We start from the raw sequence: 144,179 nt of genomic DNA on the forward strand, positions 1-144,179 counted from the left end.
CCTTACCAATGGTCTTGTGACTGTGGCTTGTGACAGGACACTTCTGAATGACTGATATGCCTCTGCTTGGCAAGTTCCCCAAAATATGCCAAAGAGCTGGCCCAGGCTCACCAACTCATTGCACAAACCTGGGCTCCCAACCTCCCAAGGGGCATGGAATGGTAGAAGCTGGGTTAAATTAGGATGTCTGATGAAGTTTAGGATTAGGTTAAATTAGTGACTATGGCACCAGATTATAAACTCTGGAATGCATCAACAGCACTCCACCTATTTCTAGAGTCAGATTATGGCTCCTACTAACAGGCTGTTCAACAGCACTTTAGTAGTTCCTGGAATTGTCAAGGGAATAAAAGGTACACACACATACACACACACACACACACACACACACACACACACACACACACGGAAAGAGATATAGAGAGAACAAGAGCAGATGGGATCATTCCAAACTCAAAGCATCCCAAACCCATTTCATTATTTTCCCTCAAACTCACCCACACTTCAATTTTCCCATCTTAGACAATGATACCACATCTACCTAGCCATCTATCTATCCAGTTCCCAAACTAGTCGTTATCCCTGCCTCCTCCTCCTTTCTCACTTCCATGTCTACTTGGTCAAGACTTGTCTTTGCTACTGCCTTAGTAGCTCTAGAATCCATCTGTCTCTTGGCCACTACAAACATCACTTTCTTTGTTTACTGGGGGGAGGAGGGAGCTTAATGGTTTACAGTATATACAGTTGTTGGTACATGTATAAAATTTCCATTTTCTGCAAAACATTCTCACTCCCAGTCTAGGGCCTCCTTTACCATCATGCACAAGGACCTGAAACTTCCCTGCTTGCAACCCGCCCTACACACACACACACACACACACACACACACGCACGCACACACCAGTGTTCTTTACTTTGGTGCGATACTCCAAACCCAGGTCAAGTTCTACTTTGTGTTTCCCCTTTCTGTTCTTATTTCTCAACTTCTGTTCATGAGTGGGATCATTCCATATTTATTCTTTTTCTGGCTTATCACACTTAACATGCTTTCTTCAAGCTCTATCCAAGATGAGGTGAAGAAAGTGACTTCATCATTCTTAATAGCTGAGAAATATTCCATTGTGTAGCTATACCATAACTTTCTTCTTCTTTTTTAATATTTATTCATTTCCTTTTGTTTCCCTTGTTGTTTTATTGTTGTAGTTATTATTGTTGTTCTTGATGTCATTGTTGTAGGAAAGGATAGAGAGAAATGAAGAGAGGAGGGGAAGACAGAGAGGAGGAAAGACAGACACCTGCAAACCTGCTTCACCGCCTGTGAAGCGACACCCCTGCAGATGGGGAGCTAGGGGCTCAAACTGGGATCCTTACTCCTGTCCTTGTGCTTTGCGCCACCTGCGCTTAACCCACTGCACTACCGCCTGACTCCCATACCATAACTTTCTTAGCCAATCATCTGTTGTTGAACACCTGGGTTGCTTCAAGGTTTTGGCTATTACAAATTGTGCTGCTATGAGCATAGATACATAGATCTTTTTGGATGAGTGTGTTTGGTTCCTTAGGATATATCCCCAGAAGAGGAATTGCTGAGTAATAGGGCAGGTCCATCATCAAAAACATGCAATATATCAGAATATTCAAGACAGTTTAGAGGGAGGCGGAGCTACGAGCAGCAGATCGCTTTCTCTCCTCTCCTCTCCTCTCCTGGATCAACTAGGAATACCAAAGGAGACCACCCGGACCGAAACAAGACAGGACTAGAATGACCACAGAAACCCAGTAAATCACCCGTGAGTACAAACACGCGTGGCTGGAGACAGAGAGGAGAGAGGGGCCTAAGGAGAGATTAAGTGACTGCTAACAGTTTGACAGTTTGTCAGTGGAGACACCACCTCCAGTCTGCTCCACCAACAAGGGGACAGCTGAAGGGAGGAAAGGACTCCCCAGAGACTCACCAAGTGCAACTCTGAGTCTCCATTGCTACAACCCTCAGAATCTGGAGCAGCAACAGGGAGGGACACCAGGGTACAGAGATCTAACCGGGAAACTCAGGAGAAGACCTATACCTCGGTGGCATAGCTGAGGGGCTGTGAAAGTCTCTTTGCATAACCACTGGATTATCTCTGCCACACCCTGCTTTATCTCTTGGTCAGGAGTCAGTGATTAAGCCAAGAAGCCTATTGAGAGTTTAAAAGCCCTCAGGCTACCATAGCCTACAGGGGAAAAAAAAAAGGCTTTTACACCACTGAACTCCAACTCAGGGATTGAAAAAACTGTTAACTTATATAAAATGGTTAAAACAACAAGAAAAAATAATGGAGACTCGAACCAGGACAAGAGTCCAGCTAAAAGTCCTCCAGAGGGCAAAGCACAAAACAACGAGTTCAACATCCAAACATTAGCTAAGGAAATAATAACAGGAGTGAGTAAAGAATTTGAAAAAATTGTAATCAGAACTGCAGGAACAACAAATGAGAATATGGAAGAAAATTCTAATAATCTCATGGTTATTAGAGAGCTGAAAGCTGAAATTGCTGAGCTAAGAAGGCAACTAGCTGAACAAGCTAAAACAGTATCAGAGCAGGGCAACAAAATAGATGAACTCCAGAAAGCAGTAGAGGGCAGAGAGAATAGAATCAATGAGGCTGAAGACAGAATTAGCAAGATTGAGGATGAATTAGAGACAACTAAAAAAGAAGTAAGAGATCTCAAAAAGAGATTAAGAGATGCTGAAAACAACAACAGAGTCCTATGGGATGACTTCAAAAGAAACAATATACGCATTATTGGCTTACCAGAGGAAGAAAGAGAAGGGGAGGAAGAAAGCGTTCTCCAGGCCATAATAGCTGAAAATTTCTCTAGTCTAGACAACACCAAAGACATAAAGATTCAAGAAGCCCAGAGGGTCCCAAACAGAATTAACCCAGACCTGAAGACACCAAGACATATCATACTTAGATTGGAAAGGAATAAGGATAAAGAAAGGATCCTCAAGGCTGCAAGAGAAAAACAAAGAGTCACCTACAAAGGAAAACCCATAAGATTAGCAGCAGACTTCTCCATACAAACACTACAGGCCAGAAGAGAATGGCAAGATATCTATCGAGTGCTCAATGAGAAAGGCTTTCAGCCAAGAATACTATATCCTGCTAGACTGTCATTCAGACTAGATGGAAGCATCAAAACCTTCTCAGACAAGCAACAGTTGAAGGAAGCAACCATCACCAAGCCTGCCTTGAAAGAAGTTCTGAAAGGTTTCCTATAAACAACCAGACCACCACAAATAGAACATATATCAAAACACTCTAAAACTCTACAAGAATGGCGTTAAAATATCTTCAATCTTTGATATCAATAAATGTCAATGGCCTGAATTCACCTATTAAAAGACACAGAGTAGGAAGATGGATCAGAAAACACAACCCAACAATATGTTGTCTACAGGAAACTCACCTAACGCAACAAGACAAACACAGACTTAAAGTGAAAGGATGGAAAACTATCATTCAAGCCAATGGCCCACAAAAAAGGGCAGGAACAGCTATTCTCATATCTGACATGATAGACTTTAAAATAGATAAGATTAAAAAAGATAGGAATGGACACTACTTAATGCTCAGAGGATCAGTCAATCAAGAGGACTTAACAATTATTAATATCTATGCACCCAATGAGAAGCCATCTAAATACATCAAACTTCTACTGAAAGAGCTACAGCAATATATTAACAGTAACACAAGACAGTTTAGAATAATAGCAGTCACTATCACCTTCTTGGACACCTTACATAATTGTCTTGGTTTCGTTTGCATTCACCTTTGCCTGTTCCCTTACATTCTCAACTTGGCCACCAGAGGGATCTTTCCAAAACTAAAATTTCATCAGATTTTGCTGATTCACATTGCCTCAGAATAAAATATAAAGCTTCTTAAGAATTAAAAAAAAATGTCTGAGGTCAAGCATGGTTAGATTCTACCAACTCTTCCAACCTCATTTCCACCACTGATTTAGCAATCACATGGACAAATGCCTGGGTCAGATCAGATCATTTTGATGCTAAGAGATGACCAATGGTTTTGCCTGCCTCATATTGTTAATTCCAGGCTCTCTAGACCAAAATGAGTAGAGCAGGAATCGACCCTCATGAATGAGGCTATCAGGGTCCTGCTTCCCTTATGCTTCCTGGAAGCACACAGTGGGTAGCATCAAAGACTGCATCATGATCCTCTTGGATCATGGTCATATATATATGAGTAGGATGACTTTATGGTTTCATACCCTCTGGGCCTACTGTCTGCTTTGGCCATAGATATGGTAACCAGATTGTCCAATGTCTCCTAGTGTCAGCTCCATATGTTATCCTGTGGCAAGGAACACATGTAGTAACTTGCTCAACATTGTGCATGTGCATTTTGCAAGTATGGGAGAATTAGCACCCTATCAGTCACTCATGAACCAAAGAGGAATAAAACCAATGTATGGATAAATGTCGACTACTTTAGAAACCTCAACAGACATTTGTGAGACATATTCTCTCAACTTCCCACAGCTATAAAAACAACATATGCTTGTGCCCTTGCAATTATTTTTCTCCTTGGCTTCGTTCTTGAAATATTGTACTCTTGTTCTATTAGATGCATTCCCAAATATAAAGCAATCTAGAGTACATACTTGCAAGAAGGAATTCTAGAACTGAAACATTCACCTTTCAAACATGGATAATAACCTCATTTCAGTTTGCAAGCAGGATAGTAATAATAACTGACATGCAGTAACATCATTTACCATAATTTTTATCCATGATAGATTAAAATGAGATACAAGTGGAAAGTGGAGCATTGGCTTCAGCAACTGTTTTGTTACTATCCCCCACTAGGTCTCTGCACAGACTAAGTGGATAAATATAGTCTCTGACCCACAGAGGAATAGCATACACATTGAAAGGATGATAGAACCTATGCTCTGGGGAAAAAAGTAAAAGATGAAAATGAAAGAAAAGAAGAGAACATGTGTAGGAATTTATTAGCCTGGAAGGCCCATTCATTATTCTAAATTTAATATTGAAGCAAGGCTGCATAAAAAAAAAAAACTATCTTTTAGAAAACTACTTGTTAAGACTTGATACAATATGACTTAAGTAAGACAGAGATACCAAAGTTTTCTTGACATTATCAAAGATAGTTCAGGAGAGTGAGCCTACTAGATTGTATTTATCATCCCAAACCAGAGAACCTATCACCAGGTTACATTCCCAGGGCAAGATCAGAGGCCTCTCCCTTCACCAAAATGATACAAAATGTACAGGTGAGGATCCACACTATCTGTGAATGGTAGGATTCTAGAATAGCAGAAACTAGCTAGTGATAGCTAATCATTGGGGAGGGTGGATGCTATTACAAGACCAAAGTAGCAACCAGAGTGCTTCACTCATGGGGACTATGGTGCCAGTTGGTAGGCCATGATGTTCCTAAAGAAATGGGCAGATGTCCAGATGTTACTTGAATTGTGTAACAACTTCACTGCAAAAATCAAGAACTACTGTGTAGAATGTTAGTAAAAAAAATCCATAATATTAATGAAAAAAATAGTTTTTTATAATAATAACTTTGCCATACATCTTCCAGATCCAGGTCAGTTCAAAGGCTCTGAGGTTTTGGTTGTAAAGGAGGCTAAATCTGCCTAAGGAACAACTCTCCTATGCTGCCCAAAATACACATGATAATTATTTCCACACTTTTTCACCACAAGGGATCTGTGGCTATCTTAGTGTGGGTTGCCATAAAATTATTGTAGACAGAGTGATCCAAATACCAGAAAGTTCTCTCACAATTCTAGAGACTCCAAGGTCCAAGACCAAAGGTTCTATCCAACTAAGTTGCTGGCGAAGTTTTTCTTCCTGCCTTATAGCTGGCAACTTTCTTGTGAGTTCTCATATAAGGGCATTAACCCCAGTAAGGGAAGACTCTGTTTCTAACCACACTGCCACCTTGGAGGCTGGGGGTTTAACTTATGCATGGGGAGGGGCACACAATTCAGTTTGTTATAGTGTCCTTTTACCAAAATAACTCTGACCTGAGGAAAGAGAAAGATCCAGACCTTTCAAGGCCTTTAAGTTACAGACAATGATCTGGTGCTAGTGCCAGGAGATTGGAAATAACATCTCAATTACCCAGTCAAATAGGTGGGTGAGGGGAGCTCAGCAAGCTTGAAAGCAAGATGATAAAAATGGCTATCATGCAAGCTGTTTACAAAAAGCTGTTTTCTTTTGTAGATTTTGCCCTTGGGTTACATTAATTCTCCTGCTCTCTATCACAATATACTATTTAGTAAACTCTGTCTTGATATTCCAAAGAGCATTATAATGATCTACTGTATATATTGATAACTTGATGCTATTTTGATCTAATGAACAAGAATAAACAACTACACTAGATGTTCTAGTAAGAAGCATACCAAAAAAAAAAAGAAGAAGAAGAAGAAGAAGATAACATATATGAAGATTTAGGGCCATCCACATTGGTGAGATTTTTTTTCTTTCCCATTTTTATTCTAGAGTGAATTAAATGATACGAGTTAGAAGTAGACACACCAGTAAAATGGACCCCTAGGGTCACTATCATTATCAATATTTTTCATCTACATCTATACCTGCTGTTTCCATCCCATATTATTGTTAACTAAGTTGGTGAAGTTATTAAGGATCCAATAGCATGTCAAATCATTTCATATCAGGTGAAGGCAAACTATACTCTGAATACTTCTACCACTAATAAAAAGGTAGTGCTTTTTCAAAGTTAACCCAACTGCAAAACAATATGATTATTGAAATAACTATCTATTGTAGGGAGTCGGGTGGTAGCGCATCGGGTTAAGTGCATGTGGCGCGAAGCACAAGGACCAGCATAAGGATCCTGGTTAGAGCCCCCGGATCTCCACCTGCAGGGGAGTCGCTTCACAGGTGGTGAAGCAGGTCTGCAGGTGTCTATCTTTCTCTCCCCCTCTCTGTCTTCCTCTCCTCTCTCCATTTCTCTCTGTCCTATCCAACAATGATGACATCAATAACAAAAACAATAACTACAACAATAAAACAACAAGGGCAACAAAAGGGAATAAATAAATAAATATTTTTTAAAAAATAACTATCTATTGTCTTCTTAAACCCTAAAACAACAGGAATCTCCCACTTCCTCTACAAAGCCTATGTTTCTCCCAATCCTGGAACCTCTGGGGTGGGGCTCAATTCCCTGCATGCTTCTCTCAAGTCATACCAAATGATATTGCATCCACCGATTCCAACCTAATCAATTCAACGAGTACCATCTCAGCATGCTTCACCTCAGACTGTGTACAGAGACATCAGGCATGGAATGCCAACCCTTCACCCTCATCACTCGGGTGAGACTTTTCCTTTCATGACATTCTCTAATTCCATTCCAGGTGGTTCACTTCCTGACAAAGTCCCAAAACCTAGATATAGGCCAGGTCCCATTAGATAGAGCATATGTTCACATGTATCCATAAATTAGGGCAAAATATATACCTGAAAGCAAAAATACACAATAGTCTTTAGTGAGTCAGTATCAAGTTCATAATGAAATAGCTTCCACTTAGACTTAGATACTCTCCTCACCTACCTCCTATTACAGTTCTCTCACTCACTCCAAAGCTAACCTTAGCAAAGCAAGGACTGCAAAAGCTGAATAAGGGCAAGAGACTGGCATACTTTAACGATGACACTTTAGTCACTATCAGGCCACCCCATCAGCTGGGGCCCTTTTAGGGGAGTCCAGAGATTCCCAAACAGACATGATGGGCCTAGAACTTGAATAAATGCCTCTCTTCATTGATACCGGTCATTTCTATCAGGAACAACAAAATGTGGGCCCCCATAGAACCTTGCCCTCAACTTGGATCAACAATGGTAGAGAATGTTCCATCCTCTGAAGGAAGGATGGACAACATATTCTAGGCTACACCTGAGGAAGATGGGTCAATACTGGGGCAGCATGGAATGTTCCTACTCATGACCACAGAATGTGAGCTCAGATCTAGAGGGATGCAGAATTCACACAGGCTCCTAAGCTAATTGTGGGCCCCAGATCACATCAAATCGATGGGGTTTACAGTCAACAATATTTCTACCCCTTTCCCATATTATGGAGCTACTCTCTTCCCTGATCCAGCTTTCTGGTCCTTTTCCTAGCCATGACATCATCTCCCCAGACAATAACTTGGATCCACCTGCATATTAGATTTTTTATCAAAGAACTATTCTCCATCTATAATTACTGCTGCTATTCTACTGAAGGAGCCATCAGTAAATACTAAAGAAGTAGGAGGAGGTAAGGGTGAGTTAGAGGATAGCTTTGGAAAAACAATAAAGCCACTAAAAAGGGATGTGATTTTGTAAATTCACTTCTCCTTTGTTAGATCCCTGAGGCACTTGATTAGGACATTTTCTACTAAAATGTCCCTGCTGTCTACAGGAAAAACAACCTCCTAATTTTTTGCCTTCTCCCTTGTTATGTAATTTGGCCAAAAACTGAGTAGATTTTTCTCCCTGTAAAGCTGCAGTGATAGTAATGCCCTGCAAGAAGGAAGGTGTGACTTCTGAACAGGCTTTCACAAAGTCACTCAATGAACCTGTCTTACGTAAGGGTCGAATTAGTGTTTGACAGGTACGTTTAACATTTTCAAAAGCCAATTGTCTAATAATTATCTGTGCTGCCTCCTCTTGGAGTATGATTTTTGAAACCTGATCCATTAATCTAGACAAAGTTACATAAACATTTTCTTGCCTAGCTGACACTCCCTTCAATAAGGGAGTACTTTCTGTGGCTAAAATATTAGAACAAGCAAGCCACTGCGAAAACAAAAGTGATTTATGAGCGGGGTCCAAAACATCTCTTAACAATTTCCATAGTGAAAAAGTTTCAACTGGTACATTTTCCAGTCCATGAGCTTCATAATATTTCTTTAACTCCTGCCCAACCTGAGTCCATGCATTGACACTTAAGGTGCCTTCCTTAGGGAACTATGGACAGACATATTGAATAAATTGAAAAAAAAAATTAGATAACTGATTAATTAGCTGAATCTTTTACTTCTTTTTTCTTAAGCATATGTCTTACAATATCTATAGAGTCCTCTTTCTTTAGATTCAATATGGCCCATAGCTTCTCAAGTTCTGACATACCCACCTTCTTAACCTGGCCAGTCCTCTACCAGGGGGTCTGCAGCACCCAGGGTGGAATCCTATCTTCCCCACCCCCCCCCCCGAGAGAAAAAGCTTATCTTCAGGTCCCTATTCGGGTGCCACTTGCCGGGGGCCAGCCCCAGTAGGTTATTAGGGTAACCTGGAGGAGGAGGGGAGTCGTCGGCAAAGAAGGAAGAATGAGAGATGAGTGAGTTGATGCTGAATCAAGCTCAAGCAGACATCTCTGTTATACTTAAGCAAAGCTTTATTTTTATAGTCTCATAAGGCTTAGATCATTAAAACAAAAATCACCAAGGCATTGGTCACTAATACGAAAATCGTCAAGGCTATGATTATTAATACAAAAATCACCAAGTAAGAACAGCACAGGTAGGGAACACCTCCTGCTTTGTGGAACATTCACATTCCAGGGGCACTTTTCTCCCTAGAGATCACATCACAGTTTCTATGTCTTTTGTTATTCCTGTACCTGTGTGCTAGGCAGATGTCCTATTGATTAAGATTAATATTCTACCTGTATGTTTATGCCATTCTCTTGCCCCTATGCATCAGAAGCCAATGGTTCATAGAAAGTTCAAGCTTGTTATGTTTCTAGGGGCCTTAAACAAATTGAGCAGCCCATCTTTCATAAAATCTGTTCCATTGTTTGATCAAGGAGTTTTGTTTTGTTCCTTACGGAGAAGGCATCAAGGTAGTGCTGACCTGGCCAGCCTCTCCATAAAGTTAAGCTCTCTAACGGGAATCCATCTTCTGTGTATGCTCACTATGCGACCTAGGTTCTCATGTACTATTCGTGCATAAGGAAGTGGGAGCATAGAGGTGGGTGGTAGATTAAAAAGCCCATTGTATCTAGGCATGTATCATAACTTTCCATTTATTAATTATGCTATGTAAGGTGGCCCCTCCACTGTGGGAATCACCAATCTTTCTTTATATTTTAGGGGGAATACTAAAGGAAGTGGTATAGATAAAAGGGGAAACATTTTTTCCTATTGGAGTCTCCTGAAAAATTCTGCATTAGTGGTATTGCTTGTTCCATTATGATCAATTTTACAGAGTGCAGTGCAGGTTTTGTCATTACTTTTGTTATTGGTCAGGCTCTGAGTCTGGCCATAGGTATATATTATTAAGACCACACAGAGCTTAATCCCAAGCCCTATACATGGGAAAAAGCAAGATGGTTTCAGTTTGGCCTGGAGAGTCCAACCGTGCTGAACTTCTTGTGAAGATGGTACCATGTCAAGCAGCTCGCATGGAGGTGCCTACAGCATCTCCCCCTTTTTATTTTGTAAATAAAACTTTCTTGTTTCTATATAAACGGCTTTGATGCTGTGACCTAGCACTCACTAAGCTCTTAAGGTTATTTTTTGTTCTAATTTTAAATATGATTGATTATCCCTAAGCAAGCTTCCTGGAGTAGCTATTGTTTCTAAAAGGTCAATCTACCCCCTTTTCTATAAGCTACCCAAGGCTGTGGGAAGAACCCACTGCTCTCTATATTTTCCCATAACCTTTTCTGCCTGGGGTATAGGTACTGAGGTGATAAAAGTGGGGGCAAGCAATTCCTTCACAGTCAGCTTATCTGATAATTGGCTAATTTTTATGCTTTGAACCTCTTTTAAAATTTTTTTAAATTTTATTTATTTATTTTCCCTTTTGTTGCCCTTGTTGTCTTTTTATTGTTGTTGTTATTGATGTTGTCATTGTTAGATAAGACAGAGAGAAATGGAGAGAGGTGGGGAAGACAGAGAGGGGCTGAGAAAGACAGACACCTGCAGACCTGCTTCACCACCTGTGAAGCGACTCCTCTGCAGGTGGGGAGCTGGGGGCTCGGAATCCTTATGCTGGTCCTTGCACTTTGTGCCACGTGCTCGTAACCCACTGCGCTACTGCCCGACTCCCTTTGGACCTCTTTAGTCTGGGGGTCTTTAAGGGATTGATTTGTTTTTGTTAAACAGCATTCCCCTTAGGAACAATCTTTTTCCTCAGATGTCATTTGGAAATAACCAATAAATCTTATAAAATAGCCAATAATACCCAATGCTAACAATATGAGTAATGGAACAAAAAGGTGGAGTGGTCTCCGTTCAGTACGGAGCCTCTCGCCTTGCGGAGGCCCCTACCATGCTTGGACTTTGTCAGGCAGCCGGTGTGACATCGCCTTCACCACTTCCAGTGGTTTGGCACTTGACCATTCGTTTTTGTATGAAGAACAAAATGGCTAAGGTATGAATTCACATATACTTAAGATAAACAGAAAATTATTTCATTGGGTGGTGTCTTTTGTACCTTCACAGATGTGCAACATGGGACTGCAGGGGAGTTGACTAATGGAAGTACAACTAGAAAGCAGATTCATTCTCAATCTACATGATTCTTTAAAAGGTCCCAGTGGGGAGCCAGGCAGTAATGCAGCAGGTTAAGCTCACAGGGCGCAAAGAGCAAAGACTGGCAGAAGGATCCCGGTTCGAGCCCCTGGCTCCCCACCTGCAGGGGGGTAGCTTCACAAGTGGTGAAGCAGATCTGCAGGTAGGTAGCTATCTTTCTCTCCCCTTCTCTGTCTTCCCCTCATCTCTCGATTTCTCTCTGTCCTATCCAACAACAATGACAGCAATAACAATAATGATAATAACAACAACAACAACAACAACTATAAACAATAAGAGGATCAAAAGGGAAAATAGCCTCCAGGAGCAGTGGGTTCTTAGTGCAGGCAAGGAGATAACCCTGATAACCCTGGAGGCAAAAAAAAAAGTCCCAAATCCCAGTCAAATCCCAGTCACTCCTAACAATGAGGGGTGTGGGTTGGGAAAAGACCAAGGCAAGTGAAAGAAGTGAGGCCTTTACTTCAGTTGGAAAATGTAATGGGGTGCTAAGAAATTCGATAATTGAGATGAATATTTTGAGATATTTTTAAGAAATGAAAGTCAACTAAGAAAAGAAAACACAATTAATGGAATTCCAAGTAAAAATAGGATAAATATTTTTCTTTTTTTACCTATTTCTCTTTGACCTATTTCAGCACAGTGCTGTCACTGGTCTTGGTCATTGACAATGACCAGCTTAATTACAAAGTTTTGTGTTGAACTTAACACCTTCTCTCTCTCTCCTCTCTTTCACCCTTCATTCCTTTGTCCAGAGATCACTGCTCAAAATAAACTACCTCTTCATGTATCTTGTTTCAGACTTTGCTTTCAGTTGGGGAGAACAGGGGAGTGAAATCCAAGTTATGACAGTGACCGCATGAAACACTGCTCAGAAAAAGACACTTTTGAAAGTAAAGCAAAGTGCTATTATTAATATCACTGGATTACTAGGCATACACCAGCTGTTCTGGAAAATCAGAACATATGGCACTGTTACAAATAAAGAAGCTAAGGTTCCAGTGAGTAGGAAATGAGCTTTTATCATTCTGTCAATCTCCTTTGCCCCAGGAACCCTGGGGATCAGACCACAGCCTCCATGCTAACTCCAGTGGCAGCTGCCACAGCAGCAGAACCTTAATCAATGGCGCTGTGCAGACTTAGGTACCGACTCTGGGTCCCCTGTCAGATCTTGAGTCCAAACTGGACCTTCTCTTTCCTTCCTGTCTCCTTCCTTTCCAGCCTCTGACTGAGATGGCATGGTGGAGAAGATAGGGAGGCAGGTCTTTTCTGCAAACCCAGAGGTCTTTCAGTTTATTTATTTATTTTCCTTCCAGAGCACTAGCCATCTCTAGTTTAGAGTGGTGCTGGGGGATTGAACCTAGAACTTTAGAGTCTCAGACATGAAAGTCTTTTTGCATAATCACTATGGTATTTCCGCCACTTCCAGTCCTTGACAGTTCCGACTGTCCTACCCTGTAAAGAGCCCTAGAGGCATAAAGAGAGTGCTGGAATCAAAATCAGAACATCAGAATGAGGGCAGCAGTGCCTACACTCCCATGTTCCCTCACAATTAGATCCTCCCTGAAGTCTCCAGGGGCCCTGAGGCGAGCAGGCAGCCCCATTCTCTGCCCCTCTCCCCCTCATGGAATCCTAATTCTGACCTTTCTCATTTCTTTCGGGCTCCCGGCCAGTTTCCCCGTTTGCAAGGTGAGCGGTGACGTGAGGGCGCCTCACTGGGTCAGCTGGTGCGGGCTCTGAGAGCCCGCTGCTGTGCTACGGTGCCACCGAGACTTCCGGGGCTCCCAGTCCTCTGGTGCGTGGTCAAAGCGCTCACGCAACCTAAGGATCGGAAGGCGGAGAGAACCCTGCCCTGGGCCGGGCCCGAGGCGACTCCGACAGAGTGGACAGACCCAGGGCAGACCTCGCAGAGACCTTGCTCTTTGGCCTCAGCTCCAGTCTTTTGCGGGTTCTGCTTGGAGGGGTCCGATCCAACCACTGGGAGCTGAAGACTCGGCACTTCGTGATCTCGGGGTCCCAGGGCGCTACCCAAGCTGGGGCGCACGCAGGAGGTTCGGTTCCACTCGCTGCACAGCGGGCAGCCAAGAAGGCGCCAAGGACAGGGGGCGGGGTGCGGGGCGGAGCCAGCCGGGAACCGCACCCCGGGCCTCCGGGCTGCCCTCCCCAACAGGCATGGGGGTGTGGTCCCCAGCTGCGCACTCTTCTAGCTTCTCTTCCAGCTCTTGGAAACTTTGCACGCAGGCAACCGGCTTCCTGAGCTGCAGCCTAGACCGCTCGCCCCAACTGCGCCCAGCCCGCCCGGAGCTCCCAGGACGTGCGGACACACTCGGGGATCGCCCTTGAGTGCGGGGCGCCGTGGGGGGCAAGCACTAGTGACCCCGGGGTGCAAAGCTGCAGAGCAAAGGCGAGAAGCATGCGGGACTACGACGAGGTGACCACCTTCCTGGGCCAGTGGGGGCCCTTTCAGCGCCTCATCTTCTTCCTCCTCAGCGCCAGCATCATCCCCAATGGCTTCAACGGCATGTCGATCGTGTTCCTGGCGGCCACCCCGGAGCACCACTGCCGGGTCCCCGACTCCGCCAACCTGAGCAGCGCGTGGCGCAACCACAGCGCCCCGCGGAGCCTGCAGGACGGCCGCGAGGTGCCGCACAGCTGCCGCCGCTACCGCCTCGCGGCCATCAGCAACTTCTCTGCGCTCGGGCTGGAGCCGGGGCGCGACGTGGACCTGCAGCAGCTGGAGCAGGAGGGCTGCCTGGACGGCTGGGAGTTCAGCCGGGACATCTACCTGTCCACCATCGTCACTGAGGTGGGTGTCTGAGTGATCTTCCATATATGTCACACACCGCCCCTCCCCTAGGTTCCCACGCCCTGCAGTGCCGGGTCACATCCCCTCTCCTTCCAAACTTGACGCAGTTCAATGCAGCCCCAGAGAGTAGGACTCAGGAGAGGGTCACTCTTGATCAGTTCTGTCTTCTTGGTAGGGGATGGAGAAAAGATAGTGACCACCAACCGTCTATTTCACAACTGAAGAAGTTGTTTCCCAAGCATCTAACTGTAGCTTCCTTCAGTCAAGTTCCTGCCACTAGGCATGAGGGAAGTGACCAGAGAATGCTGGTGAGCATTCAATTGCAAACACAAAGAAAGGCCTTCCTGCTGGACAAGTCACAGGCAGGTCCAGTCTATTTTCTGGTCACAGATTTCCAAAAGCGTTCCCGAATCTACTGCTCTGCCATTTACCTTTTGGAGAGGCTTTTGAAGGCCTGACTGCAGACTTGATTTCTCTGAAAGGGAATACGGGGCCTTCTGATAGTGGCTGGGATCAGAGGAGGCCTAACCTTCATCCCAAGATGCTCATGAAGAGACAGACTCACAGAGTTGGTTCCCTTTGAGCACAGGACCCAGAGGGCAAAGACTATCTAGCTTGTGACATTAACTGACTCTTAGCAACCTATGTGGTTTGATGGCAGCAAAGTTTCAGGAGTCCTGATACACACAGTTTGCTGCCTGAACTTTATGTTTTGCATTTGTTAAGGACCCATAGCTTCTGGGGTAGGGTGCACCTCCTTCTTCTCAGGAGAGTATCCGCACAGACCAATTTCCTATTGTGGATCAAGTAGACAGAATTCCCTAGTTCCAGACCCCTGTCATCTGTTTAACTCAAGAAAAAACTATGAGAAAGGGTGGGGGGATAGTGATTGTGCATCTGGTTGAGCGCACATACATGCACAAGGACCTGGGCTTGAGCTTCTGTTCCCAAACTGCAGGGGGGATGCTTAACTAGTGGTGAAACAGGTCTGCAGGTGTCTGTTTTTCTCTCTGCCTCTCTATTTCCTCCCCTCTCAATTTCTCTCTGCCATATCAAGTAAAATAGGAAGGGGAAAAGAAAAAAAAGGGGGGGATGGCTTCTTGGAGTAGTGGATTCATAGTGCTAACAGCAAACTTCATTGATGACCTTGGTGACAAAAACTATATATATATATATATATATATATATATATATAGAGAGAGAGAGAGAGAGAGAGAGAGAGGGAGTCTCTGTTAATCCTTTATTCTCTTTCCCTCAACACAATGTGGCAAAAATCAGAGACCATTAAAATATAGACATCTGGGGTGTAAGACCTGTCCTCTAAGCTCAAATGCCCAAGGGGGAATCATATTACTGAGAGGCCTAGCATCAACACTGGTCAGCAAGAAGCCTGAATTCAAATCCTAGCTGGCTTGCTGTGTGGCCTGGGAAGATATGTTGCCCTCTTTCGAGGATAACAAGGTGAAGAAGTATTCTAGGCTGGTGACAAAATTTGAGCTGAGTTAGGAAATATGAACAAGATTTGCTTAGGCAAAGGATGTGGCAGGTTATGGGAATGAGATTCCCATTGATCAGGATGACTAGACCTCAAGGGTTAATAGGGGAGGCTGGAAGAGCCTTTTAGGGTCTGTTCATAGTGGGCTTTGTAAGTATATTGAGAATTTGTTCCAAAGATAATGAAAAGGAGGGACGAGGACAGGCAGTAGCTCATAGGGTTAAGCTCACATAGTAGGAAAAGCAAGTACCAGTGCAAGGATCCCAATTCAAGCCCCTGGCTCCCCACCAGCAGGGGGATCACTTTGCAAGCAGTGAAGCAGGTCTGCGGGTGTCTGTCTTTGTCTCCCCTCTCTATCTTCCCCTGTCCTCTCAATTTCTCTCTGTCTTATCCAACGACAACAACAAAAATGGAAAAGATGGGCTACCAGGAGCAGTTGATTCATGGTGCAGGAACTGGGCCCCAGTGATAACCCCAGAGGCAAAGAAAAAAAAAGATAATGAGAAATTAGTAAAAGGTTCTATGCAAGCAGTAACAAAGCAAGACTTTATACTTTTAGAAAGACTTAACTTTAGCTATTATGAAAAGTAAGATCAGGGGTGCCAGGCTTTAGCGCACTGGGTTATAGTACAAGTACAAGGACTCCTGCAAGGACCTGCACAAAAATCCAGGTTTGAGCACCCACTCCCCACCTGCAGGGGAGTCACCTCACAGACAGTTAAGTAGGTCTGCAGGTATCTTTCTCTCCCCCTCTCTACCTTCCTCTCCCCTCTCAATTTCTCTCTGTCTTACCCTTAAAAAAGAAAGGAAGAAAGAAAGAAAGGAAGAAAAAAAAATGGCCACCAGGAGCAGTGGATTCATAGTGCTGGCACTGAGCCCCAGCAATAACCCTGGAGGGGAAAATTTTTTTTAAAAAATTAAATGAAAAAAGAAAGAAAAAGATCAGTGAGAAGGCTATGAGAGTTGGCTTAGTGTGAGACTAAGTCAAAGAGTGACCAGCTGGAGTGGTAGCTGCAGTATCTACAGGACCAGTGGAAGGTGAACTCAGACTGTGAATCACTTCTGGATCCCTCAGCACTAATTCCATGTCCACCTTGATCCCCTTAGTATAACTTACTTCTCTAACTCTGCCTAGTAGATGCTCCTAATGCCTGCCCATCCCTGCCCACAGTTTGGTCCTGAGGGTCAGCTCACTCCACTTAATTCTAGGAAGTACCTTGGTTATCTTAGACTGAAGTTTTACCCATTGACTTCACAGCTGGGTTAAATTGTTATTGTTTTTTGTTTGCTTGTTTATTTTGTTTTTGTTTTCCTCCTCCCTCCCTGGCTATTTTTCTCATTTCAGGGTATGAAAATTTGGTAGCTTCTAGATCCATAACTAACCCTGTTGTGCCCTGTTCACAGAGGCCTGCAGACACTCTGGGTACACATGCTATTATATATTCTCAAGGATGCACCAAGATTTTCTTTTTTCAATAGGTTTTCCTTTCCTTGTTCCCTTTTTGACTGATGGGGGTAAAATAAAAGTCTTAGAAAGAAATGAAATTCTGACATATACTACAACACAGATGATCTTTAAGGACATCATACAACATGAAATAATAGTCACAAAAAGATAAAAATAATTAATTTGCTTATATGACTAGCCAAAGTTATAGAAACAGAAAGTAAAATGAAGGGCAAGAATATGGCTCACCCAGCAGAGTGCATACTTTATCATGATAGGAAGCCCCCAGTGGGCAAAACAAAGAAAAATATTCTAAGAAAGGTGGTTTCCAGGGATTGAGAGGAGCGGGCAATAAGGAGTTGGTATCTAATGGGTATATAGTTTAGTTTTTCAAGATGAGAATTCTAGAAATTGGTTGTACAACAATGTGGATTACTGAATTGGACACTTAAAAATTGCTAAGGAGATGAGTTTTATGTTATATCTACTTTGTTACAACCTTTTAAAAATCAGAATAATGAGTGCCCATTTTACCTGAGTTTGGGGGAGCACTCAGTAATATTATGCACCATGATACATCCCCTGACACCAGCAAATGAATATTGTAAATAGAATTACAATCAGAAGGTGATTGTGGGAGTTGTCCTAAAGTCCAGGTTGCAGTCATTGTATAGATGATGAGATTTGCAGGAGAATGAAGACCTTTCCCCGTGGTGGAAATTCCAGGATGTAGACTACTGGATAGAGGTCTACATTCATGCTGATTTAGTCAGTATCAGTTGGAGAAATGGCCCCAACTTTCACACAGGCTCAAGCCTATGGGCACTGAACAGGTTCTCTGCATTCCAGCTAACATGATGTCCTGAGAATTCCATGGCATCAGGGCTTCCTGTCATGATAAAGTATTCTAAGGTAGAAAGACTATCATCAACCTTAATCTCTCTGCTAGACCTCCCAATGGTCACATCTAGACTGGGACACCTAGACCAACTCCCTGATTCTATAGGGATGATAAGTTCAGCCAGGCATGAACATGCTTTTTCATAGAACACTAGGAAGAAGGAATTTGGTACCTAGCTGAGGTTTATGTGAGTATATCCATCTGTGTATACATGGATAAGGTAGCCTCCTCTCAGGGACTATTTGGGAAGTCCAATTTGTCTGTCCTAAGGAGGTAAAAAGTATTACATTATTTCAAAACTTTGTTTTGAAATAAATTTTTGATTTAAAGAAAAGTTGTGAAGTAGTACAGAGAATTTGATTGTACCCTTCATTTGACTTACACTAAAGTCACTCAGAGGGTCAATCAATCAAGAGAACTTAATGATTATCAACATCTATGCACCCAAAGAGAGGCCATCTAAACACATCAAACATTTGCTGAAAGAGCTACAGCAACATATTAACAGCAACACAGTAATAGTAGGGGACTTCAACACCCCACTCTCTTGACAGATCATCCAGGCAGAAAATCAATAAAGAAACAAAGAAACTAAATGAAGAGATACATAAACTAGAACTATTAGACATTTTCAGGTTAAAAATGGTGATTTCACCATTTTCAGCCCATCTTGGAGGGGGCTTGAAGAAACATGTTAAGTGAGATAAGTCAGAAACAAAAGGATGAACATGGGACGATCTCAATCACAGGCAGAAGATGAAAAACAAGATCAGAAGAGAAAACACTAAGCAGAACTTCTACTGGAGTTGGTGTAAAACCAAAGTAAAAGACTCTGGGATGGGGTGGGGGGGGAGTTCAGGTCCTGGAACAGGATAGCAGAGGACCTAGTGGTGGTTGCATTGTTGTGTGGAAAACTGAGAAATGTCATGCATGTACAAACTATTATATTTACTGTCAACTGTAAAACATTAATCCCCTAATAAAGAAATATAAATTTAAAAAAACTGCACAGCAAAAGAAACCACCACCCAAACAAAGAGAACTCCAAAAGAGTGGGAAAAGATCTTTACATGTCATACAACAGACAAGAGGCTAATAACCAAAATATATAGAGTTCACCAAACTCAGCAACAAGAAAACAAATAACCTCATCCAAAAACAGGGAGAGGGTATAAACAGAATATCCACCTTAGAAGAGATCCAAAAGGCCAACAAACATAAGAAAAAAATGCCCAAATTCAGAGAAATGCAAATAAAGACAACAATGAGATACCACTTCACTCCTGTGAGAATGTCATACATCAGAAAAGGCAGCAGTAACAAATGCTGGAAATTTGTTTGTGGGGGCAAAGGAACCCTCCTGCACTGCTGGTAGGAATGTAAATTGGTTCCATCCCTATGAAGAGCAGTCTGGAGAACTCTTAGAAGGTTAGAAGTGGACCTACCATATGACTCTGCAATTCCTCTCTGGGGATATATCCTTTATAAGTACCACGTGCTAACCGACTGCACCACTGGAGCTCCTGGGGATATATCCTAAGGAACCAAACATACCTGTCCAAAAAGATTTGTGTATAACTATCTTCATAACAGCACAGTTTGTAATAGTCAAAACTTGGAAGCAACCCAGTTGTCCAACAATAGATGAGCGGCTGAGTAAGGTGTGGTGTATATACACAATAGAATACTATTCAGCTATTTAAAATGGTGAATTCACCTTCTTCACCCCATCTTGGATAGAGTTTGAAGGAATCATGTTAGGTGAAGTAAGTCAATAACAGAAGGATAAATATGGGATGATCTCACTCATAGGCAGAAGCTGAAAAACGAGATCAGAAGGGAAAACACTAAGCAGAGTTTGGACTGGAGTTGGTATACTGCACCAAAGTAAAAGACTCTGGGGGAGGGGGGGGTCTAGTCCTGGAACATTATGGCAGAGGAGGACCTAGTGGGGGTTGTATTGTTATGTGGGAATGTTAGACATGAACAAACTATTGTATTTTACTGTTGATGGTAAATCTTTAATCCCCCAATAAAGAAATTTAAAAGAAAAAAAACTTACACTAATATCAACAACTTACATAACCATAATTCATTTTTAAAGTCAGGAGATTAGCATGATCTACACTATTATTAAATATACTACAAGCTTGTTAAATTGCCACTCATTTTTACATGATGGCCCTTTCCTGTTTTCTAATCCAATTCATAATTCTAAATTATATGGATATTTAGTTGTTTTATCTCCTTAGTCCCCTAGATCTGTAATAGTTCCTCAACTTTTCCTTATCTTTCAGGACCTTGACATGTTACATCACTATGTCAGCTATTTGATGAGTGTCTTTAGGTGAGAGAAAGGGCGAGAATAGGATTTCTCTGTTATTTAGACTCAGTGGGTGAACTTTTTGTCAATAATATCCTCAGGAATCATGTCAGCAGATATATGGTGCCATTGTGACTTATTACTGGTGATATTAATCTTGATCACTTGGTTAAACTGGTACCTTCTGGGTTCATCCACTATAAAGGGAGATACTTAGGGACTGTGAAAAATACACTGTTTCTACTCAAATTTTAACCCACTCATTTTAGTATTCACCACAGGTTCTAAAACAAACAGCACTGTGATGCTTGCCAAATTGTGATTTTCTAATCAATTCCTTATAATTTGTTAATTGGATTTTTAATTTAGAGAATTCTCTTCACCCCATTTATTTATGGAAGTATTATTTTATATCAGTACAGGCCCATGCATATTTATCATATTCTATGGAATATAGTCTGTTTACTAGTTTATTTTGTTACTACAGTTGTACCAGCTTGAAACAAGTCATTTTTTACTTTAAGGATAAAGAATGTGAAAACTCAGGGTAAGGTCTTTCATTTCTCTCAGGAGTCAGAATTGAAGAGCCTGGGTTTGCCCCTACAGGGAGTTCCCACTTATCTATGGGGTGTCAGTAACCTCTTAGATATCTTATAGGGTGGCAGTGTAAGCACTAGAGCAGGAATGGGTGTGATCTAAAGCCAATAGGGTAGGAACTGAACCCTCTTGGAGATATGAGTGCTCCACATAATCCCAGATATTGTATCTAATAAAGGAGTACTTGTCACTGAGACTTTCTGCAGTGGAGAAAGCAGCCTCCATGGCCATCACCTATGTCCCTTTAGTGTCAGGGATCCCAAATCAAATGTCCTATATATGAAGTAGGTCACAGGCCTCCTGACAACAGAAAATGCCCTTCTGACAATAGAAAATGACCTTCTCTCCAGGGTTTCTTGCTTCATCAGCAGGGTCATAGAACAGGCAGATTTAAGTATGGGCTGAACTTTGCCTCAAAAATGTTCTTTTATCCTATGGAACATCATTAGGTAGATGTGACACCCTTTGGTCCATGAGCTGGAAAGACTAGGCAGCCACCTCTGAGCTGAGTATCACTTCTCCTAGTAGCACCCTGAGAGAGCTTTGATTGGACTGGCTTCTGTGGCAGACTTGATCAGATTTATTCCTTCACCAAATGGACAACTAGCCTCTCTTGTAGCTGGCTGCATTCTGTAAAAACCCATGTGTGGAGCAACTGGTGATTCTGCCCTTAAGCATAACAGAGTTGCCACCAAAGGGTCTGGACTTTTGGAGATATTCACCTTGTATTGTCTTTCCTGGGCCCAGAGCAGGGACAGAACAGGATGCACAGATTTTCCACCCACAGCCTAATGGTGTGAGGTCAGGATGGAGCTCATCCTCTGCTAATATAGTACTTAAAAGCAGTACTGAGAACAATAAAGGAGGGAACAGTGGGATAGGCTGAGGCTAGCATCTGGATGACCATTACATGCAACAGCTCAAAGCAGCATGCCTCCTTCAGGCACTGAGTGAGCCCTCCTAAAGGTAAAGACTTCAGCAATAGGCAGGTTGAAGTTGTTTTCTTTCCATTAAGTCTACAGGCTGCCCTGGGACAGAGAGTAGGAACAGGCAGTTTGACTGTCAAGACAGCCTGAATAGTAACCAGGTTCACTCTCAGGCCTGCTTTCTGGAAGATGAGATACAGGAAACTCTGCCTCCAGCCAACACTAGTTAAAAAAATTTTATTTTTATTTTTTTATTTATAAAAAGGAAACATTGACAAAACCATAGAATAAGAGGGGTACAACTTCGCACAATTCCCACCACCAGAACTCCATATCCCATCCCCTCCCCTGATAGCTTTCCTATTCTTTAACCCTCTGGGAGTATGGACCCAAAGTCATCGTGTGATGGAGAAGGTTGAAGGTCTGGCTTCTATAATTGCTTCCCTGCTGAACATGGGCATTTCCAGGTCAATCCATACTCCCGGCCTGTCTCTCTCTTTCCCTAGTGAGGAAGGGCTCTGGGGAAGCAGAGCTCCAGTACACATTGGTGGAGATGTCTGTCCAGGGAAGTCTGGTCGGCATCATGCTAGCATCTGGAACCTGGTGGTTGACAAGAGAGTTAACATACAAAGCCAAACAAATTGTTGACCAATCATGGACCTAAGGGTTGGAATAATGCAGATGAAGAGTTGGGGGGGGGGTCCTCCATTTTGTAGATAGCTAGTAGGCATATTTTAGTTAAATTCTGAAGGGCCTGTGGCGATACTAGTTTTTTTTTTTTTTCTTTTTCTTTTTGTTCCTGAGCCTGCAATCTGATATGCCAGTGAATTCAAGTTATTGTCTGGGGAGATGATGCCATGGCTGGAAAAAGAACCAGAAAGCTGGATCAGGGAAGAGAGTAGCTCCCTAATATGCGAAAGGGGTATAAATATTGTTGACTGTAAACCCCATTGATTTGATGTGATCTGGGGCAACTAGTAAAATTTTATTGCCAGTACATGCTTCAGAAAACCTTCCCTGAGACCAAGTAGTGGAGACTCAGAGGGTGTTCCCTAGCTCTGGACAAAATGTGCTTCCTTGATTGTTTATCAACTACTTTACTCCAAGCAGTGTGTCTGCTGTCTCTCAGCTCTTCCTCTGATAGTGACCAGACTGTGCCTTTGTCCAGAGGCTGACTCACCAGCACCTCCTGCCAAATTTATGAATAAATACACTTTGCCCATCCCTTCTGGTGGGCAGCAGAGTCCAAGAGGTAAGGTGATGTGTTGACAAACAGGGTTTTGGCAAGACTCCTCAGAGAAGTTACAGGTGCCTCAGGCCTTAGAAAGAATGATAATCTCTCTGTTGTGATAGACTAAATTTTATTTGTAGTAAAGGTTAATGTAGGGCTTCTTTGTTGTCTGAAATCTTGGTATAATTTTAAGTGTGGCTCTGGAATAAGAAAATAAAGGCGTCTTCATTAGGAACAGATATGTAAGAAGAATATGGGGTAGGACTGGATTGCATTAGCAACTGGCAGAAACAGCTTTCAAGACTGGCAGATCCTGCTCTCTATTTGAAAGGCTGGAGGGCAGGTTTATAAAGCTGCTTTCCAGAACTTCCTGTTGATGCCAGTTGTCTGGCACATGCCCAGTTCCATTGGTTTGTGCTCTCAGAGCAGGTAGGATTGTGGTGAATCCAATTTTGGAATGCCAAGGCAGAGAATTAGGTCTCTTTGTGCTCCTTCTCCTTCCTTCAGCCCCCCTATCTCCACTTTTCCACACAACTCTTCACTGAGCCTTCTTCACCCATGGTTGCTTTTTCTTCACATAAAAAATAAAGGAAGTGAAGGAGATAACTCAGCAGGTAAAGTATATGCTTATCTTGCACAAGATCTTGGATTTGATCCCCAGAACTGCATGGGAATACCGTGGATAGCACTCTGGATGGTGGAACAGTGCTTTGTTATCTCTTTTTGCTCTTTTCCTTTCTGTCTCTCTCTTTCCCACATCTATCTAAGAATCATAGAATTAAAATTGGGCTGAGGAATTGGGTAGACCAGTGATATCACACATACTCTAAACCCTGGGTTCACTCACCAGCTCTGATGATGATGGTGGTGATGATGATGATGATGATGATAAGAAGGAGGAGGAAAAGGTGGAGAAGGAAAAGGAAGAGGAGGAGAAGGAGAAGGAGGAGAAGAAGAAGAAGAAGGAGGAGCAGGAGGAGGAGGAGGAGAAGAAGAAATTTTAAAAGGTTAGATCCCTATATTCCATGAGTACTTAGTTACAAAGGTTTAAATTCTGCTGAGTTCAGCCAGGTATTAAATCTCTGCTCACTCACTCCCTACTCACATTGTAGCAAGTTTACTCCCAGGCTCCAGAGACTGAGAATATGCCATTGTTTCAGCTTGTTTGTAAGGTAGAAGTTGCATGCCAGGAAAAGCAAACTAAAAAGGCAGAGACTGGGCAGGGGTAGATAGTATAATGGTTATGCAAAGAGACTCTCATGCCTGAGGCACTGAAGTCCCAGGTTCAATCCCCCGCACCACCATTAGTCAGAGCTGAACAGTGCTCTGGTAAAATAAAATAAAAATAATAAAATAAATAAGTAAATAAAAATGCAGAGACCAAATGCAGTGTCCAAAATCCAAATTCATAAAGTAGAGTGGTCATATAACTCAGAAGGTTTGCTTTCTTTAGCTCTTTCTCTAGCATAGGGGCTCAGAAATTTTGCTCAGAAAGGGAGATTGTCAATAATAACAAAGAATTATGAATCTGTTCCCACTGGAAGTAATTTCATTTGAAACAGAGTATGCAAAAGTTAAACCCAATGATGCTCTTTAAAATAATGGAGATTGTGATAATAAACAATGGAGACTAGTAACTCCATTAGAGTGATACACTAATTCAGAAGGCAGTAAATTTAACAAAGAGAATCAGTAAAAAGAGACAACTCAAAATAGTGCTCTGGAGTCAGAAAAAAATTATCTCAAATGACTTTCTTAAAAACTACTCCTGCAGAAGATCTTAAATTTAATTGCACTAGACTATGGAATGATTTATGCACCCAAAATATTAATTTAAAAATACAGCAAAGCCAGCAAGTGATGTAGCCTTACAACTGAATATGCTATCAACAGATGCAGACAGTTTTATAGAGAAATTAGAGGAAGAGACAAAGAGAGACCTACTAAAGCCATTGTCCTCCCTTGGTGACCTTACAGATACATGCCCAAGTCTGCACCCTCTGAGGACTAACATCAGAGGCTTCTCACTCTAGAGGAAATAAGCTTCACGAAGAGCAAAAGCAAGGGGCCAGGAGATACCTTACTTTGTAAATATGGGATTCGAGCCCTAGCACCACATGTGAGAACTGTGGCACTGGGAGAAGCTCCATGGGTGGTGGAGCAGTGCTATGGTGTCTCTCCCCTCTGTCTTTCTCTCCTTCTTATTTCTTTTTATCTAAATGAGAAAAAAACTGGGAGCAATGGTATTACATGTGAAATGCCCCACTGCCACATTAAAGAAAGGAGGTGGGGGAAACCAAGTTATTCCTTTTGGATGAGAAGACTCAATGCATAAAGTTTTCACAACGTACTCTTATTTATTTATTTTATTTTCCCTTTTGTTTCCCTTGTTTTTTATTGATGTAATTATTACTGTTGTTATTGATGTCGTCGTTGTTGGATAGGATAGAGAGAAATGGAAAGAGGAGGGGAAGACAGAAAGGGGGAGAGAAAGATGGACACCTGCAGACTTGCTTCACCGCCTCTGAAGCAACACCCCTGCAGGTGGGGAGTCGGGGGCTCAAATTCGGATCCTTGTACCAGTCCTTGCGCTTAACACCACGTGCGCTTAACCCGCTGCTCTACCGCCCAATTCCCAGCAACGTACTTTTTAAAATGTCCAGTTTTAAACATAAAATTGTAAGACATGCAAACAACAAGAAAAGTTGACCAGTGAAGTAGCAACTGCCTGAAAAAGCCCAAGTATCAGATTTAACTGTGGTAAAGAACTTTAGGAAGCCATGGTTTTAAAAGTAAAAGAGGGGCCAGGAGATGGTGCGCCTAGTAAAGCACACACATTACAGTGCACAAGGACTGGGGTTCAAGTACCTGGTCCTTATCTGCATGGGGGAAGCTTCACAAGTGGTGCAGAAGTGCTGCAAGTGTCTCTCTCCTTCTTTATCTCCCCCTTCCCTCTCAATTTCTCTCTGTCTCTATCCAAAATAAAATAAAAATCATTTTTTAAGTAAAAGAATGGGACTAGGTGGTGGGTGGCACACCTGGTTGGGTGTAGCACATGTTATAATGCACATGGACCCAGGTTTGAGCTCCCAGTCCCCACCTGCAAGGGAAAAGCTTTGCAAGTGGTGAAGCAGTGCTGAAGGTGTCTCTTTTTCTCCCTCTTATCTTTCCCTTCCTTCTCAATTTCTGGCTGTCACTATCCATTAAATAAATAAGTAAATTAAAAAGAAAAATGTAAAAGAAGGCAGTTTGGGAGATGACCCAACTGATAAAGGTTTGAATTTACAGCATGAAGTCCCACATTCAATCCTTGGCATCACATGTACCAGAGTGATGTTCCTGTTTAAACAGGAATATAAAAACAAATATGAAATAAAACACAAGTAGAAACACTAAAAAAATGAATGGAGAAAAGTGATCAGTGTCATATGCATAAGCACATCAAACATGTATAATGAGAACTTTAGAAGAGGATAGAAAGGAGAAAGAGTCTAAGGAAAAAATGGCAGAAAATGTCCTAAATTTTGTGAAAAACATTGAGCTAAACAATTCAGAAGCTCAATGAACTCCTAAGTAGTAAAAACTTAAAGGATTTCACATGTAGCCACATCATGGGGAAAAAGAAAAACTGCTGAAAACCAGCAGCAAAGGGAACATTTAAAAGCAGAAAGAAAAATGTGACTTTTACATACAAAGAATCCAAATAAGACTTTGCTTTATAAGAACTTCACCTAATTATTTGTTGCTTTAGATGACATAGCTACTGTAAAGATTTTAATTCTTTCTATTAATCCAATTCTAAAAGAAACAAAAAGATAAATGATAATACATCAAACTAAAAAGCCTCTGCACAGTGTAATTTATTAAACAACAACAACAAAAAAACATCCTACTGATGGGAGATGTTTACACATCTCATATACTACTAATGACAAAAATTATAATTATATATATATATGTACACACCACAAATTATAATCTAAAATTATAAATAACTCATAAACTCAATAAGAAGTAAAGACTATATTTGACTTTATATCAGAAGCTGAAAACCAGGAGGTAATGGTGAAAAGAAAAAATATACTAACCTAGAATCATATCTAATAATAATAAAATAAAAATATTCTAAGTCTTTAAAAAAAAACCTTTTTAAATTTTTTATTGTCTTTATTTATTGGATAGAGACAGTCAGAAATTGAAAGGATAGGGGAGATAGAGAGGGAGAGAGACAGAGACACCTGCAGCACTGCTTCACTACTTGTAAAGCTTTCCCCCTGCAGGTGGGGGTGGGGGGTTGGAACCTGAGTCCTTGCTCGTTGTAATATATGCACTCAACCAGGTGCACAACCACACCAGCCCCAAAGAGAACCTTTTACTAGCAGAGCTGCCTTGCAAGAAATATTAAAGGAAGTTCTTCATGGATAGATTTTACTTCCTACCAGAGTTTTATTGCTGCCGATTTGCACTTCATGGTTGTACTACTTCCAGTGTGTGTTTGGCTTGTTTTGTTTTTTGATATGTAAGAAACAGAGAGTATGAGACACCACAGCACGGCTTCTCCACTCACAAAACCCACTCTTTGTGTGGTGCTCCTATGTGGTGACTGAGAACTCCAACTTGAGTCCTCATGCATGGTAAAGTGAGTACTCTACCACGTGAACCATCTCCCAGTTCCCAGCTGTAGGTTTTTAATTTCAAGGGTGAAACTTATGTCCCAAAAAAATATAAAATACATCTGAAAGACATTTAAGAGGATATAGATAACTGGAAAGACATCTCATGTTATGTTCATGAAGTAGAGGACTCAATGCTGTTAAGGCGACGACACTCCAAATTGAGCTACAGATTCAACCCAAAAGATATTTAATATTATTAAATAGTTATGAAATACAAATAAAAACTCACAATGATACTTGTTTGTATTTACTAGAATAGTTACAATTAAAAGACATGATAACAAGCGCTGATACAAGTATAGAGAAATTGAAACCCCTATTTATTGCTATTGAGATCATAAAATGATACAACCACTTTAGAAAACAGTTAGGACTCCAGGTGGTGGCACACCTGGTTAAATACAAACACTGCAGTGTGCATGGACCGAGGTTCAAGCCCCTTGTCCTGACCTGCAGGAGGAAAGCTCCCTGAGTGGGGAAGTAAGGCTTTGGGTGTCTGTCCTGTCTCTCTCCCTCTCTCTCCCCCATGCTGCTAATTTCTCTCTGTCTCTATCCAATAATAAATAGATAAAAATCCAAAAAATGAAAATAAAAATTAAATGTAAAAAAAGAAAAAGTTTGAAAATTCTTCAAATGATTCAACACACTAGCATGTGACTAAGCAATTCTACTCCCACACATATAGTCAAAATAAAAACACATGTCCATGCAAAATCTTGTGCATAAGAGTTCACAGAAAGGTTATTTACAATAGCCAAAGAATGGAAACAATCCAAATGTCTATCAGGTGATACATGGATGAATAAAATGTGCTATATCCATGTAATGTTATTTTATCACACCACATAAAGAAGTGACATATTGATACTTGTTAACATTAAGACTGACCCATGAAGATACTATGCTAAACAGAGCTCAAAACAGTGCTCCTGGAGTCAGAAAACATATATACAGCAAATTAGTTTGTCTTTTATGAAATATGGCTCTTTCAGAGGGGGAAGAGTCAGAGAACTTTAGTGGTGAGTTTAGTGACTTATACACATCATGTATGGGTATGAAACTATTCCCTTGAAATCTTGTAATTTTGTAAACCACCATGAAATCACTATTAATTAAAAATCTCTACTGAAAGACTGAATTTTGTGGTATATAAATTACAACTTAATAAGGTAATTTAGCAAAGTGTTAAATGAAAGTTCTCAGGCACAAAAGACTACATATTATATGACTACAATTATATTAAATGTTTAGAATAGATGAATCCACAGAGAAAGAAAGAATATTAATCAAAAGTAGCAGCCAGGGAATGGGGCAAAGATGGGGAAGGGAATGGGAAGTGACTACTAATGGGTATGGGTTTTTATTCAGGGATGAGAAAATCTTCTAAAATTAGTGAGGATTGTTGCATTACTCTGATGAATATACTAACAGCCTCTGAATCATACACAATAAAAATTTTGTGGCTAATGATATGACTCAGTTGATAGAACACATGTTTTTCAAGTCTGAAGCCCTGGGTTTGATCTTTAGCAGAATATCTTTCTCACGCTCATTATGTAAATGCCATACCCTTAAAAGTTCCTTAAAACTATAGTGGTTATAGGAGGTGGGGGCTAGGGAGGAGGCCACAGAAATTTGGTGTAGAGTGTGGTGACTTACACATACTGCATGTGGATATGAAATTATACTCCTGAAATCTTATAATTTTGTAAAAATCTCTGGGTTGAGGGTGAGGGTGGATGTTCGGCTTCACTTCCGGGCGGGGGGGCGGATGATGGGTTGGGACACAGTCTTTTGGTGGTGTCTTGATTTGCATTTCTCTGACAATCAAAGACTTGGAGCATTTTTTTCATTTGTTTCTCAGCCTTTTGGATCTCTTCAGTGGTGAATATTCTGTCCATGTCCTCCCCCCATTTTTGGATGGGGTTATTTGTAGTCTTGTTGTTGAGTTTGGCAAGCTCTTTATATATGTTGGTTATTAAACTCTATTCATGTTCCAATACCAAGCAGTTTTGATGACAATGGCCCTGTAATACAATTTGAGATCTGGGAGTGTGAGGCCTCCAGTTCTGTTATTTCTTCTCAAGATTGTTTTGGCAATTCTAAGCCTTTTCTGGTTCCAGATAAACATTTGTAGCTTTTGTTCTATTCTCCTAAAAAATGTGCTTGGGATCTTGATGGGGATAGCATTAAATTTGTAGATGGCTCTGGGTAGTATATTCATTTTGATGATGTTAATTCTACCAACCCATGAACATGGAATATCTTTCCACTTCTTTGTGTCTTTTCCAATTTCCTTGAGTAATGACTCATAATTTTCAGCATACAAGTCTTTCACTTCTTTGGTTAGGTTTACTCCTAGATATTTTATTGTTTTTGTTGCTATAGTAAAAGGAATTGATTTCTAGATTTCAATTTCTTCCAGCTTAGTGTTTGCATAGAGGAATGCCACTGACTTTTGAATGTTAATTTTGTAGCCTGACACCTTACTATATTTCCTGATGATTTCCAAATGCTTCTTGCTGGATTCCTTAGGTTTTTCTGTGTATACTATCATGTCATCTGCATATAGGGAGAGTTTGACATCTTCTCTTCCAATCTGTATCCCTTTAATTCCTTAGTCCTGCCTGATTGCTATGGCAAGAACTTCCAACACTGTATTGAATAGTAATGGTGATAGTGGGCAGCCCTATCTAGTACCTGATCTGAGTTGAAATGTTTCCAGTTTTTCACCATTGAGTATGATGTTGGCTGTAGGTCTACTATATATAGACTCCACTATCTTCAGGCATTTTCCATCTATTCCCATTTTTTGTAGTGTTTTGATCATAAAGGGATGTTGTATTTTGTCAAAGGCTTTCTCTGCATCTATTGATATGACCATGTGGTTTTTGGTCTTGCTTTTGTTGAAGTGGTGGATCACGTTGATTGATTTACGTATATTAAACCAACCTTGCATGCCTGGAATAAACCCCACTTGGTCATGATGAACAATCATTTTAATAGACTGCTGTATCCAGTTGGCTAGAATTTTGTTCAGTATTTTAGCATCTATGTTCATCTGAGATATTGGTCTGTAGTTTTCTTTTTTGGTTGTGTCCCTGTCTGCTTTTGGTATCAGAGTGATGTTAGCTTCATAGAAGATGGCAGGGAGTATTCCAGTGTCTTCAATCTTCTGGAAGACTTTTAAAAGTAGAGGTATTAGTTCTTCTTTGAAGCTTTTGTAGAATTCATTTGTAAAACCATCTGGTCCAGGACTTTTATTTTTGGGGAGACTTTTGATAACTGTTTCAATTTCATTAGCTGTGATGGGCCTGTTCATGTTATCCACTTCCTCTTGACTTAGTTTTGGAAGTTGGTAGGTATCTATGAAATGGTCCATTTCTTCCAGGTTCACTAGCTTGGTGGCATATAGTTGTTCATAGAAGCCTCACATGATATGTTGAATTTCTGCAGTGTCTGTTGTGATATCTCCTCTTTCATTTACTATCCGATTTATTTGGGTCTTCTCCTTTTTTGTTTTGTGAGTCTGGCTAAAGGTTTTTCAATTTTGTTCACTCTTTCAAAGAACCAACATTTGCTTTCGTTGATCTTTTGTATGGTTTTCTTATTCTCATTGTTATTGATTTCTGCCCTAAGTTTAGTGATTTCTGTCCTTCTGGTTGCTTTAGGGTTCTTTTGTTCTTCTACTTCTAGGTCTTTAAGATGTGCAATCAGTTTGTTTATTTGTGCTTTTTTTGTTTCCTAATGTGTACTTGTATAGCTATGAAACCCTCTCAGTACTGCCTTAGCTGTGTCCCAAATATTTTGATAGCTTGTGTCTTCATTTTCATTGAAGTCTCGAAACATTTTGATTTCTTCCTTGATTTCCTCTTTGACCCAGAGGTTGTTAAGAAGTGTACTGTTGAGCTTCCACATTATGGGACTATTACTAATCTTTTGTTGATTGTTAAGTGTTAGTTTAATTCCATTGTGGTCTGAGAAGATGCTTGGGATGATTTCAATGCTCTTGAATTTGCTGATGCTGTCTTTGTGGCCTAACATATGGTCTATCCTTGAGAATGACCCATCTGGATTTGATTAAAATGTGTATTACAGTTTCTTGGGATGAATGACTCTGAAAATGTCCAATAGTTCTAGTTTATCTATCTCTTCATTTAGCTCCCTCATGTCTTTATTGATTTTCTGCCTGGATGATCTGTCAAGTTGAGAGAGTGGGGTGTTGAAGTCCCCTACTATGACTGTGTTGCTGTTAATATATTGCTGTAGCTCTTTCAGTAAACGTTTGATGTATTTAGATCGCTTCTCATTGGTGCATAGATGTTAATAATTGTTAAGTCCTCTTGATTGACTGATCCTTTGAGCATTAAGTAGTGTCCATTCCTATCTTTTTAAATCTTATCTATTTTAAAGTCTATCGTGTCAGATATGAGACTAGCTGTTCCTGCCCTTTTTTGTGGGCCATTGGCTTGTATGATAGTTTTCCATCCTTTCACTTTAAGTCTGTGTTTGTCTTGTTGAGTTAGGTGGGTTTCCTGTAGACAGCATATTGTTGAGTTGTATTTTCTGATCCATCTTCCTACTCTGTGTCTTTTAATAGGTGAATTCAGGCCATTGACATTTATTGATATCAAAGATTGAAGATATTTTAATGCCATTCTTGTAGAGTTTTAGAGTGTTCTGATATGTGTCCTATTTATGATGATCTGACTGTTTATAGAAGACCTTTCAGAACTTCTTTCAGGGCAGGCTTGGTGATAGTTGACTCCTTCAACTGTTGCTTGTCTAAGAAGGTTTTGATGCCTGCATCTAGTGTGAATGACATTCTAGCAGGATATAGTATTCTTGGTTGAAAGCCTTTCTCGTTGAGCACTCGGAAGATATCTTGCCATTCTCTTCTGGCCTGTAGTGTTTGTGTGGAGAAGTCTGCTGCTAATCTTATGGGTTTTCCTCTGTAGGTGACTGTTTTTCTCTTGCAGCCTTCAGGATCCTTTCGATCCTTTCTTTATCCTTATTCCTTTCCATTCTAAATAGGCTTTGTCTTGGTGTCTTTAAGTCTGGGTTAATTCTGTTTGGGACCCTCTGGGCTTCTTGAATTTTTATGTCTTTGATGTTGTCTAGACTAGAGAAGTTATCAGCTATTATGGCCTGAAGAATGCTTTCTTCCTCTCCCTCTCTTTCTTCCTCTGGTAAGCCAATAATGAGTATATTATTTCTTTTGAAGTCATCCCATAGGTCTTGTTGTTGTTTTCAGCATCTCTTAATCTCTTTTTGAGATCTCTTACTTCTTTTTTAGTTGTCTCTAATTCATCCTCGATCTTGCTAATTCTGTCTTTAGAATCATTGATTCTATTCTCTCTGCCCTCTACTGTTTTCTGGAGTTCATCTATTTTGTTGCCCTGTTCTGATACTGTTTTAGCTTGTTCAGCTAGTTGTGTTCTTGGCTCAGCTATTTCAGCTTTCAGCTCTCTAATAACCTTGAGATAGTTAGTGTTTTCTTCCAGAGTCTCATTTGTTGTTCCTGTATTTCTGATTACAATTCTTTCAAACTCTTTACTCACTCCTGTGATTATTTCCTTAGCTAATATTTGAATGTTGAACTTGTTATTTTGTGCTTCACCCTTTGGGGGGCTTTTAGCTGGACTGATGTCCTGGTTAGTTTCTCCAATATTTCTTCTTGTTGGTTTACCCATTTTATATATTATGTTATGAGTTCCCTCTTAGTACTTTTCAAATTACTGATCACTATTTCCTGGATTGACTTGTATCTAAGTAAGGTAATTAAAGGGTTCAAAGTGGTGGAAGTTAACAGTTGTTTCAATAGTATTTTAATCCCTGAGTTGGAGCTCAGTGATTTAAAAGCCTCTTTTTTTATTATTTTTTTCTTCTCTGTAGGCTATGGGAGCCTGAGGGCTTCTAACTATAAGTAGGCTTCTTAACTTAATCACTGACTCCTGACAAAGAGATAAGGCAGGGTGTGGCAGAGATAGTACGGTGGTTATGCAGAGAGACTTTCACAGCCCCACAGCTATGCCACGGAGGTATAGGTCTTCTCCTGAATTTCCTGGTTAGATCTCTGTCCCCCAGTGTCCCTCCCTGCCACTGTTCCAGATTCTGAGGACAGTAGCAATGGAGACTCAGGGTTGCACTTGGTGAGTCTCCAGGGAGTCCTCTCCTCCCTTCAGCTGTCCCCTTATTGGTGGAGCAGACTGGAGGAGGTGTCTCAACTGATAGACCATCGGATTGTTACCAATCACTTAGTCTCTCCCTAGGCTCCTCTCTGTCACCAGCCACGTGTGTTTGCACTCACCAGTGATTTGGTGGGTTCCTGTAGTCCTTCTAGTCTTGTCTTGTTTCAGTCCCAAGTGGTCTCCTTTGTTATTCCTAGTTATCCAGGAGAGGAGAGGAGAGGAGAGAAATAGATCTGCTGCTGCTCATAGCCCCGCCTCCGGAAATCTCCCACTTTTGAATTATATCATTTGCTTTTTTGTTGCTAAGTTTGGTGAGCTCTTTATATACTTTGGTTATTTGTCTCTTGTCTGATGTATGGCATGTAAAAATTGTCTCCCATTCTGTGAGGAGTCTCTTTGCCTGGGTGATGGTTTCTTTTGTGTGTGTGTGTGTGTGTGTGTGTGTGTGTGTGTGTGTGTGTGTGTGAGAGAGAGAGAGAGAGAGAGAGAGAGAGAGAGAGAGAAAGAGAGAAAAGAGAGAGAGAGAGAAGAGAGAAGCATGCTCCATCATTTACTGTATTACTGAGGATCAAACCCAGGGCTTCAGGCATGCAAAACATGTACCCTACTGCTGAGCCACCCCCTCCTCACCACCACCACTGCCCTAATGTTATTATATTGAATAGTTCAAAAGCATATTTTTGTTTTATGTAGTACAACAGATTGCCTCCTCTCTGTATGACATGTGAACAAAATATTTGCCATTTTCTTTCTAAGTTCATCCATGTTGTTGCATATGGAAGAATTTTATCCTGCATATAGAGTATTCCAGTGTGCACACATACTACAAACTTATCTGTTCAGCTGTTGATGGGCACTTAGGTTGATAAAGGGAGTTTATCTTTGTGGTAAAAAAAAAAAAAAAAAAAAAAAAACTTCCCTAGTTTTTAATCACTGAGTAGTAAGTTCTTATTTTTCAGAATTTTTCCCCAAGTTAGGTTTATGTGCATCACTTATTTTGCTTATTCATGAGTACTTTTTTTTACTAAGTCATGGTTTTACTTAGGACAAAGACTAATAGAAAAGGGAGGCGGGGTGGCACACCTCATTGAACACACATGTTATAGTGTGCAAGGACCCAGATTCAAGTCCCTGGTCTCCACCTGCAGGGGAAAAGCTTCAAGAGTGGCCAAGCAGCTCTACAGGTGTCTCTCAGTCTCTCCCCCTCACTATCACCCCCTTCCCTCTCAATTTCTGGCTCAGTCTATCCAATAAATAAATAAAGATAAAAAATTTAGGAAAGGAAAAAAAGGGTTAGTAAAAAAGGAACTAAAATTTAATGAGGTTTGTAAAGTGTTAGATGTGCCAGATATTACTTACATTTCCTATTAATGCTTACTATAACCTTAGGAGGGAGTATTGTTATGTCTTTGGAAGTGATAAAAGTAGACTGAACTGCATGGATGATCCTAAACCACACAGCCCAAAGCTGCAGGGTCCAAAAAAGTGTGTGTTTTTTATTCAACATCTGGCTACCTTCCAGAGTCCTCAGTTCTATTCAGGTAGGAAGGATCTTCTTAACTTTGTAATCTCTTATGGCAAATTAGGAAGTTTGGGTTTGAAATTAGTCCTTCCTTCCTTACTTCCTTCCTTCCTTCCTTCCTTCCTTCCTTCCTTCCTTCCTTCCTTCCTTCCTTCTTTCCTTCCTTCCTCTTCTTCCTTCTCCTCCTTTTACTTCTCTTCCTTCTCCTTTGCCTCTTCCTCCTCCTTCCCTCCCCCCACTTCTCCTCCCCCTCCTTATTCTTCCCTCTGTCTCCTCCCCCACCACCACCCCCTCCAAGCAAAGCTCAGTTTTGGTTTATGTTGGTGCTGAAGCTTGAACAAGGGAGCTCAGGGCCTCAGGCATGAAAGTAATTTGCATAACTATTAAGCTGTCTCCCCACTCCTTGAAGCTAATTCTCAAAAGATGTTGTCTGATACCACATATTTTCTAAACTCATTTTCTTTTATTCCTAATTGTTCAACATTTGTTTGCCACCTATTTGTTAAACATTTACCATGTGCCTAGCCTAGTACAAGCATTAGTTATCTAAACTAATAACACAGATGGGTTCAGATTTTAGAATTCTGTCCCTTGGAGGAGGATGACAGTAGAGTTCTTTCCCTCTCTTTCTAGAGAGCAAGGGCGGAGTGGCCCAGAACAGAGTCTGTCCTGCAAACACCAAGCTCATGCATGCACATGTGCACACCTAACCTGTCCTGTAAAGTATGCTTGACCTTGGTCTTTGCGGAGGCAGTGGTCATGTCTGCTTTGTATTCCACACAGTGTGCCCCAGAGCAGGTGTTCAAGGACAGTATAATGATTTAGCAATTCCTTTTACCAATCTACTAGATCTTGAGATGGTGGTCTCATTGCTCTGTGCCTTCATTTCTTCATTTATAAACTGGGAATGACACTTTCTGCTCCCCATAAAGATCATTGGTCCATACTCCCAGAGGGATTAAAGAATAGGGACACTTCCAATGGAGGGGATGCGATATGGAACTCTGGAGATGGGAATTGTATGGAATTGTACCCCTCTTATCCCAGTCTTGTCAATAATTATTAAAGTACCAATAAAAAAAGTGGGGATGAAGAAAAGTACCTTTTTCACATGGCAATGACAGGTTCTCATCATACAGCAGCTCCTGTGTTATCTTTTGAGATAATACAAAGCACTTAGGGAGCACTCAGTACACTGCATGTGTAGACCGCCTTGTTAATACTAATGAGAAACATAAAAGGCACATCCTGTTATGGCAACAGTGACTTCCCATCTCTAATTACTTTATAACCTGGGTTCTTACCTTTTTCGTTATTATTATTTTAATAATGATCAGCAAAACCATAGGATGAGGGATACAATTCCACACAGTTCTCACCACCAGATTTCCACAACCCTCCCCCTCCATTGGAAGCTTTGCTATTCTTTACCCCTCTGGGAGTACAGAACCAGATCATTATGGGGTGCAGAAGGTCAAAGGTCTGGCTTCTGTAATGGCTTCTCCACTGAACATGGGCATTGGAGGGTCAGTTCATACCCCCAGCCTGCTTCTATCTTTGCCTAGTGGGATAGGGCTCTAAGGAGGTGGGATTCCAGGACACACTGGAGAGGTCATCTGCCCAAGGGAAGTCAGGTTGATGTCATAGTAGCATCTGCAACTTGGTGACTAAAAGGCATTAAGATATAAAGCAGAACAAATTGTTTGATAATTAGTAACCTAAAGGTAAAAATATAACAGATGAGATTTAGAGTCTCTATTTTAGAAAAAGCTAGCAAGTTTATTTTAGGTATATTCCAGTGGGCCCACAACTTTACTAATTTTTGCCCAAGTCTGACAGCTAACATGCAGGTAAGCTAAAAGTATTATCTGGGGAGATGGTGTCAGAGTTGGAAATAGGACTAAAAAACTGGATTAGGGAAGAGAGTAACTCCCAAATATGCAAAAAGTACATAAATACCATTAACTGTAAGCCCTATCGATTTGCTCTGGGGCCCACATTCAGTATAGGAACCTATATAACCTCTGTATCTCTATAGGTCTGAGCTTGCATTCTGTGGTCATAACAAGGAACATTCCAGGCTGCACTCATTTCAGGACCCATCTTCCTTGAGTGGCAGAGTATTTTAACCCAGTCTCCCTTCAGAGAGTGGGGCAGTCTCTACCACTGTTGTTCCACATTGAGGCCAAGGTCCTGTAAGGGTCTATAAGAGGGTCCATGATGCTGTTCCTGATGGATATGACCAGTGATGATGGAGAGAGGTAACTGTTAGAGGTCTAGGTCCATCATATCTATGTGGGAATCTCAGGGTTTCCACACTAGGGCCCCAAATGATGGGGTGGCCTAGTAGTGACCAAATGGGCCATCATTAAAGTGTGCTGGTCTCTTGCCTTTGTAGTCTTTACTTTATCTGACAGGGTTAGTTAGAGTGATTGAGGGAAGTGAAATAGGAAGTAGGGGAGGAGGGTATGTAGGTATAGGTATAAACTATTTGAGTAAATACTTTATGGTGTCTTTCTTAGATCTTCTCTCTTGCTTGTACTTTTTGAGTCACTGTAGACCATTGCACACTTTTATTTTAAGGTATATATTTTCCCCTAACTTATGGATACATGTGCACATGTGCCCTAGCCCATGAGTCCTGGTCTATATCTAGGTTCTGTAACTTTGTTGGGAAGTGCACCACTCAAAATGGAATTAAGAAATCCCATGAGCTAGGAAAGGTCTCATCAGAGTACTGGAGCTGAAGGGCTGACATCCCATGTCTGGTGTCTCTGGATACAATCTAAAGTGAAACATGTCGAGGTAATACTGGTTGCATTGATTTGGCTAAGATCAAAAGATGCAGTATCAAATGGTATGGATCAAGAGAAGCATAAAGGAAAACGAGCCAAGCCCGAGAGATTCCAGGACTGGGAGAAATATGGGTTTTATAGAGAGAAGGGAAGGTTCCTTGCTGTCTTAGTTTAAGTAGGCAATAGATAGTTATTGTTATAAGCATAGCTGAAGCCCAGATGGTCCAGTGACATAGAGTTCATTCTGATCTGTTAGAGTTTTCTTTTTCTTTCATCTTTTTCTTTCCTTTCTTTCTTCCCTTTTTTTAACCAGAGAACTGCTCAGCTCTAATTAATGGGGATACTGGAAATCTTGGAGCCTCAGGCATGAAAGCCATCTGCCTAACCATTATTCTATTTCCACAGCACTTCTGATCTCTTAGAAAACTCAGATCTGACCTAGAAGTTCAAGGATAAGACAGACCTAGTAACTTTGGGACATCCAAAGGTTTAGTAACATCCAAGGTCCCCACCAAGTACGTTTGGGTCAAAGGAATTGTGGAGAGTTGGCTTATGCTTGATAAAAGTCAAGTATTTGCTCTAAAAGCATAGCTCCAGAGCAACTCCACCTTGTTCCTCATCACGTCATCATCATCCATTAGCCTCTGAGCTGGCCATGTACACTCATGTGTGAATGTGTATACATGTGTGCAGAGATGACAGGCACAGTCCAGTCCCATCAAGGGAAATGCTGTCTTCAAATGGGCCCACCATGTCACTTTTAACCCCAAGAAATTACCTGGTACCGAGATAGCTAGTGGAGCTCAACCCTCAGATGCCAAGGGGTTAGGAGCAGGTAGAGGCTGACCTCCTACACAAAAGCCATGTGGCCAAAAGGACCTTTCTTCAAGCTGATAGTTGGTTTACTGGGCTTTAGTCCCATTATCCACATATACAAATTTCTCCATCAATCTCCTGTATCCTATTGTTGCTTTCCAAAACAACTTCTTAGGCACAGTGATTCTCCAAAGGAGGACCTGGCCTTAGCATCAACCACAGGTAGCCATGAGATCCAGCTGCCTTCCTTTCCTAGGTGTGAGAAGTCTCTAGAGGCAGATAACAGCCTAAGGCACTTGCCTATACCCTGCTTCTTTTGTGTTGCTTGATGTGGACAGGGCTTCTTGAGGCCCTCTTCTGGGAAGGACAGAGGCCCTAGAACCATGACTGTATCTCCTACATAGAAGAAATATGGGGAACTAGCCATCACATAATTTTTACCAGGGTTCTCCTCCTCCAAAGAGACCAGGCTCTACCCCTTCCAGAGTAGCTTCATGCATGTAATTGGAGCAATTACACTGTGCCCCATACTTGGTTTTAATGCTCTGTTGTTTCTACTGTTGACATCTTGACTAGAGCACTACTTCATGCCAGGGATCTAAGCCAGGACTTCGTCATGCAAGGTACGAGCTTAAGTACTTTTAATTAATGAGGATAAAAGATTTACCTTTTTTTTTTTTTAATGAGTCACCCTCCCTGCTACTTGAAATCCTTAATCATTTTTTGAACAAAAAGTAAGCAAAGAGGATCACCTGAGAATACAACAAGATAACACTAGGATCACTCTAGGAACCCATCAAGCCATGGGTGAGTGAAAATACGTGTGTATCATGAACAGAGAAGGGTTTAAGGAGAGATTCCTGGGGCTAAAAGTCTGTACCTACCCAGGAGCGGCTGGTACCAGTGTGACAGGCTGCCAGTTGAAGCACCACCTCTGGTCTGAGTTTTATCAACAAAAAGACTGCTGAGGGGAGGCGAACTTAAGCCTCACCAATTTACAACTGTGAGTCTCCACTGCTGTTGCCCCTCAGGGGCTGAAATATCAGCAAGGAAGCCCTATACTGACATAGGGGGTCAGAGATCTGGCCTGGTGCCTCAGGAGAAAAATCTACACTCATGGTGGTAAGGAGGTGTGGCTATATAGTAGGAAACTTTTCATATCATTCTCTTGGTAAATTAGGAAAAAGGGTGAATATCAGGGGAGGGGATGGGATATGGAGATCTGGTGGTGGGAATTGAGTGGAGTTGTACCCCTCTTATCCTATGTTTTTGTTAATTCTCCTTTTTTAAATAAATAAAAAAAGGGAAAAGGATGACTAATTCCCTCAGAAATCAGGATTTATTCAGAAACACAGGGCCACAGAGTGCTGCTTGGCTCAGTTCTAGCTAGGGATGGAACAGAGGTTGGGCTAGGGACTTTGGACCCTCAGAGTGTGGGAGTCTCTTTGCATAACCATTGTACTAACTACCCCCCACTCTGTTTTTTTTTTTTTGCCTCCAGGGTTATTGCTGGGGCTCAGTGCCTGCACTATGAATCCACTGCTCCTGGAGGATATTTTCCCCCCTTTTTGTTGCCCTTGTTGTTCATCATTGTTATTATTGTTATTGCTGTCACTGTTATTGGAGAGGACAGAGAAAAATGGAGAGAGGAGGGGAAGACAGAGAGAGGGAGAGAAAGATAGACACCTGCAGACCTGCCTCACCACCTGTGAAGTGACTTCCTTACAGGTGGGTATCAAACCAGGATCCTTACTCTGGTCCTTGTGCTTTGTGCCATGTGTGCTTAACCTACTGTGCTACTGCCCCCACCACTCTGTTTTATCCATTGGTTAGGAGTAAGTGAGTAAGCAAAAAAATCTGCTTATATTTAAAAAGCCTTAGGCTCCCATAGCCTACTGGGAAGATAGAGAACATAAGAGGGTTTAACAGACACTGTTACCTCAGGGAATGAGAGAACATTGAATCAACTGTTAATTTCTACAACTGTGAACTCTTTAAGTACTTTACTTAGACAAACAAGTCAATCTGGGCAAGTGTGATTAGTGAATTGAAAAGTACTGAAAGAGGGACCTCCTAACACACCATATACAATGGTTAAACCAAGAAGAAACATTGGAGAAATGAACCATGACAAAAGCCCAGATAATATCTTCCCAAAGGTAGAAGCACATAAGAATGAGGACAACATCCACACACTAATTTAAGCACAGGAGTGAGGAAAGCTTTTGAAAGTAATATCATTAGAAATGGGGAAACAACAAATGAGACTCTGAGTGAAAACACTATCTCAAGGTAATTAGAGAGCTGAAATTTGAAATAGCATTAAGAAAGCTGAAATAGCTGAGCTAAGAGCACAACTAGCTGAACAAGCTAATATATATTGGAACAGGGTAACAAAATAGTTGAGCTACAGAAAACAACAGAGGGGAGAAAGAACAGAATAAGTGAGGCAAGAAACAGAATTAGCAAGATTGAGGATTAACTAGAGGAAATTAAGAAAGGAGAAAGAGATCTCAATAAGAGATACTAAAAACAACAACAGAGACATATGGGATGACTTTGAAAGATGATATACACATATTATTGGCTTTCCAAAGAAAGAAAGAGAGGGACAGGATGAAAGCATTCTACAGGACATAGTAGCTGAGAACCTCCCTACTCTATACAACATTTTTGAATAAAGGGTTCTTCACTTTCAATTTTCACTGGCCCTGAAAATTAGGTAGCCAGGCCTGCAATTACCTTTACTTATTTGATAGCTGCCTTTGCATCTGAAACTCTCCTCTTTCCTGTTTATCTAGGAGTCCTATTTGTCCTCTCCTAAGGCAGGATAGATAATTTTACTCTACTGCAGATGGACTAGTGATGGTTGATAATGGATAAATTAATACTTCTATTAACCTTGAGGGTTTTGTTGCCTCTGTCCAAATCTAACAGCCGTGGTGGAGGCTTTTCTATCCCTAGTCTTGGTATCACATTCCTTGAAGAAGTTGAGGGGTTAGCATTTAATCATCTCGTTTGAGCTAGCATTTGGAATTCATGTTCAAAGCAGGGTATTGGTACAGGATTGAGTCCTGTGTCCCAAGATGACACCTAGTTACCCATTTACTTATTGTGCTTTCAGTCTCAGCATCTCAGTTTAATCTGTAAAATGTGTCACACTATACATCATCAGACTTTAGGGCCTCAGTGATGAATCTACACATTGGTGCAGATCCCAAGCATTTTTCTGACACTTTGATCAGTGATTTGGGGGAAGTGGGTAACTATTCATTCAGATGTATGTCCTGTCTACCTCTTCAGACTCATGAACTAGCAGGGCACATATACAATTTTAGAAAAATTGAGCCTTTTCCCCTGAAACCTATTCAGCAACCCCAGCTATAGCAACCCTACTCTTGCTTTTTACTCAGATTTACACTTGATCAGAGGAGGGAGGGTGACAGTATAGAGGCGAAGGGTTGAGAATCAGCTCCAAGCCCACATTGTTTTCCTTCAGAGCCCTGCTTGGGCATACAAGCTGTGGTCAGCACAGTGGACACTGTTAGAGGCAGCCTCATGAGTCTCACTATTGTTTCTAGGATGGGGGTGTTCTCAAGGATATTAACCTCAACATCACAGAGTAACTCCCTTGGGAGAGGAAATATACAGGAGATACTTCTTCTGGGTCTCTGTACTGAGCAAAATTGAGTTTCTGTAGGCTGAAAGCTGAGATTCTGGAATACTTAGAGCCAGAACCTCCCTGCAAAATTGCAGGACTTGGGCAGTATAGTCAGGTTCAGTCTTACCCCCTGACTTTTTTTTTTTTTTTTTGCAAGCCAGAGTTCCCTGTACTTTTTTTTTCCCCCAGAGTCAAGACCTCTCCTCTCACATGTGTGGTTTCACTACTCTGTTTTTTTTTTAACCAGCTCTTTTTAAAAAAATAGAGACAGAAAGAAATTGAGGAGGGAGATAAAGAGGGAGAAAGACAACTTCAGTCCTGCTTCACTACTAGTGAAGTTTAACCCAGTAGGTGGGGACCAGGAGCTTGAACCTAAGTCCTTGTGCTCTGTAATGTGAGTGCTTAACCAGGCCTGGCCCCCCACTAGCTTTTTTTTTCTTTATTTCTTTTTGAGGGGGGGGGCAGAAAAAGTGAAGGTGAAAGGGACCTCAGCACTGAAGCTTCCTGGGCCATGCACATGGCAAAGTAGCACACTACCCAAGTGAACTATTTTGCCGACCCAGGCCACTTTTTCATTCATATAAACAGAGAGGAAGAGAGACACCACAGCATGGGAGCTTCCTCTGATACTATAGTATGTCTGTTCTGTGCTAAAGCTGAAACCTGGGATGTCCATGTGGCAAGTCTGGCTACTCAATGAGCTGTATTTGGCTTAAACCTGTGTTATTTGCCCTGGTTCCTTTAGCTCTTTGTTTTACACTTTGTTTTTGGATGTATCCTTATACATACTGCTCTCTGTTGCAGAATGAATTGGAGCTGGGTGGTGACTTACCTGGTAGAGACATACGTTACCATTCGTAAGGATATGGGTTCAAACCCTTATCCTTATCTGTAAGGGTGAAGCTTCATGAGAAGTGGAGCAGTGCTGTAGATAGCTCTCCTTCTCCTCTTTCTCTCTTTCTCTCTCTGTCACTCACTATTAAAAAAAAGAAAAGGAGAAAAATGGCATTGGGAATGGTGAAACTATGTAGGTTCCAATGATAACCCTGGTGACAAAAAAAAAAAAATGAATGAATAAATAAATAAATAAAAAGGAACACTGTGGTGGGAATTATATGGAATTGTACCCCTCTTATCCCACAATCTTGTTGATCATATTAAATCACTGATAAAATAAAATAAAATTAAAAATAAATAAGAACTATATGAAGTCGTTTTAAAATCTATTTTAGATGTGAGCACTGAAAACTGGGCTGCTTTGTGAACATCACAGAAGCAGCAGCACTACTAAGGGAGCTGTTTTGGGTGACAGGCAAGGGGTCTTTCTTCCTAGCTCAATTGTCTTGCCACACAACGCAACACTCTGACCCAAAGCCACAAAATATTTGTCAGTACCAGCTTATATCTTAAATCAATGAAAGCTCATTGAGCAGACTGAAATTGTTGCAACCTCCCTTGAGATTCTATTGAATTTTCTGTTCTCAGCTCTCAACTGAAAATTTGGCTGGAGCCTGCCTTTTGGGGATCCACCAGTAGGAACCTGTTTAACATTAAAAGAACACATGGGCCCTGGGGGATGGGAGAGACCAGACTTGTGGCAAGGTGGGTGGAGGACTGTGGAAGAGAGATAAGGAATATTGGAGTGTGGTACCTGGGTTCCAGCTCACTGGGCCCCATGTCAGGCCTACAGTGTGTGTGTGAGTCAGGCTTCTCCATTCTCCAGAGGAGTCAGCTCAGAACATGTGAAGACCTCCCTCCTTCTCTGTCCCCCACCCCCAGCCATTTGATGTGTGTGTGTGTGTGTGTGTGTGTGTGTGTGTGTGTGTGTGTGTGTGTGTGTGTGTAAAATGTCTGTAGGAATTCACCACTTCCACCATGACTTTATTTTTTTTTTTCATTCAGAAAGAAAGACTCTACAACAGAGTTTACCACCACTCCATGACACTCCCATGTATCCCAGGTATCAGGGCTTAAACCTGGTCTCCACTCACGGCAGGGTTCATGCCCTATCCAGCGAGTATTCTGGCTCTCATTTGCACTTGCAACAAGGAAGCACATATTTTTATACTTGAACCATGTGGCTGTGCTTTATGCCTTGGGGCCTAGTCATTAATACCTTTCCTTCAAGCTGGAATGCTTTCTGAAACAGCAATGTAACCTATGTTTCATATTGCTTGCAGCTAAGGGGCCACCTATCACAGTTATGATTCCTCTCCTTTCTTCTGTGATGGGAGCAGAGTTGGAGGCATCACTCTTCCTTTCATAAAAGGAAAGTGCATCTTAGGGGTGGCAGTGATTTGCCTCAATGAATGGCAGGGTTAGCAGTCAACTCCAAGGCTTTGAGGTCTGTGGTCTTTGCAAAAAAGCAACTGTCTGGTTCAAGGAAGCAGAGCTGTTCAACTGTCATGCTAATCTTCTGTTGGGGCTGGACTAGGGCTGGGCCTGCTGGAAAGCTGGGTTCATATTTCCTGTTGTCTCTTTCCTGGCAGTGGAGTCTGGTGTGTCAGGATAACTGGAAGACGCCCCTCACCACCTCCCTGTTCTTCGTAGGTGTGCTCCTCGGCTCCTTCGTGTCTGGGCAACTGTCAGACAGGTAAATGCATGGGGAAGGAGGGCAGGTGGGATGGGGCCCCATGTCAAGTCACTGCCTGTGCTGGGATGGGTTAGATTTAGGGTTCCTCTCAGTGAAAGGAAGGCCCCTCAGCCCACTGAGTCAGACCAGAGAAGCCATGATGTTTTCTGTCCTCCTCACCTTCATGCTTCTGCCAGAACCTATTTTGTTCATCCTCTCAGCTTGGCACTTCCAGAGTTGTGGACAAAGGTGAGGAGAGGGCATTTCCTCCTACTGGAAAGTGGAGTTCTTACATCACCAGACCTCTGAAAGAAAGAAACTTTGGGGCCAAGAGGTGTATCACCAGGTAAACACACACTTTGCTGAGTGTGAGGACCAAAGCCCTAGTACCATGTAGGAGCACCCTGCACAGTGTCAAGGTGAATGCTGAAGCAGGGTGGTGATGTTTCGTGTTCTCTTTCTCCTTCTCTGTGTCTTTTTTCCTTGGGTTGAAAGAAAAATATATAGTTTGTTGGGAGCAGTGGGATCAGGTAGGCTGGAGGTAGGTTTCAGCAGCAATGAATAAATGAAAAACATATTGTGGTCATAACCACTGCCTCTTTTCCTGCCCCCTAGCTTTTGGGTCACCATGGTCTACCTATAAACAGTCACCAGTGAGAGTGAAGGGCAGACAGCAAGCCCCACTTATTAACTGTGCACCTGCTTCTGCTGCAGGTCAGGTCCCTGCCTGGGAACTGGGACCTTGGAACTCACCAAAGCTGGTTCTGGGCCTCCTGTAGCTCAGTCTGGAGGAAAAGTGCTCTACTGGTGGAGGCCAGGTGGTAGCACAGCAGGTTAAGTGCACATGGCATGAAGTGAGGCGTAAGGATTCTAGTTCGAGCCCCCGGCTCCCCACCTGCAGGTGGTCGCTTCACAAGCAGTGAAGCAGGTCTGCAGGTGCCTATCTTCCCCTCCCCCTCTCTGTCTTCCCCTCCTCTCTATATTTATCCCTGTCCTATCCAACAACAACAGTAATAACAGCAATAACAACAACAAAGGTGACAAAAATGGGGGGAAATGACCTCCAGGAGCAGTGGATTCATAGTGCAGGCACTGAGCCTCAGCAATAACACTGGAGGAAAAAAAAAAAAGAAAGAAAAAAAGAAAAAAGAAAAAGAGAGAAAGAAAGAAAAAAGGAAAGTGCTCCACTGGCTCCTGAATGCTGTATGGGAACAGAACAGGAAGATGGGAGTACTAAATGATGACTTAGGAAAGTTTTGCCAGAAAAGTGACTGTCCTCCCCCACTTAAAATGCCCAGTGGGACTCCAAGACCAGCTGCATGAGTTCGGAGAAAGGAGTGAGAAATTGTTTTCATACCTGTGCTCCATTCTACCCATTAGTCACAAGAGAATGTGAAATGAAGCCTTCAGCCAAATACAGTGTCACTAATTGGCGTTGCTAAAGGCTACACTTGCCATAGGTCAGCGGTTTGCCATTTTACTCGCACACTAGACTTGTCTGAGATGTATTTTTTTAAAGTCCCAATATCCAAATTACATCTCAGACAATATGAATCTCCAGAGGTGTGGCATTGGTACCCCCATTTAAAACAATTCTCTAGGGGATCCAGAGAGTAACACACTGGGTTAAGTGCACATAGTGCAAAGCACAAGGAGCTCCCACCAGCGAGGCAGGTGTGTGTGGGGGGTGTCACTTCATGATCTGTGAAGCAGGTCTACAGGTGTCTATCTTTCTTTCCCTCTCTCTATCTCCCCTCCCCTCTCAATTTCTTTCTGTCCTGTTGAATAAAATAGGAAAAATAAAAAAGGAAAATATGGCCACCAGAAGCAGTAGATTCATACTGCTGTCACTGAGCCTTAGTGATAACCCTGGAGGCAATAAATAAGTAAAAAAGCATAGTACAGGTCCTGGAAAAGGATGACAGAGGACCTAGTGGGGGTTGTATTGTTATATGGAAAACTGAGAAATGTTATACATGTACAAACTATTGTATTCACTGTCAAACGTAAAACATTAATCCCCCAATAAAGGAAGAAAGAAAAATAAATAAGCAAACAAACACCAAGTGATATCAAATGCAGCCAGGGTTGAAAACCCCTGAGAAACAGGGACTCAGTTCTGGATGGACAGGATTCCCATACTGCTGACATTAGCTGTTTCTACAATCTGCATAGTACTCACTTTCCACACACATAGTGGCAACTTCTGCCTCTGACTGGTGCTAAAAAGCAGATTTCCACATGGTTCTGGTTTAAGTTTAAGATCCCTAAGGAGGCTGAGGATCTCTAAAGGTACTTCCTAAACAGATGGGTGTCTGATGCATCACCAAGGAGGGCCTTTGGGAAATGTGATGAGGAGAAAAGTCCATAACATCCCTGAAGAAAACTAGTCTGCAGCAATGGCTGACTCAGGGTTTGCCGCAGGTCCTGAGTTAACACTGCAGAAGCTAGCTTGCATGGGTCATGTTTTGTGCTGTGTGACACTTCACAGGTTTGGCAGAAAGAAGATCCTATTTGCAACCATGGCTGTACAGACTGGCTTCAGCTTTCTGCAGATTTTCTCCACCAGCTGGGAAATGTTCACTGTGCTGTTTGTCATCGTTGGCATGGGTCAGATCTCCAACTACGTGGTGGCCTTCATACTAGGTAGGAGTGACTTCTGACCCCTAAGTTTCCTCATTGAAATCCTCTGAGAAACCTGGAAAGAGAGGGCCACTAGAAATATAGAAATATCTCCTAAGCAAGGAGGGAAACATCTTGGTCCATTGGCTGGATAAGTACATGCTGGGGAAGAGGGTGTAGACACAGTTCCTTTGATCTGGTTACAACCCAGCAGGCACTTACAGGGAGCCAACTCTGAAATGCAGTAAAAAGTCGCTAAGCTGCTAGGAGCCAGCCACACAAGTATAGGCACGTTTCAGGGACAATGGACTTGGGAGAAGCACCGAAGAGTTCCTAAGGGAGAGCTTAGTATGCCTTGACTTGGATTAGAAAGCTTTATGATTTCTGCCTGGACCAGGGCAGCAGGGTGTTCCTGGCTTATGAGGGGACTTAGGAGAGTTAAGATGACTGGTACAGCTGGGAAAGGCATCTGTCAGGAAAGAGTTCATTTCCAGTCAGCCATCCCTAGGTAGATCTGGTCTCACCCTGAGTCATAGCCTATGCCTGGAGCTGTCAGCTACATGCAGGACAAGACTCCCTGTACTGATAGTGGTCCTGTCTCCTAGCTGCAGCCCTGCTTCTGGAATACAAGCTGTACGTATGGAATTCACATGCTAAAAGTCATGAGGAATCAACACACATCACATCTTCCTCTAGCTGTTCCTATCAGGAAATGGGGTGAACTCCATACAATTCAATCAGGCTCTTACATGGGAGTGAGAGTTCCTGGCATACTCTCTTAGGAAGTAAGAGGTGGGAAGATGACAGTAGGCACCAATTCCCACAACTGAGTGCGATGATCAATCTTTGTTGGGCTCAATGTTGTCCCAGTTTGTCTATTGTCTATTGACTATTCATGTAATTAATAGTCTCTAATGTTAAGTCTAATGATTCCTCTTGTCTCAAAAGTCTGAATCTGGTAAGATAATTTGGATCACGGATGATTCACTGGCTGTGGAGATGCTTTGTTCTCTTTGTTGAGGATGGGTATAAACCCTGCCGATGCCAAAATGGAATTGTTTAAATTCCACTCCTGTAATCATCTGTGAACAGTCCCTTGCCATTGGGTCAGTCTTAATGTCTACAGAGAGGAGGAGGAGGGGAGAGCTTGCTGAAGCCACCTGGTCCTGGCAGATAGCACCCTCTTCAGCAGTTCCTGAGGTGGGGGTGAATAGGAGGAGAGCTAGACTTTCATTTAAGAAAAGGTCATATTGTTAGAGGAAATAGAGAGTTCCAGTTCAGTGGTGTTGGAAACTGGATGCTGGAGGAATACAAGACATGAATTTCCCCAAATTTCCACACCAGGCTTTCATGTATAGCAAAACCTATTGTTCATATCTCAGTTTTTAAAAAAATATTTATTGTACTTATTTCAAGAAAGGGCTCAGAACATCACTCTAACATATATGGCAAGTCTTGAGTTCTACCTGCTAACTGTGCTCTACTTTTTAACTTCTTTTTGTATATTAAATTAAATTTGATTTTTCCATTTTATTGCTTTAATGGATAGGACAGAGATAAATTGAGAGATGAGGGGAAGGAAGAGAAAGAGAGAGATATATAGACACCTGTATTCTTCACTACTGTGAAGCTTCCCCTTGCAGGGTGGGAGTGGGGCTCTAACCCAGGTCCTTGCACATGGTAATATGCGCACTCAACCAGGGGTCCCATCACCTGGCCCCCTCTAACTCCTTTTGTTCTGAATCTCCCCAGAGTCCCATTTTCTCCTGCATTTCTTCCTTTAGCTAAAAAGCCCAATGTGAGGCTCTGCTTAAGCCAGACATGCATCAGAGACTAAACAGAACTTATCTCAAATAGAAGACTCTGCCTGAGGCCACCAGACACTATTAGAAACTTCAGGGATCCTTGGAATGGAAAGACAGGGAGTCATGGTGAAGCAAGAAATGTCAAGTTATTGGGCCTGGCTGAGTGAGTTACATGCCTGTGTAGCCTCTGCCAAGTTCTGCTCAATGACCAGGGTTGGAACCCGCCTTTCCAGTGGCATGTGGTGCTACAGGAGGAACCTCATCCTCTTCTCCTGTGTGAGTGAATAAGGTTGGGAGAACCCACCCCCAGGTCTCCTGTTCCCCATTCTGAGAAGAGTGAGAGAGCTGAGGGAAAGTAAGATCAGTCAGAGGCTAAACCAGCAATTAGTGGGGAGGATACTGGATGCACTAGGCTCTCCCTCAGCCTATACTGGGCTTGTTGTAAGTACCTCCCTGACTGAGCTTTATTCCATTGTGCTCTGCAGAGATCTACTGACTTTTGTGTCCTGATAGGCAGTTCTGCATTGGATTCTCATGTCTGAACGTTTAAAGGTGTCACTAAAGACCAGCTTGCCCCCAAGCAGTGAGACTCCTTTGTTAGCACCTTAGGGGTGGAGGACTGTGTCAGAGCGTAACAGCTGCAGGTTTGGCCATAGCACAGCAGCGCTCTCTGGTGTTTTAAAATACAAACAGTCAATTTCGACTTTTATCTGACTAAGAGTTTAGGGTTTGAGTAGAGAGCTTTTTCCTAGGTCTTGACTTTTGCCATTTGGCTCTAGGCAGTGGTTGATAGGACCCCCTGTAATGATAATCTCTCCAGTTTTAAAAGTCTCTACATTAATCCAGGAAGCATAAGTACTCCTGCTCCCAAAACAATGCTGAAATGGCTCCTCTCCTTGTTCTGCTTTTTTAAAATTTATGAGGCCTGGCTGAGTCAATAATAAGAATACTGCCACCTACGGGAAAATAAAGTAGATACACCTAGAAGAGCTAGAATGTACAAGAATGATTCTGGTTCAGAAGGAAATGACCACTCAGAACCAAGGACACTATCCTTACCCATACTCACTGCCCCTTCACAATCTCTTGCTGTTATTAGAAATACTCCCTTTGGCCAATTTAACCAGATAGGTGAAATTCTAGCAATATTTGTCCTCCTTTATCCCTCATAACTTCCTACTAGAATTTATTTTAGACAGTCAACAGTCTCCTGTCTTGACCAATCCATTAACTCAGACATTCCCCAGAATTCCTGTCAACCTCCTCTGTAATTTGTTCCAGCATGCTCAACTATTCAAAGCTGTTTCCTTTTATGCCAAGATGTGTTTGTTTTGCTAAGTATGTGACTAACAGCATCCTTTGTATAACTTTGGCTACTAAGAAACTCAGGTGAAATTAAATTTTATCTATGTCAGTTATGCAGCCATCTATGTCAGTTATGCAGCCATTACCAACCAAATGTTTTTTAAGTGTTTCTAAATTGGAGTTAGAGTGCATGCCAGGATGCTTACTCTTTTAAGGCATATACTTTAGTGGTTACTGCTATAGTCGCAGCTATAATCACACCAACTCTAACTCTAGAACATTTTCATTGCTCCCAAGAGAAACTCTGTACCCATTATCACTTCCCATCCACCTCTCTCCTCCTTTTCTAACTGCTAGACATTGCTCATTCTTTCTGCCTACATGAATTTGTCTACTCTGGACATATCACATAAATGGACTCATAAAATATGTGTCCTTTGTGACTTCCTTCGCTTAATGATTTCAAGGTTGACTCAAGCTTAATGTTTTCCAAGTGGATCCAAGTAGATATCCTATGAAATATTTGTAACACTAATAAGCAATCTACATTTTGTTCATCAGCTGATGAACATTTGGGTTGTTTCCACTTAGGGGCTCTTATGAATGTTACTGTGAACATTCAAGTAAAAGTATTTTGCAGATACATGTTTTCAGTTCTCTTAGGTATACACTTAGGGACTGCCAGGTTATTTTTCCAAATGACCACCTGTATGTATATTTTTCTTTTCCTTTTATTTAAAATTTTATTTATTTATTTATTCCCTTTTGCTGCCCTTGTTGTTTTATTGTTGTAGTTATTATTGTTGTCATTGTTGTTGGATAGGAGAGAGAGAAATGGAGAGAAGAGGAGAATACAGAGAGGGGGAGAGAAAGATAGACACCTGATGACCTGCTTCACTGCTTGTGAAGTGACTCCCCTGCAAGTGGGGAGCTGAGGGCTGGGACCGGGATCCTTACGCCAGTCCTTGCATTTTGCACCATGTGCGCTTAAACCCTTGCACTATTGCCCGACTCCCTATATTTTTCTTTTCTTCAGTGAATAACTTTTTATTTTTCTTTACCTTTAATTTTTCCATTTCTGCACGTCACTTTATTCAAATTATAAGCTACCTACAAATTTTTCAGGGGTTAAAATTAGGTATACAAATATAGCAAAGATACAGATATTTGCTGGCATTCTTTGTTTGCCTCTCTGGTATAGATATTGGAGCTTCACTTTTAAGAAATACTCAGAGACCCAAAGGCCAACTACTCAGAGACCCAAAGACCAACTAGACTTTGCTCTAGGAGCAAAAACCTGGGGGGTGGGGTAAAGAAGATGTGGATAGAGGTCTCCAGTCTGCACAGCCATAAACCATCATTATCTGCTGCCATCAAAATAAGCACCTGTGTACTATTATCTGAACACATGGGAAAATTGTGGCAGCTGTAAGCTATGAAAGATTTGCAGGAATTAGTATTCCTTTCCTGGTGTTCCCTAGAGTGGGGCTGATTTGCCTCTACTTGATTCAGAGACAAGCCCAACAAAGGATAAACGCTCACATCTGGAAGGAGAGGAGTATGTGAAACCCTCACATTTCCCACACATATCTCAACTCAGATATCAGTTTTTCCTAGAAAGTATCCATAGATCAAACAGATCAGGCTTAAATCCTGGTTGTCTCACTTATAACATATGTGTGACTTTTACTTCAAATCTTTAAGTCAACTGATTGTGTATCAATAGGAGTGATATTTGTTCTTATGCCATTATTGTGAGAATTCAAAGAATTACTATAAACACTTAGCCTGGAATCTGGCTCAAAGTGCCTACTAAAATCAATGCTGGCTATAAAGATGAAGATAATGATTATACTATGACAGTGTTCAAGGGAAGTGACTGTCTGAAAGTCAGGGAATAGGGAATTGTACTAACAAGGAACTATTCACATTTGTGACATTCCTGTTGCTCCACCGGAAGGGACAGAAGTAGATTTGGGGAGTTACTGTCTGTCCCTGTCAGACCTTATTCATAGTTACAACCACTCTGCCTTTGTCTGAGACCTGAGCTCAGAGAAGGAGATTACAAAGGAAACCAGTGGTGTCACCTCTCTCTCTCCTATCAGAGTTATGGAAGTATAAGGCATTTCTCTTGGTTACCACCCTACAAAATTCTTATCTGGCCCTATGTACTACCTTTTCCACAATCAAATCCTCTGTTGCTTTGCTTCTAAATATCTCTAAAGGAATAATAATAATAATAATAATAAACCCTATACATTCCTAAACTTATGTTAATCAGTGCCAAAGTGTCTAGAACCCATAGCACAGTGTCTTCCTCTGGAGTGGTAGGAAGGTCACTAACGAGGTTAGAAAAGATATGGAAATAACACTCAGGCCCTAGCTTTGGAAATTAGTTTAAAAAATATGAAGTAGGTCTATTGTCTACAGTCTGGGATGCAGATGTATACAGTAGTCACTATTTCTATCAGCCTGGCTTTTATTATTCTTTTCATATTATTCTAAATTTGGGGGGGGGGAGAAGAAGAAGATGGAGTAGGAGGAGAAAGAGAAGAAGATGATGATGGTGGTGAAAAAGAAGACGGCGAAAAAGAAGGAGGAGGAGGAAGAGCCAAAGCACTGCTCCTCCATTCATATGTTGCCCAGGATCCAGTCTAGGACTTCACACATGGCATGCCTGCTCTAGAACTGTTGAGCTAGCTCCCAGGCTCATTCTAATTTTCAGAAGCAGCTGTTCAAGAGGAAATGACAGTCATATTCCTCATAAAGTTGAATGAGGAAATGAGGTAGGCAAGATCCTAGGTAGGCAAAGAGAATGGAAAGCCAACTAAAGCAGTAATTTTACAGTTTCTCAGAAATACACTTTTAACTCCTCAGTCTATGCTGTGAGGAAAATCTCTCTTGAATGTCAAGGTTTATCAACCCTTGAAGGATCTGTTTTGTATTCTCTAGCTTATTTCTCCATAAGGGTGAACAGATCTCAATGCAAAGGCAGAACCATTGCCAATGGCTAGATCACTGTCCCTGGGGCACAGAAGCAAGAGTAGACTCTTAAGGAAGGGCCTAAGCTCCCTGACAACAAAAGAAGCTTATTCTTAGACATTTTGCCCTAAAGCAAGAGATGATAGTCTCAGAAAGAACCAGTGCTGAATGGTTTGTTGTGAGACTGAGCATAGCAAGAACCAACAACTACCTACCTGTCCTTTCAGGAAAGAGCCCTTTGTGGTGCTCTGGAAAAACTGGAATTTTGGAGATGTGTGACCATATCAGAGGCTGATAACCAGCAGGGCAGCAGGGCAATTCATTTGCCTTATTGTTCCCGTGCACTATGTCTGCCTATGACTGACTTCTGGGTACAAGGTGGCTGAAGTGGTGGGGGGAGATTCAACCCTGTGTGCACCTCCCGACTCAGTTGGAGTCTGTATATCATTTTTCAAAGCTCAAGGGTGGCTACAGGTTATCTAACATGTCTTGACAGCTGTGTGCTCCTCATGGGCCATATCTGTTTATTTATAGTTAATAATTTTGGGTTATTTACAATTCTGCAGAACCCCATTTGTCTTGGAGGGGACACCCTGTGTGCTCCTTACCCTATGGTTCTCATTTTGGAAACGTGGACTTCTCCTAAAGAATTAAGTTTTGGGGTTGGGCATGATATTCTTGTGACATGAGATGACCATTATTAAAAATATTGATCTGTGATTCCTTTTAAAAATCTCATGAAGAAGATGACTTCATCATTTGTAACAACTAAGTTAGGGATGAGAGTTTTGCAGACACCTATTCCAGGGAGATGAGAAGTTGTACCTACATGTCAACAACTGCACTGTAAATCACTATGCCTCCAACAAATTGATAAAAAGAAAAGAAGTTCGTAAAGTTTCATCCTTTCATAAGATGGTGATAAATTTTACAACACATCTCATCTTCCTCCATCCTGACCACTCCTGCTCTGGACCATGAAGCAAATGCCTTTTCTCTTCTCTAAGTGGTTGAGTTTTTAACTCTAATGACCAGGTAATTATGTAAAAAGCAAATACTAAAGTGAGTGAAAATGCTAACACTCCTCCCTTGTTTTGAACAGGAACAGAAATTCTTGGCAAGTCAGTTCGTATTATATTCTCCACGTTAGGAGTGTGCACATTTTTTGCAGTTGGCTACATGCTGCTGCCACTGTTTGCTTACTTCATCAGAGACTGGCGGATGCTGCTGCTGGCGCTGACGGTGCCGGGGGTGCTGTGCGTCCCCCTGTGGTGGTGAGTGTGGCTCCATCCTAGACAGCCCCCTGCTGTGGGGCCAGCGCATCTGGAGCCCAGAGCTTGGTGCTGACCCTAGAGTGGGCGTGCATGATTTCACTGGAGCTGGCTGAGGTCTGGCCTTGAGAACTAGAAAGTGATTGCCACCTTGTGGGCCAGACACTGGGGTTTGATTCTCCACTGGCCCACAAAACATTGTTCTCGGAAATCAAATTCTCACTCTTGTCTGTTATTCGTTGTTGTTTGTGGAAATGGCCCGATTGGATTTTTTTTTTTTAACTTTTAACTCTGTTCCCTGTTCCTCTGACACTTTTCTCTCATTAGGACATTTTCTTTTTTATGGATTCAGCAAATATGATTTTCTGAAATGTAATAAGCATCAAAAATGTACTAATATCTGCTTTAACTGGGAAAGTTACTTTATTTAATGAATTCCTAAAGAAATGTTTTCTTCTCTCTTTCCATAACCTTCTACCCTAATTTTGACATGTCACTGTGGAAATAACAAATATTTGAGACACCAACTCCTATTTTACTTTATATGATTACCAGAAAATTGCAAGTTAAAAAACAAATTATACCCTCTTCTTTGTGTGTGTATGTGTGTGTGTGTGGGGGGCAGTTGTAGGCAAGGATTTTCCACATCTTTGACTTTTCATATTTATGCAAGGGGGAGAATGTTTCTTTCAGTGGTGAGTCTGGCTCTCTCCACACTCCTCTCTCTCACTAAGTCTTTTTGGTATGATTTCATCAGAGCAAAACCAAATCTCTACCTGCACATAATCAGAATTTCTTTAATTTGCTTGGAACTCACAGATTCTACTAGCCCTTATGGTTTCCCTGTCATTTAGCCAGTTTGCTTAAGAAGTTGCTTTGAAAGTACTTTATCTTGCTGCAACTATTAGATAGCTATGTGGTAGCAGCTAGTACATATTGAACTTTATGGACCTGATGGCTCAGGCTAGACCAATCTGAGTTTCTGCATTTTTATGACCTCTACTTCTGTTGTGGGTTATCTATGTAAATACTTGCCATGGGATGTGGTAGATAGAGGAAACAGTTTTTAAACTTTCTCAGATGGAGGTTGATAGCATAATGTTTATGCAAAAAAAAAAAAAAGTCTCATGCCTGAAGTTCTAAGGTCCCAGGTTCAATCCCCAGCACCACCATAAACCAGAGCTGATCAGTGCTCTGGTAAAAACAAAAACAAAAACAAAACACAGGGGGCAATGTAATCCTGTAGGCATAAAGCCTCAGTGAAAAAGCCTAATGGAAAAACCAGTCAGTCAATCAAGATGTTGGTAATCAGTGCAAACGCTAGAAGAAGAAGAAGTAATTCACTCAAGATACATTATTCAAAGATTATTTTTGCCTGTTTAGTTGAGTCATTTCTATAACCTATGTTCCCTTTCTCTGATTGACATTTTGGCCTAAGAGAAACTATAAAGCATGTTATATGTCATAAAAATATGTGTTTTGAATCATCCATACTACTGTGTGATTCTTCAGAAAACAGAGAAAAGATAAGGATAAAAAATAGAAAGGCTTTGACTGATTAGAAAAGAAAGAATAACTTGCAAGGCTTAGATCTTTGTCTCAGAGTCAAACATCATAGCAAGGAGCAGTTCTGAAAGGTCAGCATCCTGAGGGTTCAGCAGAGAAGGTCCATACCACAAAGAGTTAACTCATTCTTGCCCTTGAGAGATTATTTCTTTTGTTGGTCTCAGGCTGGTCCATGAGTGTTACTGGTTGTGAGTCTGTCATGGGCAGCACTGCCCAAGACAGACTGCCCAAGACAGACTGCAGCCCAGGGACAGCACTAAATAGCTAAGTTCTTGTCCTGAATGTTTAACAACAACCATCTTATCATTTTTCTATAAAAAACATTGTCACTTTCTTCTCACCATCTTGTCCTTCAGATGGGACTCCTGAAGCTATCCTCATCAATCCAGGTGGGCTGGGGTGGGGTGGGGAATTCTTTGGACCTGGTATTTCCCACTCAGAGTATAATGGAGATGCTCCAACAACACCCTTCCTCTGCTTAATTATAATAGACCCAATAGGACTAAAGTGTACAAGCCTGCTTGAAAATCAACTAAGTTTTGAAATGATTATCTAAAGTTGAGACTTTTGCGCGCATACACACACACACACACACACACACACACCTCAAACTATGGCAATTCAAAATTCTGTATTCCTGAGCACAATTGTCTAGAAAAGGGAAGAGAACCTACACTGAGCCACTGAACGTGGGTTGAGTGTTTTGCTTTATGTCCAAAGTTCCCTGTGAAAAGTTTGGCAGGTTGACCACAATTATGAATGGAGTATTGTATGTAGGAGGTGGGAAAGGAACCCACAAGTGAAACATAAAGAAAACTTAGCAGTTTCTGACTGACTAAATGTTAGGAACCTGAGACTAATGGTGACCTGTAGTGCTTGGGGTTTTTCTAAACACAGTCTGGGTGGAGAAAGATACCGCCCAAAAGTAGAGGTACACTTGAGTCCATGGTGATTATGTAGTAAGAAAACCAATGCTATACCAATATGGTTGCCACAAGTAACTATTTAAGTTAAAATTAAAAACTCAGGAGGCTAGGAGATGGCTTACTCAGTAGGGCACACTTTACCATATGCAAGGACCTGGTTTCAAGTCCCTGGCTACCACTTGACAGCACTTGTATGGGGAAGTTTTACAACTGGTGGAGCAGTGCTACAGTGTTGCTCCTTCTATGTCTGCCTTTCCTACTCTCTCTCCCTCCCTCTCTGTTTCTTACCCTCTATAAAAATAATCCACTGGCAGCATTAGAATTGTGCAGAGTGGAGCTCTAATGAGAATCCTGGTGGAACCAAATAAAAATTCATTTTATCAGTTACACTAGTCTCAGTAACTCATAGTCACATATGTTTGGTAGCTATTATATTAGACAATTAAACAGCACAGTTAGAGAACAAGGTAGAAAAAGAAAGTTCTTTGGTGATGGCAGCTATAATTACTGAAGTTTGGTGACCCAGCATCATCAGAGTAGTTTCAGGGACTAGTTAAGTGTATGCTCTAGAAAGTAAAACTAGGGGCCACATCTGGATGAGTGACACATTAGTGTTCAAGCCCTCAGTTCCTGGGGGTTGGGGGAGGAGCGTCACTAGTCATGAAGCAGTGCTCAGATGTCTCTTTTTCTCTCCCATATCCCCTTCCCCTCTCAAGTTCTCTGTCCTATCAAATGAATGTTTTAAAGGCTTTTACAAAAAAAAAGAAGGAAGATACAAACTAGTTTTATTTTTAACCTATATGGATGGGAGCTAAGGGCTGACTGCATTGAATGTTGTGCTTCATTCTGAGCTAATTCCTAATGAGATTTTGAAGAGTTCTGTTAATTATAGGAGTCCTCTGTATGTAGTCTGTTGTCTGTGATAAGTAAATACTAACAAGGAAAACAAGAGGTAGCAAAAGAATGACTAAGAGGTTCTGAGAAATAAAAAAAAAGTAGGAAAGAATAGAAAAGGTAAATAAATGTAATTGTGATGAGTATAAACAGAAAAATTAGTAAAGGGTAGATATCAACTATGTCTGAGCTTTGCTGTAAGTGTGCATAGATTGCTTAAATTTAAAAATTAAGTCTTAGACATTTAAAGAAAAGAAAGACAACATTGACTATTAAAAAAAAATACTGGTTTGGGTTCTCAACAAGATAGGAATCTGTTGAAGTCACAGGTGTCTGTTCACTCATCCTCTCCTTTGACTGAAAAAAATCCTGGGAACACAGATGTTTCTCCATCTTTTATCTGATATGCCTGTAAGCATCACCTTTTGGAGCACCAGTGATTCTCCTAGGGATGGATAAACTGAAAAGACATAGTGGGCTGTGTTTCTCTCTTTTTTGGAGGGATAGGGGTTGGATTTTTTTTTTTTTTATGAGTCACACTGACAATTAAGTTTTTGGTGGTCTTTTCTAGCTTTCCTGGCTCAAACACAGTTAATGTTACGCCTTATGGTCTGGTTCTGCTTTCATGTACAACTGAAATTGCTCTTGCAACTTGATCAGAACTTTGAGACTTAAAGATCTGGGTTTTTGTCTATAACTAAAAGTAAGTTATTCCTATTTGATAGAAATCTCAGGAGACTTCCATCCCAATTTTCTTAAAAATAAATACTAGAATTTGTCAAAGTCAAAGTTATTTAAGGACATCTTACAATTAATAGTACAAAACCCTACTGTTATGAAAAAAAAAACTATGAACGATTACAAATTAATCCTAGGTTTATCCCTGAATCTCCTCGGTGGTTGATATCCCAGAGGCGATTTCAAGAAGCTGAAGCTATCATCCAGAAAGCTGCGAAAATGAACAACATACCTGTCCCAGAGGTTATTTTTGATCCTTTGGAGGTAAGATCGTGTAGATATTGCCTTTTGAGATCGGCTATGTATTCTTGAATTTAATTCAGTATGTTATGAGCACCTACTGTGTGCCAGGCACTGTGTGAGGCTCAATGATGAATAACTCCCAAAAGAAAATCCACTTCAATGGACTATGTATAGTTAAGTGAATGATAGGTAAACTGCTTAGCATATAGCAAATGTTGATACAACATTAATTCCCTTGTCCTAATTTTTCTTCAACTCTTTATTGCTTTTGCTCTACAGTCTGTACATTGATTCAGCCACATACTGGTGATTGTTGAATGTCAAGATTATTTGGAAAACATGTGTGTGAGAGCTGTTCCGCTATGGGTTTCCCCCATGCCTTAATCTCACCAAAGCCTACTAAGGAACCCAAACATGACTGTAGTCTTGCTGCATTATGCCTAGACCTAGAAGGCTGGAGGGTCACTTCAGATGACCATGAGGTGACCGTGAAGAGAGGCTGGTGTTCCTGTGGAAGCAGACTCACTGCCTGACAGTAACAATGGGCAATATCTTCAGTCCTTCCCTGCAGTGGTTTCTAGAGAAAACAAGAGAAATCAGAAACTGTTCCTGTACTTAGGAATATGGAATATAACTAGGAGTATCAAGAGGATTTGATGAGAGATGAGTAGTGATGAGGAAGGAAATGGCAAGTACACAAGTGGAGTGGACTCTGTGTGGCAGCAGAGAAAGGAGCAGAGTGACTCAGGGCTACAGACATAGATCCAGATATTAATTAGACATGTGATCCTGTTTTAGAGGAACTTGCTAAGATCTGAAAGTTCTCACATAAGTAAAAGCAACCATAAAACATGGAAGAGATACATAATTATGCACAAATAAGAACAAAGTTGATGTCAAAACAAATGCCTCTGACAGGTCTTGCCATGAAGAAGTTCAGGCTCAGTGAGGCACAACTGAAGACAAGCCCAGCAAGAGGAAGAGAGCTATGCCTTCCAAATGCCTGGCCATCTGTGCTGCTTACCTACCAAGTAGGTCCTCTTTAGGAGGATATTCAGTAATCTGTGGCCAGAAAGTACAGCCTGATCAGAATAACGAGTCTGGCAGATACTGAGCACAGTGTGTGAATCATTTGCTGCTTGTGTTGACCATATGTAGCACTGCTGTAGTCTAGCTTTTCCAAAGAGGAAAGAGAAGCTGCAAAAGAGTTAAGTAATTTCCCAGGATCACACAACTAGAAGTTTTACTAGTTCTCTCCAGTGCTAACTTGCTAAACGACTGTGCTTTCCACCTCATGTTAGGGGCAGTGGCATTAACATGGTCAGGAGAAAATATTATAGAGTAGCATCACCGTAAAATGTCATCTTTGCCTACTCCAGTCTGCTTTCTGAGTACCTTCAACTTGCTCATACCATCTGACTCAAAGGCATTTTAGTGGCTCCCCACAGGTCATGGGCAACCACTAGAAAGAAGACATTGTTTTGTCCTGAGGTTTCCAGACCTGGAAACTTAACACGATCATCTATGGAGTTTATAAAAATATATTCCCAGGATTGGCAACCTGTGCTTCTGAAAGTACAGGTGGAAGCACCAAGCATATGCTTGATCCACTTGACCCACATGTTCCACCTGTGCATGGCAGCCCTCCTAGGACTCTCTCTTCCCATCAGTATGTAGGGGCTTTGTTTTGTTGAACTAACAGGATTAGACGGCCAAGGTATGTTCTAGAGCCTTACAATGCTGAACCACCTCCCCAGCCACTAGAGTTGTATACTTCACACAATGCAGGAGAAACAACAAGTGTGACTTCAAGCTGTGCAAGGAGGCTTTTAGTTATTGATGGAAAGAAGGATGCCTATATCTAGGAGTACCTGATCCAACAACAGGTCCTTCACCAAAGGTATCTTTCTTAGCCTCTCATTGTACATAAAGCAGATAGTCGCAAAGTCCTTACACTTTGCCCTGAAGAGATCCTCAGAATCTCATAATATCTTAGTTTCAATTCTAATAAACTTTGTTATCAAGATTCCTAACATGTGACAAACTAGCTTCAGTAAATTAAAAATAAAGGAGGGAAGTCCGTCAACAGCAATAAGAAATTGCCACTAGACACCAACAGCTTCTTTTCTTCAGCTGTACAGTAATAATAGCAATCGTTAAAATACAATGGGCATTGTCTGTGGTTCAAGGACTATTTTAGTAAACTTTATAAATATGACTTCATTGAATCTTCTCCGTTCCCAATTATTATGCACATTTACAGAGAAGTAAACAGAGGCTCAGGGAAAGCAAAGTGATTTTTCCCAAAGTCTCCCAGCTCACCCAAGTGTATTTTATTGATGAGTCGATAATAAGAAAAGTATAGGGGCCAAGAGATAGCTCACTCAGTGGAACCTGCAACTTACCATATCAAGACTTAAGTTCAAACCCCAGTACTACATGGGAACATCATAGTCAATACTGGGGCTGCTGCATGGATAGTGGAGGGGTGCTAAGGTGTTCTCCAACCCTTCCTCCCCAATTTTTCTCTCTAAGTAATAAGGAATGAAACAATTTAACTAAAGAGGCTGCTCAGTGGTAGCATTGCACATTTGTTCTGTGGTGTGTTCCTTAATACCACATGAACAATAAAATAAAGGATAAAATATTAAGAACAGAGATGGATCTCAAGGAAGTTTAGGGTATAAGGATTAACTTGTTTAACACATCCCAATGATCATATTTTGGTGTAATTAACACCACCCACTGTTATGGTGGTGATGAGTCAATAAAAGCTATTTTAGCTATCAGGTTTTACAAATTTAATGTCGGGTGTGTGTGTGTGTGTGTGTGTGTGTGTGTGTGTGTGTGTGTGTGTGTAAAATGCCTTCTTGATTCCTCTGCTCCCAACACTGTTTTGTTTTGTTTTTAAAGATAGAGGGTGAAAGACAGAGAAGGAAGAAAGATGAAGAGAGAGAGAGAAAGGGAGACACCAGCACAGGTCCACTGCTCACGAAGCCTCCCCCATGCGGATGTTCTCATGTGGTAGATGGGGCTCAAACCCAAGTCTTTCCATATGGTGAATGAAGTGTGCACTCTACCAGGTGAGCAACCTCCTGGCCCCATAGAGTTATACATTTAAAAGTCTTCTAAAGTGGACCATAAGCATTTTTTAAAAGTTTTATTTATTTATTCATGAGAAATGATAAAGAGAGAGCGAAAGAACCAGACATCACTCTGGTACATGTGCTTCCGGGGATCGAACTTGGGACCTCATGCTTGAGAGTCCAAAGCCTTATCCACTGCGCCACCTCCCAGACCACAACCACCAGCATTTTAAAGTGTCAGAATAAACATTATACAAATTATCTTATTCTCCACAAATTACAGACATTTAAGCACATTTCAGGATGAGGTAATATTTGCATGTGTAAGTTTTTTCCGGGACTCTCAGTTAAAGGCATATTGAGCTCTTACTTAATCCTTTTTTTCTTTCCTTTTTTTTTTTAACTAATCTTATGATCATTATTTATATTATTTTAGCTGCAAGAGCTAAAACCCCTGAAGCAGCAGAAAGTTTTCATCCTGGACCTATTCAAGACTGGGAATATTGCTACAATAACCATTATGTCTTTGATGCTATGGTAAGAATAAATTATTTGAAAATGTAGCATATAGGCCCAGGAGGTAGTGTAGTAAATGAAGACAACTCTCAGTCTTGAAGTCCTGACTTCAGTCTCTGATATCATATGCCAGAGTGATGCTCTAGTTCTCCCTTCTCCCTTCTTTCTCTCTCACTAATAAGTAAATAAATAAGTAAGTAAATATTTAAATATATATAGTTCATAGTTCTTATAACTGATTTGCTTTAATTTAAGAGAATATCAAGACAATGTCTGATTTTTCTTGAGTCAAAGTAAAAATGATAAATTATCCAGAAATACTTCCCCTAACTATTAGATATTTCATTCAGTTATTGGAGGCATTTTAAGATATTGGAAACACTTCTAGTAACTGAATATTGGTGGGGAAAAAAAAAACATCACAGGGATCAATACTTAAACCTCTAGTATGTTGGTTCAGTGAAAGAGTTTTCTACCTTCTTGTAATTATTTTAATTGGCACCAGGATTATGTCTGCGATTCAGTGCCTACAAGGCTACACTCTTCCTGGTGGCCATTTTTGTCCTCTCTTTTCTCTCTTAGACATCCTTTGGTAGAGAGTGAGAAATAAAGAGAGAGAGATGAAAACAGCAAAAACAAAGAAAGACACCTGCAGCATTACTCTATCACTTGTGAAGCTTCACCCCTGCAGGTGGAAGGAAGCCCAGGACTTGCCCATGGAAATATGTATGTTCTACCCGGGGGAGCCACCGACCAGCCCCTGGAAATGACTCTAATGACGTTTCTGGTATCTGAGACTAAGATGCTCAGTCAGCCTCTGCTTCCAGAAACTACTCACAATTGAACAGTGAAATCAGAATAAACTGAATCCCACTTCCCAGGTTAAAGTTTTGACAACTTTATACCTTTGTTAATAGCAAATGGAAAAATTATTTTAAGTCACAGAATAAGTTAACTCTACAGACTAGATTCAATGGTATATCTGCAAAGAGAGAGAGGGAGAGAGAGAGTATGGAAGAAAGGAATGAAAGAAGGAATGGAGGGAGAGAGGGAAGAAGACAGAAGGGGTAGGAAGGACACCATGCCTACCCTGATGGCAAAAATCAAAAGCACAAAAAAAAAAAAAAAGGTGATAATCAGAACTAACAGATTTAGATGAGTGCCTGTCTACTTTTAGGGCCATGCTATTATGTAATAAAAGAAATCAATGACAAAGTGTATGACTGTGTATTAGGTGAATGTGTTTTAGGCACATGGGTTTCCTCACTGTGAACCTCTTTAGCACAGACCATTGTTGGAAAAGTGCCATGAACATTGAACTACAGAGTCAATAATAGAGGAGTTACAGGTTTTATCTTAGTAAAAATCACTAAGGTTCCTAGAATACAGTTTAACTTATTGTTCTGTTTGAATTAGTGCTTGTGTTACCCAACCTAGTATTATATGTATTCTAAAATATCCTAGAGTGTTCCTTGAAACACTTTTCAGATTTTCTCAGTTTTTTCCAGTTACATTAATACTAAATTTCTGTTTATTTAGGAGACTTTGCATTACGTAGTCATTTTTCCAGAATTTTTTCTAGTTTTCCAGTTTCTATGTGGAGGTTAACTGTAATGATAAGATATGTGGTGCACTCTATAGTAGTTTGAAGCATTATAGTATGTTTAACATTTTCCCCAAAAGTGAGTTTTATTGAATCAGTTGGCATTGACTATAAGTGGGTTCTACAGTATAAGTGGATTCTACTTTTATACTGCATATTATTTGGTAAGAGTGGAATATAGATTTTTGTTCACTGATGTGACTGATATTCTTCAATGATAGCTCCAAGACAGTGAGGATGTGCAAACTGTTCAGGAAAAATGGAATCAAACCTGAACTTAACTAGAGTAGGATAGATATTGAATATTAGTAAATCTAGATCTGTACTGACCAATGGAACTTTCTGCAACAAAGAAAGTGTCTTATATCTACCTTGTTTAGTTTATTGCCACTAGCACAGATGGCTATTCAGGAAAGAAGTATGGTTAGTGTGACTGAGGAGCAGAATTTTTATATTTTGTTTCATTTTAATGTACTTACTTATTGTTTGCCACCAGGACTTTGTACCTGTGCCATTCCATTGCTCTCCATAAATGTTTTTCCTTCCCTCCAAGCAGGGGGTGAAAGACACAGACAGAGAGACACCACAGTACCACTCCACTGCTCAGGAAACTGACCAACTAGCATGGTGCTCCCATGCAGTGGCTGAGGGCTTGAGCCTGGGTCCTCACACATGGCAGAGACACTGAGCTGTCTCCTAATCCCAGGACCTGTTTACATTCTTGTATCCCAGAGTGGCTGGTGGCTACTTGTGGAAAATCAAGATCTTTACAGTTTCCTGATCATCATGAAATTTTAAATTCAGGATATTGTTTTGTCATTTTTTTTAACCTTTCCTTTTGTTTTTCAGGATGTTAACTTCAGTGGGTTACTTTGGTCTATCTCTCAACTCACCTAATTTACATGGAGATGCTTACCTGAACTGTTTCCTCTCAGCCTTGATTGAAATTCCAGCTTATTTTACAGCCTGGCTACTACTGAGAATCCTACCCAGGCGTTATATCATAGCCGGAGTCCTGGTTTTAGGAGGAGGTGTGCTTCTGTTAATTCAGTTGGTGCCTGAAGGTAAGAGATTAACCAATATTAACAGTTTGCCAGGAAAGGTGCACACTTTGACCAGGTCAACTATTAGTCATTGTTCCCTGTTTATGCAGTCTTTGCATACCAAGCCATTCAAATGTCAATTAGACAACTGGTAACTAATTTCCAGTTGTGCACAACTCCTCTCAAATAGAAGTCAACTTCTGCAAATGAGAAATAACTAACTACTATGGAAGAGTAGCTCTCTGTCACTTCATTCATAGAAACATTCACTTTTGCTTAAGCCTCTTTGGACCACAAATCCAATTCTCAATTTCTAAATATTTTCTGATCTTTTTTTTCCTTAAGTGTGTATCTAAGTGCTAGAGTTGGTAGTACATGTTAGTTACAGTATAAATTCAGTGATTTATATGACTTGTAATCCATAAGTAGTTACAGGGCACACAAAAAGATACGTTTCTCTTTTCCCCTCTTTTCATGTTTTTCAAATGGTAAGTCAATAGATTAATGTTTTTCATGTTTTTCAAATGGTAAGTCAATAGATTACTGATACATAGTATAGTACACATAAATACATACTTCTTAATAATAAGAAGATAGAAAGGATTAGTTCTTCTCTTTGCGAATTAAGCTCAGTTATAGTAATATGCTAGCCAGTTGCTATGAAACGGAGGTGACAAATGAAAATGAACAAAGGTCACTCAGTGCATAATGGTGCAGAATAAAGTATAGCAAAGCACAAAGCAGCCCTTCCCTTCCTATTTTTGTCCATGTTTACATATTAGTATGTTGAAGATAAAATGTTATTTTGAATATATTATTACAGTATATATAAAAAACAATTCCCTATAATAAACAAAAAGGAAAGCAGTTGATTAAACAAACAAACAAATAAGCACACCCTTTAAGTTTAAGGGGGGAAAAGTAGCCAACCTATTCTAAGACCTTGGAAGAACTATGGTGGTTACTCTTGGGGTTAGAAGGTAGAAAGATAAGGGCCACAGAACTTTGGTGATGGGAGTGATGTATAAGTATACTGCTATTTTTAAAAAATATTTATTTATTTATTCCCTTTAGTTGCCTTTATTGTTTTGTTGTTGTAGTTATTATTGATGTCGTTGTTGTTGGATAGGACAGAGAGAAATGGAGAGAGGCGGGGAAAATAGAGGGGGAAGAGAAAGATAGACACCTGCAGAGCTGTTTCACTGCTTGTGAAACTACTCCCCTGCAGATGGGGAGCCGGGGCTTGAACCAGTATCCTTACTCCAGTCCTTGCTTTGTGCCACCTACGCTTAACCCACTGTGCTACCACCCTGCTCCCACTGCTATTATTTTATAATATTGTAAATCACTAAAAAACAGCTTTAAATTATCATAAAAGATGAGACTAGCTTAGAGTAAGTAGACACTTCCATATATGCTCTTACCAAGTTTTGAAACTTTAGAACACCAAAATCTAAGTCTATAAAATGTACATTTTTCAGTAATTTAAAGTCACTGATCTAAAATGGTGAATATTATCTATTATTTGCAAGTTTGAGAGAACTCATTTAAAAAAAAAAACTTAAATTCTTATAGCAGTTATCTGGTTGGGGGCACAGAATTTCAGTGGTGGGTGCAGTGTGGAACTATATCCGTGTAATCTTACAATCGTGTAAGTCATTATTAAATCATAAGTAAAAAGAGAAAGTATAAGTTCTTAAAGCACTTCTGTTTACATTGGGTCTTTTTTCCAGATTACAACTTCTTGTCCATTGGTCTGGTGATGTTAGGGAAATTTGGGATCACCTCTGCTTTCTCTATGTTGTACGTCTTCACTGCAGAGCTCTACCCAACAGAAGTCAGGAACATGGCTGTGGGGATCACATCCATGGCCTCCAGAGTGGGCAGCATCATCGCTCCCTACTTTGTTTACCTTGGTGAGATATATCTTATAGTTTTTTGTTGTTGCTGTTGTTATACAAAAGTGATAGTTTTTTACTGTGAAAAGTCAAATAACATAGAGAGACAACAACAAAAAAAAGTGTATTTACCTCTTATCTCTCTGCTCCTCTCATCACAGACCTAAAAATAACAAACATTAAGAATTTTGTTAGGTTCATGCCCCCAGGTGGGGAGAAATGTTAGGGGAAGGTGACCAGAAGGCTCTGAACTCCAATTCCATTAGGATCCAGAGAGAAAAGAAGAAAAAGGAAGGACATTCAGAAACAGTGATAAGTACAGGTGTCACTTAGAAAGAGAGAGAAGGCAGGACCATAGGAAAAGTGGACAAATACATATATTCAGACAGTTACAGAAATAATAGTTGGGGGTCAGGCAGTAACGAGCACAGGAACCAGCCTAAGAATCTGGGTTTGAACCCCTGGCTCCCCACTTACAGGAAGGGTCACTTCATAAGCGGTGAAGCAGGTCTGCAGGTGTCTTTCTCTCTCCCTCCCTATCTTCCCCTCCTCTCTCAATTTCTCTCTGTCCTATCCAACAACAACAAAAGAAATAACAACAACAAAAAAGCTAAACAACAAAGGCAACTAAAGGGGAAAATATGGCCTCTAAGGAGCAGTGGATTCATAGTGCAGGCACTGAGCACCAGCAATAACTGTGGAGGCAAAAAAGAAAAGAGAAGAGAAGAGAAGAGAAGAGAAGAGAAGAGAAGAGAAGAGAAGAGAAGAGAAAAGAAATAATAGTCAACCCATATCTGTGACCTTGGGAGAACTAATTCCAATGAAGGGAATGTGGACACAGAACTCTGATGGTGGGAAAGGTGTGGAATTATACCCCTGTTATCTCATAATTTTGTAAATCAATGTTAAATAATAAAATTTAAAAAATAATCTGGTGAGTAGCCCTGATATGCATATATATATGTGTGTGTGTTGGGTAGTATGCCAGCTCCCCCTGGCTTCTGTCTCTAATCTTAACTAAGCACCGGTATGCCTGTATGGGATTGGTTTGATCCCATTCAAAGCTGCGGTCTATTTACATAAATCACTAACTGTACACCACCCTCCCTCCCTCCAGGGCATTGGTGGTTCAGTGGTAGAATTCTTGCCTGCTCCGCCCCCTCTCCTTGTCACACCCTGATTTTCACCAGTCACTTTTCTCTCCACCCTCTCTACCTCACATCCTGTTCACACCCTACTTGGAAAGTATATATAAGGACAGGATTGTTCGTTTTAGTTTAGTTTAGCTCGGCTTAGATCGTGCTGCATTCAGCATGAATAAAGAGATACTGCCTACAGCCCAGCCATGAGTCTCTGGTCATCTGACTCCTGCCCATGAAGCTCAGCCCGACATATATGCATATGATTTTACAACACTGAAAAAGCTTGATACATCAGCATAGTTTTCCATATATATGTATTTCCTTTATCTTTTTAATTATCACATAATCTTTTGATATATGTTTACATAAGTGATTTATTTGACTAGTCCTATTAAGTGAACATTTAGGCCATTTTCAGGTTTTTACTATTATTTTATTTATTTATTTATTTATTTAGTTAGTTATGAAAAAGATAGGAGGAGATCAAGAATCAAACATCATTCTGCCACATGTGCTGCCAGGGATTGAACTCGGGATCTCATGCTTAAGAGTACAGCACTTTACCCACCGAGCCACATCCTGGAGCACTCAGGTTTTTATTATTTCAAAGAACACTATAATGAAAATTTCTCTATACTTCTATGCCTTTTGCTTCATATGGTTAGACTCACAAGAGTGAAATTGCTGGAGTAATTCAAAATGTTTTATATATAGTTCTGGATTGACTTGGAAATATTATAATTTAGACTTTAACTAATAATGTGTCTGTTTCTTTATGCTCTCATCAACAGTGAAAATCATCAAAATTTCAGATCATTGATAATCTGTGAAAAATAGATACATTTGCATTCATTGCTTTCATTTCCATATCTTAACTGTGGATAAGATAAAGCATGTCTTCATAAATTTCAAAACATTTTAGTGAGTAGACTGTATGGCTTTTGCCCAGCCTTCTAATGTTTTATTCCTGTTTTCTTTTTTATTTGTGAGACTCCTTTATAATGGAAAGAAATTGACTATGTGTTGTAAATATTTCTCATAGCTTATAATTTGTATTTTGAACTTATAATATTTTTTACAATGCATAAGGTAGGTTCTAGTTAGTCTTTTTTTTTGTTTTTTGCAGAGTTGGGCTTCATGCACATGTAATCTTAGTGGCCCAGGCTGCTTTTTCATTCAGTTAGTCAGAGAGAAAAAGAGGAGGAGAAACACCCCAACATCCGAGTTTCCTGCAATACTATAGCACCTCCCATGTGAAGTCAGGTTCAAGCCTGGACTGCATGCAAGGCAAAGTATACATCCTACCCAATGAATTATCTCTCTGACTCAATTTTAGCATTTTTATAACTAAATTTCTTAATCTAGAATAACACTAAGTGGGGCTTTTGTGGAATGTTCATTAGATGTAGCCTCTGTCTCTCCACACCTAATCCATATTATGGACTCCTACTAGAAAGAAATGGGCATTTATTCCTTATTCTTTCAAGTCATCTATTGATTACTTACTAGTATACACACACACACACACACACACACACACTTCCAATGGTAAATCAACATATGAAATTTTAGAAAAGTAAAAATTCACAGGGGCCTGGTGGTGTAGCACCCCATATAGCACACATATTATTACATGCAAGGGCCTACGTTTAAGCCCCAGGTCTCCACCTGCAGGGGGGAATCTTTATGAGTGGTGAGTCAGTGCTGCAAGTGTCTCTCTTTTTTATCCCCCCTTCCCTCTCAATTCTCTCTGTCTCTATCAAAAGAAGGAAGACAGAGAGAGACTGAGGGAGAGGGAGAGAGAGAGAGATGAAAACAGGAAAGAAAAACGAAAGAAAAATGGGGAGGGATATGACTACCAGGAGGAGAAGAGTCCTCCTGAAGAAATTGAGTCCTAGCAATAACCCTGAAGACAGTAAAAATAAAGAAAATAGGGAGTCGGGAGGTAGCGCAGCAGGTTATGCACACGTGGCCCCCTCCGCTCCCCACCTTCAGGGAAGTCGCTTCACAGGTGGGGAAGCAAGTCTGCAGGTGTCTTTCTTTCCCCCTCTCTGTCTTCCCCTCCTCTCTCCGTTTCTCTGTCCTATCTAACAATGATGACATCAATAACAACAATAATAATAACTACAACAACAATTAAAAAAACAAGGGCAACAAAAGGGAAAATAAATAAATATAAAAAATTTAAAATAATAAATAAAATAAAAATAAATTACTCTAAGGCATTACAGAGGAGAATATTTTCCTACCTTAAAACATATTCTACACAGCTGCCATGAACATCACCTAGGAAAGCACTTTATACAAAGAATGGTGTCATTTCCTCTTTATTTGCCCCTGTACTTTGAAGCAGTGCTGGTGTTGTCCAATGGTGGGCCATTTGTACATGAGACATTGAGGCAACTGAGACAGAATTCTTTATGTTATCACAGTTTAATCCTGTTAGTGACATAGAGGCCTCAAAGAAACTCCAAGGTGATTATTATATTTTTTGGTCAAATAAAATACGTGCATGTACTATTTCTCTATAGTTTCTTCATGCAGGATGAGGATCTACTATCCTCCTATTTGAACTGGAAAGACTTGGAGTGGTTCTTCCAATTACATATAAAACCAAAACATGAATACTTAAAAAAGAAACCAGGGTCAGGAACATAGGTCAGTAGTAGAGTTTATACCTGGCCTGTGTGTGGCCTTGGGTTCAGTCCAACAGACCATATGATAGAACTGTGTTCTGGTCTTTCTCTCTTTCACTCGCCTTTTCTTGTTCTCTTAAAATTAAAAAATTTTAAGAAAAAGGACTCAGTGGCCAGGTGGTGGTGCACCTGGTTGAATGCACATGTTACAATGCATAAGAGAAGGTTTGGGTCCCTGGTCCCTACTTGCAGGGGGAAAGCTTTGTGTGTGGTGAAGCTGGGATGCAAGTGTCTTTCTGTCTCTCTCACTCTTTATCTCCCCCTACCCTCTTGATTTCTGTCTCTATCAAATAAATAAAAATAGTTAAAAATTTTTTTAAAAAAATTAAATTTTAAAAAAGGTTAAAAAAAAAAAAAAAGCAAGGGACTCTGGGGAAGGAGAGATAGGATGGGTCACTGAGATCCTGGTTTGTCTCCTAGACACCAACTGAAGAGAATGAGAGGCTGCACCTATGAGTTGAAGACTATACTATAAGCCATTAACCTCCAGTAATTTTTTTTTTTTAGTTTTAAAAGAAGAAAGAAACCAAATCCAGATGCTGTCACACTGACTGACATTTATTTATGTTTTATTTAAATTGAACATATTATCTAGATTAAAAAATTTTTTAATTTCATTTTTTAATTATCTTTATTGGATAGAGACAGCCAGAAATCAAGAGGGAAGGGGGAGATAGGGAGGGAGAGAGAGAGACAAAGAGACACCTGTAGCCCTGCTTCACTACTTGCAAAGATTTTCCCCTGCACATGGGGACTGGGGGCTCAAACCTGGGTCCTTGTGCATTGTAACATGTACATTCAATGAGGTGCGCCACCCCCCGGCCCCAAAAAATGATTTTCATCACTCTGTGGAACTCATTCCACTGTAGCCTGCTTGCTTGGACAAAAGCAAAGTTCACACCAATCACAACAACCAGAACCTGTCCCTGTAACATTTTGGCTACTCTCTTTCCCTTTATATTCTACCATCTCCTGTTTCCAATTACCTACACCAGAGGAGAACTTTGGTAAGCAAAGACTTTTATCAAAGGAATGTCCTTCCCACATGATTGGATAGTATATTAGAGGATCCCAGAAGACATGAAATACCTTGTGATAATCAACTCAATTAGGTAAATATGGAAATGCAAAGGCTATGGCAACTGCAAAAATATAATAAATATAATATAATATAATATAATAACAATGATATTTTGTATGCATTTTTTTCTGAAAATGTTCAGATGTAAATCTGCTTTCAAATACTGCTAGCTCTTATTTGAAAATTATAAAAATGTTTCACAAAAGCATTTGGAGATTTTCTGTAGCTCATTGATGTTCTTACCTGCCATATCTTACAGGTGAGCACAACAGAATTCTGCCCTACATTCTCATGGGCAGTCTGACTGTCTTGATTGGAATCATTACTCTTTTTTTCCCTGAAAGTTTTGGAATGCCTCTACCAGAGACCTTGGAGCAGATGCAGAGAGTAAAATGGTAAGTATAACTTTTAAAAATGATGCCAAAATTCCTCAGAAGAAAAAAATAAATATGCAAGAATATCTAGGAAAGTTCTGACAAAGAAGTAGAGAATGATTCTATCAGAGCTATAATAACAAAGCTTGTTATGAGATAGTGGTGATTAAAACAATGTGGTAGTAATATAAGAAGTCAGTGGATTACAGTGGGGTTCAGAATTGGGTCCAGGGAAGTATGAACATTTAGTGTATGATAAAAAATTGTAATTCAGTGTCTGTGAGGGAAAGTTAGAATCCTCAGTAAAAGGTAATAGAACATTCAGTTAGCATTTTGAATATATAAAATCTTAAATCTGACTTCAGATTACATCAGGATAAATAACAGAAAAATTAAAATATGGGTCTAGAAATGTAAAATCATAGATGTACCAGTAAAAACAAATATTTTTATAATTATAGATGAGAACATTCTGAGATTGATATAAATAAACAGTCATAAAGGAGGTTGATGTTTCTGATTATATAATTCAGATACTGTCTGCACAGCTAAAAAGGAATCATAAATAAATACAAAGGTTCACAGGTCAGAGGAGAATTTTTGCAACACAATATAGATAAAGAGTTCATATATACAATATACAGAAAGCTGTTAGCAACCAGCAGGAAAAAAGCAATTCAATAAGGAAGTAACAAAGGACATGACTAAGCAGTTTACAGATTTCAGTGGCAGGTATATACAGGAAAAATATGGTATCTGTCTTAGTAAAAAATGCAAAATAAAAATGATTCACTATTATTTGTGGGTCTATAAGATTATGTGAGTGATTTTCCTCCTGATACTGCTCAACTCTAATAACTAATTCAATTCTGCTATTAACTACCAGAGTTTGTATCAGGCACCACAGGTCGAAGGGTTCAGTCCCATGAAACTCTTCAGAAGCCAATTGCAAGTAGTAGACTCCTTCATTACCCATGGTTTTTTCCAACGAGGCAACAAAGTTGGGTATTTCTACAACTGTCCTCCTCAAAGTTAGTACTTGGCAAGATTGACTTGCAGAATTCAAGAAAGCACTACTTACTTATACCAATTTATGATACTAGTGATAAAGTGGTATCGGTGTGGAGATAGAGTGGTACACAGAGAGAGGTCCAAAAAGGGCCAGAACTCAGAAGTGCTGATGCTGTGAAGTTGGGCAGTGCCACGTGAATGTGCTTGTTGACCTGGAAGATCTCCAAACTCCATTGTCTAGGTGTTTGTGCTGAAGTTTTCTTCACATAATTCTGATCAATTATTAATTCAATCTCCAGGGCCCCCCAACCTCTCTCTCTCTCTCTCTGTCTCTCTCTCTCTCTGTCTCTCTCTCTCCCTCCCTCCCTCCTGGCAGTTAGGAGATGGGACTGGAAGTTCCAGGTGTCCACCAAGCCTTAGTCATTCTAGTGACCATCCCCATCCTGAAGCTAAGGGCCAGCTGAGAGTTGGAATCAAAGACCAGGGAGATAGACTGTGGCACACCAGGTTAAGTACACTTAGAAGGAAGCTCAAGGATTGGCGCAAGGATCCAGGTTTCAGGCCCCTCTCCCCACCTGCAGAGGTGGGTGGGTGGAGGGGGAGAATGCTTCACAAGTGGTGAAGCAAGTCTGCAGGTGTCTTTCTCTCTCCATCTCTATCATCCCCTCCTTTCTCAATTTCTCTCTGTCCTGTCCAATAAAATGGAAAAAATGGCCATCAGGAGCAGTGGATTCATAGTGCGGGTACCGAGCCCCAGTGATAACCCTGGAGGAAAAAAAAAAAAAGAGTCAAAGACAAGACATTCTAATTACCCCCAGTACTAGTATTCAAGAAATTACAAGGCGTTTAGGAACTATGCATCAGGAACCAAAGGAAGGAAAGACCAAATACCTGCTTTTTCTTTTTCTCCTTCTTCTCCTTCTCCTCTTTTCTTTTTCACCCTTTCTCTCTCTCTTCTTTATCTTTCTCTTTCTGAGCCAGGACCTCCTACAGATGTGATTTCACTGCTCCTGGACCAACTTCTTCAGAAAGAGAGACAATACAGCAGGCAGTGGCACACCTGGTTAAGCACACATAGTACAAAGTGCTAGGACCCACACAAGGGTTGGGGTTTGAACCCCTGGCCCCCACCTGTAGAGGGGAAGCTTACAAGGGGCAAAGGAGATTTGCTGGTGTCTGTCTTTCTTCTCTCTCCCCCTTCTCTGTCAATTTCTCTCTGTCCTATCAAACAAAAATAGGGGAGGGGTGTGGCCACCAGGAGCAATTGGATTCCTAGAGCAGGCACCCAGACTCAGAAATAACCCTGGGGGGGGGGGGGAGATACACAGTGCTGAAACTATCCCCCAGTGCTGTGAGACTTCCATGTGCCCATGACACAAATCTAGGGTGTGTGTATGAAGTTTTTGGCTAGTTAGTGTTGATATTGAAGTAGTTGGATGAATAAGAGTCAGCAACTTTCAAAAATGGATATTTGCTGTGCGTATTGTGCCATGGATCAAAATCCATTCACACATGGACTTACCTTTACCAAGTCCAGGGACTAAAAACACTTTATCTTATACAACAACACAATGGCTATATGTATAAATCCTATATAACAGATAGGAATAACAGATAGGTTCAGTCAAAACTAGGTAATCTGTCCAAAGTAGATTTGGGATTTAAAGCCAGGAGGTTTTACTCTAGAATCTAACATTTTTCTGACCATACCACTTATCTTGTAAATGTCTGCAGTCTGAGTTATAGAAACATGATTTGGTGTAGGGGCAGGAATTAGCTTACCAGATAGAGTGCAAAAGGGTTTAAAATGTGAGCTTTTTATGCTAATGAAGAAAAGGGCTCCAAACATCCAATATTATTAAACATTAGTTCTAGACTCATAAGGTTCTTATTAGAGTTAAAAATAACTACTTGGTCATTGGCTGGAGAAATGTTTTCCAATGTCAGTTTGGCATTTTGAGGAGGGGAGTTTGAATATTTAATTTTCCTTAGCACCTATCTTATTTTCAGGTTCAGAACCGGAAAGAAAACAAGAGACTCAATAAATAAAGATGAAAATCCTAAAGTTTTAATAACTTCATTCTGATAAAATTTCCACTCTACTTGGTTACCTAAAACAAACAGATACATAAGACTCTGAAGAAACCAAGTTCTTTCCTGATGAAATGGATTTATGGACTACAGTGACTGACACTAAAATCAACCTTGTTACTGAGAAATACATGTTATATTGCAAACTCTGGGCAACTGTTTCAAATAATCTTAATTTTTTTTTTAGAAACAGATCATTTTTAGAGAATTCTCCTTACTAAATAACTTGATGAAATGAATTTGTAAGGTTTTTGAAAATGTGTGTTTCTCAAGAACTGGTAAATTTCTATAAAAATTAATACTCATTTCCAAACATAAAGTACTATCCAAATAAAAACAATGCAGTTGTAGTAACACAAATTATGTGATGAGAGAAAGAGAGAATTCATTGGCTTCGATGAATTCAAAATTATAGTTGGTTTCTAAGGCAGACTCACATACTTCTGTGATGAAATTATTGTATACAATATTCCCATCCAGAATGTTTTATACACTTCTTTGAAAAGAATTCATGGCAAATTTTAATTAAATGTATATTAAAGTGAAATGCAGCAAAAGATCAAATAGTCTGTCTCATTTAGGCTATCCATATTTTATAGAGAACTAAAATGGACCAAGCAGGGCTCACCAAGTAGGACTTGTGACTTGCAGTGATGCAATGCATACAAACCAGGTTCAAATCCCTTATATGGGAATGCCAAAACACCAGGAAAAACTCTGGCCTCTCTCTGTGTGTATCTTTCTGTCTCTGCCTCTCTCCATGAAAAAGTTGGTCTGGGGAGGAGGGATGCGGCTGGTGAAATAGCTCACTTGAATAGTGTGCTGCTTTGCCATGTGGGTGACCCAAGTTGAGCCTGCCTTTGGTGTTGTTGCATATCTATCTATTATATCTATCTATCTATCTATCTATCTATCTATCTATCTATCTATCATCTATCTATTTCCCCTTCTCTCTCCTTTCTTTCCTCCCCACATCATAATAACAACAATAAAATGTTGACCTTGGAGCAGTGGAATCATGCATTTGAGATCTTGCCTCTGCAGAGGGGGTTAGGAGGGGGGGGTGGGGTAGGGGGATGGGACAAAAGCAGTTCTTAACTATGGTACCAGTGGTTTGCCTGACTCTTGGCAAATAACCCCACCATCACCACCCCCTTTTTTTTTTTCCAGATAGAAGGAGTAAGGCAGACAGAGGAGGAGAGATACTACAAAGTTCTACCACTTGGGAGACTTCCCCTTTGCATAATGTTCCCATGTGTTGGCAGGTATGAGGTAATGAACAAGTTCTACCAAGTGAGCCATCTCCAGGCTCCCGTTTGGCCCTTCTCAGAGGGCCAGCAAGTCACCTTCTGAAGAGTTGAGCTTTTGAGGTTCTAGCTTGGTCCCATCTCTCTGTGTGTCTCTGTCTCCGTTTCTATTAGAAAAAATCAGCCCAGAATGGTGAAGTCCCAGTGACAACTCTCACCCCCAAAGGAACTAATTTATGTGAGAGTAGCATGGTGACAAGTTATGGACATTTTAACAAATCCATAGCTAAGATACTCTTGTAGAAACAGAGAGTCCTAAGGTCATTGTTTTCAATTTTCTGTTTTTGAATTAGTGAATTAATAATGGTTTGCAAGATTATAAGATTATAGGGATATAGTTCCACACTGCACCCATCACCAAAGTTCTGTGCTTGCCCCCACCCCCATATACACACAGTAACTACCATAATTCTCACGAAGTCTTAGAGACAGTTTGGTTACTTTTTTTTTTTTTTGCCAGTTTGTGTGTTTCAACTCTATATTCCACATACAAGCTAAACCATCAGGTAGTTGTGTTTCACTTCCTTATTAATTTCACTAAGCATGATCACCTCCAGATCCACCCATTTTGTCCCAAAGGACACAATATCATCTTTTTTTTTTTTAACTGCAGAGTAGTATTCAGTTGAACATGTGTCTCATAACTTCTTTATCCAGTTGTCTGTCAATGGGCACTTAGATTGGTTCTACTCATTGGACATTGTGACTAAAGTTGCATATGTCCCTTTGAATTAGTGTTTTTATATCCTTTGATGTATGTCAATGAGAAACATTGCAGGATCATGAGCTATTTCCAGTTGTATTTGTTTAAGGACTCTCCATGGTGTGTTCCGAAGGTGCCTGCACCAGTTTGCATTCCCACCAACAGTGTAACAGAGTTCATTTTTCTCCAAATGCACACCAACATTTGTCATTTCCTGTTTCAATGATGTAAACCATTCTTACAATTATGAGACTGTGTATCTCATTGTGGTCATAACTTACATATCTCTAATGATAAATGGCATAGAGCATTTTTTCATATGTCTATAGGATATATATATATATATGTGGACATATATATATATATATATCTTAAGATAACTGCTTATTCATATCTTTTACCCAGTTTTGAATTGGGTTATTTGTTGTTGTTGAGCCATGTGATTTCTTTATAGTGGTTTGATATCAATATCTTGTCAGATGTGTAATATGCAAATAGCTTCTAATTTCTTTGTTGCCTTTTTATCCTCATGGATTTTTCTTCTGATGTGATGAAGCTTTTCAGCTTAATATAGTCTCATTTATTTAGTTTCAGTTATTATTATTATTTAGTTTTTTACTATTCAGTTATTATTATTATTTAGTTTCACTTGCTAATGGGCTTAAGTCTCCAAATACATCTTTGATGTTAAAGACCTGACGTGTGTCACTGGTGTTTTATTCTATGTATTTTATAGTTTCAAATCTAACATCCAGACCATTAATCCATTTGAGAGTATGGTGTTAAGTGATGGTCTCTTCACACCTTTCTACATATGACTGTCCAGTTTTCCCAGCACTGTTTATTAAAATGTCCTTCTCTGACCACTTTGTCATGTGTTAGATGTGTGAGTTTATTTCTTGGCTCTCTAATCTATTCCATTGACCTGAGCACCTGTTTCTTATTACAGTACTACACTGGTTTTTTTCTAAAAAAAAAATTAATTATCTTTATTTATTGGATAGAGACAGAAACTGATAGGGTAGGAGGAGATAGATAGATAGATAGATAGATAGATAGATAGATAGATAGATAGATGGATAGATAGATAGAGAGACCTGTAGCACTGCTTCACCACTCACAAAGATTTCCCTCTGCAGGCACAGAGATAGAGGCTTGAACCTGGATCCTTGAGTATTGTAACATGCGCTTAACCAGTTGCACCACTACCCAGACCCTGTTTTAATTACTATTGCTTTGCAATATAAACAGAAGTTAGGGAGCATGAAAAAATGTTAGCGTGGGAGCAGTTAAGTTATATATGCACTGATACCAACAAAATAAGTAAATAAATAAAGAAATGAATGAACATAGTACATTCACTATGAAGAACACACCACTTCCTCAAAAAGGTTGAACATGGAACTACTTACTATATGATGCAGCAATCCCAGTTCTGGGAATGTGCCCAAAACAATTTAAGGAAGGTTCTTAAAGGGATATTTGCATACCTATATTGGTCACAATATTATTCAAAATAGGCAGGATCTGTAAGCCAACCAGATGTACTTCAACTCATCAACTAATGAATGAATGGATAAAGAAAACGTGGTATATTTACATAGTGGAATATTATTCAGCATTTAAAAAGATCATCATATGCTATGATATACTAAGTCTCAAAGTATTAAGTGTAATAAGTCAGTCACAAAAGGAAAAATGCTGTATGATTCGCCCATATGAAATTTCTAAATTATTAGTAGTAAAAGCAACAGAAACAAAAAGTAGGAATACGGTTTTGGTGGGAGAGAGTGAGAGTTTAGTGACATCTAGTTTTGTCATATGTTCAAACTGACATATGTTTTGGAACCATACGCTTAAAATGGTAAAAACTGTAAATTCTAGAGCCTAAGAGTTGACTGGTAAAGCCCATGTCTTGCATGATTGAGGCCCTGAGTTTAGTCCCTAGCACTGCATTAAGTAGTATAGTGGTGCTCTGACCTCTCTCTATCTTTTAATTAAAATAATATTTAATAATATTTTTAAAATATCAGTATTTAATATGTCTTTTTAGCCACTGCCTCCCACAAAACTAAGTATGAAAATAGTTACATGAGTAATGATGTCCTGAAGAATAAATAGTATAGGGAGCCAGGCAGTGGTGCACCTGGTTAAGTGCATATACTACAGTGTGCAAGGACCCAGGTTCAAGTCCCTGGTCCCCACCTGCAAGGAGAAAGCTTCACAAGCAGTGAAACAGAGCTTCAGGTGTCTCTATCTCTCTCCCTCTCTATATTCCCCCTCCGCTCTCAATTTCTCCATCTCTATCCAATAATAAATAAATAAATAAATAAATTTTGTAAAAAGAATAAATAATGCACTGCCTTTAAAAGTAGACTTTAAAATTTCTGTTTATTTATTAATTTATCTGATAGGACAGAACGAAATTGAAAAGGAAAGGGAGCCAAGAGAGAGGCATGTTGTTAATCGCACAAGTTACCATGCACAAAGAACTAAATTGGAGCCCCGCCCCCATACACACACACCAGCCTTCAGGGGATGCTTCACAAATGGTGAAGTGGGTTTGTAGGTATTTCTCTTCCTCTCTTCCTCTCTCCCTCTCTGTCTTCCTCTCCCCTCTCAATTTCTCTGTCCTATCTAATAAAAATAGAAAATTAATAATAAAAGGAAAAATTGGCTGCTAGGAATGGTGAATTCATAGATTAGGCAATAAGACTCAGTGATAGCCCTGACTGCAGGAGAGAGAGAGACACACACACACAGAGATAGAGAGAGATAGAGAGAGAGAAAGAGAGACCTGCAGTACTACTTCACTGCTAGTGAAACCCTACCCCCTGCAGGTGGGGACTGAGGGGCTTGAACTCAGGCCCTTGTGCTTTGCAATATGTGCACTCAACCAGGGGTGTCACTGACTAGCTCCTAAAAGTAATTTCTAAGGATTATTTTAAATTTGAGATCTATTTATTATTACATTAACCAGGGGTGGTTAACGGATTACAGTAGAGTTTTTGTTTTATTGCCATTCAGGTTACCACTGGAGCTTGGCACCAGCGCTATGAATCCACCATTCCCAGAGGCTATTTTTTGTTGGTATGCTTCTATGACCCCTTCTGTTTCATTGGTTTAATCCCCCCTGCTTGACACTGTATTCTATTTACATAACCACTGTTAACTAAGCACTGCCCTGCCTGCAGGGCATTGGTTTAATCCCCATTGGTTCATGATGTCTTTTTGCTCCGCCCCCTCTCATAGTACACCCTGATTTGCACCAATCACTTTTCGCTCCACCCTCTCTACATCCCATCCTGTTTCCACCCTACTCGGCGAGTATATATATAAGGACAGGATTGTGATTAGAGATAGTTTAGATGGCTTAGATTGTGCTGCATTCCACATGAATAAAGAGATACAGCTCAGCCATGAGTCCCTGGTCGTCTGTCTCCCGCCCACGAAGCTAGCCCGGCATAATGGCGCCCGAACAGGGACTGGCAATTTTTTCCTTTTTCTTTCACCCCTTTCTATTTTATTTGTTAGGACAGAGGGAAATGGAGATGGGAGAAGAGATAGAGAGGAAGAGAAGAAGCAGACCTGCTTAACTGCTCTTGAGATAAGCCCCTTGCAGGTAAGGAGCAAGGGCTCAAACCTGGATCCTTGTACATGGTAGCATGTGTGCTCAACTAGTGCACCACCACCCGGTCCCCACAGTAGAATTGTTGACACAGGAGTACAATTTCTGATATCCTTAAGACAGGTGTCTTCAGAAATACTTTCACTCTCCAGCTTAGGTAATTTTCTTTTTATTTATTTATCTTTATTTATTGGATAGAGATAGCCAGAAATCAAGAGGGAAGGGGAAGATAAAGAGGGAGAGAGACAGAGAGACACCTGTGGCACAGCTTCACCACTCATGAAGCATTCCCTCTGCAGGTGTGGACTGAGAACTTGAGCCCTGGTCCTTGCTCACTGTAACATGTGTGCTCCACCAGGTACGCTACCACGTGGCCCCGCTTAGATAATTTTCCATCATCATACACCAGTACTGAGGGGTGGAGGGGCTTTGGGGTAGAATATTTATTTACTTATTTATTTTATGGGGGGAGAATCAGAGTACTACTCTGGCATATGCAGTGCAGAAGGTCAAAGCAGAGGCCTCATCTTTGTTAGTCTAATTCTCAACCATCAGTTCACCTCCTTGATCACCAAAATTTTAAGTTTTTTTTTTTAAAGATGAAAGCAGAGAAGACCTAGAGGCAAAGAAAGATGGAGAAAGACCACAGTACTGAAGCTTCCTTCAATGTAGTGGAAGCCTGGCTGGAACTTGGGTCACACATATGGCAAAGTAGCACACTACCCAAATTAGCTATTTTGCCAATCCCAGAATTCTTTCTTTTCTAAGATTTTTTTTAAACTTATATTTATTTATTTATTATTGGACAGAAATGAGAGGGGAGGGAGGATAGAGGGAAAGAGACAGAGAGACACCTGTAGTCCTGCTCTACCACTCATGAAGCTTTCTTCCTGCAGCTGGGGATCAGGGGATTAAGCTCAAGTCTTTGCACCCTGTAATTTGTGCACTTAACCAGGTGCTCTACCACTTGGCCCCAGAATTACTTCTGATAATATAATTTTAATATTTCCTCATCCATAAATGAATAAAGAAAATGTTGTGTGTTCACATAGTGAAATATTTTCACACTGCATATGCCAAAGTAGTGCTCTGGTTCTTCTCCATAAGTTAAGCTACTCTTCACCCTGAAGTCTCCCCCACCATCCCTACACACACTTATGACTGGTGTTAAGATACTCATGACATAAAGCAAGTAATAAATATAGTAGTTAATATTATTATAACATTAACCAAATAATGAATGAATGAATGATGCTTAATATGCATTGAGAACTAGCAGGAAATTATTGATTGCAGGAGAGAATTCTCACCCCCACTGGGTTATCCTCAGACTGGTTGACTAATCAAAACAGCATTGAACAGATTATCAAAGGAAATTTTAACTTAATAATGAGACCTTAATGAGGCAGCTACAATAATTACACAGATCCCATGTCCTGGGGAGCTAGAGGCTTACATTCTAAAGCAGAGAAGTTGTAAGGGAGCCTGTGTGTGCTGAGTGGCAAGCAGAGCGACTTCACATAGCAAGGAGGAAAGACTTATTCACTCTGAAAGTAAAGATGTGTATCTCAGCTAAAAAGGATACATTCAGGGGCCAGGCAGTAGATACCAGGTTAAGTACACATAGTGGGTAGCCTAAGGAACTGCACAAAGATCCAGGTTCGAACCACCACCCTCCCCACCTGCAGGATGGTCACTTCACAAGCAGTGAAGCAGGTCTGAAGGTGTCTATCTTTCTCTCTTCCTCTTTTTTCTCCCCCTCCTCTCTCAATTTCTCTCTGTCCTAGCTAATAAAATGGAAAAAAATGGCCTCCAGGAGCAGTGGATTCATAGTGCCAGCTCTGAGCCCCAGCGATAATCCTGGAGGTAATAATAGTAATAGTAATAATAATAATAAGTGTTCGCTAATAAGCCTACAATTACATGATACCCCCAGATTACATTCCAGATCATAAAAGGAGCTGTGATCACTACTTTGTTTATGAAAAGGAGTAAGTGACTAGAGAGGAGATAAAAGCTTATCTTTAGCTTCCATGGTCTTCATTATTCTCAATTCAAAATAATTTATATGCCAGAGTGGGAAATCTTGAGGAGACCAGCTTTGAGTACCTTGGGGCTGGGGACCTGTCCAACCATCAAGTGTCAGAGTATGAAAAAATATGCTTCAATGGTGGAATTATAGCTTGTTTATATGTTGGGAAAATTTTTTGTAGTTTCCCACACTTCAGAAATGTTCCACAAACAACAGTTATTACTTGTATAATCATAAATAAATTGAACAACAACAAAAATAAAATTCACTGAATTACTAAGTTCAAAGTCTTAGGAAGCAAAGATAAGGAATGTAGAATCCTTGCTCTCAGTGGACTCTGTCTAGACAGATCATAAACTCCTAATTGACTGACCTCAGCCTCCAGCCAAGTGCCCCTTCCTGGGGTTGAACTCTGTGCAGCTGAAAGCCAGGTCAAAGTCATTCTCTCCCACCAGACCTGGAGTCCATCCATTTCTCCTTTTCATTGCGCTTGAGCAGCAGTCACCTCTACCCTGATTTACACTCAGCCAAGATTGTTCTGTTGAGGGAAATTAGCTTATCACTAAGGTTATATTTAACAGACTGCTGAGTGGATTGTAAAAAAAAAAAAACGTAAATTATGAAGCTCTGAACTATCACCAAATACTTTTGTTGGCAAAGTCTAAAATGTGATTTCCAGAAGGTTTAAGACCATCTTTCTCCAACACTATAAATTTAAATCTGCTCCTCAAATAGTTAGATTCTACTGGGCTGTTGAAAAAGTCATGTTGTAGTTTTCTATGTCTTGCTATGTAAAAATGCATCATGAATGTTCCAACATTCTGTGCTCCCTGATTCCGCAAACCCCACCATTCTCACCCTCCCAATACTGCTTTCTTTGCTACCGTGTTCCCTGAAACCCCATTCCACTGTGGCCAGAAGACTTTTTTTTTTGCCTTCAGGGTTATTACTGGGGCTCAGTGCCTGCACCATGAACCCACTGCTCCTGGAGGGTATTTCTTCCCATTTTTGTTGCCCTTGTTACAGCCCTTGTTGTTGTCATTATGGTTATTGTTGCCATTGACAGAGAGAAATTGAGAGAGGAGGGGAGATGCGGGCTAGCTTCGAGGGCAGGAGACAGGTGACCAGGGACTCATGGCTGGGAACGCAGTTCAATCTTTATTGATGAGCAGGGATGCAGTGCAATCAATCAATCTCCCTTCATTAGAAAATCCTGTCCTTTATATATTTTCTGAAGCGGAAGTGTCAGGAAGAGGAAGTACATAGGATGGGGGTAAGGAGAAGGAAAAAGTGTGCGAACTAGTGGGTGGAAAACAGGATGTGACTAGGAGAGGGGGAGGAGTGGTAAAAGAGCACGAACCAGTGGAGGTTAAACCAGTGCAGGTCTCAAACAAAACAATGATTATGTAAATAGACCACAGCGTTAAGCAATGCAAGTGAACCTAATGTGATGATCAAAACAGAAGGGGTCTTAGAAGCAGAATTAGAATCAGACCAAAAGGGAGACAGAGAGGGAGAGAGAAAGATAGACACCTGCAGACCTTCTTCACCTCCTGTGAAGTGAACAACCACCCTGCAGGCAGGGAGCCTGGGGCTCGAACCTGGATCCTTACACCCATCCTTGCACTTTGCGCCATGTGTACTTAACCCGCTGCACTACCGCCCGACCTCTAGAAGACTCTTCTTTCTCTTTGAAGCATGTCATGGATTGCTGTCTCCACGTTCTCCCCACCTAGGACAGAAACCTGTCATAGATCATGGTCCTATTTTTCAAATGAAGGCTGTTCCTTTTCTACTTTCCATTAACCTCTGAGTCAACTAACTTCTCAGCACTTTCCTTGCTCCCCACTGATGTTTTCAAATCATGATTTCTCTCCTTCCCTCAGTAGAATAAATCCTTTGATCTTTGTGTTCTACCCTTCTTGTTGCTGCTACCAATAATCTTCCCAGTTGCTTATCCAGATGATGTGAACTCTCAGGAGCCCAAGATATTGATGACCTTTGTGCAATAGAAAATGAATAACCCTATATCTCAGTCTGAGATTATTTGACCTTTACCTGTACCACAATCTCTTCCTGCCATGGGCACACCCTGAACACCTTCATCAGTCACAGTAACCTCACCTCCTTGTAGGACTTCTTCTTTTCCTTTTAACCTTTCAGCTCTAACCTTGTCTTTCTCTTCCAGTTTATGCCTCAGTTCATACAAACTATATATATATGTGTGTGTGTGTGTGTGTGTGTGTATATACATTATTTATTTATGAAAGGAGACATTAACAAAACTGTAGGATAGGAGGGGTACAACTCCACACAATTCCCACCACCTGATCTCCATATTCCATCCCCTCCCCTGATAGCTTTCCCATTCTCTATCCCTCTGGGAGTACTGACCCAGGGTCATTGTGGGTTGCAGAAGGTGGAAGGTCTGGCTTCTATAATTGCTTCCCTGCTGAACATGGGCGTTGACTGGTCAATCCATACTCCCAGTCTGCGTCTCTCTTTCCCTAGTAGGGTGGGTCTCTGGGGAAGTGGGGCTCCAGGACACATTGGTGGGATGCCAGCATGATATATATAATTTTTTAATAGGCAAAGTCTATAGACAAATAACTCACTTTGACAGTGTGCTGCTTTGCTATGTATGAGACATAGGTCAAAGCCCAGTCCCCACTGCATTGGAGGAAGTTTTAGTGCTATGGTCTTTCACTCTCTTTCTCTCTGTCTCTTTGTCTCTATATGAAAAAAAGGGAGAGCAAGGCGGGCTGTAGCACAGATATGTTAGGTGTTCATGGCACGGAACACAAGGACCCATGTAAGGATCCCGATTGGAGCCCCCAGCTCCTCACCTGCATGGTGGACTCTTCACAAGTGGTGAAGTAGATCTGGAGGTGTCTTTCTCTCCCACTCTCTGTCTTCCCCGCCTCTCTCAATTTCTCTCTGCCCTATCCAACAACAACAACAGCTATGACAACAGTAACAATAACAACTACAACAAACGCAACAAACGGGGAAAAATAGTCTCCAGGAACAGTGGATTCATAGTGCAGGAACTGAGCCCCAGCAATCCTGGAGGAAAAAGAAAAAAGATGTAAGCAACCCAAGTATACATCAAAAGATAAATGGAAAGAAACTGCCACATATACATATAGAGGAATATTATTCAGCCTTAAAAAGGGAGAAATCCTGACACATGGAACCAGCACAGGTGAACCTTAAAGACATTATGCCAGGTGAAAAAATTCAGTCATAAAAGGACACTGTATGATTCCATTTTGATTAATTCCTAGAATGATCAAACTCATAGAAATAGAATGTAGAGGGAGTCGGGCGGTAGCGCAGCAGGTTAAGCGCAGGTGGCGCAAAATGCAAAAGAATCCCGGTTCGAGCCCCTGGCTCCCCACCTGCAGGGGAGTCGCTTCACAGGCGGTGAAGCAGGTCTGCAGGTGTCTGTCTTTCTCTCCCCCTCTCTGTCTTCCCCTCCTTTCTCCATTTCTCTCTGTCCTATCCAACATTGACGACATCAACAACAATAATAACTACAACAATAAAACAAATAGGGCAACAAAAGGGAATAAATAAATATTTTTTTAAAAAAGAAAGAAATAGAATGTAGATTGGTTGCTAGTAATTGAGGGAGGTTATTAAACAAATTTAATTTTGCAAGAAGAGTTCTAGAAATGAATGATGGTGGAGATTATACAACAATCTGAATATACTCCGTGTACATTTTAGCCAAATAAAAAAGCAAACAAATTTAAAATAAAGTAAAAATTTTATCTTCTCATTTCCACCACCCACCCACCCACCCACCACCCAAAAGCCACCATGTTACTTACGCCAGGATTCATCTTTAGTTTCTCTCCTTCATGTCTATATCTAATAGCAATAAGTCTTGATACTTTTTGCTTCCAAAATATATCCTGAATTCATCCATTTCTCTCTTTCACACATACTACTCCAGTTCAGGTCATCATAGGTTCTTGCCTGTAACGCTGTAGTAGTTTTCTAATCAGTTGACAGGTCTCCATTCTTATGCTCTATGATGTTCTCATTGCAACAAGAGAGTTCCTTATGTGAAAAAGAATTGGGGAAGGGGGGGTGGACGATAGTGCAGCAGGTTAAATGCACATGGCGCAAAGCCCAAGGACCGGCCTAAGGATCCCGGTTCGAGCCCCCTCCCCACCCCCACCTCCCACCTTCAGAGGGTCGATTCGCAGGCGGTAAAGCAGGTCTGCAAGTGTCTATCTTTCTCTCCCCCTCTCTGTCTTCCCGTCCTCTCTCGATTTCTCTCTGTTCTATCCGACAACAACAACAGCAATGAAAACAACAACGATGGGCAACAAAAGAGAAGAAATAACCTCCAGAACAGTGGATTAGTAGTGCAGGCACCGCCGCGTCCCAGCGATAACCCCGGAGGCAAAAAAAAAAAAATTCACATCTCCCATCCTTTCACTGCTTGTGTCAACGCCCATGTTCAGCAGGAAAGCAATTACAGAAGCCAGACCTTCAACCTTCTGCAACCCACAATGACCTTGGGTCCATACTCCCAGAGGGTTAAAGAGTAGGTAAGTTACTTAAGGGGAGAGGATGGGATACAGAGATCTGGTGGTGGGAATTGTGTGAAGCTGTACCCCTCTTATCCTATGGTTTTGTCAGTGCTTCCTTTTTTAAAATAAAAAATTTAAAAAAAAAAGAAATCTAAAAAAAAAATTCTCTGCTTGTTTCCTCATTGAACCTAGAATACATTCAAACTCCTTGCTACTGTCTACAAGACACTAATGGTTTGGTTTTTATATAAATTGGTCTCCTGCCAAAGTCTCTAACCTAATGTCCCATCTCTCTTTGATCATGATGTTCCAGTCACACTGGTCTTCTTTCTGTTGCTCTAACACCCTAAGTTCATGGCCTTACTCACAGCCTTTGCACTTGCTGCTCCTCCACTTAATACACTCTCTTCCCATATTTTCACATGATAGGTTCCATCTCATATCTTGTGTCTCAGCTCACAAATTACAGCTTTAGGAAAATATTTACTCACCAGTCAATTTAAAGTAACCACCCACTGGTGGGGGGGGGCACAAAACTTTGGTGGTGGGTATGATGTGAAGCTATTCTCCTATAATCCGATAACCCTACAAACCTTTATTAAATCACCAATAAAAATGTTAAAAAAAAAAAAAAGTAGCCACCCACTTAACTACCATTGTTCAGACCATCGCCCTCTTTTATCTCTTCTTGGCCCATGCCACTATTTGAAGTTCATATTTATTTTTACAAGTTGTCAGCTTCACCATCTCCCAAACAAAATATGAGCTCCATGAGAGCAGATATAATTTCCATTCTCAATTCCCAGAAACCAGAACAGCATTGGGACATAACATTCTCTTCCAATATTTACTGAACAAATGATGAATTAATGTTAGGGCCTCAACTTTCCTTGTCACATGTTTATAATAAAAATCTTTTGGGAAAATTAGCTTTTCTAGCATTGACTTCTACAAGTGTCTGTTCCAGCTACTCTAGAATGTAATAACCAGTCTTTAAAAGGCAAACATATTTCACATCTCATTTAATGTGGGTATACCCTAAAGGGAATGCGTTCATGTTTTTAATTTCCATTCACATTTGTGGCACTGTAAAATTATCTTTGTAGAATTTTTAAAACTTCCTATAACTTCTAAAGTCAAATTATGGGCTTTCCCACTGAAAATTATACTCCAAGAAAAGTTCTGGACATCCGAGTTCTTTAAAAGTTGCTGAAAATATTTTACTACATTATTTTTCTAGCTTGCAGGATACTCTAAAGCCCATTCTTTTTTAAATTTTTTTTAAAATTTATGTTATTGGATAGAGACGGAGAGAAACTGAAAGAGAAGGGGAGATAGAGAGGAAGAGAGACAGAGAGAGACACCTGCAGACCTGTTTCACCGCCTGTGAAGTGACTCCCCTGCAGGTGGGGAGCCAGGGGCTTGAACCAGGATCATAACCGGTCCTTGTGCTTTGCGCCATGTGCGCTTAACCTGCTGCACTACTGCCTGACTCCCTTAAAGTCCATTCTTCTCATGGTTAACAAATGGGTAACTACCTATCTGTCTGTGCCAAAATAAAATGTGATTTCTCTGGCTTTTTAATTTGGGCAACCCCAATCAATGCCCTTTAAAATCAAACATTCAATTATAGCTGAGGTCATGAATCATGAAAGTAGACTTCTCCATGACTTTTTTTTTTTGAGGGGGAGGGGGATGTATCTGCAGTGAACAACTGGAGAATGACACAAAAGTGTTACATCCCCACTGTCAAGTGAGGTTATGCTATGCTGAGCTCTACTGCAGTTCCTCCACCCTTAGATCATATTCTGATGTTTTCAGGCTAAGGAAAATAATGGCTCATAGATATCTTGGCAAAAATAGCTACTTCAGATTTTACTCAAGGTCCTCTTTCCATAAAACAATACATATGATGTGGGATCAATGATAGAGGCTGGGCAAACCCTCTGGTGCTGAAATTACATACTAGATTAAACCTGGACTCCTCAATATCTACCTAAAGGAGTTCTTTCTTAAGAGACTTCTCATTCCTCAGGCAAGTTATTGTTAACTGCTCCATCCCATATGATCTCCATACATGCCAAGTCTATGGAGAACACAGTCCTTAAGGTGCTTCTTTAGGATCAGTAACAAACATCTATTGTGGGGAGAGAAGAAATTGTTTGCATGTGTCAACAACTGTCCTGTAGACCATTATTTCCCCAGTAAAAATAAGAAACACTGGCAAGTATAGTGGGAGAGAGGAAAGAAGAGCAAACAGAGTTAGTATTTGTTTTGCACTTAATTTGTATTAGGGTCTAAGTGAGGCACTATCATCTGGGAAAATGAGAGTTGTAAAGATATAAAAATTGGGGCCAGGCAGTGGCATACCTGGTTAAGTGCACACACTATAGTAAGCAAGGACCCGGATTCAAGCCCCTGCAGGGGGAAAGCTTCAGGAGTGGAGAAGCAGGGCTGCAGGTATCTCTCTATCTCTCTCTCCCTCTCTATTCCCCCTCCCCTCTCAAATTCTCTCTGTTTTTATCCTATAATAAATAAATAAATATAAAATTTTAAATTAAAACACAATTTTTAAATGTTCATTTGAAGGGGTCAATAGCAGAGTACTGATTTTTCTATTAAATCTAGAAAGTATGTTCTTAGTTCATACACTATACTGTTATTTTTTATTTATTTTATTTATCATCACATTTTTTGTTTAATTTTTTATTTATAAAAAGGAAACATTGGCTAAACTATAGGATAAGAGGGGTACAACTTCACACAATTCCCACCACCAGAACTCTGTATCCCATCCCCTCATCATCACATTTTTCTGTGAAATTTTATACCACAGAAGAGAAGATAAAACAAATCAAGGAAGTATAGGTGTTTGGTCTTCTGTATCTTACTTCAACTTATTGCTGCAAAACAAATTTGGCAGCTAAAAACAACAAGCATAGGAGACTGGTCAGTAGTATAGTGTGTTAAGTGCATATGCAATGAAAGCACAAGGACTGATGTAAGGATCCCTGTTCAAGCCCCTGGCTCCCCGCCTGCAGGGGAGTCGCTTCACAGGTGGTTAAGCAGGTCTGCAGGTGTCTTCCTCTCCCCCTCTCTGTCTTCCACTCCTCTCTCTATTTCTCTCTGTCCTATCCAACAACTGTAGCAATAACAACAATAACAATAATAACAACAACAATGGCAGCAAAAAAGGGAAAAATGACATCCAGGAGCGGTGGATTTGTGGTGCAGGTACCAAGCCCCAGCAATAATCCTTGAGTAAAAAGAAAAAACAAACATTTATCACTCTCACAATTTTTTTCAAATGTGGTACCAGGAATATTAGCAATACTATCCCACTGCTTCCTGGCCTAATTTTTTACTCAATATTTTTAGAAACAGAGAAGCCAAAGAACCCTTCTCCCATGCATGGATTTAGTGCCTTTGATGCTGTCCTTGGTGTTCCCATGTGATGCCAGGAATGGAACCCCCAAGGTCTAACCAATAGTAAGGCATGTGCTCTACCTCCTGAGTTACTTTCCAGCCTCTATCTCACAATTTCTACGGGTCAGGAATCTGATGGACACCTCTCTGGGTGGTTCCGGCTAAGGATCTCTCATGAGGTTACAAGTTATTGCCTGGGGCTGCAGAAATCTGAAGACTCAAAGGACTCTGAAATTGCTGCTACCTCTGTCATTCACAAGGTCATTCACAGGGAATCTCTGTTTCTCATTCACTGGCCAATCCTTAACACCACCTTGCCCCCCCCCCCCACCCCCACCTCAAGGCTGCTTAGAGCTTGGCAGTTTGTTTCTAGCAAAGCAACAAATAGCATTCAAAATAATTTTTTTAATGTAATTACTGAAGAGATTTAACATCATTTCTTCTATATGTTATTGGTCAATTAGACTAATTTGGTACATATTAGAGGGGCCAATACAAGGGCATAAATACCAGGAGGCAAGGATTGGGTTGTGATTGGCTCTTGTTTTGAAAACCAAGCTAACACATCTGTTAGTGTTTGAATCCATTTGGTCTGGAGTTCTAATCCCAAATCTGCTATTAGCAATGTAAATCAGTTTTATCTTTCCTTATTTATAAAATAGGAACATCTTAATACAGAATCTTGAGCGTTAAAGGGTCTCAGGAAACTGATTCTCAGAGTCTGTGTTCAAAAAATTAAAAAATATATTCTACTTATTTTATTTTTAATGAGAGAGAGATATTGAAAGAAAGACAAAGACTGTTTAGTTCTTATTTATGGTGATGCTGGAGATTGAACCTAGGAGTTCATAAGAGCCTCAGGCATGAAAGTCTTGTTGCATAAACATTATGCTATCTCTCCAACCTCCTCTCCTCACCTCCAATTTTTAAAAACACAGGTAGAATAACAACACTGCCCCTACCTAAAACTGGAAAGCACTGTCTTAGGTTTCTCTTTATAATGTACAGATGGAAAAGCTATCAATGGTTTATTTTCTTCTTATAAACTGCAACCAGTTCTTCAGTAATCTATTGAATTGCTCTCAAACCCTTTCAAGGGTTATTTTCTGATGCTTAGCTGATTTTTATTAATCCAGTGCTGGGGAGCTAATGCAGGGCCCCGAACATACATATTGCAGCTGAGCCACTTCCCTGGCCTAGTATGTGCATGTGTGCGTGCGTGTGTTTTACAGAGCACTACTCAGTTCTGGGCTTGTAGTAGTTGGAAACTGGGACCTTCAGTGCCTAAAGCATGAAAGGGTTTTTACTATTATTATTTATTTAAAAGATTTCATTTATTTATGAGAGAGGAGAGGCAGAGAGAGAAAGAGAACCCAACATCATTCTGGTACTTGTGCTGACTGGGATCAAATTCAGGACTGAGAATGTAGCACTTTATTCACTGTGCCATCTCCAAGATCACTGAAAGTCTTTCTGTATCACCATTATGCTATTTATCTTATTTTATATTTTTGTAAGGGGGAGGGAAGGATAACAAAGCACTGCTACACAATTCATGGAATTCCATTTATCGCTATGCTTGGTGAGCTCATGTCAAGAACCAAACACAGTGCCTCACACAGGGAAGGCATGCATCCAACTTATGGAACCACCTCCCTCTCTTTGCCAGATGTGTTTCTCCCTCTCCCTCTCCCTCCCTCTCTCTCTCTCTCTCTCTCTCTCTCTCTCTCTCTCTCCCTCCCTCCCTAAGTGCACCAGGTCTTCAAGTCTGCACAATTCTATCACTCTTTGCAGACTCCTTTCCTTCTTTAATTTAAGAGTGAGATTGGGTAGAGAGACAGAAAGGAGAGCTACCACAGTACCTTTCATGCACTGTGTTTCTATATGGTGTTGCAAACTGGAACCTGAGTCTGCATGTGGCAAAGAGTGAGCTCTACTGAGTGAGCCATCTTCTGGCTCTCCAGGTGATATTATTTAAAATAAGACTTCTCCACCTTGCTTTGTCTGAACTAGTCAGCATTCTTTTCCTAGAAACTCTCCTTTTATTTTGAAACATTGAAATAATTTTGAGAATACAGGAAGCTGTTTACTTTTTAATAAATGTGACTTTCCTTTTCAGTTAGTTCCACTTGTCTCTGTTCTTGGTATTCTCATGTGATGTCAGGGACCAAACAGAAGGGACATTATGTAAGATAAGATGTTAGAAAGGAGTAAGAATATATTTTTGAAGGAATGATCATCCATATTCAGGAGAGAGGACTGAACAGTAAGTGTAGACAAAATGATACCTGTACTAGCATTGTTCTTAAATTTTTTTAATTTGAAAATAATTTTTTTAAGTTTATTGTGTCAAGGAAATGTTTATATTTTCTTTATAAAACATGCTACCAAGGTTAGTCTTCTTTACTCTACTTTTGTTTTCAATTTAGATTATAGCTTCTCTTGTACCTTCTCCTTTTATCCCAAAGTCATAGTTATTATGCTGCAATGACCTCTGCAGCCCCAGATATGCAAGTGGGTTCTCTACCTGGCTGAGCTATCTCTCCACCTAGTTTAATGACACCTCCCAGAACACACTTCTTCCATGCTCCTGGTGGATTCCCCTCACCCCACAGATAGAGAGAGGGTGATACCAAATGTGGGACTATGTGATAGCTTGGTAGAGCATAGGGGAGCTCTCCCATCCTTGGATGGAGGTCTGGATAGACACTCCACTTGTAAGTCTCTCTCATCATAGAGGTGAGCCAAGAGGGAAAAAGTCTCCCAGACTAAGCTTGCCTTGTTAGTCTTTCAAGCCCACAGAGACCTCAATACTTCCCTCCATTAACTGCAGGCCACATGGCCACCTACTCTAAGATTCACTTACTCAAAGTTCACAGAGATGAACACACCTTATCACACACTCCTAGCAGTGCCCTTTGATGTCCTTAATTTGCTTATCTTCTATCTTGCCTTAACTGGTTCAACCCCCTCCTCCCCTCAAACACCTTTGGGTAATTAAATGCCTGCATCAGGAGACTAATTATCTTGACCTTTATGTATCTGCATCAATTCTTGTCATACCAGCCCCCTACCATAGGGGCAAGCTGGCCTTTAAGAAGCCTGTAATTTCTGACATATTTGAATAATATTCTTTGCTTGGTTTTCTACTTAAACCTTGACCCCCTGCTAATAAACAAGACCTGAGATCTGAGATCTGAGCCTGCTGCAGGTCTCCCCGGTGTCTTTACTTCATGTAGTCCCTTGTGTGAGCGAGAAAGAACCGGTCTGTTACCTGTCTTCTGGAGATCACCCCACCAGAGACCCCGACAACCAAAGCACTGTTTCACTACTCCCGAAGCTTCCCCTTTGCATGATATTTCCATGAAGTGGTGGTGAGGGTTTGAACCCAGGCCCTTATGCATGGTAAAGTGTGCATTCTACTGGGAAAGTTATCTCCCAACATTGATACTTTCTATATTTATTATTTGATGATACATGATGAAATGATATTGTTCTGTATATACTGATTTAAATAAATATAAATAAAATCAACTTCATCCACTTTCTCATTTAGTATCCTTTTTCCTTTCCTTTTTTTCCTTTTGTTCCTCCTCTTTTTTTTTTTTTTTACTTGATAGGACAGAGAGAAACTGAAAGCAGAAAGGAGAGAGGGAGAGAGGGAGAGAAAGAGAAGAGAGAGAGAGACAGAGAGAGAGAGAGAGAGAGATCCCTGCTTTACTACTTGTGAGGTTTCCCCACTGCAGGTGCGGAGGTGGGGAGGCTTGTATTTGAGTGCTTGTTCATGATAACATGTGTGCTCAACCAGTTGCTGTACCACCCAGCCCCATATACTTATAATATGTAGTTTTACTGGATAAAATATAGAACTTTGGGTTACATTTGAATTTCATATGTCCCTGAATATATTGTAGTACTACAAAACTATTGTTTATTTAAAATTCAAATTTTAACTGGGTGTTCTATCTTTACATGCTAAATGTGGTAACTTACAGTACTAATATGCCTACTAGAAAAAAATTTAATTACAGATGTAGCTGCCTATAATGAAGTTTTAAAATCACCTAGTTGTCTTTTCTAGTTGCCTTTTGCTTTTAAAGATTTACTTTGTTTATGAGAGAAAAGAGGAGAAGGTATAATAGAAAACAAAAGCAGAGGGCTGGGCGGTGGTGCACCAGGTTATGTGCACATAGTACAATGCACAAGGACCCACACAAGGATACTGCTTTGAGCCCCCAGTTCCCCACCTGCAGGGGGGTTGCTTCACAAGCAGTGAAGCAGGTCCGTAAGATTCTATCTTTCTCTCTCCCTCTCTGTCTTCCCTCCCCTCTCAATTTCCTCTGTCCTATCCAATACAATGAAAAAATGGCCGCAGGGAGTAGTGGGTTCATACTCCAGGCACCCAGCCCCAGCGATAACTCTGGAGAAAAAAAAGGAGAGAAAAGAAAAGAAAACCTAAACATCACTCTGACATATGCAATGCCAGGGACTGAATCAAGACCAGCATTTTATTCACTATGCCATGTCCCAGCCCACTTGTTTTTTGTTATTTATTATTGCCGGTCAACTTTTGAGTTTAACTTCACAGAAATAACTAATCTAAGGGGAACATTTAATCCCAGTCTGGGATCATCAATCATCTTGAAGTTAAATTTTCACGCGTGTTGGAACAAGTTAAAGGGCAGCAAAGAGCTTGTCACAGACCAAAATATGGAAAGAGGGAATTTGGATTAGAGTTTATCCAGAATCAATTAAGTACATTAATTCACATGAATTAAAGGACATTTGATTAAAAGTTGTTGCTCCCAGCCTCGTTCTGGAGTACTTAAAGGCTCCAATTGCAAATGAACCCTGTTACTTTTGAAAAGATGAACAGTGTCAAAAGATGACAGGATGGTGAAAGTCCCCTGCACTATGCTAGAAAAAGTAGGGTGGAGGATGGCTTTTTTCCCCACTTTTTATTTGTCATTACAGGATTGTAAGATCACAGTTTATCACTACACCCACCACCGAAGTTCTGTTTCTCCACCCTCCCACCTCCCAAAGATAACCACCAAAGTTCTCGTAGTCTTAGAAACAGTTTGCTCGCTTGCTTCTGGTTGTTGTTTTGTTTGATTCACAGGTTCTTGTGTACCATCATTTCTCTAGATTCCACATGAGTGAAACCATCTTGTAGTTGTTCCACTTCTTTACTTATTTCACTGAACATAATCACCCACTTCCATCCATTTTGTTTCAAAGGACACAGTATCTTTTTCCACTGCTGAGTAGTATTCCATAGAATGTATCCTTCTTAACTTCTTTAGTCAGTCATCAGCAATAGGCATTTATATTGCTTCCTTCCATTCTTTGGTTATTGTGAATGATGCAGCTATGAATACAGGTGTGTATATAGCCCTTCAAATTAACATCTGCATGGTTTGCATGTCCTTTGCTTATTTATTTATAAAATAAAAAATATTGACAAGACCATAGGATAAGAGAGGTACAATTTCACATAATTCCCACTGCCAGAGTTCCATATCCCATCCCATCCCTTGAAAACTTTCCTATTCTTTATCCCTCTGGGAGCATGGACTCAGGATACAGAAGGTGGAAGGTCTAGCTTCTGTAATTGCTTCTCTGCTGGACATGGGTGTTGGCAGGTTGATCCATACCCCCAGCCTGTTTCTATCTTTGCCTAGTGGGGCAGAGGTCTGGGGAGGACTCATAGGTAAGGTCATCTGTCCAGGGAAGTTAGGTTGGCATCATGGTATCTTCTACAACTTTGTAGCTGAAAAACACACTAAAATAAAAAGCAGGACAAATTGTTAAATAATCAGGAATATAGAATAAAGGCAAGAATATAGCAGATGAGATTTATTTTTACCAGGAGTTCAGCTCTGGTTTATGGTGGTGCAGGGGACTAAGCCTGGGACTTTGGAGCCTCATATGATTTCGTCTTTTGTGTTTATACTATCTCCCCCACCCTGCCAGTCCTTTGGATAAATACCTAAGAGTATTATTGCTGGATCATAAAGTAATTCCATTTTTATTTAAAATAAGTCTTCCAAAGGGGGCTGTACAAGTTCCCATTCCCTCCAGCAGTGTAGCAAAGGTTTTTTGTTTTTGTATTTTTTCACAAGAGGAGGGATTTAAAATTTTTAAAAATATTTATTTATTCCCTTTTGTTGCCCTTGTTGTTTTATTGTTGTTACTGATATCCTTATTGTTGGATAGGACAGAGAGAAATGGAGAGGGGAGGGGGAGAGAGAAGGGGAGAGAAAGACAGACACCTGCAGACCTGCTTCACCACCTGTGAAAAGATTCCCCTGCAGGTGGGGAGCCAGGGGGACCGAACCGGGATCCTTCCGCCGCTCCTTGCGCTATCTGCGCTTAACCCGCTGCGCTACCGCTGGACTCCCGAAGAGGGATATTTTAAATATTTGAGCCCCGCAGTTCCTTCACCTAAGGGTCCCTTCCCTGTCTCCCTGCTGGGGTAGCCAGCGTCTCCAGGGCCTGAGGTCAACTCACTAGAGGCGGCGGAGCTCCAGGCACCGCCCAGGCCCGAGCCCACCCGCCTGCGTCACGTGCCTCCCCAGCCCCGCCCACTGCGCGCCGCGCAGCGGGCCGGCGGGGCGGGCCTTGCAGTCCAGGCCCAGAGCCCGCCCCGGCCTGGAACGCTATGTAAGGCCGGCTGCTGTGGCCCGGCGGCTGCGGCCGCCGCAGCTCAGAACCCGCTCAGTCGCTGGACCGTTCACAGGTTCAGTCTCTGGCTTGGAGGGACCCCGGCGCGCACGCGCAGACGTCTGCGGCGCCCCGCCTCCGCCGAGTCCCACGACCCCGGGCCTCGCGCCGCGGGCTGTGGAAAGCGGCATGCGGGACTACGACGAGGTGACCGCCTTCCTGGGCCAGTGGGGACCCTTTCAGCGCCTCATCTTCTTCCTCCTCAGCGCCAGCATCATCCCCAATGGCTTCAACGGCATGTCGATCGTGTTCCTGGCGGCCACCCCGGAGCACCACTGCCGGGTCCCCGACTCCGCCAACCTGAGCAGCGCGTGGCGCAACCACAGCGCCCCGCGGAGCCTGCAGGACGGCCGCGAGGTGCCGCACAGCTGCCGCCGCTACCGCCTCGCGGCCATCAGCAACTTCTCTGCGCTCGGGCTGGAGCCGGGGCGCGACGTAGACCTGCAGCAGCTGGAGCAGGAGGACTGCCTGGACGGCTGGGAGTTCAGCCGGGACATCTACCTGTCCACCATCGTCACCGAGGTGGGTGTCAGGGCCGCCTCGGTCCTGAGCACAGGGCAGTGCACTGCACACACACTCCACACACACACACACCCAGGAGTGCGCGCTGGGTACTGCCACCTCTTCCCCCTACACACATACACACTGGGCATCCTCTGTGCAGGTGTCTGGGGAACAGGTGTCTGACTTGCACTTAGTCTCTGTCTCTGTCAGCATGGGGCCGGCTGGCTGCCCATCCTGTTGGAAAGGGAGCCAGGAATGCCCCTGTGGTCTGGTGAGCATCTACTGTAAGGCCCTAGTAGTCAAAGACTTCCTTAGCGTGGAGTGGGAGTGGTGATGAGCAGAGCCATTGCTTGGTCTGAGGGCATCTCATCTCATTTTTTTTTTTTTTTTTTACCTCTGCACTTGGAGCATCCAAGTACTCTTCTTTCTTCCTGAACTTTATAAAGTCATAGTAAATTTGGATATTAAACTGTTTCTAAACCAATTACTCTTCCTCCACTCATTCTCATCCCAAAAGGGGATTTCAGCCCTGCCTTGTGAGGACTTGTTTACCTTTTGCTCATTGGTTTAGGGTCATTTGTTGACCTGGAATGTTTTAGGGTTTTGTTTAAACTATATAACCTTCCTCTCTCAGGAATGGAGAAGGGGGTGGAGGCAAACTGTCACATTTTTCAAACCCTTGAGAAATTCCTTTGGGATAGTGGGATGGCTTGGTCAGTCTCCTCGTGACCTCAAAGTCAACTGGGCTAAAGGTTTGGCATGATGTTAATGGATGTGCTTTGCTAAATTTTACTCAAGACATTGGCCCCCTAACACTCAGGACTCTCAGCAGCACTGGAAGAGCAGGGTAGTCAACAGTCCTCTTTGGTAGGTACTGGGGCACCCAGCTTCAATAAGTGTCCACTATGGAGATTAGCAGATGAGGAAAAACTTCCTGAAGGAGGATACCTCTCAGTGAATGTAGGATATTTATCTCAGCAGAATACTAAACTGAAGGTCCAGATGCAATGTCTAAACAGTTAAGAAGAATCAAGGTAGCAGGAGGGTAGAGTTCATAGGAATGGGAGCTAGAAAGAGGGCACACGATGCTTCCTGTTCTGGAGGCCCCTTGTGTTATTTCTGGGGGTTGTCAGATTTAAGGGAATCTGAGAGTTGCCTAAAGAAACCTGGGGAGTGGGGGTGTATTTTCTCTCTGGCCAATGAATGTCTCCAGCACTTGTGCCTAGTTACTTCGTATATTAGAGAGAAAGTGTGGTCTGAGCACTTTCTAGCTCCCATTCCTATGAACTCTGCCTTCCTGCTAATATCCTAAGGCAATTTGACTTGATAGAAGAGGCACTGAGTGGAGGTAGCTGACTGTACTTTGTAGAGAATCAGGACATTCAGTCCTTATAAATCCATGATTGTAGTTACACAAGTGAGTCTGTTACCTTCCTGGAAGCCTGTGATAGCTGTGAATGTAAAGGCTGACCCTCCCATTGCATGCAGAGACCACAGAAGGGAAGCCATACTCCTTGACCCAGAAGTTCTTGCTGCAAACTCAGCTTCTGGCTGCCCATGGCAGGAAGAAGCAGTGAAGTCGGAATGCACTCCTAGCATCTTTGGACACCCCAGGGTGTCCTCAGTTAACTTGTTCTTGCTGTGCTGCCTCAACCCTGCATTTCTCTTGACAGTTATGGTGGCACAGATGAGCTCCCAAAGGCTAGCTGTGTCAGACAGTTCTTTGAGCTACTTAGCTGCCAATGTTAGTATTTTTTATATTAACCTATTTATTTAGCTGTCTTAGCAGTTTCATAAGAGCCCTGTGCCCTTTCACCTACTTACAGGTTGTAAGTCTGCAGTAAGCAAGATTAATACATTACTTAGCCCTTTGGGAGATGTTGGCTTTGCTTGCTTCTCTTAGGTGAGCAGTCACTTTTGGAAGCTGTTACATCAACATTCTGATAGCTTCATTTTTCTAAGGCCCATTTTTTTTTCAACCCAGACTTGATCTGCTGACCACTCCAGCTAGTTCCGTGCCTGCTAAATGTCTCCAAGCCTGCCCTCTGCCCCAAATCATACATAGAAGTGTTGTTTGTAAGTACACTTGTATTGAATTTCTATTCATATTTTCAGCAGGAGATAGAAACCACAGGTCTCCTGTTTGATTTTTTTCTTTGTTAAAGTATGTACATGTTGTACTAATCTTTGTAGTAGATTAAGATTTTTACATCTCCCACAAGTTCTGACAGGATACTGAATATAGAAGGTAGGTACTCAGAAAGATTATTGTTGATAGAATTAATAATTTATGAACCCTTCTGAGAACTGGAGAGAAAAGTGATGGTTTTAATTAGCAGAAGGGAAACTTAGGGAAAAAAAACAAACTGAAATATTTTAAAGGAAATATAGTACCCCACTGGGGCTTGACCCTTTGTTGATCTGCAGCAAGATGTTGAAATTGGCAGGAAGAAGGGAACATGATTTATCTGGTGACAGGTGGTTTTCCAGTGGTTCTGGTTCAGAAATCATTTGATCATCTACATGCTTCTAGTTTGATTCCTCCTCTGACCCCTTAAACATCTCTGGGGTGCTGGGGTATCAGTTGACCCACTATGCAGTGTAACTCTTATTCCTAACCTGATTGTTTCTTGACCCAGAACTGCTTCCTCTTGTGGAAATATAGGGCTTTTATCTGTTTGTTTGCTTATGTTTCCTGAACTATTGACATTTGGTTTCTTTATAGCCCAGCTTAAAGTCAGTAAGGTTCCTTTTTGAACTTTTAGAACTTCTGGGTGAGTGGGTATGTCTTCAACTAAGACTTTACATTTCTGTCTGTCCCATTATGCCCTGCCTATCTCTGCCTTCCAGAAACCCTCTGCCCCAACCTTTGGAAACATTCTAATTCACTCTCTTGCCCTAGTAAGTCTCTTTCTATACATTAGCTTTTCTGTCATCCCTATCACATGCATAGGTACCCCTGGAAGATAGGAAAATCTCCACTATTACCCATAAACCCTTCTTAAGATAGCTTGTGAGGCTGAGACCAGGAACCCTAGAACTTATTGACTCACTGCTATGCTTTATGACCTTTCTCACTCAAGTCCAATGCAGACTCTCCTCCTTTCTTTGTAGCTTATGTCAAACCAAAAGCCACGTGATACACTTCTGAGGACCCCTGTTCCACCACAGCAGACCCATCTGGTCATCAATGGTCAAAATGAGAACCAACATCCTGGGTCAAAATTCTAATGTTAGACACAGAAATGAGAGTGAGAATGTGAAGAAAATACTCTAGAGATTGAAGTTCAGGGTTCTTTGGGGTTTTGGGCCCAAGGACCAAACCCTGAGGATATTATGGTATTGAAGGTTGAGAGCTTTTTTATTCATCTATTCTCTTTTGAACCAAACAGCTGCTGAGTCTCTTCTCTGTGCAGGGCCTTGTCAGGCACTATATGGATTGGTCATATGGTAGCAGATACTTTTTCTCATGCCCCTCACAGCCTTGGGGCAAGGATCTGATGTTAATTACAACAGGAGGCAGGATGAAATTTGTGTGGGAATATTTGGCATTCAGTAACAGATGGTGCTTACAAGTGTGTTTGACCATTGATGCGGTCAGACTGGGTACATTTTGGGAGAGCTTCTGCCCTGTGGGTACAGACCTTATCTCTTTTCCCTTCTAGCCAACTCACAGGTAAGAACAGTTAGTCCCACTGTATCATCCCTCCACTTCCCATAACTCTGAAGCTGCATCAATTACTAATTGCATATAAGAGACACAAATCCCACTTTTTGGAATTTTAGTAAGTTTATTGAGGTATAGATAACATAAAGTATACAGTTTGAAAAGCTTTGCTCTCCCCCCCTCCCCGTGTGTAAGTATTCATCTGTATATTTACATAGGTATATATCATGAAACCATTACCACTGTAGTGGAACATTTATGACCTCACTGAGCTAAAGGGTAGTAATGCTAGATTCATAGCCTACTTGTTGCACCCACTCTTAGTTCTGACACTGATACCTGTTATCATCAGTCAGTTATGTACATTCCACATACCAAGTGGAGACATTAATGAGATGATATATAGCTAGATTAGTTATACTGGGGAACAAGGAGCTCAGTATAAGAACACTAGATTCCTTTGTAAATGCAACAGACCTGGGCCTAATATCCTAGAGTTTCTGGTTTTCTCATCCTACTCCTCCAAAGGAAAATTCATCCCAATTTCTGAAGCCCAGTACAGTCCATTTGGTGGTTGACAGGTAAGTGGGTGGGTTGGCCTAGTGGAACTTTTGTGCCCATTTGTTCTTTATTTGAGACCTAATGCACCCACCTCCCTCCCCTTGAGTGTGGCCAGAAGGAATTGTTAGTACATGTTTGCTTTGATAGTATACCAAAAGCCATGCCTTGAGAATTGTCAAGAACTGTCAGTGAGATTGCCATGATGTCATAATTTGCTCCTTACTCTGCTCTCGGCGACAGTTGCCTGCTGTCAGTGAGCTGGTGCAAAAGGGTGACTAATGTTCTCACTGAGCAAGAAAGAAAAAGAAGAAAAGAAAAAAAGGAAGAGGCAAAAATAACCTGTCAATGAGAGAGTGCATTTGCACCAGGGAGTAGGCAGTCTGGCCCAGGTGACAGGTGAAGCTGTGGGAGCCAGGGAAATACTTTGGAAACCTGCCCCAGGAAGAGCATTACTGAAGAACCTGGATTGGTCTCAAATAGCACCTGTGTTTATCCATCTAGAATTCCTTAGAAACCTGGGAGAGCTGACATGGGGCTGGGTAGTATGGTACTAACACCACAGGACACACACTATAGAAATTCCTGTGGATTTCTAATATAGTCTATAGGTTTCCCCAATCCTTAAGAGAGACCTGTTGATAAACAACTATTAACTCTATTCACAGTAAAAAACAAAAACCTCTTGCAATAAAAGTAATGCATACTAGCTGGGGTTAGATTCCATCATATTCAATAGCAGCAATACCAGTAATCTGGCCCCTGAAGCTCTGCCTGACACCCAGAGGCCAGTACCCCATTATCAAGTCTTTTAGCTTTGTGTCTTGTACCACTCCCATTCTGGCTATAGTAGCTGGGCTGCTCTGGGAGGCCTCACCCGCCTCCTTCCAGAGAATTGTTGTCCGAGTGCTGGCACCACTGAAGCTGCAGAAGTAGGAGGACTGACAGAATCTGAACATGCAGACCCTGGTGCTTCATTACCATGATTCCTGCAAGCCTGAACTTCCTCTAGATTAGAGCCCCCCTCAGTTTTTCCCAGTAGGAATCAGCATCCCATCCAGGTTTTGCATGCTACTTCTAAGAGTGAAAAGCCAGTGGTGTGCCTGACTGAGCCTCATAGTCAGCTTCAGGAGCTCTTCATGCCTAGCTCAAGGGCCACCCTTCTACCCTAAGGTGTCTGGAGGCTCTGAGCACACACTGCTCAGTAGTACGAAAGAGCAGACTTTTTTTTTCCCCCCTCTCTCACTGGCCTGGGAAAGATGCTTTGTTCTGGGAAGTTGCATGCACCCTCTGTCTCTGTTGCTAGGGAGTTAGAAGGCTTCAGAGAAGGCTAGCCAACAACCTGGCGCCAGGCATGCAAGGGTCCAGATTCCTTGAAGGGTAGCTTTCTTGGTTACAACTGAGCAGCAGCTCTCTCTGTTTTGGGAAACATTTTTCTGTGAACCACCAAGCTTCCTGTTTTAGCCTCTTTTTTTTTTATTTTTTTATTTTGGATCCTTGTTATGCTGAAGCAGTCTAATATGTGAGTGTTCAGCTGCCTTCCCATGCCTGGAATACATCCTAGCATGGCTACTGTGGTTGGAACTACACTTTTAGAGCTGAGTAATCAGGCTGTACTGATTGTACCGTACCCCAGTGGGTCCAAATGAAGAAGTTAAGCAGATGAGGGGTGTGTGTGTGTGTGTGTGTGTGTGTGTGTGTGTGTATGTGTGTGTTGGGGGTGGGTCTGAGATTGAGTAACCAGTTAGCAGTAGAGGTTACTTCCTGTTTCTTGATTTCCAGGTCAGAATTCTTTAAAAAAAAATTTTTTTTATTATCTTAATTTGTTTATTGGATAGAGTCAGCCAGAAGTTGAGAGGGAATGGGGGAAAATAGAGGAGAGAGATAAAAAGACACCTGTAGCCCTGCTTAACCACTCATGAAGCTTCCCCTCTGCAGGTGGGGACTGGGGGCTCGAACCCGGGTCCTTGTGCATTGTAATGTGTGCCCAACCAGTTGTGCCATCACTTGGCCCCTCCAACTCAGAATTTTTAGCTATAAATTGGGCCTTATATTGTTGGCACAGCATCAGGGATCCCAGCTCCAGATGTCCCCCAGAGACCCAGGGGTCAGGGTGAAAGAGTTGCGCAGAGCTGAAGAAACAGATCCAGATGGAGCATCCTAGGTCCTGTGGCCTCAGTCCAGTGTTGATGGCCTTGTCCCTTAGGGCCCCAGAGCCCTGCTCCAGAACTATTTCTGTGACATTCTCGATAATGACTTGAACTTCACAGTGCATGGGTGTTCTGACCCTTCCACTCTGTCCTGGACTCTGCCCATTTTCTTAGAAGCAGCTACGAGGAACCATTGTTTTCTCCTGGGTTGGCACACTGGCAAAGTACTTGCTCTTTGCCTAGCTCCCCTCAAATTAGCAGTCAAACTGAGTATCCCAAAAACTATGAAAAACGATAAGAAGGAGTTAAGGATCGGTCCCTTTCTCTCAGTGAAGGGAACCTACTGTCTGCCTTGCAGTCCAGGGTTTAGATGAGGTCACATACCTACATGGTAATATAAAGTATTCGGGGACTTGTTAATGTTTTGACTTCATTTACCTAGAGCTTTAAACTGAAAATTTCTTTTTAAAAGAAGTGAGTGATACATCCCTTTGCTCCTCTTACAGTGGAACCTGGTATGTGAGGATGACTGGAAGGCCCCGTTCACGATCTCCTTGTTTTTCGGGGGTGTGCTGGTGGGCTCCTTCATATCAGGGCAGCTCTCAGACAGGTAAGGTGTGTGTCTTTCTCCTGCACTGAGCAGGGAATATGCATGTGCCTAGCCCTTAAGTTCAGATAGTAATGTGTTATTGTTGTTTTTTTTTTAAGGAAGTTTCATCTGTAATATAAGCTCCATATAAAACAAAAAACCAATAACCTCCACTCCCTTATTCTTGCAAAACAACCTGAGCCACATGTGTTCCAGTTGACTAGGAAATATGCCATGATTCATTTATACACCATCCTGGCTGACCTCTGGGTGAATGTGACTTCTTCATGTTCTTAAGTATGAAAAAGGCATACACTATGCACTGTATTATAGATCTTTAGACAGTGACAGGGATGGCTGCCTCTGTATTTTCCAAACCCTGACTCTCTGCCTGATGAGGAGATTTCACTAGCCAGTAACAGCATAATGGACAGAACACTTGGGGTCACAAAGCTGATGTCCCTTATCTGAGAGTCCTGTGGTTATGACACTCTCAGCATGCAAAGAGTTGTTTGCCACTAGGGTTTTGTGCCTGCACAATTCCACCATTCCTGGTAGACTCCTTGTTTTATTTTTTTATATTTATTTTTATTTTTACTAGAGCACTGCTCAGTTTTGGCTTGTGGTGATGCTGGGGATTGAACCCGGGACTTCAGAACCTCGGTCATGAAAAGCTCTATGCATGATCATTGTGCTGTCTCCCCAGCCCATGTTTATTTTGTAGGTAGAAGGTGAGAGACAGAGGAAGAGAAAGGAGTGATACCACAGCATGGCTGTGCTACTCATGAAGCTTCCCGTTGTATGGTTATCCCATGTAGTGGCTGGGAACTCAAACCTGAGTCCTGCTTCATGGTAAAGAATGCACTCTCCCAAGTAAACTATCCCAGTCCCAGAAGTTGAGCTTTTATCTCAAGGTTTATTTGTAGCTTCAACGGGCTATCTCCTATTAAAATTATATTCAAAACTTTATATATTGTTTGCGACCCTTTTTCTGGAGAAAAACGTGTAGTTTTCATGAAGTTTTCTGAGAGGCCAAATATGTATCAACTAGATCCGTAGCCATGCTGGCATGTGTGAGGATACCCACAGAATCCATGAGTTTGCCCAGGAGAGAGGAATCCCAGTATATGCCCAGCTTGCCAGGTTCTCTGATAGAAAAGTTAAGGATTACAAAGTTATTCTACCTTCAGAACAAAGTCCTGATAGTCTTTTTTTTTAAATGTTTATTTTATTTATTCCCTTTTGTTGCCCTTGTTGTTTTATTGTTGTAGTTATTATTGTTGTCATTATTGTTGTTGGATAGGACAGAGAGAAATGGAGAGAGGAGGGGAAGACAGAGTGGGGGAGAGAAAGATAGACACCTGCAGACCTGCTTCACCGCCTGTGAAGCAACTCCCCTGCAGGTGGGGAGCCAGGGCTTGAACCAGTGTCCTTACACTGGTCCTTGTGCTTTGCGCCACCTACGCTTAACCCGCTGCGCTACAGCCCGACTCCCCCTGATAGTCTTAATAAAAATTCAGCATGATGATTTAGCACGTTTATGCCTGTGGGGTTTCTACTTCACTTGACAAGTCTTTCCTTATGAGAAACACATGCATTTATTATTAGATTTGTCTAATAATATTATTAGAGTGTCATCTCACATTTTAAAAGGGAAACAAACTCCTACAGTTAGCAGTGAGCAACAGAGAGTCAAGTAGACCATGCCCTCTAATTAGTGAGTCTAGATGAGCCTGAGACACTCGCTTCTTTGGGGGAAAGGTTTTTGCTTCCCCATGTCCTTGATCTAGCAGCAAACATAAGTTAACTACTTACATTTATTTCACACACACACACACACACACACACACACACACACACACCCTAATATGTGCCAGACATTGTTATATGCATTGAACTACAAAAAAAAAAATTTAAGCAACTATTTAATCATTAGCCTATAAAGTTGTAAGTACTACAAATCTCATTTTATAGATGGAGAAAATAAAATCCAGAGCTGTTAAATGGCTTAACCAGAGTCTCACAGCCAGCACATGGCAAAGTTAGGATATGAGCTCAGAATCTTGATCCTCTGTTTTGTACAGACTGCTGTTCAGATTGGTTATTTCATACAATGGTGGAGCTAGATTTTAAACAAACAAACAAACAAAACGGATGCTTAATATGTTTGGTAATTGATTCAAAGTATATTAGTGCCTCTGTATCCTCATAGAGCCCTCTGACCTACTAGTGAAGACACAGATATGCTAGAAAAGGTAGGGACAGAGGTTTGTTTGTGGTCTTTGAGGTTATTTGGGCAAGAGGCTACAACAAAATGGACTGGTGATGTAAGCAGGCCTTGAATCTCTTGATACTTGCTTTTCAAATAACTTCTTTCTACCAGACAGACTCAATCAAATAACTAACTTAAGAAGTATTTGTCCTCTTTGGTGGTGGCAGGTGATATAGAATGCTCAGAGAGAGATGGCCTAAAGAAGCCAGGAGAGGCTTCCTAGAGACAAGAAAGCCTACTCTGGGCTGTGAGTAGAAGCTAACCAGTTAAAAGAGGAAAGAGAGGAAAAAGCCGGCATTCTGGGCAGAGAATAGCATGTCCTCAGGCTTAGACTCAGGAAGAAACATAGTGCACTTTAGGAACTAGGAAAAAGGCCCTGTAGTTGAGGTATAAAGAAACAGTATGGGGATTAAGTAGTGAGATAAGCTTACCGGGTCACAGTTGAGAGTCTGAACTTTAATCACAGATCCGTGGGGAGCTATTGAGACTCTTGTAATCTTTGTTAGAAGAAGGAGGAGGAGAAGGAGAAAAAAAGAAAGATTATTTGATAGCCTTGTGGAGAAATAGTTGAAGGGAATCAAGAGTCCAACCAAGAAGTTACCACACTGATTTATGCAGGAGATGATAGTGGCTTGGACCAGGCTGAGAGTAATAGAATTGAAAAGTAGTAGGAGGTAAAAAAAACAACAGAATTAAGCAATGAGTCGGATGCTGGACGTGAAGAGAGGTTGATTTCTGGCCTGCACAGTTGGGTAAATGGTAATATTCTTTTTTTAAAATTCTCTTTTTAATGTTTATTTCTTTTTTATTATGGGATAGAAACAGAGAAATTGAGAGGGGAAGGGGAGGTAGAGAGGGAAAGAGACAGACACCTGCAGCCCTGCTTCACCACTCGCAAAGCTTTCTCCCTGCAGGTGGGGGGGACCAAAGGCTTGAACCTTGGGCCCTTGTGCACTGTAATGTGTTTGCTTAACCAGGTGCACTAACCTAGTCAGTGACATTCTTTTCTAAGACTGAGAACTCTGGAAAATTACCAGGTTTGCGGGAGATGTCAAGTTCACTTTGAACGTACTGAATTTAGGATGTCTATAAGACTCTTTAAGTACAGAAATTAAGTATGCCATTGGATGTATTCCAGGAGAGGAGAAGAACATCATCTAGTTGGCAACGTAAAGAATGTTCATCAAAGCCCTGAATTCTAGCCCAGGTAATTTATCAGTAGTAGCACACAGGACTTGCCTGCGAACAGTCCCAGACTCCATTCCTCCCACCAACAGTGAGCATTTAGTAGTATTTTCTTGAAACATAAGACAGAGGGGACCAGGTGGTGGCACACCTGGTTGAGCGCACATGGTACAGTGTACAAAGACCAGGGTTTGACCCCTTCTCACCCCCACCTGTATGGGGAAAGCTTTGTGAGTGACGAAGCCACTGCTTTGCAGGTATCTCTCTGTCTCTCTCCCTTTCTGTCACCCCCTTCTCTCTTGATTTCTGGCTATCTCCAATCAATAAAAATAAATGTAAATGTAACAATGAAAAAAAGAATTTAAAAAGCAAAAGGAAGAGAGAGCCAGGCAATGATGCACATAATTCAGTGCACATAGTATAAGCTCACTCGAGAAAGAGGGGAGATAGTAAGGGGGACCTGCTTCACTGCTTGTGAAACATCCCTCATGCAGATGGGAAGCAGGGGCTTGAACACAGATCCTTGAGCAGGTCCTTGAGCAACACTGCTTCATCATTCTATAGAAAGAAAGAAAAAATGGCTGCTAGGAGCAGTGGATTTGTAATGCAGATACCGAGCCCCAGCGATAACCCTGGAGGGAAAAAAGAAAAATAAGAAGAGAAAAGGAGATGGAGGGAAATAAGGAAGAATGTGAATAAAACTTCCTGAGGGAGAGTGAGAAGAGACACAGCCTTGGGAAGATAGAGACATATATTGTGTGTGTGTGTGTGTGTGTGTGTGTGTGTGTGTGTGTGTGTGTGTGTGTGTGTGATGTTGACAGACTTTAGAAGTGAGCCCAACCCAGGATCACTAAGGACTGATGTTATATAAGGGTTCCCTAAGTCTTTCTTTTTCTTACCATCCCAGGAAGGCCTAGGGAAGAGAAAGTGAGGGAATACCTGTCCTTTCTGTAATTAGAGATAGGTTGGTATGTAGGTTGCTGATTTCTCAACCACAGTACTATTCACATTTTGAACCAGAGAATTCTCTGCTGTAGGGACTTATCCTGGAATTCTAGAATGTTTAGTAACATCTCCCTACTAGATGTGAACAGAACCAAAAAACAAACAAAACTTGTTGCAGCAATTGAATGAAAATAGGTATCAGCCAGTCATGACCAACCTCAAGCTGAATCTGATACTGCCCAGTAGTTAGACTTATTTTTCCTTGTTTGTAGCATGCCCTTAAAAGAAAGCAAACAAAACTACACACACACACACACACACACACACACACACACACACACGCGCACACACGTAAGCACTTCTTTAAATGCTAAATGAACACAGATACAAATACACAGCACAAATGGTAGGCTTAGTAAATTCTTCTAGGGACATAACTTATAACCAACACTAAGTTAAGAAATAAAACTTTAGGGGTCAGGCAGTGGCGCAGTGGGTTAAGCGAATTTGGTGCAAAGCGCAGGGACCGGCGTAAGGATCCTGGTTCGAGCCCCCCGGCTCCCCACCTGCAGGGGAGTCGCTTCACAGGCGGTGGAGCAGGTCATCAGGTGTCTATCTTTCTCTCCCCCTCTCTGTCTTCCCCTCCTCTCTCCATTTCTCTCTGTCCTATCCAACAATGAATGACATCAACAATGGCAATAATAATAACCACAACGAGGCTACAACAACAAGGGCAACAAAAGGGGGAAAAATGGCCTCCAGGAGCAGTGGATTCATGGTGCAGGCACCGAGCCCAGCTATAACCCTGGAGGGAAAGAAAAAGAAATAAAACTTTGGGCAGGAGCAGATAGCATAATGGTTATGCAAACATACTCTCATTCCTAAGGCTCCAAAGTCCCAGGTTCAGTCTCCTGAACCACCATAAGCCAGAGCTAAGCAGTGTTCTGGTATAAAAGAGAGAGAGAGGGAGTCGGACTGTAGCGCAGCGGGTTAAGCGCAGGTGGCGCAAAGCACAAGGACCGGCATAAGGATCCCGGTTCAAACCCCGGCTCCCCACCTGCAGGGGAGTCACTTCACAGGCGGTGAAGCAGGTCTGCAGGTGTCTATCTTTCTCTCCTCCTCTCTGTCTTCCCCTCCTCTCTCCATTTCTCTCTGTCCTATCCAACAACGACAACAACAATAATAACTACAACAATAAAACAACAAGGGCAACAAAAGGGAATAAATAAAATAAATATTAAAAAAAATTTTAAAAAAAAGAGAGAGAGAGAGAGAAATTGCTGCACCACCCTTCAATTGTATCCAATCTAAAGAACAACAGTCTTCTATAAATTATCTTAATCTGACTTTTATGACATTTTTTGAGATTTACTTATTTTATAGGGGGTGGGTAGAAAGGAGTCAAGAATTATGCTCTGGCATATATGATGACAGGACTGGCCTCATGGCTTCATGTGTTCACATCCTCTCCCTTCTGAGCCACCTCCCAAGCCATTAGTCTAACTTTTAGAATAATTACTACTTTCTCATTTTTTTAGACTTGTAATCCTATGTATATCTTTAAACACAAGTTCTATCTTACCTGATTAAAAAACTGTGATGTCTTTTCATCTAGTTTAATCCTGGGATTCTCCCTCCATCACTTTCTTTGCCTTACAGTTTCTGTTTTGAAGAAAACTTGGTTATTCTACATACAGAATCTCCCAGCTTGAATTTTGCTTATTGCATACTCATGATGAAGTTCAATATACTCCTCTTGCAAATTAGTAACTGAATTCAGATACTTGGTCACATTCACTCCCTTTGGCAAGACTATATGAAAAGCAATGTTCAGCTGTCTCTTTCTATACTATTAGAACAATCATTGATACCTAATGTCCATATCTATTAAATCATGAGGGTTATAATATGATGACATTCTAATTTTATCAGGCATTCTAATTTTATCACTTTTTTTTCATTCAAAAGTTTAAAAACTTTTTGTGGCCAAGGAGGTTGCTCAGTGGGTAGAACACAAGACTTGCTGACATGAGGCCCCAGGCTTGATCCTTAGCACTTCATGCCAGAATGGTGTTCTGCCCTTCTCCCCCCCCCATAAAGTAAATGAATAAATATCTTTTTTTAATTGAAGAACTTAAAAAAAAATGCTTCTTTTTGCAGGGGCCAGTCAGTAGCTCACCTAGTTGAATGCATATGTTACCATGCACAAGGACCTAGGTTCAAACCCTGGCCTCTATCAGCAGGGGGACAGCTCCATGAGTGGTGAAGTAGTGCTGTAGGTACCTCTTTTTCTTGCTCCTTTTCTGTCTCCCCTTTCCCTCTCAGTTTCTGTCTCTATCCAATAAAATAAAAATAGCATATATATATATATATATTTCAAAATATTTTTATTTTGGGGGCCAGGCAATAGCTCACCCAGCTGAGCACACATTAATTACCAAGTGCAAGGACCCGGGTTCAAACCTCTACTCCCTACCTGCATGGGGTCTGCTTCACGAGCAGTGAAGCAAATCTGCAAGTGTCTATCTTCCTCTCCCTCTCTCTCTCCATCCTCTCTCAATTTCTCCCCTCTCTAATAAAAAAAAAATTAGAAAGAAAGAAAAAAAAGAAAGAAAAACACAGCTTCAGGGAGTAGTAGACTCATAGTGCTGTCACCAAGCCCCAGCAATAACCCTGGTGGCAACAAAATAGTAATAAAGATGTGGTTGAGATGTAGCACAGCGGGTTAAGTGCACATGGCATAAGGATCCTGGTTCGAACCCCTGGCTCCCCATCTGCAGGGGGTGGGGGGGTCACTTCACAGGCGGTGAAGCAGGTCTGCAGGTGTCTGTCTTTCTCTCCCCCTCTGTCTCCCCTGTCTCAGTTTCTCTCTGTCTTGTGCAACAATAATAACAACAATAGCAATAACAACAACAATAATAACGACAACAACAAGGGCAACAGAATGGGGAAAATGGCCTCCAGGAGCAGTGGATTCATAGTGCAGGCACCAAGCCCCAGCAATAACCCTGGAGGCAAAGCAAATAAAATAAAATAAAAATAATAAATATTATTTCCCTCCTCTGTTACTGTTTACATAGAAACTTCACAACAAATGGTTTTCATTTATAATCAGTTATTTTATCCCTCAAAGCTAATCCACTTTGTAAAGATTGTGAGTACACACACACACACACACACACATATATGAGATTGACATTGATATGTTTTAATTGTTTGTGGTCTTTTTGATAGTGTTGCTGTCTTTTGGGCAACTCTGGTGACCAGGTTGCACATTGGCCCTTGGGAGTAGAGAGTGGGGAGTAGTAAAAACAAACTAGGGGATAATAGCATAGGCATTGGGAGACTGCACTGTCCCTGGGGCCAGACTGTGCCTGGTAGCACTATCCATACCCCCCACCCACATTCCCGCAACTTCTCCCAGCTAGTTCTCTGTCACTCTCCTTTCCTTTCCAGGTTTGGTCGGAAGAATGTGCTGTTTGTGACCATGGGCATGCAGACAGGCTTCAGCTTCCTGCAGGTCTTCTCAAAGAACTTTGAGATGTTTACTGTGCTGTTTTTCCTTGTGGGCATGGGACAGATCTCCAACTATGTGGCAGCATTTGTCCTGGGTATGGTCATCAAGTTGGAGTTGAGTACTTGATTCTGTGTTTCACCATCATCTCATCACCCACTTTCTGGAGACAGCTATGATTTCCCTTCAAGGGGAAAATGGTTCCTAACAGTGCTGACCAGGGCTTGTTGGTGAGCCAGTTTGTAGGTTTTGTAGACTCAGAGAAAACTGAGCCTTCCAGTGCCCAGCCTTGGGTCCCCAGCAACACCAGTGACCAAACACCGAGTTCAATTCTTATCTAGCTGCCTTGGTCTCTATAGCACTTAATGGCCATCCTGTGAGGCCCTGAGAAATAGAACTCCCTCAATATCATCCATTAGTGAAGGGTCTGCTACAGCCCAGGACTAAGCAGTTAAGAAAAGAAGGTGTGGCATGAGGTATGGCCATGATTAGCAGCTTCCGTGAGGAAGAACACTGCTTCCTCTGCAAAAATTAGAGCCAATGGCATTATTTAGGAAGAATGAATTGATAACAATGAACTGTAGCAACGTGGGTGTCAGGGTTTTAATTCAGACTTCACACTGCAGGACTTCAGCCTCTTCTTAGTGAAAATTTGTCAGTTTCACTGATCTTAACTTACTGGTTTTTGGTTTCCTTAAACTATTTTTGGAGGGATTTACTTTTTTAATGTTTTTTATTATTATCTTTATTTTTATTGGATAGAGACAGCCAGAAATTGAAAGGAATGGAGAGATAGGGAGAGAGACAGCCCTGCTTCACCACTCGTGAAGCTTTCCCTCTGCAGGTGGGGACTGAGGTCTCGAACCTGGGTCTTTGAGCACTATAACATGTGCGCTTAACCAGTGCACCACCACCCAGCCTTGAGGGATTTATTTTCTATTCACATTTAATAGACTATTTTTTTCCTTAATAACAGCATGAGTAGTCTTAGTGATGACTTCCTCTTTAATGAATTCTTCCTCATGTGAGAATTAAGTTTTGAGGTATAACAAAGCATGTTAACATATGGCTTCAGGAATTGATAAAGTTTTTGTTGTTGTTGTTTTTGTGATTGTCCACGTATTGTTTTTTATTTGTCATAAAAGAACTGGATTATTTTCTTTTTTCCTTTTTCTTTCCTTTTTTTTTAAATATTTATTCCCTTTTGTTGCCCTTGTTTTTAATTGTTGTAGCTATTATTGATGTCTTCATTGCTGGATAGGACAGAGAGAAATGGAGAGAGTAGGGGAAGACAGAGAATGGGAGAGAAAGATAGACACCTGCAGACCTGCTTCATCACCTGTGAGGCAGCTCCATTGCAGGTGGGGAGCTGGGGGCTTGAACCAGGATCCTTATGCCAATCCTTGAGTTTTGCGCCACATGCGCTTAACCCGCTGCTCTACCACCTGACTCCCCCTCCCCTTTTTTTTCTTTTTGCCTCCAAGGTTATTGCTGGGCCTCAGTGCCAGCACTACAAATGCACTGCTTTTCCTGGAGGCCATTTTTCCCCCATTTTTATTGGCTAGAACAGAGAGAAATTGAGAGAGGAAGGGGAGGTAGAAAGGAAGAGAGAGAGAGAGATACCTGCAGACCTACTTTACCACTTGTGAAGCATCCCCTGCGCAGGTGAGGAGTAGGGGCTCAAACCCAGACCCTTGCACTTAGTACAATGTGCACTTAACTGGATGTGCCACTGCCTGACCCCATAACTGAGTTCTTTTATGTGGATTGAGAGACCACAATGAGATACCTCCAGCAGCTGATTAGAATCCCATCCTTCCCTAAGGCTCAGAAATTTAGAGATATTCAGCTTCAAAACCTGTGCTTCCCAGAAGCTGGTGATTCACTGGGATGGGGGTGGGGGGAGAAATTTAGAGATAATTTGAACTGCTTTCTTGTCTGTAGACTGGAAATTATATAAGAATAACAAGGAAATACCCTCAGTTAAAATACTAACATGACTCCTCCCTTGTTTTGAATAGGAACAGAAATTCTTGGCAAGTCAATCCGCATTATATTCTCCACGTTAGGAGTGTGCATATTTTATGCCATTGGCTACATGATGCTGCCACTGTTTGCTTACTTCATCAGAGACTGGCGGATGTTGCTGTTGGCCCTGACGGTGCCAGGGGTGTTATGTGCGGCATTGTGGTGGTGAGTGTGACCTGGTACCCCAAGGTGCCCACCAACAGGATGTCTTCTATTTGGTCTTCACTAGGGGGCAGCAACAACCCACAAATCCACTTCTTCTTCTAGTGTTTGCCCTTCTTCCATAGCCAGTCAACTTTACATAAGGTTGAGCCTGATATAAAGTTTCGAGACCTCCTTTGAATCTGGAGAGGTGGCAGTCGTTGACTATGTGGGTCATAGTCTGTCTGTAGCCGCAGAGACGACCCGAACTGCCCCTGCAGCTACAGACAGACAAATCCACTGTGTTCACAGAAATGGGAATAGAGTGTATTTAAATTGGTTCAGAATGTTTTCTCCACACTCAGAAAAACCAGAAGCAAGACATCAACAGATTTGTTCTCAGCCCTGTGCTGGGTTGAACAGAGTGCAGGAAGAGGAAGAAGCTGTAGCTGTGAGATGATGGGGCCTCCAGGGTGACCTCCAGGAAGTTATCAGACCACAAAACAAGACAGCTAGCCCCTGAATAGGCTATTTGTTGCCTATTACTTATGCTACAGGCACTACAAGCAGAGGGAGAACTCTAGAAGGAAGAAAGAATTTGCAGGATAATTACACAGAGGAAAGCACCAAACTAGAGAAATTGGACAGACAGAGCAAGGTATTCCATACCAAGAGAGTGAACACAGCGTAGGAACTAAGGCAAGGCTCACCTCTTACAGGTGGGGAAGCTGAGAACACTGCAACACTGCCCTTCATGGAACTGAGAGGATTTCACTGATAAACAAGTCAATTGAATGAATCAGGGATAGGAGTGAAGAAAGCTAGAGGCTATAACATCAGTGTAGAAGACCCTTCTGTGGATGCCCAGCAAATGCAGGGGAGCATAGCGGGGAGTCTGGGCTGAGACTCAAAATAAAAGCAAGAATTCAGGAGTCTATTTTGCGCCTGTCTCCTTAGTGTCCAGAAGAGGGCACCACCACTCCAGAAATGGAGGCAGCCAGCCAGTAAAGGAATCCCACCTTACATATAGGCTCATTCGAATTCTTTTTTTTTTTTTAATTTTTTATTTAAGAAAGGATAAATTTTAAAAAACCATAGGATAGGAGGGGTACAACTCCACACAATTCCCACCACCTGATCTCCATATCGCATCCCCTCCCCTGATAGCTTTCCCATTCTCTATCCCTCTGGGAACATGGACCCAGGGTCGTTGTGGGTTGCAGAAGGTGGAAGGTCTGGCTTCTATAATTGCTTCCCCGCTGAATATGAGCATTGACTGGTAGGTCCATACTCCCAGTCTGCCTCTCTCTTTCCCTAGTAGGGTGGGTCTCTGGGGAAGCTGAGCTCCAGGACACATTGGTGGGGTCTTCAGTCCAGGAAAGCCTGGCCAGCATCCTGATGGCATCTGGAACCTGGTGGCTGAAAAGACAGTTAACATACAAAGCCAAACAAATTGTTGAGCAATCATGGACGCAAAGGTTGGATTAGTGGAGAGGAAGTGTTAGGGAGGTACTCACTGCAAACTCTAGTGTACTTCTGCTTTCAGGTATATATTTTGCACTAGCTTATGGATACGTGTGAACATATGCTCTCTCTCACAGAACCTGGTCTATATCTAGGTTTTGGGACTTTGTTAGAAAGTGAATCACCTGGGATGGAATTAGAGAATACTATGAAAGGAAAGGTCTCACCTGAGTAATGAAGCTGAAGGGTTGTCATTCCACATGTGAAGTCTCTGGACACAGTCTGAGCTGAAGCATGTTGAGGTGGCAGTTGTTGTGTTGATTAGGTTGTGATCGGCAGATGCAATATTATTTGATATGGATTGGGAGAGGCATACAGGAAAGTGGGCCCTATCCTAAGGTTCCAGGACTGGGGCAAATATAGGCTCTATAGTGGAGATGTGAGGTTCCTGCTGTCTTAGGGTTCAAAAAGACAATGGATAGTTACTATTATCATCACATTATTTGGTAATTGGGTTAACTTTGAAAAGTCCTTTTGTTAGGGTTTGCTGTATAGTACCCAGTATCTTGTATATAGCTGTGCCACGGGTTGCTTCTGATCTACTTGGTCTAGGCTTTTGAGAGAGTCCGCATATCAAATACACAGCCTATATATTAAAAAGACTCAGTCTGTGTTTTAAAAACACAGACATACAATTAATTTTCCCCCTGTCATATTAATTAACTAGTGATTTATATGACTACACTTTACTAGGAGTGTACATAAACACCATTCCCACCACCAAAAGACTGTGTCCCATCCCACCCACCCACCCCCACCCCCCACCGGCCCAGGAAGCCGCATGTCTACCCCTCACCACAGGGTTTTTACTTTGGTGCCCTAGACTCATTCGAATTCTTTGCTTTCAAGCAGTCTTGAAAGCTCACCCACCTGTCAGGTCATGGTTGTGGTGTGACTCTCACTTTGCTTCTGATTCAGAAACAACAAACATTCCACAAAACTAGCTCTGCTTCTGAACTCTCATTTCTCAACCTCACTTCCTCTGTACCTGGCCAGTTGGGCAGGAAGACCTCAGTGAAACTGATCCTTGTACTTCCAGGTTCATCCCTGAATCCCCCCGATGGCTCATCTCTCAGGGACGGTTTAAAGAGGCAGAAGTGATCATCCGCAAGGCTGCCAAGATCAATGGGATTATTGCACCCTCGACTATCTTTGACCCAAGTGAGGTAAGCAGTGTGTAGCAGCTAGTGGCCTTGTTTTCAGGTTAGCATCACATAAATCTGATGTCTTTCCTGCATACATAGATCAGCTGTCCCCAGCTGCCCTCAGGGTAGGCTTTGTTAAGATTCAGATGTTGTCAAGGTTTTAGCTACCTTTTTCTCTTCACCTTTCCTAGTGGAGTTTAGGTTTTCAACTTTATGTATTTCCTTTCTCAGCAATCATATTGCTTGACTATTACTTTGTTTTATTTAAGAAAGGAGACATTAACAAAACTGTAGGATAGGAGGGGTACAACTCCACACAATTCCCACCACCCGATCTCCATATCCCATCCCCTCCCCTGATAGCTTTCCCATTCTCTATCCCTCTGGGAGTATGGACCCAGGGTCATTGTGGGTTGTAGAAGGTGGAAGGTCTGGCTTCTGTAATTGCTTTCCCGCTGAACATGGGTATTGACTGGTGATCCATACTCCCAGCCTGCCTCTCTCTTTCCCTAGTAGGGTGGGTCTCTGGGGAATTGGGGCTCCAGGACACATTGGTGGGGTCGTCAGTCCAGGGAAGTCTGGTCGGCATCATGCTGGCATCTGGAACCTTGTGGCTGAAAAGAGAGTTAACATACAAAGCCAAACAAACTGTTGAACAATCATGGACCTAAAGACTGGAATAGTGCAGATGAAGTGTTGGGGGGTACTCACTGCAGACTTTTGTGTACTTCTGCTTTCAGGTATATGTTTTTCCCTGATTTATGGACACATGTGAACATGTGCTCTATCTCAGGGGACCTGGTCTATATCTAGGTTTGGGGACTTTATTGAGGAGTGGACCACCTGGAATGGAATTAGAGAATACTATGAAAGGAAAGGTCTCACCTGAGTGATGAAGCTGAAGGGTTGTCATTCCACACCTGAAGTCTCTGGACACAGTCTGAAGTGAAGCATACTGGGGTGGCACTCGTTGCGTTGATTAGGTTGCGATCTGCGGATGCGATATTATTTGATATGAATTGAGAGAAGCATGTAGGAAAGTGGCCCCACTCTAATGTTCCAGGACTGGGGGAATGTGAGGTTCCTGCTGTCTTAGAGTTCAAGAAGACAATGGATAGTTATTGTTATCAACACATTATTTGGTAATTGGGTTAACTTTGAAAAGTCCCTTTATTAGGGTTTGCTGTATAATATCCAGCATCTTGTATATAGCTGTGCCACTGGTTGCTTCTGTTCTACCTGGTCTGGACTTTTGAGAGAGTCAACATATCAAAGACTCAGCCTATGTATTAAAAAGACTCAGTCTGTGTTTTAAAAAGTTCGAGACATATGATCAATTTTCCCCTCTCATATTAATTAAATAGTGATTTATATGACTACACTTTAATAGGAGTGTTCATAAACACCATTCCCACCACCAAAAGACTGTGTCTCATCCCCCCATGACCCTCCCCCCCCCCGCTGCCCCGGGAAGCCATATGTCCACCCTCCCCCTCACCACAGGGTTTTTACTTTGGTGCCCTACTCTCAATTTAATCAGATCCTGCTTTTAGTTTTCCTTTATGTTCTTCTTTCTCAACTTCTTTTTATGAGTGGGATCATCCCATACTCATCTTTATCTTTCTGACTTAGCTCACTTAGCATAATTCCTTCTAGCTCCGTCCAAGATGGGTCACATAAGGTGGGTTCATTGTTCTTAATAGCTGCGTAATATTCCATTCTGTGAGGTATCTCTTTGTTTGTGTGATAGTTTCTTTGGCTGTGCAGAAGCTTTTCAATTATATGTGGTCCCATTGGTTTGTTTTTGCTTTAGTCTTCCTTGCAATTGGGTTTGTTTCATCAAAGATGTCCTTGAGGTTTAGGTGGGAAAGTGTTCCACCATTTTTTTCCTCTAAGTATTTAATAGTGTCAGGTGTCCAGGTCCTTGATCTATTTGGAGTTGATTTTTGTTTCTGGTGAGATAAGGTGGTTCAGTTTCATTATTCTGCATGTTACAACCCAGTTTTCCCAGCACCATTTATTGAAGAGAGCCTCCTTCCATTTAATACTTTGGGCCCCCTTATCAAAGATTAGATGTCCATAGGTGTGGGGGTTTAGTTCTGGGATTTCAATTCTGTTCCACTGGTCTTTGTGCCTGTTTTTGTTCCAGTACCAGGCTGTTTTGATGATGATGGCCTTATAATATAGTTTGAGATCTGGGAGTGTGATGCCTCCATTTCTGTTTCTTTTTCTCAAGATTGTTTTGGCAATTCCAGGTGTTTTCTGGTTCCAGATAAATGATTGTAGTTTTTGTTCTATTATCTTAAAGAAGTTTGGTGGAACTTTGATGGGTATCACATTAAATTTGTATATGGCTCTGGGGATAATATTCATTTTGATGATATTTATTCTTCTTATCCATGAGGATGGGATGTCTTTCCATTTCTTGGTATCAGTTTCTATTTCCTTGAATAGTGACTCATAGTTTTCAGTATACAGGTCTTTCACTTCTTTGGTCAGCTTTATTCCTAAGTATTTTATTGGTTTTGCTGAAACAGTAAATGGGAGTGATTTCTGGATGTTTTCTTCACTTTTAGTGTTTGCATAAAGAAATGCCACTGATTTTTTGTACATTGATTTTGTAGCCTGACACCTTGCTATATTGCCTAATAATTTCCATTAGTTTTCTGCTGGATTCTTTAGGTTTTTCTATGTATACTATCATATCATCTGCAAATAGTGAGAGCTTGACTTCTTCCCTTCCAATCTGTATTCCTTTGATTTCTTTCTCTTGCCTGATTGCTATGGCAATAACTTCCAATACTATGTAGAAGAGTAATGGTGATAGTGGATAGCCCTGTTTAGTCCCTGATCAGAGGGGGGATGCTTTCAGCTTCTGTCCATTAAGTATTATGTTGGCTGTAGGTTTGCTATATATGGATTCCACTATCTTGAGAAATTTCCCGTCTATTCCCATTTTTTGTAGAGTTTTGAGCATGAATGGGTGTTGGATTTTGTCAAAAGCTTTCTCTGCATCTATTGAGATAATCATGTGGTTTTTGGCTTTGCTTTTATTGATGTGGTGAATGACATTGATTGACTTATGGATGTTGAGCCAGTCTTGCATTCCTGGGATAAATCCCACTTGGTCATGATGAACAATCTTTTTGATATACTGTTGTATCCGGTTGGCCAAGATCTTGTTTAATATTTTGGCATCTATGTTCATTAGAGATATTGGTCTGTAGTTTTCCTTTTTTAATATGTCTCAATCTGCTTTTTGGTATCAGGGTGATGTTGGCTTCATAGAAGGTGGAAGGGAGTATTCTTGTTTCTTCGATCTTATGGAAAAGCTTTAGAAGTATGGGTATTAACTGTTTCCTGAAGGTTTTGTAGAATTTGTTTGTGAAGCCATCTGGTCCAGGACTTTTGTTGTTGGGGAGATTCTTAATAATGGTTTTGATTTCTTTGTCTGTGATTGGTGTATTTAGGTTTTGTAGTTCTTCTTGGTTCAGTTTTGGAAGGGCATATGTTTCTAGGAATTCTTCCATTCTTCCAGATTCTCTAACTTGGTGGCATATAGTTCTTCATAGAAGTTTCGCATGATTTTCTGGATTTCTGTGGTGTCAGTTGCGATGTCTCCTCTATCGTGTACAATTCTATTAATTTGAGTCTTCTCCCTTTTGTGTTTAGTGAGTCTGGCTAGGGGTTTGTCAATCTTGTTTAATTTTTCAAAGAACCAACATTTGGCTTCATTGATCTTCTGTATGGTTCTCTTATTTTCGATGTTGTTTATTTCTGCTCTAATTTTAGTGATTTCTGTCCTTCTGGTTGCTTTAGGGTTCCTTTGTTCCTCTTCCTCTAAGTCCTTGAGGTGTACAGTAAGGTCGTTTATTTGAGCTTTTTTTTTTTTTGTTGTTGTTGTTTAATATGAGATTGTATGGCTATGAGTTTCCCTCTCAATACTGCTTTAGCTATGTTTAAATATTTGATAGCTTGTGTCTTCATTTTCATTTGTTTCCAGGAACATTTGAATTTCTTGCTTGAGTGTCTCTCTGACCCAGTGGTTCTTAAGCAGTATGTTGTTTAGTTTCCAAATTATGTGTCTTTTAATAATTTCCTGTTTGTTGTTAATGTTAGTTTTACCTCCACTGTGGTCTGAGAAAATACCTGGGATGATTTCAATGCTCTTGAATTTGTTGGTGCTGTCTTTGTGGCCTAACATGTGGTCTATCCTTGACTATGTGCTGTGTGGATTTGAAAAGAATGTGCATTCCAGTTTTTTGGGGTGAAGACCTCTGAAAATGTCCAAGAGGTCTAGTCTGTCCATCTCTTCATTTAATTCTCTTGTTTCTTTGTTGATTCTCTGCTTTGTTGATCTAAGTGTGAAAGTGGGGTGTTAAAGCTCCCACTATTATTGTATTACTATTGATGTATTTTTTAAGTTCTTTCAGTAGGTGCTTGATGTATATAGATGGTCCCTCATTGGGTGCATAGATGTTAATAATTGTTAAGTCTTCTTGGCTAATTGATCCTCTAATCATTATGTAATGATCTTGCCTATCTTTCATTACTTTATTTAATTTAAAGTCTATGGTGTCAGAGATGAGAATGGCTGTTCCTGCTTTTTTTTGTGGTCCATTAGCCTGTATGATAGTTTTCTATCCTTTCACTTTAAGTCTGTGTTTATCTTGTTGGGTCAAGTGGGCTTCTTGCAGCAGCATATGGTTGGGTTATGTTTCTGATCCATCCTCCCACTCTGTGCCTTTTGATGGGTGAGTTTAAGCCATTGACATTTACTGATATTATGGATTTAATGTATTGTGGTTCCATTATTCAACAATTTTTTATTTGCTCTGATATATTGCAAGTATTATAGTGATGTTCTTGTTTATAAGAAGTCTTTTATAACCTCTTTCAGGGCAGGCTTGCCTCCTTTAACTGTTGTCTCTCTAAGAAGGTCTTGATCCTTCCATCTAGTTTGAATGAAAGTCTAGCAGGATATATTATCCTTGGTTGAAACCCTTTTTCATTCAGGGCTCGATAGATATCTTGCCATTCTCTTCTTGATTTTAGAGTTTGAGTGGAGAAGTCTGCTGATAGTCTTATGGGGTTTCCCCTCTATGTGACTTTTTGTTTCTCTCTTGCAGCCTTAAGGATCTTTTCTTTATCCTTACTTCTTTTCATTGTAACTATGATGTGTCTTGGTGTCTTCAGGTCTGGACTGATACTGTTTGGGACTCTCTGGGACTCTTGAATCTTAATGTCTTTTCTGTTGTTCAGGTCTGGGAAGTTTTCTTCTATAATTTCCTCTAGAATGTTTACTTCCCCTTCCTCTCTTTCTTCCTCTGGCAGGCCAATTATATGAATGTTACTCCGTTTGAGATCATCCCATATGTCTCTGTTGTTGTTTTCAGTGTCTCTCAATCTCTTTGAGCTCTTTTACCTCTTTCTTAGTTTTCTCTAGCTTATCCTCTGTCTGGCTAATTCTGTTTTCTGCTTCTGTTAGTCTGCTTTCCCTTCCCTTAGCTTTTTCTTCAGTTCAGCTATTTCAGCTTTAAGTTCTCTAACTGCCTCAAGGTAGTTAGTATTTTCCTTGAGGGTCTCAGCTGTTGTTTCCGTAATACTGTTAACCCTTTCCTCCAAAGTTGTTTTCCTTTCTGTGATTAATAAGTTTATTATTGCTTGCATGCTTTTCTTATCTGTGGTTATTTCTGGCTGATTTGTAGTTTCTTCTGGACTCTTGTCTTCATTCACTGTAGTAACAGTTTTATTTGCTCTTGATCTAACCATTTTTTAAATGTGTTTTTTATTTTTATGTTCTGTTGTTCCTCAGTTGTTGTGTTTTGAGTACAAGCCATGCTATACTAAATACCTTTATGACAAATGCAGTCACTACCCTCAGAAATCACAATAGTAACTGAAGCAAGGATTGAAGCAGTTTAACCAATACCAGCTACCCCAACAATGTCTCCAGTCCCAGAACAAATAGCAACCAAATCCAAATGAAAAATAAAAAGGAAAAAAGGGATAGCAGGAGTAGACAATTATGCAAATATACTGTCCACTGTAAATTCTAGGGATAGCAAGAGGAGAAAGGGAAGTAGAGCAGAGACACACACAAAGAGAGTCCACTCTGAGTCAGATTTCTACCCCCAAATAATTCACAAACGAGTATCAATGAATTCAGAAAGTAGAGGAAGGAAGAAAGGAAGATGTGGGGGGAGTGAGAAAAGAAAAAAACAGTTAAAAAAAAAAGCAGTGAAAGGAGAGGGTTTATTTATTTATTTATTTTAATTATCTATGAGGAGGGAGAAGGGGGAGAGTGGATAGAGGAGGTATGAAGAGTGAAACAAGTTCCTCTCACAATGGATAAGACATCCGGTTGCCTAGCAATGGAAAATATACTAAATTAATTTCAGTCAACCTGAGGGAGGGGCGGCAAAGGGATATGCATATATATAATAATAATAATAATAATAATAATAATAATAATAAAATAGAACAGAGTAAAAAGCCCCAACAGTGGGTCTGCAGCTTTGACAGCTCCCGGTTAGCTCAGGCACAGTGAGCCTAGACAACTGATTGAAAAAAAAAAAAAACTTCCAGGCAGTCTTTCCCAGGCAGGGTGAAGCTTTGCTTGGTCAGATATTTGTCACTCTAATTAGGCCTAAGTCATTTACTCAGAGAAAAAAAAAATAGCCAAGGGTTTCAGAAAGGAACAGGATTGGAATGGCATCCCTTAGTGAGCCAGGAATCTTGGTAAAGAAAAAAGGTCAGTGGGGAGCCTGCTCCCTACCCCTGGGGTCTGGTTATGGGGGGCGGGGAGAAATCATCAAAAAATTTCCTTTCTTTTTGCTCTATTTTCTAACCCAAATTGAGCTGTAGTCACCTCCTTGGTGTCACGCTTAGAACACCTTGTTCCCCGTCCTGCTGAAGGCCAGGATCTTACCCTTTCCAGCAGTTGTTGTCAGAGCTCACGCCAGCAGCTGCTTCCAAGTCGTCATCTTGGCTCCACCCCCCTCAACCATTACTTTTTTAAACAATAAACACCAAGTAATAGGCCTTTTACTAAGTTAGCATTTGGGACAATCATGTCTTATACCTTAGGTAGTTTGCCAGCTTAAAAGAAACTGACCCAGCACATAAAGTATGAAACACACATAAATTTAGATTTGGAAGTCAGTGTCTTTCCACCTACCGTCTAGTTGCATATCATTTTGGAGCCAAGTGATTTTTGATATGTGTCCCTTTCTCTTATTGCATTCTTCTATGAAAACCCCATTCTCTCATGCCTTGAGTAATTTTTTGGCTTTGCTTAGTTCCTGGGTCTTGCTTCTCCCTATCCCACTACACATTCTGAAGCAGGCAGTTTTCCACTGTCTTGTGACTGAGAGAAGAGGTTAAAAGTTGCTGGTTTGGGAGTTGGGCGATAGCGCAGCAGGTTAAGCGCAGGTGGTACAAAAACTCAAGGATCCCGGTTCGAGCCCCCGACTCCCCACCTGCAGAGGAGTCACTTCACAAGTGGTGAAGCAGGTCTGCAGGTGTCTTTCTCTCCCCTTCTGTCTTCTCCTCCTCTCTCCCTTTCTCTCTCTCCTATCCAACAACTACAATATCAATAATAACTATAACAATAAAAAACAACAAGGGCAACAAAAGGGAATAAATAAATAATTTTTTTTTAAAGTTGCTGGCTCATGGAGCTCTTCAGGGTATCTTTGCTCTGACAGAAAGATAAAGCTATAAGAACAAGCCATAAATAAATAAATAAATAAATAAATAAGAATAGCCACAGCAATTATGTTGAAGTATGTGCAGCAGACATGTTAGAGGTGCAGACCTAGGGCTTAGGGAAAAGATCAGTTATTATAGGCAGCAAAGAAGCCACAAAAGGCCACCAGCAGTCCTGCCAGCCTCTCAGTTAAGTGGTGGCCCAACAACAACTCCCATTTAGCACATACTTAGAAAGAACTCTGTGTGCGAAGGGAGGAGTAGGTGGCAGAGAAGGCTTTTATGGAAGGGAACAATCTCAATGAACCTAGAGCTACACTGGCATCTTTGAGGAAATGAGGCTATTTCTAGGGACCTATTAAGTCAAAAGTTGACCTTTGGTTGAACTGCTAACTTGGGAAAACAAGCTCGAAAGCTGGGTTGGCTTAAGAAAGCAACATCAGTGTGTTTAGACATGTGGTTTATTAATGTCCTTGACTGTACCAAATTTCATAGGAAGTTACTCTGGGTGAAGCTGAGGTCAATTTTCCTGTTTTTCCTATCTGAATTTTTTTCTTGGAAGTAGACCAGTAACTACATGGTATCAGGACTCAAAACATTAATTCTTTTAAAATATCAGATCAATAGACTACCCAGCCAGTTTTTCTCTCTGACCCAGAGGGGAGGGAGCCAGTCTTAGGAAGGGATGCTCAGTGGTGTCCCTGGAATGTGACCACTGAGGAAGGCTAGGGGTGGGAGATATAAGGGAGCTGTTAGCTTGGCTACATCCCCTAACAAACTGATCACCTACTTTTCTTCCTTGTTGACCAATTTTTTATCAGCATGTCTTGGGGAAGTCCCGCCATTCTGTCACTGCATTTATCTTCTTTTTCCTTCTTTTCTTTTTAAATGTGTTGCTGTGAGATGGACTCAGGATCTCACTTATGAACCATACTACCATTAAGTGGCCTCCAAGGCCCTTGGTTTTTTTTGTTGCTGGTTTTTCATTTCTTTGTTTTGTGAAACAGAGAAGACAGACAAGCAGAGAGTGAAAGAGATGACAGGACCAAAGTGGGGGCCAGGCTTGAACCTGAGTCACACATATGGCAAAGCACCACACTATCCAAGTAAGACTTCAAGTCCCTCCCTTTTTTTTAATTTAGAGAGAGAGGAGAGAGGAAAGATACTTCATCATCCATGGAGTTCCTGTGGTGCTGTCTGTGATGCTCTCATGTGGTGCTGGGACTTGAATCCAGGGCCTTACACATGGTAAAGCACGTGTTCTACTGGGTCAGCTATCTCCTAGCCCTGAACTCATCCTTCTTCTCAAGAAAATGACATAAAACACTCCCCATCCTGGAGACAGAGAAAACTAAGCTGCCAGAGCTGGGGGTATATTATTGGATCTGCGAGTCTCCAACCTTCTCTCCTCCCACATTCTTATATCGTTTCTGCAGCTACAAGACCTAAGTTCCAACAAGCCGCAGTCCCACAGCATTCTGGATCTGCTCCGAACCCGGAATATTCGAACAGTTACCATCATGTCCATAATTCTGTGGTGCGTAGTGAGACTTACCCAAGGCTTCCAGACAAAGCTTTTGCCAGTGTCCATCAGGCCTCGCATGAGCAGACATGCCTCAGACCTAAATTGAAAGTGTGTCACCAGAGAATGAATGGGATGTGCCTTGAGATGAAAAACATGGGCACATCACAAGTCTTACCTTATAGATTCTCAAACCAGGAGAATGAAATTCTTGTGGGAGATACAGGATCTTTGGGGAGCCCTGCAGGTCCCAGTGTATATCTTTGCTTACCATGTAGCCTAGCTTATTGTTTCTATTCCCGCTGTCTCTGACACTAAGGGATGACAAGTGAGACTTTTGAGAAGAATCTAAGCAAAGATACCATGTTCTTTAGGTGTCAGAGATGGTTCTTTCTAGAAATGTCAACATAAGACATCCTCTGGGATGTTTGGAGACTGTCCTGAAGGCAGAGTCTTGTCCTCTTCAGTTTCCTTTTAACAAGGCATTTCACCAAGTGTGTCAGGAAGGAATTTTTGAGTTGCCAGAGGGGGGGTGGGGGGGAAACACATCTGAGATCCTGCTTAGTGTTTGCTCAGTAACAAGAAACACTGGGATTAGTGACCATTATCTGAGCCTACAAAGTAAGCAGGGAGGTCTACACTTCCTAGTACTTATTAGGCACAGCCAGCCATGAGCTGCTGGCCATTTTGATCAGTTGAGAAGTGTCTGTGTATGTGTGTGTGTGTGCGTGTTGAGGAAGATGTGGGGTGGGGAAAGAGAGTAATTATGAATCACCTCGTTCCAGTGAATGACCCGGATCCTCAGGGCAGTATACCACTCCTGCATGCACTGGAAGACAGGGCCAGCATTCAGCCTGCACACTGGGTTACCTGCCAGCAATAAGTCACCTGTTCTATGGGGCTGGGGCGGGGGGCGGGGATACTCCTGTCCTGGATTTTCAGAAATTCCTGCTTAGGCTCATTTCTATAATTGTATCAGTTATGGTTTCATCCTGTAGATGATTTAATACCAGTTAAATCTGCAAAGAGCTGTTTTGCCAGTGTTGATCCTAAACAGAGAATGCCCACTGTGGACAGGACCCAGATCAGTACTACTGAGGAACATGCAGATGTGAAAGTACATGACCCCATCATTTGGGTTTTCTCCCCCTCTTTACAAGTCTTATGGATTTGGAGCCAGCTGTCTCTGATCAGCCTCTTCCTAGACCCACTACAGCGGGTCAGTTGAGGGTATGGGGGGAGGATCCTCCAGATATTTGATCTAATTATTATTTCTTTTTTGTCTTATCATTCCAATCTGAACACACCCCATTTTATATCTGCCTTTTATATCTTCCTAATTCCCTAGTTCCATCTGAAATTATTGGATTTACAAAGGTTCAGAGTAGGGAAATGAGTTTTGAGTGTGTCAGTTTAGAATTTTTTAGTGCCATGTTGATGTGTATGTGTGTGTGTGTTGTTTTTCTCAATCTGTCTAAATTATATAAGCCTTTTTGCTGAGACATTTTCTGTTTGTAATGCTCTTGAAAGTGCTTTGGTACAATGTTTACCATGGGCTTGGGGGTAGTTATCTTCTGTTCTAAGAAGTGAGATTCAGGGTTCAATTTACTGGCCTCCTGCTAAGGGTATTTTTGAATTTCCTGAAATAAATTATATATATTCCTGGTTGGGAGGTAAATAGGTGCTGCTTCACCAGCTTTCTTCTGCACTCTTTTCAGGATGACCATATCAGTTGGCTATTTCGGGCTTTCCCTTGATACTCCTAACTTACATGGGGACGTCTATGTGAACTCCCTCCTCTCGGCAGTGGTGGAAGTCCCAGCCTACGTGGTGGCTTGGCTGCTGCTGCGGCATCTGCCTCGGCGTTACTCCATGGCCACCGCCCTCTTCCTGGGCGGCAGCGTTCTTCTCTTTGTACAGCTGGTACCCTCAGGTAGGTTAATTGTTTGTGACCTTGGGTTCTTGAGTCATTCAGTCTCTACCAGGTTGTTTATTCTAATTAATAAATAGACTAGAACCATGACACATCATAGCTCACCTGCTTGTCAGCATTCTTAGCCAAAAAATGGAAAGCAAGCACCTCTGGGCCAAACCATCATCATGGCCTGGTCTTTGAAGGAATGGGAAAAGCAGCCATCTAGTGCTGGTGGTTGATTATACTCTCTACTCAATTTAGTGTGTGCATTTTTTTCTTAGAATAAAGAGGAAGAAAGATCCATCCCTATTACTTTTTAACCTGGCCCTTTCTTAGTTGTTTTTCCCATGGACACTGTGCTTGGGGCCAGTGATATAGAAATGAACAAATCAAGCATGACCCTATACATCTTCATGGAGTTCATGCTGTAGTTGAAGACAAGCAGCAAGAAAATAAAGAACCCACTCTAGTGTATACTGTACTGTGTTTTTCTTTTTTCTTCCCCCCCCCTATCAAGGTTATTGCTAAGGTCCAGCACCATCTACCACCTATATGATTCCTCCACTCCTGGTGGACTGTTTTGGGGTTTTGTTTGTTTTTGAGTGTTAGAGACAAAGAGAGGGAGAGAAAGACAAAAGGAGAGGCACTAAAGCACTGTCCCGCCACTTATGGAGCTTCCTCGGTGGAGGTGCTCCCATGTGATGATTGGGGACTTGAATCCAGCTCCTTGCACATGGTGAAGCTTGTGCCCCACCTTGTGTTTTATCAACAATGGACAATCATGAGCTCTTTTATATAGAGATGTCACCATCAGTGTCCCAAAGAAGATGCAGTTGAGTATAAACATAGTGAAGTGAGGAAACAAGCCATCAAAAGTCTACTCTTTCAGGCTAAAGAGATAGCAAAGTCAAAAATCCTAAGAAGGGAATAATTGTGTGTGAGAAGAAAGAGAGAGCTGACAGAGATGAAGACAGAGTGAAGGGATGGACCAAGTACCAAACATTGATAGGATTTTATTTTAAAAACTGTCTTGGTATTAGACCAATGAATAAGGAGGCAGTCCTTTTATTAGACAATTCATGGAATAGTCCATAGGCCTTTTTGTGCCCATCACATTTGGGAGATTGGGGGGGGGGGTATGATGCTATGGTGATAAAGGAAGCCCTGAGACTAGTAACACTGCAGTGGAACAGCACCTACTTCATCATGACAGAGGAGCCTACATAGAGGCTCACACAGAAGTCTGAGAGACACACATGATTCATACAGTGTCCCACTGGCACAGAAAGCAGGATAGATGGAAGAGTCATTCCTGAAAATCTGCCGGCCTGTCAATTGGAATCAGAGTAGACTGAAAGCAAGAAATACATCGAATTGAATTTTCCATTCATAAACCATGAATTCCCACTATAGTATCTACCCGTGAGATTCTGGAGTGACATCTAAGCCCTTGACAGACTTATCATTAATGACTTCTGGACTGGAAAGAAGGCCAACTTGGGCTCTTGAGGGGCTCATGCTCAAGATCATTAGGCTGAGGAGAAGAGTGTTTCCTCACACAGCTACTGATCCCAGTCTCCACTCAGTAATCTTAGAAAGAAGGCTTAGCTATAACATTTTACCTCACAATGTAAGTTATAGGTACTGTCCATCTCCAAAAGGTGGAAAAAGTATGTTTGTTTCAGATAAAACAACAGACAGAATTCTTGATAGATTCTATGTTAGGTTGGAGCCTACTTCTGCTTTCTTTCCTTTGCCTCTCCAGACTTATATTATTTGGCCACAGTTCTGGTGATGGTGGGCAAATTTGGAGTCACTGCTGCCTTTTCCATGGTCTACGTGTACACAGCTGAGCTGTACCCCACAGTGGTGAGAAACATGGGTGTTGGAGTCAGCTCCACAGCCTCCCGCCTGGGCAGCATTGTGTCACCCTACTTCATTTACCTTGGTAAGTTCCATAGGCTGTGAGCACTTGGGGTAGAAGCACAGGCTTTAATGGGAGGAAAAGATGATTTCTTAATAGGAAAACAAGCACACACAACAAATGAGGTCCATCCGATACTGGTCCTGTGTCTAGAGAAGCCTTTTGTGAGAGAGTATAGTTCTCTTATCCTAAGAACTGCAAAGTGGTTTTGGCAACAGGTGTGCTCAACTTTTTTTTATTGGACTGAGAGTTTAAAAGGAACATGAAGAGAAAGATTTCTTTCTACTCAAGAGGTCTTATGAACAGAGAAGTATTATGTCTTGGAGCAGCACTTTACACATGGCTTAATATTGTATAAATATATGCCACTGTACATAAGAGGGCACCTATTTTCTCTTCCTCAAAATTATATCCACACAGCAGCAGCTGTTACCCTTCATGTCCCTGGCCAGCATGTCTTTGGTGGCAGCAGTGGCATCCACCTTGAGGGTGCCCAGAATGCTTGATGAATATGCTGCATGGGTCTGACAAGCAGAAACACCTTCATGTCTAGCCGGAAGGCAAATTGAATGGGTTGTGACACATCTAGAAAGGTGATATAGGGGATTTTTTTCCCATCGTTGGACAAGTACCTCAAATTCCTTGGAAACCTACCATTGGGAAATAGCAGTAGCAATCATTGTGGCTTGGGCCCCTAATCTGCTAGGTCTACACCCTCCCCTATACTCCTTGCAGCACCTTTGGGCATGTCTGTGCTAATTCTTGAGTTCTAAGACCTATTTCGGTGCCAGAATCCAGTCTGACAGCTCAGATTCCCCTTTAGAGAATCCTTGGGGACACAACAGTTAGAAGGAGGACCAAGTTTAACTGCATCTCAGACAAGGCTTCATCTGCTTTGCCATAGGTGCCTATGACCGCTTCCTGCCCTACATTCTCATGGGAAGTCTGACCATCCTAACAGCCATCCTCACCTTGTTTCTCCCAGAAAGCTTTGGCACCCCCCTTCCAGACACCATCGACCAAATGCTCAGGGTCAAAGGGTAAGGAGGCCTCCTTCTTCACAGTGTTTATGCACAGGGTCTGGGCCCAGCCAGGTTTTAGGAGCCCACCCCCAGTAGAGTTTTCTACAAACTTGCCCTCATTGATGCCATGGCTCAGCTTTACCAGTGGGGTTAGACATAGCCATCCTGGAGCCAGGCGGTGGCACAACCAGTATAGCACACAAGTTACCATGCAGGAGGACCAGGGTTTGAGGACCCTGATCCCCTGCAGGAGGGAAACATCATGACTGTTGGAGCAGTCTTCAGGTATCTTTCTTGCTCCTTATCTCCCAACTCCCACAACACTATCTCTGTCTCTATAATAATAATAACTATAAAATAATAAAAGATAAAGTATTGGGCTGTGTTAAAAAAAAAAAAAGATAAAAGTATCTGCCAGGAGCAGTGGATTCATCGTGCAGGCACCAAGCCCTAGCAATAACCCTGGTGCCCCCCTCCCAAGAAGGGGGGGAGCAGGGGTCAAGCAGTGATGCACCCAACTGACCTAAATTCAGTTGACCTAAATTCAAACCCCTGGCCCCCACCCATAGGGTAAAAAATTCACACGAGGTGAAGCAATGTTGCAGGTGTCTTTTTCTCTGTAACTGCCCCCCCCCAATTTCTCTCTGTCACTATCTAATCAATAATAGTAAATAAATAAAATACTAAAAAAATAAATAAATAAAAGAAAGAAAGAAAAAGAAGGGAAATAGCCATCCTGTCGTCTGTGATCTGACCCAGACCACCACGTCTCTGTGTGGTTGCCTTCAGCAACAGCAACTCAAGACAGTGCAGAGACAAGGAGAAACCTTTCTAATTCTCATATATATTTTCTCTTTGAGTAAAATAGCCTAAGTTCTGGATTTGTTTGTTTTGATACTGGTAGACATCTTTCTTCTTGTTAAATTATTCTGAGAGGCCAGGAGAGACCTTACTCATTCGGGTACATACCTTACCTTGTTTGAAGCTCCAAGTTTGAATCCAGCACCACATAGTAGCACTGTGACATCTGGTGAATCTCCACAAATGCTGGAGCTGTGCCATGGTGTTTTCTCTCTCTCCCTATCTCTATATATATCTGAAATAAAAAGACTTTAAAAAATTACCTTGGGAGCTGTGGGATCATGCATGCATAAGGCCTGATATATATATATAGTGAAAGAGAGCGGAAAAATACCAAAACACCACTCTACTTTGTATAATGTTCTATTTATATTTGTCTCCCTTGTTTTTGGAATGTGGTCCCAGAGAGTGAATTCAGGGTCCCATCCACGTGTGTCATGAGCTCTTCACATCTCTGGCCCTAATAGGCATCTCTGCCAAAATTTGTTACTAACATTTATTTTGCTTTTTTTTTTTTTTATTCCAGAATAAAATACAGGCAAACTGCAAGCCACACCAAAATGTTAAAAGATGGTGAAGAAAGTCCCACAATCCTCAAAAGCACATCATTCTAACACAACCTCCAGTAAGCAAGAAAATGACAGGCAAAGGCTGAATCTTGCCAGAAACAGCTTGTGCAGACACAGTCCTGCAGTGGTGAAGGTCTTTGCTATTCATTCTGTCCACCTTGGATCTGACTTGTTGGTGAATGGACACCCAGACTTAGAGACTGTGTATGGTCCCAAAGCACTATTTTCCCTCTAGGGATAATATACTACCAAGAGACAACTTCAGATTAAGTCCTTACCATTATGGTGGTGAACCTGACACTTCCTAGGAAGCTGATTATTCACAAGAACCAATAGGATTTGGAAAAACATGATAAGCACCTGCTAAATTTCATTTTATTTTCAGACACAAAATTAATTGCTTGAGAAGGGAAGGCCCTTGATCAAATTGGTAATCTAATTTCTCCCCACCATCCCCTTCCAACCTTGCTCTTCCACCCCACCCCTCGAATGTTGCACTTTAGAGGAAAAGTAATAATTTCACAGGGAGATTGATTTCTCATGTTTTCCCTGAAAATAAACTAAAAATAAGTGGGATTGTTACTTTCCCAGGACAGAAAGCCACAGATTTGGGGGAAACCAAAGAGCAATCAATCCAGAGGGACCTGAGCAATTACAGAAGATGGGCAAATGCTCTTAGGTATTCAGTGTGACGACTGAGTAGACTTGTTTACATCTGATAAAGTCATTGGGCTAGTCTAAACCCATAATAGATGCATCACTGAATCCACTGTTCTTGGTTTCACTGCTACAGAAATTACACCTGCTTGCTACTACAGCTTCTTAGGTATGGTTTGGAGGAAGTGAGAGAAACAAAAAAATTAGTCTCTTCTCTCAAAACAACAATGTAGATTTTGTGTTTTGTTTGTTGTTTGTTGTTATGTCTTTTTCTCCTTAAGTTATTTGCCCTTCAGAATAGAGTTGGGAAAGGCTGGTTCCTTAGTCTCCTGGTTTGCATTTTTTTTTTTTTTAAAGTGGAATCACTCCAGCAATGGTGGTGGTCTGCATTTGCACTGGATAAGGTCTTACTAGCCTTAGCTGCTAGTACTTCTCTGAGTGCCAAAAATGAAGTTGTTGTGTTTATTCCTTTTGTAAAACCTAATCATGGGGAAGGGAGTTACAAAGGAGAAACTTTTAAATTGTGCTTGCAGTCTTTCAGAGTTGCTCACTGTAGTCATGTCACATTGAGGATATTTTTGTTCAGTATAATTGTCTTCCTTTTTTTGATCATGTTACCATGGTACTTCTAAAGCTTGTATTTCACCTGGCTGAAAAATAAAATCATATTTCTGTGAAAGATACTGAAGTGCCTTGGAAAATAAAAATGTTTTAGTAAATAAAATGATTTTTTTAATAATTGCCTATAGTCTTTCCACAATATCCATCATGTGATTTTTCTCTCAGTCAGATTGAGAGAATTCCAATAGTGTTTTTTTTTAATATATTTATTTATTTACAAAATGGAAACACTGACAAGACCGTAGGATAAGAGGGCTACAATTCCCACCACCAGAGCTCCATATCCCATCCCCTCCCCTGTTAGCTTTCCTGTTCTTTAACCCTCTGGGAATATGGACCCAGAGTCATTATGGGGTGCAGAAGGTGGGAGGTCTGGCATGGTTTTCTAAGGCTAACACTTAATAACTATGTGCTAGAAAAGTTCACTTTATTGATTAAGAATAGAACCAGTCTTCTTGCACAAATGTCTTAGTGTAGGTTCCTCTGAAACCATTACACATCTATGCAGTTAGGTTTTCTTTAAAAAAAAAAAAAACACTAAAGTTAAGAATGGGGAGGGTGGAATCAGGGACAGAGAAAGATCCAGTACAAGGAGCCAAGGGTACTGCACCCAGCTGGAATTTCTAAAGAATCTTATGTATCTCAAAACCATTTGCCCCATGGATTAGTGGAGGTCCCTATTCACCTAAGTGGGCCCCACATATAAGCTTTCTACATTTCATGCTATGTATGCCTTAGTCCCAAGAGGTTATGTCCTTTTGGTTGAAGTAGGGACCAGAAAATAATTCAGCTAGTAAAGTGCACTCTTTAACATGTGCAAGGACCTGGGTTGAGTCCCTGACACCATATGGGAGCACCATGCACAGGGGAATCTCTATAAGCTATGGAGTAGTGTTGAGGTCCATATCTGTCTGTCTGTCTGTCTCTGTCTATCCCTATCCCTACCCCTACCCCTATCCCTATCCCTACCCCTACCCCTATCCCTACCCCTATCTCTATCTCTATCTCTCTGTGATTAAGAGGTAGGTAGGGTCCTCTAGGAGTGGTGAAATTGCACCAGCTTATGAAGCCCTAATGACAAAGAAAAAGAAGGAGAAGGAAGAAGAAGGAGAAGTAATAGTCAATATATAATATACTACAGACCCAGGGAGAGGTCTATCAGGCTGCAACTCAATGAATCTGATCAAAGCCTGTATGACTGGTTCACACCAACAGTGACTGAAGTGGTGGCATTGGATGCATTGGGGTTATATATGGTATACAGAGAGAGAGAGAGAGAGGAGAGAATGAATCACAGGGCAGTTTAAGCAAGAATGTATAGATAAGACTTGGGTAAAAGTATATATATATCAGAGTGTTGACCAGATAACTTAAAAGGCACATTGCATAATAAAACAAGTAACATCAAACTCAAGTGGGAGCAGCTGGAAGATGGCACAAAAGATAAAATTTGGACTGTGAGGCATGAGGTCCTAAGTGCAATCCTTTATATTGTATATGCCAGAATGATACCCTGGTATTTTCTTTTTCTCTTTCTCTCATGGAAAAAATACATGTTTAAAAAAAAAAAGTGGGAAAGCAGGTTGCTCCTCTTTACAACCCTCACTGATTTCTCTGCTCTCAAGTCTGTTTTTGTACTGTATTTCTAATTAACTGACATCAAAGTGGCTCCAAGATAAGAATTACAGTCCTGCCTGCCTTTACTCCTGCTGCATAAGTAAACAGTTCCTGAGTTTTTTTTTTTTTTTCTCTTAATCACAGTGTCACTGATCACAATCATTTGTGGCTTTCTGAGGGTAGAAGTCACAGTTACCTGACTGCTTACTACTCTTACCTTGGTGAGGCAACATACCAAGTAATTGCACTGAGGCTTGAACCAGGTAACTGATACTCTAAGCCTTCTGTCTGAGTCTGCTGGACTTTTGTGTGATTTGGCTTTGGGAAGAATGACCAAGCTACCATAACCAGTGTTCTTCTCTCAGGAAAGGAGGCATGTGCAACATCTAGTCACACAACAGTTAGTGGTGCGATGCTCAGTTTCTGTTAGTTAGAATAAGAAATTGAGGTACTCACAGAAATAGGGAGGACAGAACAAAGATGTAAAACAGCAATTCAGATGAAAATAAAGCTTGTTACAGAACTAAGTGACATAAGCATTTGCCCTCATATTTTTTTCCTATTCTCAACTACTAATTCCTATCTTCATCCTTAACACACCTGAAGTCCAGAATGGTGGGTGCTTGCTAAAGAGAATTATTCTGTTTAACATTTGTTCTAAGTGATGGCGAATGAGTTGGTAGAGGGCCTTCTTGTCAGGTAGTAAGTAGTACAACACGTCTTTCGCCTCAGTGTTTATAATTCAACTGTTTCTCCTAGAGGACTTTGGAGATAATAGAGGCTTACCACAGCATATTTGTAATATCTTATTGCTATAAAAGCATTTTGGAAAACTGCACTTACTCTCTCATTTAATCCTCATGAAAATCCTATGGGACTGGTAGAGGGTATTCAGGATGAAAGAACCAGGTTTCTCATCAGAAATCATGTCTTTTTCTGTGGTCCAGGAGGTGGTGCAGTGATAAAGCTTTGGATTCTCAGACAGGAAGTCCTGTGTTCAATCCCCAGCATCACATGTGCCAGAGTGATGACTGGTTCTTTTTCCTCCTATCTTTCTCATTAATAAATAAATAAATAGAATCTTAAAAAAACATAAAAAGTTTAAAAAAAAGAAATCATGTCTTCTTGTAATTCTCAGGCAAACCCACCACAAAAGGTCTCACTTTGGGAAGAAGACACGTAATCTCAAGGACAGAATTGTATAAGAAATTGTCACAGACACTGGAACTTCATTTCTCTATTAGGTCAGCCAGAGGGCTGCAGCCAGATGCCCAGATGATTCTTTACCCCAGAAGTTTCACATGAGAAACTTCTCATGAATATATAGAGCAGGTGGGGAAATAAAGGAAGAAGTAAAGCTATATTAACTAAAACAGTGGTACTGGCAGAAAACAGACATATATACCTACAAAATAAACAAGAACATATAGAAATAAGCACCTATGTGGCTGGAAAGGCGTCTCTGGTAGAGTGCAGAATTTGTATGCAAAAGTAAACATTCACATGATTTAAAAAAAAAAGGTGCTAATAACACAGAAGAAGGGCGATTTTCAACAGCTGTGCTTAAAAACTGAATATCAGACAGGAGACAGCTCACCTAGAGAGCACTGTAAACAGTTTGAAGCCCTAGGGTTGAGCCGAGCACCACATAGGAATACCACTGATAGCACTGGTATCTCCCGTCAGAGGTAGAATGGTGCTGTGGGCTTCCTATTTATCTTTGTCCTCTTTCTTTTTACTGGACTAGAGAGGCCACATGCAAGTATTACATATTGCAAGGTCCTAGGTTCATTCCTTGTTACTGCATTAGGAATAATAGAAAAGAAAAACTGCTATCTACCTATAGAAGAATGGGGTTTGAGCCTTAATTTACATTGTATGTAAAAAAAATAATAGTAATAACACAAATCAAAGACCCAAACATAAGATCTACAACTTTTAAGGCTTTAAAAAGAAAACCCACTGGGAAAACATACTGACTTGAATTTAGCAGTAATTTCTTGAATAGGACACTGGGGGAAAAGTAACTTAGTCAAAATGTAAAACTTTCCTTAAATGTCAATTATGTCTCACTAGAACTAAGGAAAAAACTTAAAAGTGTATAAAAGGACTCTCCAGGGAGTCGGGTGGTAGCGCAGCAGGTTAAGCACAGGTGGTGCAAAGCACAAGAATGTGAACAGGCAGCCCAAGAGTTGATGAAAGTATGTTAAAATCATGTATTAAATAAGCTACTATCCAAATTATACGAACTCCTAGCACTCAAAATAAGTAAATAAATTACAATGGGCAAAAGAATTACAGAGAAAATTACAAGTGATTAATAGGTACATAAAAAGATACTTAACAGGAGTCGGAAGGTAGTGCAGCCGGTTAAGTGCACGTGGCGCAAAGCTCAAGGGCAGGTGTAAGGATCCTGGTTCAAGCCCCCACTCCCCACCTGCAGGGATGTCACTTCACAGGCGGTGAAGCAGGTCTGCAGGAGTCTCTCTTTCTCTCCCCCTCTCTGTCTTCCCCTCCTCTCTCCATTTCTCTCTGTCCTATCCAACGATGATGACATCAATAACAACAATAATAACTACAACAACTATGGAAAATAAGGGCAACAAAAGGGAAAATAAATTTAAAAAAAGATACTTAACATTGTTAATCACTAGGGAAATGAAAAGAAAACCACAATAAAGTCCACTTCAGGGCCATCATGATAGCTCACTTGGATAGTGCACCTGCTTTGTCATTCACATCTAGGTTCAATCTTGGTCTCTACCACACTAGAGGTGTCTCTTCCTGTCTCTGTATTTCTATCTGAAAAAGTCCTCCCAAAGCAGAGAAGTATCAGCAGCAACAACAAAAGGATACCACTTCAAATATTAAGATGATTATGATTAAAAACAAGCCCCTCCCCAAAAAACACAAAGAACAGGTAACAGAGGGAATGTGAGGAACTGAAACCCTTGTGCATGTTAGTGACTATGTACAATGGTGCTATAGAAAATAACATGGTTGCTACTCAAAAAATTAGACAGAAGTACCATATAATCTAGAAATGCCACTTCCGGGTTTAAACCCAAATGAACTGAAAGCAGGGGTTAGAGCATGTACTTGTGCACCTATGTTCATAATAGCATTATTTACATTTAAAAAAAGATGAAATGAAAACAACTGTTCACCAAAAGATAATTGGATAAACAAACTGCACATACAAATGTAATTCACCTTTAAAAAGGAATGACATCCTGATATATGCTACTACATGGAATGAGTCTTGAAAGTATCAAGTGAAATAAACCAGACACAAAAGGGCAAATATTGTGATTCCACTTAGATGAAATGCCTGACAGTCTCACTTTCATCAAGAACAATTAGGCTCTCTGTTTAGGAGTCGGACAGCCTTGATCTGAATTCCGACTATATCATTTGCATACACATTGTACAACTTTGAGAATATCTGCATCTTTTTTCTCAAGTGAAAATCACACATAGGATAAAGTCTAGCAAGTAGTTAATGAAATTAATAAATTGGCAATCTGATTTTTTACAATACTTATATTTAATCAATGCTAAAACACTGACAAGATTAAAATCTTGATTCTGCAAGATCAAGGAGTAAATCAAGATCTTAAAAAAATCACTAGGCGATAGATTCTAGACTACTCTAGAATATAAATTCTCTGCTCACATGTGTAAACAGAGGTCAAAGATAATGATTTGGTGTTATCTTCTTGTCTCTTTTTTTTTTACCCTACTTTTCTCTCATAGAGTAAAAAATTATTCTTTGTAACAAGGAATGTAATGAGGAATTGTTTTGCTTTGCTATTTTTTATTTATTCATACTACAGACCAACAGTATAATCTTTTGGAGGGGGAAATGTGGGCTGTGGTTTTTCTAAGGTCATGATTTGGCCTCTGATGCTTGTCTACCTGTCTTTTCTTTCTTTCTTTCTTTCTTTCTTTCTTATTAATGAGACAAACCAAAGCGCCACTCAGCTCTGGTATATGCAGAGCCAGGGACTGAACCAGGGACTTTATGCAAGCAAGTCCGTTGCTCTACTGCTAGATAAGCGCTCTCTGTGCTGAAGGTCAGCTTTACTGGGGCTTCATGCCTGCTGTGCTATTCCATCCACGATTCCTGGCAGACTTAATTTTTTCCAGGGAGAGAGGGCCGAAAAGGGGAAAGAAAGACACCATAGTATCTCTCCACTGCTGAGGAAGCTTCCATTTTGCATGGTGTACCCATATGGTGGCTAAGGACTCAAACCCAGATCCTTGCACATAACTAAGTGTGGTCATACTGGGTAAATTATCTCCCTCACCCCCGCCCCTGTCTCTGCTTTTTGTTAAAGAGCTAAAAAAAAAAAATTTATGGTTACATAATATTCATACTAACCTTGTACCAGTATTAAATAACTTTTTGGTAACACTTATATAGCCTCTCCAGCTGTTCTTAAAGTACTGCGAGGAAATATAGAAAGTAACATTCTTTGTCATAGATCAAGGCTTCCCTCCATCCTGCAGGAGAGGTGCCCATATTACAGTCAAGGAAACCCAGGTGACTTGGGCAGGTTAAGCGGCTGGTGGGATGCATTGGATCGACCTTCTCGTGGTGCATCCCGTGAGTACCCATTCATTGGGGAAACTGACGATCCTTCCTAGCCAACTGAATCCACATGGATCCCAGTCACTTTCAAAGCCAGCAACAAGCAGCTCCTGACAGCTTTCAACCTGACGCTGTTGACTAGCTACGGAAGAAGGGCAAACGCTAGAAGAAGAAGCGGCTGGTTTTGTTGTTTGGTGCAGTTATCAGATGGCTCTGTAACAACAAACAACATACAAACAAAACACGTGGCCAATCTCCCCGACATGACCTCCTTTTGATTTCTCTGGCTGGCCCAGGATGAAAAGCCTGGCACCTCGCGGTCTGGGTCAGGCTGTGAGAGGCGAGAATGCTGCGGACAGCTGCGCTGGGACCAGCGTGCGTGGCTGGGCGCGAGAGAGGCTGGCTAAGTCGGGCTCTGCAGACGCGCCCTGCCCAGCGCCCCCGCCTGGGGCCCCTCACCCTTCCTCCAGGCCCCCTAGGGCCAGCACCCTCTCCAAGGCCCAGGCTCGTCTCCAGCCAAGAGGTCCAAAGGGGCTCCGAGTAGGGCGCAGTGGACGAGGCGCTGCGGGCCAGAGTCCGGCTGGGGCGCACTGAGGGGCTCGCCAGTGGCTGCCGGGCTGCCTGCCCAGCCGTGCCCGGGTCTCGCCGAGGCAGGCCAGGCTGCGCGGCCGAGACGCGCGCGGGGCTGGTGAGCTGCTCCCGGGCGGAGCGCCCTCTTCCCCACCGGGCTGCGCGCAGACCCCCAGGCCGCAGCCCCCGCCTCTGGCCAGCGGCCCGCTGGCTCTCCTAGCTCCTCTCTCGCCTGGGCCCGCCTCTTGGCGGCTTTCGCTTTCGCTTTCCATCCGCGGTCGTTGAGGAAAATGAAAGTGGCGAAGACTCGGGCCCGGGCAGGGGCTGGGGCCGGGGCAGCTGCCGGGACTACCCGGGCGAGGGGCGCAGAGAGCGGCCACCGCCGGCCTGCAGCCTGGGAGCCGCGGCCGCCACGCAGGCTGAGGTAAGCGCACCTCTCGCGGCCGCCTCGCGGGCTCCTCCTTGCGGACCGACCGGGTGGCCGGGCGGGGCTCCTGTGGGAGCTGGGGGGGGGGGGGGGGCGGTGGCGGTGGCGGTGGGGACTGTCCCTCTGTCCGTCCCGGCTGGAATGGCTGGGAGGCTCCAGGCCCCGCAGAGCGCAGACTCAAGCGCCAGCTCGGGGGCGACGTGGCAAGCCAGGTCCCAGCTCCCTGCACAAGTTTCCTTTGTGTAACACACACACACACACACACACACACACACACACACACACACACACACACACACACACACACACACACACACACACACACACACACACACACACACACTCTACCAGGTTTAGGTCGAAATGAAATTTAAGGAGTATGTATGTCAAGTGCCTGCAGCGTTGCTCCTCAGCTCAGAGGGGAGAAGCTCAATCTTTTACCCCTTCTGACCTCTCAGGCTCCTCTTCTTCCCCTCTCGGTGGCATCCGTCCTGTAGATTTGAGCGAGCCTTCAGGTCCTCGGACCCCGTAATCTTGGAGTTCTATTTATTTATTTATTTATTTATTTCTCCCAAAAGCAAGGAGGAGAACTAGGCTGGGAAGCCACCTTCTTTCCAAAGCCTCGTCCTTGTGAAGGCAGAGAAAATCGACCCTCCACCCCCACTCCCGCCCAACCCCAGGCTGGCATATCTAGTCCAGAAAGGGTGTACTCTTCCTAGACCTGGAAACTTCTGTCCTCACCAGCAGAAGGGTGAAAAGATGACTGCCCACTCTCTATTTATTGCTTGTTGTGACGTATATACTGCTTGCTTCTGGTATTTGTGTATTGGATTGCACCTAAAGACTGTGGAGACAGCCCCTCTTACCCTTAGGGTTTTCACCATGCCCTCATAAGAAGAGAGAGAGCCAGCCGAGAGATGTAAATTGCCCACAATGGGACAAGAATTGGTGGGAGAAGGCACTAAGGGCTGAAAGTGAAGTGACTAACTCTGTAGCCACCTACATCTGAGTGGTGACTGTCTTTGTAGGCAACATGATACAAAAGAATCCCTTTCTACTCAGCTTTAACTCAATACAGCATTCAGTTGCGGGGGGGGGGGGGGGGGGATGTTAGAGCAAAACTTGG

At 41.5% G+C, this 144,179-nt stretch overlaps 2 protein-coding genes, 1 long non-coding RNA gene and 1 other non-coding gene across 7 annotated transcripts in view; 3 read left to right on the top strand and 1 right to left on the bottom strand.

The window, feature by feature from the left end:
* The first annotated feature begins 13,359 nt into the window (after positions 1 to 13,359).
* SLC22A4 (solute carrier family 22 member 4) lies at positions 13,360 to 79,333 on the top strand. The gene is made up of 10 exons (XM_007519929.3): positions 13,360 to 14,407; positions 45,478 to 45,581; positions 48,052 to 48,206; positions 55,377 to 55,548; positions 59,807 to 59,933; positions 63,435 to 63,535; positions 65,967 to 66,181; positions 67,894 to 68,076; positions 73,237 to 73,372; positions 76,373 to 79,333. Exons 1-10 carry the CDS (start codon positions 14,015 to 14,017, stop codon positions 76,446 to 76,448), a joined length of 1,662 nt encoding a protein of 553 aa, XP_007519991.1. The 5' UTR covers positions 13,360 to 14,014; the 3' UTR covers positions 76,449 to 79,333.
* A 19,422-nt stretch (positions 79,334 to 98,755) lies between these two features.
* Positions 98,756 to 135,963, top strand: SLC22A5 (solute carrier family 22 member 5). 3 transcript variants are annotated; one of them, XM_060177843.1, is made up of 10 exons: positions 98,764 to 99,344; positions 106,208 to 106,311; positions 114,149 to 114,303; positions 116,228 to 116,399; positions 118,939 to 119,065; positions 128,191 to 128,291; positions 129,995 to 130,209; positions 131,957 to 132,139; positions 133,020 to 133,155; positions 134,525 to 135,963. In XM_060177843.1, the coding sequence occupies exons 1-10, from the start codon at positions 98,952 to 98,954 to the stop codon at positions 134,610 to 134,612; spliced, it is 1,674 nt and encodes a 557-aa protein (XP_060033826.1). In that variant the 5' UTR covers positions 98,764 to 98,951; the 3' UTR covers positions 134,613 to 135,963. The 3 variants fall into 3 exon arrangements, with proteins under 3 accessions (XP_060033848.1, XP_060033837.1, XP_060033826.1); XM_060177865.1 differs by lacking the exon at positions 133,020 to 133,155 and having other exon boundaries at positions 98,756 to 99,344; XM_060177854.1 differs by lacking the exon at positions 106,208 to 106,311 and having other exon boundaries at positions 98,760 to 99,344; positions 114,149 to 114,212.
* On the top strand, positions 103,750 to 103,848 carry LOC132537333 (small nucleolar RNA SNORD16). The gene has a single exon (XR_009548781.1). It is a non-coding gene; the product is annotated as a small nucleolar RNA SNORD16 (small nucleolar RNA).
* Positions 119,500 to 144,179, bottom strand: part of LOC132534262 (uncharacterized) — a 25,105-nt gene continuing 425 nt past the window's right edge. The window contains exons 2-4 of one of the 2 annotated variants that reach the window (XR_009545970.1): positions 143,061 to 143,276; positions 119,930 to 120,035; positions 119,500 to 119,658 (exon numbers count right to left, since the gene is read on the bottom strand). This is a non-coding gene — a long non-coding RNA (uncharacterized LOC132534262). The remainder of the gene's footprint in view (positions 119,659 to 119,929; positions 120,036 to 143,060; positions 143,277 to 144,179) is intronic. The other variant, XR_009545968.1, reaches the window with a different exon arrangement.

The sequence above is a fragment of the Erinaceus europaeus genome, chromosome 2 (genome assembly GCF_950295315.1).
Source record: "Erinaceus europaeus chromosome 2, mEriEur2.1, whole genome shotgun sequence".
NCBI lineage: Eukaryota > Metazoa > Chordata > Mammalia > Eulipotyphla > Erinaceidae > Erinaceus > Erinaceus europaeus.

Bases quoted from the DNA above. Each gene is read 5' to 3' on its own strand.
- SLC22A4 (XM_007519929.3), top strand. From the start codon at position 14,015: ATGCGGGACTACGACGAGGTGACCACCTTCCTGGGCCAGTGGGGGCCC. The intron at 45,582-48,051 runs GTAAATGCATGG...GACACTTCACAG, and splicing joins TCTGGGCAACTGTCAGACAG to GTTTGGCAGAAAGAAGATCC. The intron at 55,549-59,806 runs GTGAGTGTGGCT...AATTAATCCTAG, and splicing joins CTGTGCGTCCCCCTGTGGTG to GTTTATCCCTGAATCTCCTC.
- SLC22A5 (XM_060177843.1), top strand. From the start codon at position 98,952: ATGCGGGACTACGACGAGGTGACCGCCTTCCTGGGCCAGTGGGGACCC. The intron at 119,066-128,190 runs GTAAGCAGTGTG...TCGTTTCTGCAG, and splicing joins CTATCTTTGACCCAAGTGAG to CTACAAGACCTAAGTTCCAA. The intron at 130,210-131,956 runs GTAGGTTAATTG...TTGCCTCTCCAG, and splicing joins TGTACAGCTGGTACCCTCAG to ACTTATATTATTTGGCCACA.